This window comes from Hoplias malabaricus, chromosome 6 (assembly GCF_029633855.1).
Source record: "Hoplias malabaricus isolate fHopMal1 chromosome 6, fHopMal1.hap1, whole genome shotgun sequence".
In the NCBI taxonomy this organism is placed as follows: domain Eukaryota; kingdom Metazoa; phylum Chordata; class Actinopteri; order Characiformes; family Erythrinidae; genus Hoplias; species Hoplias malabaricus.
Genome location: NC_089805.1, coordinates 3,286,779 through 3,407,314, shown reverse-complemented (window position 1 = coordinate 3,407,314; position 120,536 = coordinate 3,286,779). Strand labels below are relative to the sequence as shown.

The 120,536-nt window shown below is 42.2% G+C and overlaps 5 protein-coding genes and 1 non-coding gene across 12 annotated transcripts; 1 reads left to right on the top strand and 5 right to left on the bottom strand.

Moving 5' to 3' along the window:
• Window positions 1-2,755: 2,755 nt before the first annotated feature.
• ep300b (E1A binding protein p300 b) lies at window positions 2,756-38,489 on the bottom strand. Of its 5 annotated transcripts, none has more exons than XM_066673474.1 (30): window positions 36,468-38,489; window positions 34,415-35,001; window positions 30,985-31,152; window positions 30,567-30,804; window positions 28,529-28,642; window positions 27,331-27,576; window positions 26,418-26,523; window positions 25,226-25,360; window positions 24,684-24,801; window positions 24,448-24,592; window positions 23,988-24,065; window positions 23,738-23,811; window positions 22,317-22,475; window positions 21,552-21,992; window positions 19,772-20,008; window positions 19,185-19,356; window positions 18,876-19,027; window positions 14,704-14,943; window positions 13,224-13,312; window positions 11,450-11,560; window positions 10,772-10,828; window positions 10,573-10,650; window positions 10,377-10,444; window positions 9,587-9,737; window positions 8,759-8,905; window positions 8,173-8,452; window positions 7,777-7,944; window positions 7,493-7,654; window positions 7,105-7,386; window positions 2,756-6,911 (listed from the first exon to the last, which is right to left on the bottom strand). In XM_066673474.1, the coding sequence occupies exons 1-30, from the start codon at window positions 36,559-36,561 to the stop codon at window positions 4,017-4,019; spliced, it is 7,992 nt and encodes a 2,663-aa protein (XP_066529571.1). In that variant the 5' UTR covers window positions 36,562-38,489; the 3' UTR covers window positions 2,756-4,016. The 5 variants fall into 5 exon arrangements, with proteins under 5 accessions (XP_066529571.1, XP_066529572.1, XP_066529573.1 ...); XM_066673475.1 differs by having other exon boundaries at window positions 11,450-11,530; XM_066673476.1 differs by having other exon boundaries at window positions 18,909-19,027.
• A 300-nt stretch (window positions 38,490-38,789) lies between these two features.
• On the bottom strand, window positions 38,790-77,583 carry xpnpep3 (X-prolyl aminopeptidase 3, mitochondrial). 2 transcript variants are annotated; one of them, XM_066674261.1, is made up of 12 exons: window positions 77,463-77,583; window positions 76,466-76,646; window positions 76,235-76,301; window positions 72,736-72,858; window positions 71,911-72,324; window positions 71,335-71,519; window positions 67,190-67,252; window positions 61,590-61,703; window positions 61,122-61,207; window positions 60,215-60,398; window positions 52,574-52,694; window positions 38,793-40,300 (listed from the first exon to the last, which is right to left on the bottom strand). In XM_066674261.1, exons 2-12 carry the CDS (start codon window positions 76,541-76,543, stop codon window positions 40,128-40,130), a joined length of 1,608 nt encoding a protein of 535 aa, XP_066530358.1. In that variant the 5' UTR covers window positions 76,544-76,646; window positions 77,463-77,583; the 3' UTR covers window positions 38,793-40,127. The 2 variants fall into 2 exon arrangements, with proteins under 2 accessions (XP_066530359.1, XP_066530358.1); XM_066674262.1 differs by lacking the exon at window positions 67,190-67,252 and having other exon boundaries at window positions 38,790-40,300.
• st13 (ST13 Hsp70 interacting protein) lies at window positions 77,279-90,874 on the top strand. Of its 2 annotated transcripts, none has more exons than XM_066674263.1 (13): window positions 77,279-77,452; window positions 77,748-77,894; window positions 80,619-80,670; window positions 81,357-81,453; window positions 82,374-82,447; window positions 82,797-82,863; window positions 83,697-83,781; window positions 84,134-84,244; window positions 85,212-85,314; window positions 85,511-85,627; window positions 86,950-86,998; window positions 87,385-87,473; window positions 89,197-90,874. In XM_066674263.1, exons 2-13 carry the CDS (start codon window positions 77,785-77,787, stop codon window positions 89,326-89,328), a joined length of 1,086 nt encoding a protein of 361 aa, XP_066530360.1. In that variant the 5' UTR covers window positions 77,279-77,452; window positions 77,748-77,784; the 3' UTR covers window positions 89,329-90,874. The 2 variants fall into 2 exon arrangements, with proteins under 2 accessions (XP_066530360.1, XP_066530361.1); XM_066674264.1 differs by lacking the exon at window positions 77,279-77,452 and adding an exon at window positions 77,470-77,604.
• A 263-nt stretch (window positions 90,875-91,137) lies between these two features.
• rbx1 (ring-box 1, E3 ubiquitin protein ligase) lies at window positions 91,138-96,912 on the bottom strand. The gene is made up of 5 exons (XM_066674582.1): window positions 96,756-96,912; window positions 95,800-95,878; window positions 94,183-94,253; window positions 93,659-93,744; window positions 91,138-91,368 (listed from the first exon to the last, which is right to left on the bottom strand). The coding sequence occupies exons 1-5, from the start codon at window positions 96,831-96,833 to the stop codon at window positions 91,356-91,358; spliced, it is 327 nt and encodes a 108-aa protein (XP_066530679.1). The 5' UTR covers window positions 96,834-96,912; the 3' UTR covers window positions 91,138-91,355.
• A 156-nt stretch (window positions 96,913-97,068) lies between these two features.
• On the bottom strand, window positions 97,069-97,140 carry trnaq-cug (transfer RNA glutamine (anticodon CUG)). The gene has a single exon. It is a non-coding gene; the product is annotated as a tRNA-Gln (tRNA).
• A 1,255-nt stretch (window positions 97,141-98,395) lies between these two features.
• Window positions 98,396-108,965, bottom strand: chadla (chondroadherin-like a). Its single transcript, XM_066675690.1, has 10 exons — window positions 108,925-108,965; window positions 107,580-107,741; window positions 105,704-105,898; window positions 105,453-105,608; window positions 104,204-104,349; window positions 101,942-102,180; window positions 101,554-101,804; window positions 100,109-100,801; window positions 99,797-99,963; window positions 98,396-98,898 (listed from the first exon to the last, which is right to left on the bottom strand). The coding sequence occupies exons 2-10, from the start codon at window positions 107,739-107,741 to the stop codon at window positions 98,571-98,573; spliced, it is 2,337 nt and encodes a 778-aa protein (XP_066531787.1). The 5' UTR covers window positions 108,925-108,965; the 3' UTR covers window positions 98,396-98,570.
• Window positions 108,966-120,536: the final 11,571 nt, after the last annotated feature.

Genomic DNA, 120,536 nt, shown 5'->3' with positions numbered 1-120,536 from the left:
TTGGTGGTCTCAAGTTCTGCCCAGTTTGGCAGTGGTTAACCCAACCAACTGCTGGTCCTTTCAATCAACAGCAGCTGTGCCTGATAGACACTCAAGGCCCTCAGTTCCTTGGACTCCACACAGAAGCAGGGAGATCCTAGGTTGGTTCACAAGGATCCAAACATCGGAAGTTTATATTCTGTCTTATCCCAATGCCAGATTCTTCGGCCACGAAGCATGTGAAGTTTGCCTCACCCTTTTGCTGTGCAGATAGTAAGAAGGAAGGTGGAATCACCAAAGCCCAACCCTTGGCCAGTCGTAGGTGTCCTGTCTCAAGTGCTCTCTGAGAGCTACAGGAGACTGTATGTTGTGTCTGACAAGACGGGGACATCTACCCTCACTTACATGAATATTATCCATACCAAGACAGGCCTAGTTAGCCCTTTCAACCAAAAGAACTCTGGTTCTTGACCCGGTTTCAATCAGGATTCTTGGAACCTCCATTTTCTCCACCTCAAGGACACATGGTGCATTGCAGAAGTTGCTCGGATCAGCGCCAGAGCTAGAACCAGATATAAACAGATAGGAAAGAGTCATGGTTTATCCACTGTTTACAGCAAATTCAGATCATGGTGATATATGATGCACAGTTGGTTCCAGTTGGTAACTAATAGTCTGTTGGAGGAAAGGTGCCGATCGTTTCCAAACCTGGTTCTGAACTAGTTCCACATTGATAGAAAATGGCTAAGTAAGAGTACACATTTGTTGGAAACACCTGTAAGGCTAAAACTCTGGGGTGAACAGATATGTAGACTTTGTAAGTTAAGAAAGTACGTTGTAACGGATCAGGGGCGATTCAGGCGACCTGCACAAGTAGGTCTTGATGGCTTGACAGCAGTGGCAGTGATTTGCATGTGGCAAATCCAATGCTGAGTAGACCACAACAGTTGTCAGCAACATTTATAAGGTGACGAAGATGCAGAACACCGGGCAAGTAACTAAGGGAAATCTCAAAGAACGTGACAAACAGTGTGTATGTGAACAGGACAGCGAATGTTAACACTCGACAGTTTGCGGTACAGGTAGACCTGGATTGCCCACTACCATCAGGAGATTGGCCAATCAGCACTGAGCAGGCCATACGTTCTCACCGGCAGCGTAAGCTTCAGTGACTTGGTGTACCAGATGCCAGTAAATAAGGTAAACAATGCATGAATGCTAATGCTAGCTGGCTAGAACCCTCCATATGGAAGTAATGAGTTAGGCAATAAAACCTAGGAGAGAGAGGGAGGGAAAATAAAAAAATAAATAAAAAATGGAGCGCTAATTTTCAAGTGGTGGAGCCATCCAGCATCAAGTAAAGCAGGGAAAACAACTCAGGGGGTTGGTAAAAGAGCTGCACAGTCTTGACTCCTGGTAAGAAAAAAATGAGGATGTGAATATGCATATGTAGGTATGAAAGAACATTTTTAAAACATAAAAAGCAACATTTCATCATGTAGATCTCATTTATTCCCCCCACATAGGCAAGACGTTAACTCTACTTAAAAAAGTACTGTGCGTTTAAAAGAATCCCTCATTTCTTAATTATTTAAAAAGGATTTGAAAAAGATTTTTCAGATGGTGTTAAAATTAAGTGTTCGGATGCAAGGGGAAAGTCAGAGGAAAACATTCAATGTTGTAGACTCCAGTAATATCAAAAAGACACAGGAAATGGGATTTCTTAGGAACCTGGGAGACTTGGTAGACCATTAAATCCAGATGTGTCAGTTCATCCACAGTGGGAAGACAACACCATGCTGTGGGGCTAAAAGATTTCCCAAAAATCCATTTAAAAAACAAAACAAAAAAACAGAATATTATGAAATTAAACAATGAAGCTGCTTGTGTCCTCAAGACAATGGACTGGTCACCACAGAGATCCCAGCATTACTAAACCTACTCGGGATTACTGTGATTCTGAGAAATGCAACCAACTTTCAATACTAAGCCTAGTGCGTGTTCTTCAGTCTCCTGAACTGTAGCGTAATTACCCAACCTTCCGGCCACTTTAATTACAATATTGGAAATCTTAGCTAACTGTAAATAAATAGAAGTACTTTACTCACTCAAATCAACATGTGTAGATTAATGTCCAAGACTTGCTTGACTTTGAAAGAAAATATGTTTTTAAATAAAAACGCTTTTGTTTAAGTAGGTGCTAATACTGCTAAGATTATTAGCGCCCCCTAACTTCGGCCACCTCCCCTGCTTGTGACAGTCAAACGAGACCGTTACTACCACGTTCAGTGGTTTTGAGAGGTTCTCAATGAGATTACGTTTGTCCTGTGTTGGTATCCGTACTCTACATGTAAGGATTACAATGGCGGTAAATTTTCCCCTCAGAGAAAAGGAAGCTAACTTTTACACTGAGGTAAATATCCGTCGCGAAATGGAAATGTGTTGTGTTCTACATGCAGTTTTGCACACAAATAAGTACAAAACTGTTAGAGACACGTAAATATTGTTTAGATATGTGATTTCTTGCAAGACTGATGTTTAAATGCCCTACTAAGGCTTGAACTTGTTTTATTGTTTTACCAAATGCGATTGGCGGAGAGCGGAATTGCACCATATAAGGCAGTGGCCGGAAATAGGAGGAATACTGATATGAAACTATAATGGAGGTAAACATTTATTTGTTGAGGCTTCTGTGTAATTTCTGCTGAAGACTTAATAGCTTGTATTTGTATCAGGCAAATGAACAAGTAAAAATTGTTGATATATTTTATCTTCATTTTATTACAAAAAAGTATGGAGTCCACAGTTTGTGTTTTCTTTGTACAGTAAAAAATATTTAAATTAAACTCCCAAATTTCAGAGCAATAACATTTCTGAGAGTAGAGGCAAGAGCGGAGGGGACGGAGAGAGAGAGACAGAGAGAGAGAGACAGAAGAGAGTGAGATCAGTGGCATTCTCTCCAACTTTCAGTTCATTTGATAAACTCTAATATCATCTATTCATCTTAGCATTAGGAGCAGCTAAACACACATACCACACAAACTTCTATGAAGACACACCTCCACTACCCCGTAAGTATCACATGAAGTGTGCGCACACCCACCGACAAGCGCACTCACATTTGGGGGGGCAGGTTGTACAGGGTAAGAGCGTTCAAGGAGGTTTGTCCCGTGTGGGAAGAATGGCTAGGCATTTCAAATGTGGCACAATTGAATACAAAACAGAAAAAAAACCCAACAAATGAACAAAAACAAAATAACCCACCACCACTGGCCAACAGCACACACCAATAAGCCATTCCCCCAAACACTGTAATCCTTGCTGTCGATCATTTATGCCAACTTAGGATGTAAAGGAACAGCGTCCCCTTTCTGATGCATATTAACAAAAATAGAATCTGTGTGAATTGTAGCAGTCTCCAGGAGCAAGAAAAAAAAATACATTGAAATAAATAAAATGTGAAACCAAACTTAACAAAAAAGATATGCACGGTGTTTGAATAATTAATCATTTTAACAATAACAAATGGTAATCAATTACATTTGTAACACTCCACACTGTAAAACTAATAACAGAGACTGGTTCATGGAGCATTCGCACACATTATATAACAAACTATATATATATATATATATATATATATATATATATATATATATATATATATATAGCCCCTTGCATTCAATGATTCGGTCGGTCTTTTACATATTAACTGTTTTAAAATCTTAAAAATATATCTTAAAAAAGGGTAAATACTCCCCTAGACCCAGCCCCAAAAATATTACCTGCGTCATGTTCTCTGAGTCTGAGAAATAATCCTTTCTCTGTACACAATTTTTGGGGGGGAGGCCATAATTTAGCATCCTCTTATTCTCATTTGTGTCGATTAATTGCTGTATCTCCCATAGGAAGGTCTGAGTTCAATGTGTTCATACTGACAAAACATTAAATAATTCATCACTGCAATATAAAAGGAAAAAAAAAAAAAAAAAAAAGTCTAACACTGTCTCTCTGGCAAGTTTCCATGTGTTCCGTAACTATATAAGGTCTAACGTCATATTCACCCCAAGATCCTGTCCACTAGGGGGCAGCATGTCGTTCGCTCCTGTATGGAGTCCTGCCATGCCACTGAGTTGTGGCAGCATGGAGTTCTGATCTGTACTGAATCCGCCAGGGTCCATAGCGTTCTGTTGTTGTTGTTGTGGTGGTGGAGGTGGGGGAGGCGGAGCCATTCCGGGCAAGTGTTGTTGGAGGTGGCTGGGGTGTGGTGATCCTGTCTGGTTCTGAGGTGAAATGTGGTGGGGCGATGGCTGGGGCTGCTGGGTGCGCGGGGACGGGCTGGAGTGCGGTGGTTGCGACTGTGGCCGCGGCGACGGTTGAGGCGAACGCACCTGATTACTAAGTGACGTGGGGTGTTGCTGTTGACCCTGCAGGTGTGGCGACTGGGACATCTGCTGCTGCTGCTGGGGGCTCATGGGATTGTTCTGCTGTGCCGGTGAAGCTCCACCTAGGTGCTGCTGCTGAAGCAGACGCTGGTGCAAGGCTTGTGACAACAGCACAGGAGACGAAGAGGGCTGAGGCCCTCCTTGAGAAGGTTGGGACTGTGGCCCACCTGCACCAGAGCCTCCATCAGGCCCCTGAAGTCCTGCATTCTGCTGCTGCTGCATCTGCAAGTGGTGTTGATGCTGGAGTCTCTGCTGCAAGGCTGCTGCAGCCTGCTGCTGCTGTGTGGGGTTGCCAGGGTAACCCTGCTGCTGTCCAGGTTGTGGCCCAGGGGGTGCTTGCCCCCCTGGTGGTACTTGCATGTTTCCTTGCTGGCTCATGTAGGCTTGCTGCTGTTGGAATGCAGCGTGATTTCCCATCTGTTGCTGTTGCTGCTGCTGCTGTTGCTGCAGCTGCTGCTGCTGCTGCTGTTGCTGCAGCTGAAGCTGCTGCTGCCTCCTTATGAGGAGCTCTCTGAACTGTGGGTTCATGCTGGCCATGTTGGGAGGTGCCTGCCCTGGCATTCCTTGCTGCTGTTGCTGTTGCAAAGCAGCAACCTGCTGTTGCTGTAGTAGGGGTCTCTGTTGCTGCTGCATTTGTTGCTGCTGCTGCTGCTGTTGTTGCTGCTGCTGCAGTTGAGCAAGTTGGGCCTGCATATTCATACCCTGTCCCATATGCATGCCTGGTTGAGGTCCACCTGCACCGACTCCTACTGGCTGCCCACCCATTGCCCCCGGCCCTCCCTGAGGCCCAGCTGGACCTCCGGTCCCGCCTTTATACTTGTGAACCCGCTGCTTAATAAATGCAGCCATGAGCTGTGGGTTAGAACGTAGGATGCTAAGCACCTGCTGTTGCTGCTGTGGTGAGCTTGGTGATCTCAGGGTTCGTAAGAGGTCCTGCAAGGCTCCTTGAGGGAGGCCTCCTCCTGCAGCTCCCCCTGCAGCACCACCCTGCAGGCCTGCTTGCACCATATTCATCAAGGCATTGCGATTAGGCATTTGCTGTTGCTGCTGCTGCTGTTGTTGTTGGGACTGCTGCATTTGCTGTTGCATTGCAACCATCCCAGCCTGGCCCATCATTGGGGGTCTCTGTTGAGGTGGCATGCCCTGTCCTGTCCACTGTTGCTGAGGAGGCTGGAGCTGTGCATTGGCCCTTAGCGGAAGCTGCACCTGTGGAGGAAGCTGGCCCTGCACATTAGCTTGGGGTGGAGGTTGCTGTGGCATGGGGCCTGTTCCCACCATCATTCCCTGAGGTCCTTGCTGCTGTTGCTGCTCCATCTGGGCTCTGGCAACAGAAGCTTGTGCCTGTGGCGGCAGCCCTGGCCCACCAACCATGCCAACGCCAGGATGGGACATCCCCATCTGCCCTTGGGGTTGTTGGTGGTGAGGATGTGGTGGAATCATGCCAGCTGGGGTGGTTTGTCTCTGCAAAAGCTGAACTTTAGCCATCTTCCTTTGGGCGTCTGCCACTTGTTGGATCTTCATTGCGATTTCCACTGCTGCTGGAGGAGGACCTGAAGGTGGCTGCTGCTGCGCCTGCTGGGGTACTGGAGCTGCCCCTGGGTTGCTGGATTGTTGTGGAGGGGTTGTAGGACCTAGGCCTGGTTTGCCTTGGGACTGTGAATGTGGAGAAGACCCTGGTGGTCGAGGGCCATACTGCGACATGTTAGGATGTGGTGACTGTCCTGCCTGTTGCTGTGGACCCATCTGCGGCTGTGGTGAAGTCATCATTCCAGGAGCACCAGGCATTTGTTGAAACGATTGATGCATGGGGTGCTGGGCAGGCAAGTTATTCTGTTGTTGTGTTTGTTGCTGAGGGGATGCGCCAGGAACAGTGCCCATTCCAGGTGGGGGTAGGGGCGTTAGACTTTGCGGTGTGGGTGTCTGTGGTGTGGTAGGTTGAGTACCCATTGATGTTGGTGTGCTACGACCTGTAGTACTATTACTGCCTGGTGATGGAAGACCTCCAGTTGGGCCACCTCCACAAGGAGGTTGTCCAGCCCTTTGCATGGTAGCCATGCGTCTACGCAGCATCTGCGCTTGCTGCAGCCTGTGTTGCAGCTGCTGCTGACGGAGCTTGTGCTTTATGTTGAGGCAGAAAGGTACAGGACATTTGTTCTCTTGGCAGTGCTTGGCATGGTAGCAACACAAGGCAATGAGTTGCTTGCAAATAGGACAACCACCATTTGTCTTCCGCTTGCAACCTTTCGTGTGCTGCACCACCCGCTTCATTTTCTGACAGGACGGCAAGGAGCAATTGGCATTGCGACACTGGCAAGCATGTACAAGGGACTGAATACAGCGCTGGATGCTGAGACGGCGAGAGTCACCAGGGTTCTGAGTGGCCGCTGCAGCCTGATTACTGCTCTCGTCGTCCAATCCCAAACCAAGCTTCTCCATCTTATGTTCATGACCCTTAGTGTTGTAGCAAGTAATGCAGAGGTCATAGTCCTGCAAAAAATAAAGATATTTTCCCTTTAATTTTTCCCAAAATTGATACTCTTCCTTAAAAAATTATTATATATATTTTTAATGATCTACTTGCATGGAATGTAGCCAATTTAGTACATTTCCTCTTTGCAGGCACAACAGGCCTTGTAGGGCAGTTCAGCATGCTTTTTGGATACATCAGTTGTGTTCTTACCTCACAAACCGTGCAGTGGAAGCGGGTCTCCACGTGGTGTTTGCACTCATTGCAGGTATAAACGAAGCGATCCTGGCTCTGGTTATGCAGTTCCACTAGCATACACATGGAGCTCCACTTGGCCCTTCTCAACGAACTGAACTCCAGATGCTTGTCACGTGCGAGTGTCAGAAAGGCATCACGTCCGTCCATTAGGTCACAGGCCATCAGGGGATCTGGTTCCACAATCGGAGGTAGGGAGTTTGCAGTGGGGCCAGCAATCAGGCGGATAACAAAAAAGACCTGCAAAGCAAAAAAAGTAAAGCAAAGATTTAAGGATTGACATCAGACACAAGCTTCTTGGCCACTTTTCATGGTCTTTTACTAAAGGCAAGAGGATGTACTTCACCTCTTTGTGTTTCTCCATGGTTGCATAGAGTTTCTGGGACAGGTCATTTGAGACATTGGGCATTCCTGGTTTCTTCTTGTTGGCTCTACTTAAGCTGCTCTTGTTCTTGCTAGTCTTCTTGTTGTTCTTTTTCTTGGCACTTTTGCTGTCACCAGTTGTGGCCTAAAAATCACAAACATCATCAGACAGGACTGCAAGATATTCTCATAAAAAAAATCCTAGAAAGAGGAATTACTGGTTTTATTTCAGTAAACATGTTGAGCATTTTTTGAGTGAGATCTTACATCAACACTTTCATTGGAGGTACTATTCTCCTCCCTCTTTCTTTCCTCTTCTTCCTGCTCCAGTTCTTTGATGCTTTCCTCAAGCACATTGGGCCAGAAATCACCCTCAAAATAAGGCAGTTCCTTTGCGCTGGTCAAACGATCTTCAGTCGCTTGCTTAAAAATGTCCTATGAGAGGAAAGGCAAAGAAAATGGGCCAGGGGTTAAAATGAGATGTGGAGCAGTGCTTTACCTGAACACAGCAAGAGAGGGGGAAAAAAAAAATGCATGAACAGCTATAGGGAACAAGGAGAGGCTCCACGGTAGAAAAATAGGGCAAATGTTCAGCAGAGACTTGGGACAGTATCCTTCATTAGTTTAGTAAAACTCTGCAGCAGCTAACACAGAAGCATTTACCTTGTAGTCATGCACAATTCGCTCTGCCACAGCCTTATCCAGCATTTTCTTATACCACTCCTGTAAACGTTTGGGTTTGGGTATCTTCTGCTCCGGGGGGTGACAGTGGAAGATGTAATCGTCGCCTTCGCTGGGTGGGCATGCCCAGATATGTCCAGTGGTGAACCCTAGTTTCTTAACATACTCCAGGTAACCTATGAGGATCTCGTGATACACGCCAGTCCTTAAGTGACGTGGCTGGAAAAAGTGCACACTGTCCAGGTAGGAAATATACACACGTCTGCAGGAAAGGCAAAAACAGTAGAGCAGAGAGAGAAAGAGAGAGGAGTGCACATGAATATCTGTTTTATTCGTTTTTTAAAAACACCTTTAAACGTATTTAGTCACATTTTCCAGGAAGATATTGGTGTATATGTGAATCAAGCCACCAGAAAAAAAACAAAACAAAAATAAACTAACGCCTGTAACTGTATGGGAAATGATTTGCCCCATGCTACATTCCACAAGAAATAAGCATACCATGAGTATGTATTAGGGAACGTGTGTATAATGAGTGACTGTTAATGTGTACGGTTTCTTTTTTCACCTCTGATTGGGTGGAGGGCAATCAGAGCCATATTCTTGCACATGCATTCCAAAAAAGCACACATCTGCTCCGTCAATATCTTCAAATGCAAACAAAGCTTTTGTTCGGTACGGGAATGACTCTGCCATCTCACCACTGTCCACAAACCTGCAAACAAACAGAAGTAGGTTTGGTCACATTTCAGATGCAGGAAAAACCAAGGAATTAATGCAATTTAATTTTCTTTAATTCAGTTTTATCTGAATATTTTTAAAATGTCAGTTTAGCACAAAAGAAAGACTACAGTCTGATGTTTTTATTCCTATTAGACTATTTTAATTTAATTAAAGGCATGTCCACTAGGTGGCAATATAATCAATGCTTCCCAGCCATTTCTGTCCAGTCATTAAATGAAAAAAAAAAAAAAAAATTAAAATCTGTAAACCAAGCTAGTTTCAAAATGCACAGGCAAATACTGACCAATATTGGAAAAAAGGGCTAATTATAAATAATAATAATATACAAAGATGTTCCAGCTGCTAATATGCATGCACGTGAACGGGTATTTTTCTGGCTGACACCTACTCCATCTATGCGAATAGGCTTTTTATATTAAAGGGCAATGCCATGCCATTCCAAGAAGGCTTTTTGCACACTGTCTCTCTCTGGTAGTGTGTGACAAGCAGTATTTTTATTTAACGCACTAAGAACATTGTAAACTGATTTGTGCATGTGCGAGCTCCGTGATGTAGTGATTTGCCCATCATGTTGCCACTGCAGTGCGACTGTGACTGTAGAGATAATTATAGTTCCAGCACTAATTTCATAAAACAAGTCCAGGGCTCCCACCTGGACTTCATGCCTGGTTTCACCTCCACCATCTTATCTGAGACATGCACCACCCGTATGGTGACATCACCACTTTCCGGATGATTTTGACGCTTCAGGAACTCGTTCACTCGTGTCTCCAGGAAGTTACCTAGTTTTGTCTGAGGAAGCCCTGTGAAATGACAGAAAGTGGAGGAAGAAAAGGGTAATGTTTGCTGTTAGCAATGAGTTGATGGTAATTACAAAGACACCATTTTGAAACAGATACTTTCTGAAAATCAAAGCACAGGAGCAGGTATCAAAACTGAATGTTTAGAAACAGAAAACCCGAGTTTTCCAGCACAATGCAGCAGCCATTATTTCTCAGGCTTGTGTAGGTAGGATAAACTGGTCGCAGTTCAGAGAGAGCGAAGGGAATCAAAACAAAAGCAGTTTTGGGATGGCACTGATCTGACACCTTGAAGAAGGATACTGGAGGAAACAAAGCAAATCTGATTCAATTCTATAACAAATCGCATCAGATAATTGAGTATAGTGCAGCATAAACATGTTAAAATATCATTTTAATTGTAGTATTAATAGCCAATGTTTCATTATTGATATCAGAACAAAGAGGTACTTAGCCACTTACAACGAAACATGTTTTGTTCTAATGCTGTTTAGAGCAGAGCTAGAACCCCTTATCGATTGATTAGCTAAAGGGGAAATATACCAAAGACCTTCATTAAACTGTAAAACTACACAAAGTCGTCCAAACTTCTTCGGCTCTTCTATACTTAGGCCAGACACCCCACGGAATTCATCAACTTACTTTTGGCTGCATATTTATTCTCCTTCCTTGTCTTGTTGGATTTCTTCAAACAGCCATCGCACACAAAACTGAATGAAAGACAAAGAGGGAAAGAAATCACACACTAATGCTATCGTTTGCTTACTGGCTGATTTGTTATGTTTGGAAAATTTGAAGTTAAAGAAGTCACACAAGCAGACAACAAAAGAAAGCTCACCCTGAAGGCCATATCGTCTCATTGTGCAGAACACAGATTTGATGCATTTTTCGAGCACAGTCTGTACATTCCACAAATCTTGAGGAAAGAGGGACAAGAGAATTGTTTTGAGGAAAGAGAGGGACAAGAGAATTGTTGTGAGAGACGTTTGAGAGATCTGTATGATGCTTGTTTAAAATGAGCCATTAAGTAAACATACAGCTCAGGGTCAAGGGTGTCATTCCTCTTCTTCTGAAACTGGTCTTTGTTGATGGATCTATAAAAAAAATAAAAGTGGTGTTGGGCATCGTGTAAGTTTGTTAAACTTTGTAGCATATATACAAACATTTATTTCTAAATTTCAACATAAATTGGCTTTCCCTCTTCGTGTTCAGTCACCTACCTTGTCTCAGTGTGCAACATAGGCCCAGAAAAAAGACATTATTTGATTTGTTTCTCCATTATTAATTATTTTAATTTTCCTTTAAATAAATTTCCATTAAACTTTAGAACAAAACACACATTTGATAAGTCTGAAAAATGTCAAATAAACGGTCACAAAATAAACAACTTATCACGGTTTCTGTTGTTTAGTTTAGTAACTGAGTGGTTATGAATCACAGACAAGGAATTAGTTAAATACACAGGTCCAAACAACGCATGCGTAGCTTTTTCAAGGTTTCAACATAAATAAACGAATACACTAACAAATGACATGTACTAAAACAAATAAAATATACATCAGTCATGCAGTCAATTCATCAAAAAAAACCTTTAGTTCACATCTCATTAAAGAAATTAAATAATTGTGAGGACAGCCTTGAAATGACAGAATGAATGACTGAATGAATAAATTACAGTTGGTAAAAACAGCCTGCAGCTGTGAAGTGTTACTTACGTTTGTGGTTGTGTCGGGTCATCACCCAGGGATACGTTCTCCCCCTGGATTTCGTTGAAACACTTCTCACAGAAGTGGTACCTGTTAGCAAGAAGCCCATATTTGGGTGAACTACACCGTTCGCCAAGAGCACAGCCAATCACAGAGAAGGCACGCAGAGGGAGTCACCAATCAGGGCAGGGCAGGCCAGGGGGAGGCAGCGCGCAGGGTCATCGCCGGAAGCAGCCAATCATGAAGCAGGGTTTTTGTGTGGGCAGATTGATTTGATTGGTAGCGTGTAAATTTCGGAGAAGGATGATTGGTCGCACCAAAGCAGGCCAATGCAGACATCACAAGCGTTAAAGAAGGAGGGAGAGAAAAGGGGCAGGGGGAGAAGGGGGGGAAGGGAGGGGAGGGGAGGGGTAGAATGAACAATTTAAAAAAGTGTGAAAAACAAAAATGTTACGGATGAGAAGAAGAATGGAGGATGAAGAGGTGGAGGGGTGGAACAGAGAGAGGTGAAGAAAATGAATCAACACGTTTCAAGACAAAATAACCATCTAGCTGGAAGCCAAGCAAAGCACAGACACCCTCCCATCCACCAGGCCCTAAACACACTCACTTGTACACACACACACACACACACACACCAAGGTTGGTATTAAATTCATTAATTTGCTTAATTGCTGAGCTAACATGTATAAATCCTTAGAAGCCACCACTGTTATAACTACCATTTTAATTCGGTATTGCGAAGTAATTTAAAACAAACTAATAATACACTAAAAATGACTATAATTTCTCCAGCTGTCATAAGCCAAAAGCATTCAAGTTTCTTGTAGAGTTGCTTTAGGCTTTAGTGCTATTAAATATCTCATATTAGCTAGAATATTATACTGTAAAAATAGTTTTTACCCATGTAAATGCAATCTACAATCTATACAGACGGCAATAATGACTGGTTTCTAAGGATTAATTATTTAGAGTCAGTTATTTTGGACTCTAATTTGGCATTTGAGTCAAAAACTGAGAATTGAATTTATCCCAACCCTGCCAAGGGAACACAAGTATGATACATGTATGTAAACACATGCATATGCTCACTCACATACCTGCACACATACACCCACTCACACACACACACACACAGGGCGGAGAGAAGGACAACAGAGGCCAAAAGAAACAGGTGGATACGGAGGAACGAGTATTGGTGCAACTGAGACCCATCATCCTATTAGAACATTTCAAAGAGATCCGGCCTGATGTTCATTTCAGGTGAACATCCAAAACACACAAGTCAGAGTGCTTTCAGTGAAAATGCATTGCTCTTTCCTGCTAATTTTATTAATTACATAATTGACGTTAAAACCAGTAATGGCCAGAATTCAACCCAATTGTAAGAATACCACATTCTGGCTGGTCCTTATTTGTGGAAATTTTGCTGTTAGAATGAGGATTCCCTTTGAAAATGTCTAAGTTTAAAGTCAAATGGTAAAGCAGAAGTGAGAAGTGGTCAATAAAAACCATTGAAAATTCCCCCCACCAAACAAATATCCACCTGTGATTGAACAATGCTTTACTTCATGAGATGTGTGCTCTGACATTATTGCTCAATAACATGTGACCAAGAACATGCTGATCTACAGGGGTATGTGGTGCTACTGTGTGTATGAAACGTTTACTCTTACGTATAAGTGTGTACTGTTTGTAAAAATGCACAATAAAAATTAAACTGTCAAGTTTAATGGGTGACTGTGACTGTGTGTATGTGTGTGTGAGAAAGAGAGAGACTGACCTGTTTTGGTAGCTGAAGTAGGCAGCATCTCGTGGGATAGTGCATAGTTGTTTCCCATAGCAGCAGAGAGTTTGAGGAGAAAATTCCAACTGGGAGAGAGAGAGATAAGAATTTTGTCTTTTTAAATGACTTATAGAAGGTATGCACGTGACATCACAACTGTCTGAGTGGCAGCGCCAGCGTTCACTGTGAATGCAGAGAAAAAGGCATAACATCTACATTGGAGAAGAGCTGTTTGCGACTGACTTCACAGAGTCTTCAGCAATAATTTTGGGCTTATTTACAGATGAGAAAATGCTAAAGAAAAGAGAAGCTAATGACATGAGGAGAGGCATGTTCAGGCAGGAAAGTGATGTTAACGCATAGCCCCTATACACTATTTCCAAAACCATTTATACACAATGCTACAAGATGTTGAAATATCTGTTGAGAAAAAATACAATGTTAATTACAGAGATTTACCAGACAATTATTATTTTTATTTATATGGTTTTAATTTCATTTAATTTTAATTTATTTTTTTAAAATGGTAGAACACAGGGGATGCAGGACAGAAATATCTTTTTGTATTATTAATATATATTAAAATAACATTATACATTGAGTTTTAAATGTGAAAAGGATGATTTTCTTTTATTGTGGATTATTTTTGCCATCATCAGTCCCTAGGTTTGTGTCCCCTTGCTGTCTTGTAAAGGGGAAGTAAAAGGTGTGGTTGAATGAATGGACAGTAAACACACTACACAGCTTTAATAACTACAGTGGAACCTCTACCTACGAACTTGATCCGTTCCGTGACCCGGTTCGTAAGTGGAAACGTTCGTTTCTCGAGTCAATCTTCCCCATTTAAAATAATGGAAAAGCAATTAATGCGTTCCAGCCCCCACCCTGAAAGTCACGAAATACAATGGAAACAGTAATAAAAAGAAATAATAAAGTTGTAAGTGGTTACATATCGCTACCTTGAAGACGTGACGACTGGCTGGAGGAGTAACACAGGCACTGGCTGTATGATTGGGGGGGGGGGGGGGTGGAATAACGGAGAGTAGGCGGTGAATGTGGGGAGACGAAGCGTAGATACGGCTTAACTTAGCACGAATTTCCATGTCTGCTATTTACACTAATGCTAAATTGCTAAAGCTACAATTTGCTAATCTTAAAAGCTCACTCAAGTCTGGGCGCTGGGAGACTCGCCGATTGGGGTCAGTGGCCATTTCCAGCCACCGGCTTGACGGACGCTCGGGTTCGGTTCTAGGTGGAGGCAAAAAATATTTCTTCGTTGGTGGAGGCAAAAAATATTCAAATGCCCGGTTCGTATCTTGGAAAGTTCGTTAGTATAGGCGTTCTTTAGTAGAGGTTCCACTGTATATAACAGATTTAATAAAAGCCTTTACCCCAAAATAAGTTCATGCTAAACTCTGCAGAAATTACAACCAAATATCTCACCCATTACAAAAGACACCCGTGTGTTCACACTGACCTTTCTTCCGCAGCAGTAGCCGAGAGACTGCATTACTGGGTCTATCTCCTGCTCAAACACTTCGGCTAGTTTGGAGCAATATTTATAGACACGTGAGGTTTTCCTGTTGTAGAGCCAGGCATTGTTGAACATCAGCCAGACGTCATCAACATACTGCCATGGTTCCTGGTACTGTCCCGTGTCCAGTTTTCGCTTTATGGTGGACAGATCCATTGGGTTCTTCACAATATCAAAATAGTCCTGGAGGAGTAATGAAGGACGTGAATACACGAGGAAGGAGGTTGAGTGAGATGGATGAACGGAAGGAGAGGCCATCATCACAATCATCAGGGTAGTAAAGCGTCACGGAGAAGGACGTCATCATAGCCATAATGTTCAAGCGCAGCAGAGCAAGAGGACATCCAGAAGAAAGATGATTCAGAGGTGGAGCCGGATCAGAAAGGAGACAAGAGGAAGGCAATGTTGAGCGCTGTGGAAAAGTTCATGTGCACAAACAAGAGAAACGTAACAGATTCCTGCTCCCTCAATTTCACCCTGCACCCACACACACAGATACTTCCATACATACACATGTGATCTAAAGCAATCACATGGAGGACTGTAGGCTAGAAAGCTGCGAGGTGACAATGTTGCAAATGGACCCTAAAGGATTTTCAAGGGACTTCGCTTTTGTTATCAGTGAGCTTTGGACTTAATTGAGATTTATCAACACTTATCCCACACCAAGTAAAAAGCTTTAGGTTCAATGGCTTCCCAGGGCTAAAGTGCTGTACTAATTAAGCAAGTCTTCTGACATTACAATTCACTTGGTTAGTTGGCACCAAGGCACTGAATACAGCCAATAATGGAACTTGTGTAACTTGCGTTGCTTGTCCAAGGGACTGGGTCTAAAGCTCACTGATGCTAGCCCAATGCCACAGTGACCCTACACCTCAAAAATTCCAAATGCATGGCTTAAAGTATTTAAAATATTATATATATACACAAAATATATGAAAAACCTTCAGTTAACTGCTACAAAAACACGAATGTGGCTCTTCAAATAGCTTACCGGTATTAGACAAAGTGCAGGGTCAGTGTAGCCTTTTTGGCTGTGCCTATAATAGCTGAAGTTTGGGTTTGAATGCATATTGAGAAGCTGTATGTGTGTACAGGTGTGCATGTGTGTGTGTGGTTTGGCAGGCTGGGTGCAGAGGAAGACTGGACTGTAACAACACAGTAATGAACTAGAGCAGGACACAATGACTGAATAGCAGCATGAACAGCAAACTGAAGCAAACAGTGCAACCTTGAGGATGAATAGAGCATGACACATAGCATTCAGAGAGAGAGAACAGAGAGAGGTTAAATTGCTAAAGCTGGATATGTGGCTAAAATTGACTTATTGCAAAAAAGGAGCAAGTAGTAATTGATTAAGTTGTAAAAAGGTTTAACGTAAATTGTAAGCAATAAGCAGCACCAACAACAATGGCAAAATGACACAATTTAGACACTTCCCGGGAATATATCATGGCAGGGCCCTTATTTTTTGCCTTGGGTATAAAAAAAAGTGTATAGAAAAATGTGTAATGAATTACTGAGATTGAACTAGATATCATTAAAAGAGCCCGTTGTGTATTTAAGAACACTCCTGTAAACATTAAATTAGCGCATAAAGCACACACACTATAAAAAAGGGACCAATGAAGATGAGCCAGTCGAAATGTGCCAAATACCCACACACTAACAAGATATCTACCACTAATCATTTGGAAAAAACAAACAAACAAAAAGACTTCACTATATAAACATAACAGAAAACAGTTCTGTTGACTATGCAAGATTAGAGAAGTCAATCTGAACAGATTATTAATATGAAACACTACAGTTTTACTAAGTAAATTGTGACGGTCCTAATTTATTGTAGAACACTAGAAGGGCAGGCCCTACCACCATTGGATGTAGTTAAGAGAAAGATGTAGTTAAGAGTCATAGAGAAAGTTTGGAAGAAACTACAGCTATATTCTTATTCTCAAATTTACAAGTTTTAAAATTAGTGATGCACTGAAATTTTGAGGAGGCACAATATATTTGTTGTTTTAGGGCAAAATTCAAGTGTCAAACAAGAGTTTATGTTTAATGAAATAACACGTTTTGGCTTTCGGTTACACTGATTTTTCAGGTTGAGAATTACCATTTAATATATTGTGATTAATGTTGTAACCGCCCAGAACAGATTAAAACACACACACAAAATAAACCGTGGAGAGGCACTGCATTTCATCTGATATACAACTGGAGCATCATCCTCCAGGGGCCCTGCTGGGCTGGCATGCATATTTATTTATTTTTTTGTTAATGTGGACAGAGATTTGTTTTTTTAATTCAATTTGAGTGTGAATTTTATATGCTTTCATAAAGATGTGTGTAGCAAGTGGCCTCTTAGACTGTGCTCTAAAGTTTCATAACCTAGTACAGGAGGTCCTCGGGTTACGTCAGTCCCGAGTTATGATGTTTCTTGGTTACGACACATCTCCCATTTACTGTATAAAGCCTTGTTTCGACTCAAGTGGTTTTGCATCATGAACGTCATAACGCGAACTTCGTGTTTGGTGTGCGCGGTGGAAGAATACACGGTTACGTGACTCTTGATAATTAGGGAGGGGGGGTTACTGTGCTGAACAAGTGTTCAACGTGGATGAGACAGGCTTGTATGTACGTATGTTCCGACTTACACCTAAAATCGGTTTACGACGCGACGTAGGAACGGATCAACGTCGTAAGTCGAGGACCCCCTGTATAATCGGCGTGAACATCATTGGATATTGTGACCGTGTAAGAACCCAATGCTAATCTTGTGATGTTTAGAGATCCAATCTTCATTTCGCTCAAGATTAATAGGCAGGAGAAATTAAAAGCATAAAAATGAGGAATGGTGATTAAAATGCTGTAGCAGATCAAATGGGAAATGCTGGCTGAGGGGAGACATTACAGACATTAATAAGAGAGGTTTTTAATCTTTGTTCATAACAAGTCCCCACTAGCACTGTTCCTAAAATGACAAAATTGTTAACCAACAATTAATTTCAATGGATATTTAATTGTTGCCTGTTGTATATAATCACAATTTTTTTCTCATAAGCTTTCTTTTTTGAGTATTTTCTAATTTTCGGCATCAACCTTGAATTTTCTTTTCAGTGCATCCCTAATGGAAACCAAACTCATTTAATGTTACTTTAGATTGAAAATATCTGTTATTGTCTTGAAGTTTTTGGCACACTTCATATCCACACAGACACACAAGCACAAAGACAACCTAAATGCAATCAAACCACAGTTAAACAGCTATAAAAGTGAGACATGAACTGAACTGAAGACAAATACGGATTAAATCGGGCTTTTAAAAATATGTATTTTAAAAATATTTAATTCTCCCATTAGTTAGATGCAACTGCAAGCAGAGTAACTAAATAAACATTATAGCTGTTTTGCAGTTTGACTGATTTGGCTGATCTGCTAAGACTAGTAGGAGAGGCTTTTTAAATTGTCTGAGTAAAATCCTTTCTGTTCCCTCTCTCAGCACAGGTCAAGGATCATGTTGTTGTTGTTAAATTCTGTCTATTTTCTATATGGGTTATTAGGCAGATGGAAGCATCGGGCCAAACATGAGCACCAAGCATGGACATCAGGCCTAAATTAAGCAATGGGCTATGAACTGCTGAAAGCGTGACGGACTAAAATATTACCTTGGACTACACTTGTAGTCCTGTTACATTAACTGTATCCCAATTATGGCCAAGGTGGAGATTTAGAATGATGAATTACATGTAATGAATGGTAATTCAGAAAAAACAAAATGATTTGGTCCACACTGACCTGATTCACCAGCAAGGCAATGAACACACTGCCGCAGTGTTCATTGCATTATGTGGTGCATAGTGAGGTGAGGGTCAGAGAAGTCAGACACACGCACGCACGCACACCTGTGCACACGCACACGCGCGCACGCACGCACACACAAACAGGGTAAACCACTTCTTTACGTTCTCCGATACAAGCATCACGAGGAGAGGAAGGTGTGTGAGAGAAAGAGAGGTAGAAAGAGGAAAAGAAAACATGATTCTAATGACTCTAAAGCTAAGGTTTTTGATTGGAGCACAGGAAGCAGAATGCGTGTGAGCGCAGGGCCTTACCAGGTTAGTTTTGTTACTAGTTCGAATACGTACAGGTATCCCCAGCAGCTGGGGGTCCACCGGCTGGCGGAATGGCAGAGACTCGGGGTCCTGCCTATACAGAGCCTCCAGAGTGGGCATCAGAGCCTGCCGGATCTCCTCTGGCTTAAAAACTGAGAGACAGGAGAGAGAGAGAGAGATTGTGTTATTATCAAGTCACAGTCATCGTACAAGAGTATAATCTGGTAAATACGTTGGATACGTCCATGTGTGAGCGCCTATCATTAAAAAAGTATGGTTATCACTGCAAACGTTCACGCGTGGGCCTACTTTTCTTCTTGCTCTGTGTGCTGGCGGTGGAGTTGTTCGTTGCTGCCGGTTTCTCCTCTTCTTCTTTGGGTTCAGTCTTCATCTCTGGTTTCTTGTCTTCTCCCGTCACACTTATGGATGTCTCCATAGGTTCTGTCTTGCAGTCTTCACCAGATGGCTCCTCCTTCTTTATCTAGCACAAATACGGGAGATGTTATATGAGCTCACACAACACAGACTGCAGCTCTAAAAAAACAAACATGGGCTCCATCCAGAAACATGGTTCACAGCTCCTGGTCACCCTCTACTGTGATACTGCTAGGAGCCGAAAAGGTAAACAACAAGAAAAATTATACAGACAATAATTCAATATATATCACAATACAAAATGTTTCAATGTTTCATGACCTCCTACTAGCAAGTCTGCCTCTTGCATCTTGATTTAAATAAAGGGAATGTTCAGCCTTTTATGTCATAGAACATAGCAGGATATTAACTCAAACTATATAGTGCTTAGCACATTTGGATTCATCAGATGTTTCCTAATGCACATTCATCAATAAGGAGAAAACCAAATACATTTGATTTCTGCAGAACTATCACTTTACCTTGATTTCACACACATCAGGTTTTTCCTCAGTCTTGATTTCCTCCTGCATGGTTGTCACTGCGCTTGATGCTTGGCTCTCTGCTTCGTTCTCATCTTCATCCTCTGGTTGTTTGACCTCTGTTTTGAGGTCAGCCAGAGAGGAGCCATCAGCAGATGTTTGCTGGGGTTCAGGGAAACTGACTGACGCTGGAGTGGACACTTGTCCATCCGCTGCCAGAGATGATTTGTGTGATGGCTGAGAAACAACAATTATTACCAATTAGAAAAGTACAAAGAATACTCACATTCTTCTACAAGCATTAAAGCATCTATTAAAATGAACTATTTTTATATTTCATGGTCAAACTACTCTATGTGTTTTTTAGTGAGGTACAAACAATTCTGTATTATTACATAGACCTGAGACTAAACCAGATATTTTTATATCATCTGATGTCAAATAATAAAAACTGTGCGCAGATGTAAGTCTGAGGCTAGTCTCAGCCACAGCTGGCTGTCCCACAAGTTGATGGACATTCTGATATTTTCAGGGCATTAAAGGCTAAGCAGCAGCTCTATGAAAGTGTCAAACAAATAAATACAGTGGAATGAGTTCCTAACTTGTGTTTATTGAGAGTCAGAAAACATGTTATTTCTTACTAATTCAAGGAATAAGGTTTAAAAGACCGTTGTCCCCCCCCTCCCCTCCAACGGTGTTCGGATGGTGGACAACACTCTAGAAGTTGCACTTAATTTAATGCAAAATGACGAAAAGGTGTGTTTTTTTTGGCTGCAATCATTCAATGTACAGTGGGACATCTGTGCACAAATGGCCCAAAGATCCCAAAATATCCAGAAAATGGACTAAATTTGTCCACTTTAAACGGGCACTTTGGAAAGGACCATCCGCTCACTCCGTTATCTGTAGCTCATTTCACTGGCGCTTTTCCAACAATATGGGCATGTAAGGACACCAACGAAAGGTGTTGAAGAGCCTCTGTAACATGGAGGTAAACAGGGTAAGGACATTCACTTCGCCTGTTTTAGTTGGTGTTAGTTAACGTTAGCTTGACTCGCTAAACTCGGTGCTCAGATTATACTCGGCTACGTAGCTGCATTACGGAGGTTTATAGTGTCGGAGGAATTCGACTTCGATCACATTTACAAGAATAACGGTACCTCTACATTTGAGTTTAGCTTATTGCTAGGCTATTGTCATGAATAATGTTGGTTATTTAGCTCAATTTTAAAGCAAATTAAGTTGCTATTTTCATTTTAATTCATACTTATATATGTCAGTAACTAAAATAATGTGAAATATTCATAGAGGTCCATTAAGTGGTGCTTAGCCTTTAAGTTTAGCAAGATTTTGCCAGTTGTAATCTGATTGGCTATCCGTCTCCTTCTACATGCCAAAATATTAGACTTATAATTGGTCCTTCTGCCTTTCAGTCAAATTTCCTTTCCGGTAGTAGTAGGCAGTTCTTGGCTAGATTAAGTGGCGAAAGGTGAGACTAATGTGATACTGACACCCAGCAACAGATCGGGTGCTGTGCAAAGCTACTTTCAAAAATTAAAATAAAAATAAAAAATAAAACTAGGTTTTACTACTATAAATACAATTATTTCAGTCACATTTGGGCATTCAGTATATTTTAAATTCTGAGTTAATGATTCAGAATAATCAGCTCAAGTTACAGGCCAAAATAATCACAATCAAAAAGATTTAAAATGGAAAATTAAGTAAAATTATAGACAGTCTAATATGGGTTTTTTAAAATTAAAGTAAACAAATTTACCGGTGTGTGTGGATGAGCATTCAGCCCCAAAGCGTTCTGGGAAGGCACAGACGAGGTCAGTCCCACCTGAGAACCTCCCGGGGCTCCGCCTCCATGCGTCTGTGACTGCAGCTGATTGGTTTTCTCCGGCTGCTGCTGTGGGATGGGAGGGGCCATAGTGCCCGAGTTTGGCGTGTGTGGCTGAGGCGTGTGGTTTCCAGGCAACTGGGGAGGAGTCTGATGAGGTTTAGGTGTGAGGCTCCTGGCGGGAGACGGTGTATTTTGCTGCAGGGGCGGAGCATGTGTGTGTGTGTTCGGGGTTTGTGGACAGTGCGTGTGAGAGTTGGGAGGTTGTGTGGAGGACGGGAGATTGGGCGAAGGACCCATTGGACCAGGACCTTGAACAGTAGGTGGGGTAGGAACCGCTGGACTACTGACTGGCAGTAAAGGAGGTGTGGACATCTGAGAGAAAGAGAACGGGAAGGCGTAAAAGAATCAGTCCAGGTTTTACTCATTATTTAAAACAGAAACGTAAAAAAGAACAAACACCACTCGTGTATGTGTTGTTGTGAAGACCTGGAGAAGTATAAATATGTTAGTTTTTCTACAGTAAATACAATATAAAACGTGAACACATTTTTAATCTAGAGTGATCTGTTGCTCCTTCAACACCAACAGCTGTCAGCTACATCCTAATATCTGAAAAATTCATGCTGGGTGGCATGAGGTTGTAGTCAAGTGAATGCTAAAGACTAAACAAATCAAAGGCGGCATCAGAATACCCACCTGAGGCAGTCCTCCTTGTGGGCCAGGCTGGTTCAGTCCCATGTTGCCCTGGACTGGAGAAGCACCAGCTCCAGGGAATTGGTTCTGGTTCTGCATGAACTGGTTCTGCATAGGACCCATGTTGGGCTGAGCCATTCGTGGCGCTCCTTGCATCCCCATCTAATACAAACAAACAAACACAAAAAAAGGCAGAATTATAGTTTAATTATTTAAAAAGTAAGTAATTCTATTACACCGTGACCCTGAAATGGATTAAAGGCTAAGCACCAGCTCTATGAAAGTGTCAAACAAATAAATACAGTGGAATTTGAGTTCCTAACTTGTGTTTATTGATAGTCAGAAAACATGTTATTTCTTACTAATTCAAGGAATAAGGTTTAAAAGACCGTTGGTCCCCCCTCAACGGTGTTGGGAAACTCTAATAGGCGTCTTGCCTGTGACGTAGATGGTGGACAACACTCTAGAAGCTGCACTTAATTTAATGCAAAATGAAGGAAAAGTGTGTTGTTTTTGGCTGCAATCATTCAATGTACAGTGGGACATCTGTGAACAAATGGCCCAAAGATCCCAAAATATCCAGAAAATGAACTAAATTTGTCCACTTTAAACGGGCACTTTGGAAAGGACCATCCGCTCACTCCGTTATCTGTAGCTCATTTCACTGGCGCTTTTCCAACAATATGGGCATGTAAGGGCACCAACGAAAGGTGTTGAAGAGCCTCTGTAACATGGAGGTAAACAGGGTAAGGACACTCACTTCGCCTGTTTTAGTTGGTGTTAGTTAACGTTAGCTTGACTCGCTAAACTCGGTGCTCAGATTATACTCGGCTACGTAGCTGCATTACGGAGGTTTATATGTCGGATGAATTCGAGTTCGACTTCGATCACATTTACAAGAATAACGGTACCTCTACATTTGAGTTTAGTTTATTGCTAGGCTATTGTCATGAATAATGTTGGTTATTTAGCTAGATACTGTCATAACAGTCAGTCATAACGGTGTTTTACCGCGGCGTTGTTCAGCTGTTGTCCACCAGTGACGTCACGGTCGCGTTCAAGAATTTTTCCATCAATTTAATAAAATTGTCAGTTTTAAAGCAAATTAATGTCAGTAACTTAAATAATGTTAAATATTCACGGAGGTCCATTAAGTGGTGCTTAGCCTTTAAAGTGGAAAAGATGATGACTGTTCTACTACACATCCTTCTGAATTTATTCAGTGCATTATAACCTTAAATCTCTCGACTATTTTAATTATGCAATACAATTTTATTGGAGTACAGATCATATTTCAGTTAATATCAGGTACTACTATGTTCTTCTTAATGAACAGAATTGTGAGTAAAGCTGTGAAAATATTAATTCTAGGTTTTTCCGCGCCCTGGTGGTATATAAAATGTAGATAACACTGTTTTGCCTACCTGGCTGAGGTTTCCTCCCATGGGCAGCGGAGGTGTCATACCTTGCATTCCCAACTGACCAAACTGATTCATAGCTGCAAAGACATGCCAATTTAACGGTTATAAAGTAGTACAGTGTTTAACATCATTTACAACCATTTTAAATACATCTTAGAAGGACAACGCTTACAGCACCATCACCTGGATATAAAATAAAAACTGAGGCAGACTTTTTTTCCTGCCAGAGCAGTTTTTTTGTGTGTGTATTTACCAGCAGGGTTCTGCATTCTGTTGCCCATCTGATTGGGTCCCGTGGGTCGAGCAAGTGATGGATCTGGCAAAGGGCCATCTGAAATAGAGAGAGAGAGAGAGGGGAAAAAAGGAAATATTTAACATAACACATGACCCATGAGTTACCCATACAAAACATATAGGATTACACAGATTTACAGTTTTGCAGCATAAAAACGGTAGTGACACCCTACCAACACCATCAGCTTTAATGCTGTTCATTGTCTGGATTTCTTTAACTAAGGTGAAAGTATTTAACTGTGAATACTTATGAAGGGGAAACCTCAACTGATCTTTTAAAAGGAAGCCAACACTCCGCATTGTGCACTTTTAAAGGCCACAATATTAAATGATGTAGCCTGGATGTGTGCTGCCTACACCTGTGTGTGTGTCTGTCTGTGTGTGCATCTGTCTGCCTGTCTCTCCGTATGGGTACACACTCTGTGGCCCCTGCTGCGGTAGTGTGTTGGATGGTATCCCAGGCTGCCCCATCATGCCTTGTTTCTGCAGCCTTGTCCTCCTCTTCTCCTCCAACTCCTTCTGAATCTTGTAGATTTTTTCAGCCAAGAGGTGGTAGTACTCCGCCTAGGGGTGGGGAGAAGCATGAGTTCAATTCTTCCTTTCTATGTTAGTAATGCTGTAGTCAGAATTATCAGGTGTAGGTGTGTGTTCTCACCCTGCTGTTGGCAGATTCATACATGTCTCCCTCTACTTTTCGAGCATACGCCACCAGGTTCTCCATCCGTCTGTCCTTTAGAGCAGCAGGGTCCGGTGTGGGGAAGATAGCCTGCACACTGCTCACACACACAAACGAACAAAGTTATGTTAAAAGAACTGAGGAAAAATCCAATATTAATTGGATTTAATTCTGAAAAACTATTTTAAAATAAAATTGTTTTTAACTAAAGCACTTAGCACACAATGGGAAAATGGGGGGGGGGGGTCTCTCTACTGTTTCCATTCATTTATTTTATTCAAATCTGGCCATCTATTCAGATAAAGGTCATGACCAAATCAGAAAGCAAATGACTCATTACGTCTATTTGCTCTGTGTGATGAATACGGTGAGCAGTAGCATCTGTGACAGGTGTGTCAGTGTGCATCTGTTACAGGATTGGTGGTCTGCCTGCAAAGACGTTGGCCTGTTTGATGTGGCTGCCTTGGTTTGTGTGAACAAACGTGTGTATGTCTGCGTACGTGTGTTCACGAGTTACTCACAGCTTGTGCACAAGGTGGTTGCGAAGGTCCTGTGTAATATCTTCATGCCAATTTTTCCTCACCCCTGCTGCAGAGGGGGGTGTGGCCACAGGCACAGAACCCATAGCCCCCACACCTGACCCCTCATTCATTAGACTGAAAAAGAGGAAAAACTCATGAGTAATCTTGGTGTTAACTACAGTGAACTTGTGATGAATTAAATTGAAAATTAGAGGTAAACGTCCCACAAAATTGGTAGGTGACTGATAAATCCAGTAGTGGACACTGTGGGAAGCAACTACTGGTGGAGGAAAGTGTCTGAATTTAGTAGTAAAACTCAAACAGCCCTTTTCCACCAAAAGAATCGGTTTCATTCCTGACTCTTGAAACCTTGGCACTCTCCAAAAAAATGGCTCCGTTTTCTCCAGTTTAGATTGGAGCCATTGATACATCATCAGCGGGGGCGCCAGCACCACAGATACACAGATAGAGCCATGACAGGGTCATGGTTTATTCTTTGTTTACAGCGGGTTCAGATGAGAGTGAGATATAATACACGTGGTATATGTTGAGCAGTTCTGTGTTGTCCTGCTGTGCTCGCGAACAGCAAAGAAAAGCAGGCAGCATGCCACGTATTGTGCTAATTACAGCCCAAGAAACACACATTTGGAGCATGTTCTTGTTTTATTTCCCATTATTTATTTATTTAACACACTGTAAATGTCCAGCTTCACTGCACAACAACACTATTTCTGGCTCTGTGTGCTTTCTGGAGTTTCTTAAGCCCGACACGCCCACGGACAATTTCACAGTTTGCGTTGAGATACCAACTCTTCTTTACTTCCAGCCGGGAACGAACTTCTGTGGTTTGCTAATCAATTGACGTTGTTGGAAATGAAGGTTTCTCATTGGTAGAAAAGCATTAATTAGTTTACAAAGAAGACAGCTGCTTACTATATGTTCTTTTGTTGTTGCTACTTGCTTGTCTGATGTTGTAAGCTGTATCAATGATGGCCAGTCACGTTTTTTTTTAATAAATCAGTAAATTAGCATTCTGAGCATGCAAATGAACAACTTTTCAGTAGACTGATCAAAAAGGATTTAAACCTTTTGAGTTAAGAGAAATAACAATACCATCCCTGCTGCAGAATGGTGCTTCCAGCATAGTGTTAGTTTAGCGTTACAGTGGTGTAGTGCATGCAGTATTATGTACCCATGTGTGTTGATGCTTCGATGTAGTATGTTGTCTGGTAGGAGGTTTGGCTGCTGATTTTGGGCTGGGACCCCAACACCACCATTAACTCCCATTGGGTTAGCGCCTGCATAAATGGAATTGAGAAATCGATACATTGATCAGCCATAACATTATTACCACCTAGGTTTCACAGTCACTGTCCATTTTATTAGCTCCAATGACCATACAGGTGCACATTGTAGTATTACAAATATAGACAGTAGTCCATTTGTTGTTCTCTGTTTCACCTTGTTTTTCGATGGTCAGTGAGCCAAAAGACCACCACAACGCAGGTATGATTTGGTAATTGTGAAAAAACAAAGTGCTCCTGTAAGGTCAGTTAAAAAGAGAATGGACAGCTGAGACAACCACATGGACAACCAGCCTCATACACAGAACAAGGCAAACGGATCAAGCGTGAGTACACCCTAACGTAGATTAATGTAAACTAGAAATGTGAGTACTGTTTGTTTGAATTCACTGTCAAATTTATGCATGTAATTCAAAATTCCAGTTTAACAATTAATATTATTACAGCAATTAAACTATTAGTAATTTCATGCATAGCTGTCATCTATACAATATAGATTTAGAAGATTTATTATGCTTAAGTACTTTTAATTCTTAATATCTTAAAGCTTTCTCAGTGATTTAAGGATTATCTACGGTACCAGTTTGGTATTTTACAAAACCGTCTTACTTCTTACTTCATACAAATGATTTGAAACTTATGACATTTTTGCAGGGAAGGGGAACAAGGTTTTCCTGCACATCATATAAATCTGGTGAAGAACTAAGGAGATGAATTAGGGTTCAATAGGAAAAATATAATCAAACTGTACTGGAATCCCACCTCTTTAAAGGAGATCTATTCAGGTGCAGAGTTACTCACCCACGCTGTTTAGTGGCCTCATTCCAGCCTGCCCTGTCACCCCTGGGGGTGTGGGGGTAGGCGGTAGCGGGTTCTGTCCAGTTGTCTGTGTGCCCTGGTAGGTGAGACCAAGGGCAGCGTAAGCTCGCTCAATGGAGCTTGGGTCAATTTGACCTGGTGGGTTTAGGCTGGGGGCAGCAGGGGCGCTGCCTGGAATTGAAGCACCTATAGATCCCCCCAGAGCCATACCAGCTCCACCCAACAGTGCTACAGGGAAAGAAAGAGAGAGAGAGAATGAAAAATACAGGAAAAAGAAATAAAACATATGGAAGAAAAAATATTTACAAAAATGCAAAATAGAAAGAAAAAATACAAGATGAAAAAAAAAAAAAAACTAATGTGCTTTTCAAATTGAAACTGAAATTAAACTGGTTTATTTGTACATTGCAATCCGACGTCGCTCTTTTCTTTGGCAATTTACTGAAGGGGTGTGAATGTTTGTTTTTTTTTGCCATTAACATTAACATGTTCATACACCATCGTCATTTTAAAATACCGTTTTCTAATGCCACAATATTAAATACTGCCCAAACCTAATCACATGCGGTCTCATATTTCACAGAGGTGAAAGCTGTCTGACAAGGCACACTGGTTTAACTTTTCCATATTTCTGAGTAAGATGGTTCCCCAAGCCTGTGATATTGCATTCCAAACTTGTGAAACATCAAGTGGCTGTGGATGGAAGTTTCTGACTAGTGCAGGTGACTGAAGCCAAGCAGGTAAACTAGCAGCTTATTTCAATGCCCAGAATGTGTTGGATACAACAGAATTTATCACTGAAGTGAACTGCCCTTATCAAACTTGCTTTACCTTGGCAAGAGGTTATATTAATTTACAGTAGATATAATGCGTTTTATGCAAATGCAACACATATCTACAAGCTTAAGTGGCATTTTGTGCAAAAACCACATATAGGTTTAATCTAGACTGTATTTAGGCAACATTTCATCGTTTGTCCCAGACATTCTCTCTACGAGATCAAGTTTAGCCTCATGATATTTGTTTCTGCAAAAGTAGCTTTAAACACCTGAATGGACACTTTTTGACAAAAGAAATACATTTATTTATTCGTTAGAAGGTTCAATAGCCAAATGCAAAGAAACGTAGATATGTTTTCATCAGTGTGTGTGTGTGTGTGTGTGTGTATGTATACACTCACACTGCTGATTCCTCTTGTCTCCTGCATTCTTCAGCGGCAGGCAGACCGGACAATCGTGCCGCGTGCAGTTCTTCCAATGAGAAATTATCTGCCTCGAGGACGCACAGTGAGCAACTGGAAAGAGGGAGAAAGAGTGTGAGCCAGAGAAAAAAGACAAATAGATAGACAGAGATGACAGGAAAGTAAGACAATATAGAGCAGGTGTGAACAACTCCTAGAGGGCCAGTCTCATACACAGTTTTGAAGTTGCCATACTCGTACACATGAGCTGAATCACCAGGCAAAGTGAGTGTATCTGCATAGTGCAACTACCAAACTTTTCTGGAAACCAGCCCTCCAGGACTGGAGGTGTGCACCTCTAAAACAAAGGCAAAGGTGGTCCAACAAACATCATAATATAACTTTTAAATGCATTAAATGCGTTAAAAATAAAAAATCGCTAAACTAATGCTGCACGGTGGTGCAGCAGGTAGTGTCGCAATCACACAGTTCCAGGGACCTGGAGGTTTTGGGTTCAAATCCTGCTCCGGGTGACTGTCTGAGGAGTGTGGTGTGTTCTCCCCGTGTCCGCGTGGGTTTCCTCCGGGTGACTGTCTGAGGAGTGTGGTGTGTTCTCCCCGTGTCTGCGTGGGTTTCCTCCGGGTGACTGTCTGTGAGGAGTGTGGTGTGTTCTCCCCGTGTCTGCGTGGGTTTCCTCCGGGTGACTGTGAGGAGTTTGGTGTGTTCTCCCTGTGTCTGTGTGGGTTTCCTCCGGGTGACTGTCTGTGAGGAGTGTGGTGTGTTCTCCCTGTGTCTGTGTGGGTTTCCTCCGGGTGACTGTGAGGAGTTTGGTGTGTTCTCCCTGTGTCTGCGTGGGTTTCCTCCGGGTGACTGTGAGGAGTTTGGTGTGTTCTCCCTGTGTCCGTGTGGGTTTCCTCCGGGTGACTGTCTGTGAGGAGTGTGGTGTGTTCTCCCTGTGTCCGTGTGGGTTTCCTCCAGGTGACTGTCTGTGAGAAGTATGGTGGGTGCTCCGGTTTCCTCCCACAGTACAAAAACACACGTTGGTAGATGGATTGGTGACACAAAAGTGTCCGTAGGTTTGAGTGAATGTGTGAGTGTGTTTCACACTGTGAAGGACTGGTGCCCCCTCCAGGGTGTGTTCCTGTCTTGCACCCAGTGATTCTAGGTAGGCTACGGACCCACAAACTGGAAAAGCGGTTACAAATTCTAATGTTTCTCAATTGTTGGAAATGAAAGAGGATTTTGATATATTATTTAACTACTGCTGAAATTTTAAAACATACCATTCATTCCTCGGGCCACATAGGCATACACTACCAGGTTTGAAGTGTTTATTATTGTATTGTCACACAAATAGCAGCTACCATGTACCTATTAATTCTCTGAGATTATACAGAATGCTGCTGCACATAATGCTTTTGGAATGGGGCACAACACTTAGCAGCTACTTATATAGAACATAACTAATTTACATATATATATTTAATTATATACTTAAAGACCTAGTATTAACTCTACAGGTCAGGGTTTAACAATCCTGCGAAATATCTATCTGCAATTTAACATGCAAATACTGTGGTTGCAATAGAAACAGCAATGGTATTCTTTAAATTAAGGTTTAGGGCCAAGATAATGTGGCTTTAATTCTGAATGTAGCTTGTCAGACTGTCAGCGGTTGTTGTCATGTACACAGTAAAGGGTGTGGTTGCCACGGGCTGCTCTTGCGATATGAAAAAAGGCTTTCTTTAATTGTGAGTTTGTTATAAAAGCATTTGATCATCAAACTTTACTATACAAGAGTATCGGGTTTGAAAAATGAACTTGTAAAATGAATCAGAACTGTTTTGCTATTCAATGGGTCCAGGTAGGCTCAGGATCCACCACAACCCTCAACTGGATAAGTGCATCACAAGAAACCTTAAAAAATGTCAAATAGAGCCCCTTTAAATTATAGAGTTAGTTTGGTTTTCTGTATATTCAAATAGCCATCCGTTTTCCTATATTGCATAGAAGGGAAGACACTCAGGTACACTCTTACCCTGGCAGGACTTGCCAGCCTGGCAGTGGGTCATGTGGTTGAGGACATTCTTCATGGTCCTGCAGTGGGGCAGGTTACACTGCCGAACTTCACCATTAGCCTGCTCCCTCCTCTGGCATTTATGGGCATGCAGCAGGAGTACCAGCTGCTGCTGAATCAACTTCCGCTTCTCTGGGTCTGCTGTAGGGGGTGCTACAGCACCTGGACCGGATACCCCACCCACAACACCTGAACCAGGCTGAAAAGAGAGGACAGAACCGGCATGAAAAATGTATCATTCAAAATCTGGATTCTCTAAGCATCTCCAAGGATGGTAAACTATCTTGAAAGTGATGGGTTAGTGTATTCTGAAAACTACAAAAATGAACTTCTGCAATTTCATATTAGATATTGCAACTTTGTGTGTGATGGCACTCACTAGACCAGGGACGTTCTGTCCAGGCTGTGGTTTCTTATCCATGTTGAACTGGGCAAGGCTGTTGGGGAGAGCAGCTTTGTTCTGGTGGGGAGGGGCAAGTGATTGACCACCACACTGACCATATCCAGCCACATAAGATCCAGCACCAGCACCAGGGATCATATTCATCTGTATATGAGAGAGAGAGAGAAAATCAGAGATCACAAATAAATTTCTCAGAGATTATTCCATATTCCATTACTATATGACTATTCACTATATGTCTTTATTTGAGTTCTACTGGATAGCCAGGTTTTCCTATACTGCACAATGCTACAAAGCCAGGAGGGTGAAGGCTAGCATGCGCTTACTCTGAACCAGGTGAAGCATCATCGAACAGATCAAGATGCTACAATTCTGTTACATCGACTGATTCCCACCTGCATTGTTTAGCATCAGACTGCGTGTTGACGGAGGAAGAACAGGCCTCCTGAAAATGGCAAGCACTTAAAAAGCTGCACCACTCAGAGGCCAACGCATTACTATCAGGTGGACTGAATTTAGAACATTCAGTGAAGAAAAAATTAAAAATTAAATAAACAAACAAATAACTCCAGACAGTTCTAAAAAGTAAAACCTGACATCACTGCTGTAGCCTCACACCACTTCAAAAATCCTGAGTCTCTCTACAGCAATCAATGTTTGAGCAATGTTCACCTAGCCTCTTTTCTGTTCACTGAATATGTTCAGACAATTTTACACTAGAGTATATTTACAATTTACATTGTACCAGGTTTTAGAGGTAACTTACACATTACTGAAAGTAAACAAAGGATGTGCACAGGGTTTATTCAAATTGTATGTCACTTTGTTTAACATTTAAAATGACATACAGCTCAGATGTGAATAGATTTGCTTGTGTCAAAGCATTGTAATGGTTTAAATGTTTTGCACCGCTTTTACAGAGGCTGGAATTCATTTCTGCTACTTAATTGCCAAATAATGCCCACTGTGATTGCCTCAAATATCCCAATCGCACCAATATTTGAAAATACGTATATAAATCAGCAGAAGTATTAATTTCATTTAATATTGGTAGGAGTAGGGCCTACTGTTGAGCATTTAGTGAAACAATGACATAAAAAAAATATTCCTAATACAATAACTCCATCTTTAGGTTGGAGTATATTTGGTGAGAATATGTACTAATCTGTACCATCACATATGCTATATTAATCAATATATAAAAAAAAAAAAGAGCACACTACCACAAAATGAGCAAAAACCACCATTAAAAGCAGTTCACTGAAAATGAAGCATCCCAAAATATTAAACAACAGATGGAAAGCCATTTAGAAACTTATATAGTGAGCTGACTCACATTAACTCACATAAAAACAGGGTAAAACCTAGTTCATTATCAATAATTCCCATCATAACATCAGCCATTTTGAACCTTTAAATACTAGTCTTGTACATGTGCACAAGCTCCTTCACAACAAATTTATCCCAGCCTTGTATTTACCCTACGGCATATAGCACTGTACAATATATAAACACTGCTCTGAAGTGATTTGAACCAATTTGAAGATTTGCATGTAGAGCACATACTACAATAAAATAACTTGGGTTTTAGGCAAAAAAACAAACAAAAACAAATACATATACACACACAGTGAAACCTTGACTTATGAGTGAACTTTGGAATTTTCCGAGCCATTGCTTGGTTGATTTTTTGCTTTAAGATGCAAGCCAAGATTCAGTTCACTTGGTTATCTTGCCATGCACCTCTGTCGTATCGCTGTCTTTTTTTTCTGTTGTTGTAGCATTAAGTGTGTAGCGAGTAAGATAAGTTACGCGATAGAACAAGAAAAGAAAAACTCCCCCAACCTCCTCCGCCAAACTCCTCCACTTCCGCCAGCATCTTTGTCAGATCTTCAAGGTAAATACACTTAATAGAACCCATTTATTTATTTACATTCTCATTTATTATCTATTATTATTTTTGTTTTTTTATAAATTATTTTCCTATTTAAATACAGGTAACAATAAAGGTTGTGGGTTTTGGGGGGCTGGAATGAATTAATTGTATTTCAATTCATTTTATTGGGGTAATTTAATTTGACATACGAGCAAATTGAGTTACGAGCTCGGGCACACAACGAATTAAACTCACGAGTGAAGGTATTACTGCAATATACATATTTTAACATACAGAGCTAAAGCAATAGGACATATGTAGAATGTTGAACCATTGTTTTCAAATGTTTTTAGCTATGAATTAATTTTTTCTTTTCCTAAGGGTTTTTGAACATTAAAGTCCATAGTGATACACAATGAATTTGAATTTTTTTAATTGGTACGGAAATATTTGCTAATCCAAGACTATGAATTATATCGAGGTTTTCTTTTACTTTTCTTTATATAAAATTTATTTACATTATTAGTTTGGCCAAACTTTCAGTGAACCCTTAAGTACTCTATACTCTAACTTGGGTTTAGCATGCACAGCTGAGACCAGGGCCTCTGGAAACTGTGGATGTCTGCACCGTTGTTACTCATGAGTAGCAAAAATCAAGTAACTACATGCAGTCCCGTGATCTGAAAGACTGAAGCAGTGGCGTAAGTTAACTAGGCAATAAACTTGATTTTTTATTTTTTTAAATGAATGAATATGGTGTCCTCAAATACCAATCATTAGCCATTTCTGCTTTTTGTTTCCCTTTTGAAAACCTCTGAATCTGTGACTCATTTTGTTGTCATCAAAATGATAATAATACGTTCAAGCCAGTTTCGCTTTCTGAATTTCATGGACACAAAAGAGTTGAAATTTGATTGTTGGAACAAGCAAGATATCTTCCTGCATTAATTATATATATATATATATATTCCTTAATAAAGTATTACATCTGTCCAATAACACAGTTATAACCTACTACTGCCAAAAAACTTCACCATCACCTCTACTTAAGATGGCATGCTGGGGTACTTTGGAATGGTCAAGATGTCAATTCAATGCACAGAAGTATTAGTTTGCCTGTATCAGTGTTTATATTTTGACCGTGATACAACCTTGAAATTCAGATGATCCAACAAATATAGAACAATTTCTAAATGACGCAGAAGACATTTTTGATAACAGCACCCCCTGCCATACACGGATACCTACTTAGATACTTAAAATTATTTCTAGAGTGGGGGTTTTGTAATTAAAAAACACCCCATTGATAACCTCAGAGGTCTGCTGGCTTATGTTTTTAAATTTCAAAAATTTATCCAGATGGATTTTGATGCAAAATTATCTTTCTGGAGATGTTATTTTCTGTGATCCATCCCCATTAACAGGATTAGACCTATTCGCTTGGTTAGTTTTACTCCTAAACAGTCTGACCATGGCTATAAGTGTTACGGTCAGAGGACTGGCTGTGTCAGATGAATCAGTGTGCTTTACCTTGTTAATCGCTCCTGGTTGTTGGGCTCTAAGGCTTGCCTGGCCCATCTGCTGCTGCTGTTGTAGGGGGTCTGCCATTACTCCACCGTTCCCTGACATCCCTGCACCAACATTTGCATTGCCATAACCCATCCTGGGTGCCCCGTTCATCACTTGCCCTCCCATCATGCCTTGAGCTTGCCCATTCCCCTTCTGCCCTCCCATCATGCCCCTGTTCAAGCCTGCCACCATGCCGGCCGACGTCATCATACCACCCTGCTGCTGTTGCTGTTGTGAAGCAGGGTGCCCCATACCCTGGGGTCCAGGCGACCCACTCAGGCCCCCCATCAGCCCTATGGAGGCTGGGTTACCAGGGCTGCCAGAGGTTGTAGGGTGAGCAGCGGGGGCTCCAGAGCAGAGCAGCTCCGAAAGCTGTTTGTGTTTGGCGGCTGCGTCCTGCAGTGGGCCGCCCAGGGCCGACTGACCTCCGCTGGGCAGGCCTGAAGGAAGCTGGCCCAAGTCCACTCCGCCATTAGGGAGCGCCAGGTCAGACGAGTTAATGAGCTCGTCAGGGAGGTCATGCTCCAAGTCGAAGAGTGAACCAAAATCTGACGGAAAGACAAAGAGAGAAAATAAAAATATGAACAAGTCATTCTGACATATTTATAAAGAGAAGAAAAAAAACATATTTGAAAGACATCTGAAACTGAGAAGCTGGAAGAATAGTAGAGTTCTGAGCATGCAACATCAATTATTCTGCCCTACTCAGGCTAACACACTAAGCAAAACATTGGGCTGACACACACCAAGACTGGGCTGCATCATGCGTGCTAAAACACTCCTCATCCACAGTGCTGAATAATGGGTGCACTAATAAAAACCACATGGCACAGACCATACAACAATCAACAAAACGCATGAGACAAAATGGGGGCCAATCACACGTGCTGGGATGCCAGTCACAGATTAAGATAAAATTTAAATTATGCAAAAATCAGCTGAATTAATGCGTATATTTTTTTTTAATACAAAGGCCACATCTGAAGAAATGTTACATTTAACAAGACTGTCAAGTCTGCTTTCCATATGAAAACTGAACCGGTTTTGGTGGCCAACATGACAATATATAATTGTTATTGTAATAAATTAAAGACCAATATGTTTTTGTGTGAGTTGCAAGGATATTACCAGTGAAAAGGTGACCAACCTAATTTTTGGAACTCATTTCCTAGTTTCTGTTAAATGTAGTAAAATCTCTAAAGAAATTCAGAGTGCGTTTTCACTGAATTTTGTCTAAAAAAATGTAATGCTGTAACAGATATAGTATGTCATCAACAACATTAGGTATCGTTTGTTTTATTTTGCCATATCGCTCCCCCCACCCCCCACCGCTCCCCCTACACTGCACAATAAAACACACGACGAACCTGCGTCTAACAGCACTTGGTAAAAGACGATTTCTGCTCGAGTTTTACATTTGCGAGCAACACACAAACCCGTTATACGTTTGGGCCGTTTTAAGACCGCAAACGTGTGATTAGGATGAACTTCCGATGTTTATTTCATCGAGACTATCCACTTTTCCTCAACTAAGTTGGAAGGCTTGATATGAGATTATTTCACGGTGCAAACTATACCCGCTTTAAATTGTTGAGAAGGTTAACGAGGCGATTTTAACGGTCTCGTTCGTTTTCTTATATTCTCCGCTTAATTCTATCGCGTTATTCATCCCAACACAAGAAAGGCAAAGCTAACCGGCTAGCTAACGTTAATAAAAACACAAAGCCAATTAGCTAGCCACAGCCAGCCTGCTAACTTGGCAAAAAGCGACAGGCAAAAAAATTCAAGCTGTGAGATGTGAGGATGTTCGTCGTTTTTATTAAAAAAACAGAGAAACACCGACAGCAGATAAAATAAACCACAAAGTAATTGTGAAGTTAAGAAAAAGCGCACACAAAAATAAATGTTAGCTAGCTAGCTAGCGAAGATGCAGCCATTGATGTGGCTACGTTTAGCTTAGCCTGGTTAAGTGAGACAGACAGTTGTGTAAAAATCAAATTGATTTTTTTTTTACCATTCCCGTCGCTCGCAGATAAAGATAGAGCCGGTGAAGACAGTTTAGGCCTCTTGGCTGAAGGCGGGCCGGAGTCCAAAACATTATCGGCCATATTTTTCCTCCACAAATGACTATTAAAGCATATATATATCCAGAGAGGCGAGTAGTTTCCCTTATCCAAAGTCCTGGGAGTTTATGGAAGTTCTATTCCCTTTTTCAACTTCTAAAGCTTTAACTCGTTGCTCTGTTTAACTTAAACGTCTCCGAAAATAAATAAGTTCACACTACTCTCCTCCTCGTTTCAGCTCGGGGTTAATGGCTGAAATCGCCACTTTTCCTGGTGTATTTACTGCAACCGTGGTTTATCAGTGAAATCTGTGTGAGATGGTGTTGGAAGCAGTTCATTGAGGGCTGTGTGTGGACTCATGTAGCTTCACGGGCTACGGAGACTTGGTGCCGTGACCTCTCCTCCAAAGCTGGATCCATCCTTACAGCCATAGCTGGAGACCAAGGGGGTGGGTTAGGAGATTGGAGACCAAGCTGAATTGGCAAATCAGGCAAAAACGGGAAGCAAACGCTTCTTGATGGTAAATTTCTCCCTCATGCAATGATTATGAAAACGCCCAAGATCCAGAAATCCTCCATTTGCATTGGGTCTCCATTGCAGTCGGTGTGGTTTCTTCCCAACATGATGATTCGCTCTGATTCTGGGGTCTGTGCTGGGTTTCTTCAAACGTCGCCTCATCAAAACTGCAATGTCTCTCAAATGATATTTCCCCTCACCCAGTTAGGCACCAACATTTGGGTTGGCTGAAGACTCAGTCACAAAGTGGACATCCACAATGCATGCAAAACCCCTCAAAAACGGTCTCTACGTCAAGGTAAAATTAACGTGCTTCTGCAGAAATATCCCGTGCACAACACCAGGACCTGCCAACTCCACTAGGCTTCGATGTGCAGACTATTTGGCGTGTTTTGAAACTAGGAACTGCACACGTATTGAAGGGGGTTGTTGCTCTAAGTCCTGCTCACGATTTTAGTGTTGTGTCTTTTGCCCAAACATCAAAAGTGACCAATAGAAACGTGCAGGCCTACGTTGGTGCATGTATGCATGCAGACTTCAACCTATCCGTGAATATTATCCAAAATGCACGGACCCCTTGACTTAAAAAACCCACTGCTTTTGCCCTGCAAAACGTCCCCGTGCCCACGATGCCAAAAAACAACGTCCAAAGTTCATTCGTGCAAAGAAAACATGTCAGTTCAAGACCGATGACCAAGTGTCGGGTGTTGATTTTGATGTGCAACCCCCCTTTTTTTGCAGTAGAATGATCTGGGGACAGCTGAGCACAGCGGCTACAGAAAGATCAGTGTGGAGCGCTGGGTTTTATCACCAGCGCCTCATATTCGTGTTTCAGCTCACTGACCGAAAAAAAGACGAAATGTGCACACACAAAACGAGCTAGCGAGCTCACAACAGACCGAAAAAGAGCGAAATCCTCTTGTAAGTTGAGAAAGCAGACGACAATTGCAAGAAATGAGCATTAAATCCTCCCATCCCAGCCCCTCCACACCAAGGGCTCCTCAGAAAGCTTCCCCTGGCTTTGTGATGCTCTGCATTTCTCCTCTTCTCCCTCTCTCACTTCTCTCCTCTTTTCCTTCACTTTTTTCGCGCAAGTCGTCGTTCAAAAAAAAAAAAAAAGCCCGGACCTGCTCCGTCGTGTTTTCCCGTCGCCGAACCGCGGACGAGGATTTTTTTTCCACTTTTTCGTGACCGAATTGACTGCGAGTGAAATAAATCTCTTTCAGCGCTGCGCTGCTCTCTCTCGCAGGCTCCCTTTTCCCTTCGCTTTAAAATCTATTGCCCTCTTCCGCCTCTCCATTAACGCTCGTCCTTGGATTTTTCCCTTTCATATCAGCCCCTTTCCTCCTTATCTCGCTCGCTTTCTCTCCTCCTCTCTCGGTCCGTTCGTGTATGTGGTTTTTCCCCGTTTTTCTCCTCCTCTCTCCGTCGCGTTCCCTCGGTCTCCGCTGCCTCCTTCGCTCTGCCCTGCACTAACAAAATGGCGGCTTGTTGTTTCTACTCCTCTGCCATGGGGGGGAGGGAGGGAGGGAGGGAGGGAGGTTCAGCAACACCAGAAAAACGGGGGGTGGGGGAACTGCTGCTTGGGATTTCCTCACTATTTCAGACTTGTAAGATTCTGCAAGGGGCCAGATGTCTTGTTTCTTTTTATTATTATTATTATTATTATTATTATTATTATTATTATTTCTTTATCGTTAATTTATCTTCCATTTGCAGAGGGCATGTAGCCAAAGGGGTGAAAATAATTGGAAGACAAAACCAAAACGACAAACATGAACATCCTACTTGGAGGAGAAATTCACAGAAAATGAAAATACATATGCAGTGTTTTACTAAGGAGCCAGACAATTATAGGCTAGACTCACCCTCTGAATCCTCTCTACAGGTGGAGATACTTGTATTTCATGACCCAAGATGTGCACCACACAAGATTCCTCTGCATTGGCACGATAAACAGTTAAAGAGTAGCCCTGTGTCTACAACACTTTACAGAATATTGCACACATTTATATAGTTTTATACAAACTATTATATTTTAGTTCTCTTTCATATGCTGTTCATTCAAAAAAATAATTAACAAATGTGCAATTCAAAAAATGTGTGCAATAGAAAATACTAAAGACTGCATTTAACTACACAGCTACTGTTTAACAAATAATAATAATAATAAAATCAGTCTAACAAAGCATGTTGAACTACATGCAAATGAAACTGGCATGAGATCTGCGGTCTAGAAAATTATTTTGCAGATGATAATCGGTTGTGTCTAATTTTATGTAATCAAAAATGATTTGCTGACTTTATGCATAGAAAAAGAAAAACAAACTCCTCAGATATGTATTAAATATGAAAACAGGCATGTATATATCTGACCTCACCATTTGAGTTAATATTCCCTTGGAAATTACTTACTGCATCATGAGACTCCTACTACTACTACTACTTTATTACAATTATATAGCGTTTCTATACATACTCTACCACCACCAATGTGGATCCAACTGTTTTAAATACATACACTAAATTCATTTAAATTTTTTATAGTAAAATATAGTCCAACACTGTTACCAAAAGTGAGTGCACACTTATTCTGAATATTAATGTAAGCAACTCTTTAGTGGGATGATGCTACTGTGTCTGATGTATAGCTGTGACAGGGAAGTTTCTTACAAATTACAAGAACACAATCGTAACTTAATTTGAGAGATTAGTAAGAATATAAATTTATTATGGCTAGAGGCCCCCCCAAAAAATCAAACCAAATAAACCTAACGTAGCTGAACGAAACCAGTTGTTCTCACTCATGCTAACACACACAAACACATACAAACGCACTCACACAGACCCTCCAGATGCATAATTTCCGAGACTCCTGTCAACTCAGAATGTGTGCTAAGCTCCAGTCTAAACCTTTTCCTCATAGACGTACTCTCACTTGAGGCAGGGCACTAGAACACGAGCATTAAAAGAGGAAGCGAGAAAGGACGACATTACAAAAGGGTGATATAGAAAAGTAGAAAGTCGCAATGGGAAGATGCCACCAGTAGGCTGGTTTGTGAACTGTAGGGTTCCTTGTGTGTTGTCTTCCATTCTCATCGTTTTTTCTGTGCACATGCTCTCTCCACTTCTAACACTGTTTTTGGTGCGTGTTCTGATAGGACAAGGGGAGGCCCATATTCGCTAATCACCACGTCGTCTTCTATCCGAACTCCAAGGCCCCGGAACCTCTCTGGACACAACTCGTCATTCTCACTGAAGTATAGCCCTGTGGGATGAGAAAGGGATAAGGTAGTTGTAGGTTATATACTGTAACATAGTGAAAATGTCATCACAGTATTGCATTTCATTGTTATATTTTGATAATGAATACGGTGGTTTCTCTTTTTACCAGCTGCTTTGTGTTTTAAATTTTATGCACTTTACTTATTGTATCTATGCCTCGACCTCTATGTGTTATTTTCTTTGTTTTTCAAATTGTTGTAACAGACGTGATCAACTGCTTGGAACAAGGTAAAAACAAACAAACAAACATCCATCCATTATCTGTTCTTCACAGGGCAACACACACACACTCACACATTCACTCACACCTACGGTCACTTTTGAGTCGCCAATCCACCTACCAACGTGTGTTTTTGGACTGTGGGAGGAAACTGGAGCACCCGGAGGAAACCCACGCAGACACAGGGAGAACACACCACACTCCTCACAGACAGTCACCCGGAGGAAACCCACCCGGACACAAGGTAAACACACCACACTCCACACAGACAGTCACCTGGAGGAAACCCACGCAGACACAGGGAGAACACACCACACTCCTCACAGACAGTCATCCGGAGGAAACCCACATGGACACGGGGAGAACACCCCACACTCCTCACAGACAGTCATCCGGAGGAAACCCACATGGACACAGGGAGAACACCCCACACTCCTCACAGACAGTCATCCGGAGGAAACCCACATGGACACGGGGAGAACACACCACACTCCTCACAGACAGTCACCTGGAGGAAACCCACGCAGAACACACCACACTCCCCACAGACAGTCACCCGGAGCGGGAATCGAACCCACAACCTCCAGGTCCCTGGAGCTGTGTGACTGCAACACTACCTGCTGCACCACCGTGCCGGCATAGGGTACATTTGACAATTAAAGTTTTTATATAAAATAAAAAAAATTTATTCATAAGCAAATTTTTAAAAAGCAGGCAATGAATTCTAAATTGACTGTGACTTGTTTCACTGCAGACAGTGTGAACACAAGATATTTTATGTTTTGTCTGGTTAGTTTTATATTGTTTGTAAACAGACATCCATTTCTGCCCTTTGTCTGCAAAAGATTAAAAAACTAAGTTGGGACGGGTGCGGTTTAGGGCTAGAAATGATCAAATAATGGTGTGATTTTAAACAGACAATATGAACAGAACTGTAATTATAGATAGGTACAAAAGCAAGAAGGGCCTCGTTCTTAAGGAGACTAAGAAAAACCTAATCACTCTCCAGGAGACTGGGATATTTCACCATCCACATTGTTAGGTAAAAGCAAAAGCTTTAAGGAATCTGGCAGAATAGTAGCGCATAAAAGCCAAGAATGCAAGCCTAAGCTGAATAACTGATTTCTGATACCTCAGACCGCACTGCATCAAGATCATTCATCTGTAATCTATATAACCACATGGGCTGAGGATTACTTTGGCAAACCTTTGTCAAGCACTATAATAAACATGTACATTGACAAATGACATTTAAAATTTCACTGTGCTAAAAGGGGCCTTATGTTAACTCTGTCCAGATGAGCCTTCGACTCTGTGCTCAGAGGCATCTGGGATGGACCACTGCACAGTGAAAACGTGTACTGTGGTCAGACGAATCAATATTTCAAGTTTTTTTTTGAAGAAGAAGTGGACAGCATGTGCTCTTGATCAAAGAAGAATAAAACCATCAAGGCTGTAAGCCTAATGTCCAAAGCCAAGTTCTGTCATTGTATGAGATTTTATCAAATGTGACTTGCACGTCTGTGAAAACAAAACTAATGTTTAAACGTGGACACAACAACGTATGCTGCTTTTGAGACACCATCGTTTCTAAATAAGTCCATGCATTTACTAAAAAGACAATACAAAACTGCAACTGCATGTGGTTGTGGAAAATAAAGATGAGAGTGCTTGACTGGCCTGCCTGTAGTCCATCATGTGCTGTTGTATTGTTTTCAAAGTAATACATTCATTCATTCATTATCTGTAAGCGCTTGTCCAGTTCAGGGTCGCGGTGGGTCCAGAGCCTACCTGGAATCATTGGGCGCAAGGCGGGAATAAACCAGTCCTTCACAGGGCAACACAGACACACACATTCACACCTACGGACACTTTTGAGTCGTCAATCCACCTACCAACGTGTGTTTTTTTTTTTGATTGTGGGAGGAAACCGGAGCACCCGGAGGAAACCCACGCAGACACAGGGAGAACACACCACACTCCTCACAGACAGTCACCCGGAGGAAACCCACGCAGACACAGGAAGAACACACCACACTCCTCACAGACAGTCACCCGGAGGAAACCCACACAGACACAGGGAGAACACACCACACTCCTCACAGACAGTCACCCGGAGGAAACCCACGCAGACACAGGGAGAACACACCACACTCCTCACAGACAGTCACCCGAAGGAAACCCACACAGGCACAGAGAGAACACACCACACTCCTCACAGACAGTCACCCGGAGGGAGAACACACCACACTCCTCACAGACAGTCACCCGGAGGAAACCCACGCGGACACAGGGAGAACACACCACACTCCTCACAGACAGTCACCCGGAGGAAACCCACGCAGACACAGGGAGAACACACCACACTCCTCACAGACAGTCACCCGGAGGAAACCCACGCAGACACAGGGAGAACACACCACACTCCTCACAGACAGTCACCCGGAGGAAACCCACGCAGACACAGGGAGAACACACCACACTCCTCACAGACAGTCACCCGGAGCGGGAATCGAACCCACAACCTCCAGGCCCCTGGAGCTGTGTAACTGCGACACTACCTGCTGCACCACCGTGCCACCCAAAGTAATACATGTCAAAGATAATTTAAAGATTATTGCATGCTATTTTATTTGCATTCTCCACACTGATCCAAATGTTCTAATTTGAGGCTTTAGCATTTTGTTTGTTTTAATCACAAAGTCAACTTTGTTAGTCTTTTAAGTATTAAAACAGGTGTAATATGTGTGTAGGTGAAAAACGTTCATTTGCATAAAATCTCATTTTCTCAGGCACTAAATTATTTAGGAACAAATACCATGGCAAATAGGTTCCAGCCACTTGAAATAAGCTCTAGTTAACATGCTTAGCAAAGCATAATGGCTGTAGTCTAGAACAGTGCTAATCCTGATAACAGGGTCATGATGCAGTGTCCCTGTAGGGCTGTGTAGACTGAGGTTGATTGAGCGGGATGAAGAAGACATTATATCCAACACTATAACGTGTGTGACATACAGCTATTAGAGACAGGATGATTCCTGAGCCAAACCTGATGGATATTATCGTCTTTTTAGCAGAACAGATGGATTGAAACTTAAACAATCACGTTCTCCAATACTTAGTGGTGTGGATGCACCAGAGATTATGTAATAAAACTATTCCAAATATGGCAGCCTGTGTGTGGTGGACCCGTTGGTTCAATCAGTGAAAAGAAAGTTATTTCTTTATCTCATGGTTGTTGAACTTTAGAGGAAAGTCTAATAAATTGTTTGGTACTATTTGGTTGTAAAATGATTTATTGCTCCTTTACAAATCAGTTTATTAACAATGTTTTAATGAGCTTGCCTGAAATTATTACAGTGTCATAGCTTCATTGTCAGATTTATAATAAACAATGAGACTAAGACTTCTTATACCATAGGCATAACTATCACTGGTTGTAAGGTGCTAGAATGTACACATCTCACTCTTTCTACAATTTAATTCATTATCTGTAAACGTTTCATCCTGCTCAGGGTCCAGATCCTACCCAGAATCACTGGGTGCACGGCAGGAACACACACTGCACAGGGTGCTAGTCTATCACAGGGATCACATATATATTCATTCACTCAAAATGTATTTTTTTAAAAACACACAGACAAATGACAACTCAAGATGTGTTTCTGGACGGTGGCAGGAAACTGGAGCACCGGAGGAAACCAAGGCAGACGCAGGGCGTACACAGCACACTCTACATCGAGCCACCTGAGGTAGAGCCTGACCTCCCAACCCTAGAACCCTATGTGTTTGAGAAATGACAATATCACACAGACAGCTGGAGGGACATTTAAATATAAACTGGTGGAGTACTCTCACATGGCAGAACCTCTGTGTCTGATCCTCAGTATTCTCTGTTTAGCCGTTTGTTGGTGTAGCGGAGTGGGTAACACCATAGTCCTCCTCCTGACTGACTAGTGTTATATTCCCTTCCTAAGCAGTAACGCCATATTGTATTTCAAAGTCTTAAAGCTGCATTAATTTAATTCTTTAAAGTGGAAAAAAATGTAAGTGGCTTTGACCAAGAATATACTCCAAAAGTGTAAATATATGTGGCGTAAACATTTTTAAACATTACTTGAATTATGTAATTAAGTTTTTTTTGTTTTTACCAGAGCTGCAAAAGATATGTGCTCTCCCCGTGTCAGCATGGGTTTCCTCCGGGTGACTGTCTGTGAGGAGTGTGTTGTGTTCTCCCTGTGTCTGTGTGGGTTTCCTCCGGGTGACTGTCTGTGAGGAGTGTGGTGTGTTCTCCCTGTGTCCGCGTGGGTTTCCTCCGGGTGACTGCCTGTGAGGAGTGTGGTGTGTTCTCCCTGTGCCTGCGTGGGTTTTCTCTGGGTGACTGTGAGGAGTGTGTTGTGTTCTCCCTGTGCCTGCGTGGGTTTCCTCCCACAGTCCAAAAACACACGTTGCTAGGTGGATTGGCGACTCAAAAGTGTCCGTAGGTGTGAGTGTGTGAGTGAATGTGTGAGTGTGTGTTGCCCTGTGAAGGACTGGCGCCCCCTCCAGGGTGTATTCTTGCCTTGCGCCCAATGATTCCAGGTAGGCTCTGGACCCACCGTGACCCTAAACTGGAGAAGCGCTTACAGACAATGAATGAATGCAAAATATATTGTATTGTTAAAACTGCCAGACTGATAACATGTTTTCTTTCAGCATGTAATGAAATGTGGCTCACATATTTCACAGCATTCATTATAAGACAAATGAGAAAAAATACTTGCTATTTGAGTATTTGACCCAAAACTGGGCTAATTCCAATAAACAACCTATACATTTTTTATCTCTAAATTCCATCCATAAAACAGACAATGTACCAACAATATTCAGTCTTCACCTACAGTTATAGATATACATTTTTATATTGAAGTGTATTTCATAGTATTAACTTACTTTAAAATTACTTACTAACAATATGTGTTTTCTAATCTATGCCTTAGAGACAACATGCATTGTTGTCTTATGTGTAATTCAAACCACTTCTGACGCACTGAGCCATACTCAACCCATCTATATTATGAATGGTGTTGACATTTTCATAGCAAATATCATAACACAGGTAAACCACATCTGTGGCACAGTGGTGTTGAGGGTGGTGTCACAGCCCCACAGTTATGGAGCTTTTAGGACCTTGATTCAAGTCTTGTCTCAGGTCATCATCTGTAAGAGTTCTCCCTAAATCTTCCCCCAGTCACTTGGGTGGCACGTTAAACAATGCAGAACATCATCCAGGTTGGTGTGTTATCCGCTGTGGCGTCCCCTCATGGGAGCAGACAAAAGTGAAACAATAACAACAACAACCAAACTGCAGCTGGGATACTATGTTCTACTGCTTTTGTTATCGAAGTCAAACCCCTTTGTTATTAACCCTTAGTTATTGCAAGTGACCAAAAAGTATATTGTAATTTTATATTATTTCTAACCTATGGCACATTTTATTAAGCAGAGGATTTTATTTTTGGAAAATTGTCCTGTTTCACAGTATTTTTTGTTGTTGTTTGAATAAATATTTGACATTGAAACAAAGTCAGAAGTCAAGACTTAAACTTGTCAGATAAAGTAAATCAAATGCATTTCATTACATATCTAGCTACATCAGGTAAAAATTAGTAGGTTAATAAACTCTGAAAACATGATATTACATTTAAATAGCACAGTAACAATGATAAATCTTTTAAGTGTAGGATTTTATGTTTAACAACTGATTACCTCTGTAACACGATTAGAATTATAAGCTCAAGTTCCTTTCCATCATTCATTAAACATTTAAAAACTCATTCCTCAAAATTACATATTTAGAAATTATTAAAAAAATAATAATATCCGCTAATACTTTGAAAGTGGTTTTGATGTGACTCTACACCTTCACCTTCATTCAGTGCAGATCTATGAATAAGCCATTAATGCCAGCCTCCATCTCCAACCACCCCTCCACTGCTCAGCTGCAGCTCAAAAGCCCTGCCCCAAGTTGTTGGGATTGGTTCCTTAGGTTATCATTCTACAAACCCCAGTTCCACAAAAACGTTACATGAGATCTAAAGAGGCCTTCAGAAAGAAGGTTATAGATATACAGGGGTTGGAGAATGAAAGTGAAACACCTGGTTTTAGAGCACAATAATTTATTAGTATGGTGTAGGGCCTCCTTTTGCGGCCGATAAAGCGTCAGTTGGTCTTGGGAATGACATACACAAGTCCTGCACAGTGGTCAGAGGGATTTGAAGCCATTCTTCTTGCAGGATAGTGGCCAGGTCTCTACGTGATGCTGGTGGAGGAAAACGTTTCCTGACTCGCTCCTCCAAAACACCCCAAAGTGGCTCAATAATATTTAGATCTGGTGACTGTGCAGGCCATGGGAGATGTTCAACTTCACTTTCATGTTCATCAAACCAATCTTTCACCAGTCTTGCTGTGTGTATTGGTGCACTGTCGTCCTGATACACGGCACCGCCTTCAGGACACAGTGTTTGAACCATTGGATGCACATGGTCCTCCAGAATGGTTCGGTAGTCCTTGGCAGTGATGCTCCCATCTAGCACAAGTATTGGGCCAAGGGAATGCCATGATATGGCCGCCCAAACCATCACTGATCCACCCCCGTGCTTCACTCTGGGCATGCAACAGTCTGGTGGTACGCTTCTTTGGGGCTTTTCCACACCGCAACTCTCCCGGATGTGAGGAAAACAGTAAAGGTGGACTCATCAGAGAACAATACATGTTTCACATTGTCCACAGCCCAAGATTTGCGCTCCTTGCTCCATTGAAACCGACGTTTGGCATTGGCATGAGTGACCAAAGGTTTGGCTGTAGCAGCCCGGCCGTGTTTATTGACCCTGTGGAGCTCCCGACGGACAGTTCTGGTGGAAACAGGAGAGTTGAGGTGCACATTTAATTCTGCCGTGGTTTTAGGTTTTTTGGATACAATCCGGGTCAGCACCCGAACATCCCTCTCAGACAGCGTCCTCCTGCGTCCACAGTGAATCCTGTTGGATGTGTCTCAATCTTCTTGGTGGTACGCTGACATTACCCTGGATACTGTGGCTCTTGATACATCACAGAGACTTGCTGTCTTGGTCATAGATGCGCCAGCAAGACGTGCACCAACAATGTGTCCTCTTTTGAACTCTGGTGTGTCCCCCATAATGTTGTGTGCATTGCAATATTTTGAGCAAAACTGTGCTCTTACCCTCTGCTAATTGAACCTTCACACTCTGCTCTTACTGGTGCAATGTGCAGTTAATGAAGATTGTCCACCAGGCTGCTCCAATTTAGCCATGAAACCTCCCACACTACAATGACAGTTGTTTCAGTTTCATTGTCCAACTCCTGTATATGAGTCTGGGAAAGGATATAAAATAAAATTCAAAACAATTAGAGCGCAACCATTCCACTGTCAAGAAAATAATGTAAAGTGGAGAACAAAAAATGAAAGAAGAACATTTAAACCAAGGCCATCCTAGAAAGTTCGGTCCAAGAGCAGACAGCAAGATGTGATCGTCTTCAACAATCCAAAAATGTTATCACGAGACCTACAAGTAACTCTTGCCACAGTTGATGTCAACGTATATGCATCTATCATCAGGAAAAAGACTGCACAAGTTTGATTTTCATAGGTGTGCTGTCAAAAAAAACTTTTGCCAGAGAGCACTTAGACGAAGGCCAGGGGCCGGTTGCACAAAATACCTCAAGTTAAGGTTTCCTTAAAATAAAATCGGTTGCACAAAACTTTTCCTTAATATTTCCGTGAAATGTTCACTTATGTATTTTTTAACCTTATCTTCGTCTTATCCCTTAAGGAATCCCGTAAAGTTTGTTAAATCATTGCACAAAACGACTTAGCAACCAAAGCAAACCAATACGGCGATAAATGAACGTATCCCGAGGAGTGTTCCGTGACCAGGAGAACCCACCGGATATGCTTAATGCTGAGCAGTTGATTTTAAATTATAGATGTGATCTGCGGTCAATCCATGATTTGTTTAATCGTCTTTAGTTGGATCACGCTACTTTCCACAGCTGATTCCTGCTGCAATGCAGTTAACGAGCACTCTCCAATTTTATGCTATGGGATCCTTCCAGCCAGTAATAGGCGAGGTATTCCATGTCAATACGTTAACAGAGTGCCACATCATTCACCGAGTTTTAAATGCCCTCGCCCGTCTGCTTTTAGTGCATTTCTCCAGAAGTATTATCTTTTCCTTCTCTGACAAATTTGGTTTCCTTTTTTTGTGCTTGAGACTATCTGTCCACAAAGAGAAGCTCAATGGACATGGACCATGACCCAAAACATTCCAGTAAATCCACAAGGAATTGCTCAGAAGAAACAAATGGCGAGTTCTGGAATGGCCAAATCAGAGCCTGGATCTTAATCCTACAGAGATGCTGTGAGGTGTGCATTCAAGAACCCCCTCAAACATCACCCAGCTGAAGAATTCTGCATGGAGGAGTGGCACTAATTGGTGAGCACAAATCTAAGGGAGTGTTTTTGCACTTTACTCCTTTCTTTCTAGGTATGAGCACTGACTGGTTTTTCCTTCTATGTTTGAGCACTGACTAGACTGTATTGTGTATTGCACTTACTACATCGTGTTCTTTCTAGGTATCAGCACTAGCCTTTGTTCTGACATTATGAACAGATTCAGGGAGTCAGGGGATGACTCTGTGAATAAAGGCCAGGGATAGAAACCACAGATGAATGTGTGTGAACATTAAGAACCCTCAGATGGGTTTGTTTGAGAGACTGTAATACTACCATGGACATAGCCACAAGGGCTTGTGAGTTGTTGGGAAAATAACTGTCACTTAACACAGTCCATTGGTACAAGGTCTTTAATGCAAAATGTATTTTATCTCATGCTCTTGCCAACTTAGTGCCTTTGTCCCCTGCAACATCTTTTAGCTCTTCCTGGGCTTCTAGGCCAGCTGGGAGATATAATCCCTCCAAGGATCCCTGAGTCTACCCCTACATATTCCATGCCTGGTATATGTTCAGTGGGCATCCTTTTCAGATTTCTGAACCACCTCAACTGGCTCCTCTCAAAGTGAGGAAGTAGTTGCTCTGTGAATTCAGAGCTCACGACAAAGTATGCCAAGCAATCTACCAGAGCAAACTCACTTCAGCCACTCGTACCCTCAAACTTGTTACCATAGGTGAGAGTGGGGACATAGATCAAATGTTAAATTGAGAGCTTTCCTTTATGTCCAGGTTAATGTTTTATATGTTTGTGTGAGAGACATGGACACATGGACTGGAGGTGGCTTGTTTAGACCACATGTTATAATCAGCATGTGGGTGCTATAAGCAGGCAAGCTGTGTTTATCTGTCATTTAAAGAACTCAGACACTAATGTGATTTAAAAATAATTTTCAGTGAATGCAGAAATACTCCGTGTTATTAAATATGTGATTTCCATTAAAGATTTTATTTAAATCTGTAATTGTTAAAATAATTTAATATTATGATGTAAATCTTTATTTCTATTTATACAATTTGATGGGTATAAAAAAGTAGACGAATTGTTTTTAAATCCGGTTAATGCTTTAAAAAAAGTTAATATTTAAACTAATATACAGTTAACCTGAACATACACAATCCCCTCAAATATTGGCACCACTGGTAAAGATGAGTACAAAGGCTTGAAGGTTTTGGTGAATTTGGTTAATCTCACTGTGAAAATCCAAGCTTTAAATGAAGTAATTTTATTCTGAGAAAATATAAACTTTTTCAGTTTTTATTTTATTTTTACTCGGTTGTTTATAGAGGACAGTGGACCCTCTGGAGAGATTTGGTAAAGATGAATGCTCACAAATTCCCTTCTCCAACCTTGTAAGATGTTACAGGAGAAGACTAAGGGCTGTTTTATTTTAAGTTTTAAATGCAAATTTGCAAATAATTGTGGTGGATTTATTAAAAAAAAATTTAATCACAATAAATAAATCACTATTAAAAGTTTGATTTTTATCTGTAAGCACTTTTCTGTAAGCACTTATCCAATTCAGGGTCACAGAGGGTCCAGAGCCTACCTGGAATCATTGGACGCAAGGCGGGAATACACCCTGGAGGGGGTGCCAGTCCTTCACAGGGCAACACACACTCACATTCACTCACACACTCACACCTACGGACACCCAGAGGAAACCCACGCGGACACAGGGAGAACACACCACACTCCTCACAGACAGTCACCCGGAGGAAACCCACACAGACACAGGGAGAACACAACACACTCCTCACAGACAGTCACCCGGAGGAAACCCACGCGGACACAGGGAGAACACAACACACTCCTCACAGACAGTCACCCGGAGGAAACCCACGCAGACACGGAGAGAACACACCAAACTCCTCACAGACAGTCACCCGGAGGAAACCCACGTGGACACAGGGAGAACACACCACGCTCCTCACAGACAGTCACCCAGAGGAAACCCACGCAGACACGAGGAGAACACACCACACTCCTCACAGACAGTCACCCGGAGGAAACCCACGCAGACACAGAGAGAACACACCACACTCCTCACAGTGATTTTCTCATATTAAGCTAATTCACCAAAAGGTATGCTATGCATATATTACGCTTGGATTAACATCACACCTAACTATAGAGCACATCCAGATTTACAGCCCACTTGAACACTTACAGCCTTTTCAGTGCACCTGGAAATGTAGCACATGTGAATTTAAACTACAGATGACCATGTAACACATCTGGACTTACAGCACATATAACCATGTAGAAGACTAGGATATTCAAAACACCTTGCAATGTAGCACACCTGGTTATACAGCACACAGGACAATGTAGCACACACCTAGATTTACAATATACATGACCATGCAGAACCTTTAGATTTAAATTACATCTGGCCATATGGATTTACAGCACACTTGGATTTAAAACATACCTGGCTATACAGCACACCTGGATATACAGCATACTTGGACACGTAGCACACTTGAATCTGTTTTCATGGACACAGCGCAAGTGCAGAAACAAGGAACACGGCATATGAGGGTGTGGCAGAAACTCTGATATTTCGGTAACCAGCACTGATGCGAATAAGATGTTGGTTCAGACTGAATCAGCAGCCATGCTTAGTCAATATCCAATCAGATTAACTCCTCTGATCTCTTTTAATTGGAGAAGTGTGCCAGCAAAACAGCACAGTGACAATTCCTCATAGCAGCGTAGGTGGACAGCAAAAGCAATTCCATAACATGTATATTATACCTTTAATATTCAAGTCTCTACAAATGGTCTATGTAGCATTTAATGAGTTCCAAATCTTAAGCACACAACAACCAGGTACATTTTCCGAACAGCATCTGTGAGCAGAAAAGCAAGCAAAAAACACGCAAATAGGTGGGCCCCAGATAAGTGCCAGACAGACCTTCCCTGGGCGTGAGCTACCATTAAAAACGCGTACAAGTCAATGTAACTTTTGAGGTTATGGAGTCAGGGACACTGGCTCTCTTCTCCTTGACAAATGAGTTCTCTGCTCCTTGAAAATGGGGATTATTGAGAGTGTAAGGAGAGTTAAGTCCATGCTCCTGAACTATCACTGTATTAGGAACACTTACCTTGTATTTACACTCATTGTCTATTATCTCAGCTCAGAGTTTATAAACCCCGCAGGTGTCACTGCTAAACTAAGGATAGTCCATTGTGTGGACTGATGGACTAGAGGATGACCAACACAAAATGTGCAGCAACAGATGAGCTACTGTCTCTGATTTACATCTACAAGGTGGACCAAGGAGGTTATTGTGTCTAACAGAGTGGACAGTGAGTAGAAACAGTGTTCAAAAGCTCAAGCAGCACTGCTGTGTCTGATCCACTCGCACCAGCTCAACACACACTAACTGTCTCTAATTGTAGAACTACAAGGTGCTCCTGTATGGTCAGTGGAAATGAAAAAAGTGTAGATGTAGATACGATGTTCCCAATCCAGTCACTTATAATATAAGTGACTTTTAGCACAGCTGGGTAGACCTACCGGGCTCGATGGTGATGGCCATTCCTGGCTTTAATGGCTGAGACCGGGACAGCTCAGGAGTGTCATGGACGTCCATACCCAAATAATGACCTACATGATGGGGACAGTACCGCCGAGCAGCCTAAAGAGGATGGAGGTGAGGAGAGGAATTTTGAAGAGAATAAAGGAAGAGAGAAGAAATGTAAAAGAGAAATGTCTTAATAAAAAAAAAAAAATATAAGACCACTACAATCTGTTAATAAGCAAATTTGACAACACTTATTACAACACAGGAAACCACTGTAATAAATGTTCAAGTAACAAATAATTAAGTGTCAAAAGACTCTTGAAAAATCATGTTTTTTTTTTTACATGGACATTGTGTCAACTGGTGTATTATTGCTTTAATTATGGGCTCCACAACAAGCGGTTATGGCCACAATGCACTGAAATTTACCCAAGGTGCCATCACACTGCCAAAGCAATGCAGAACCAAGCCCTACTGTGGTGAGAGAGTTAGAGCAGACCCTTTTATTGGTGCTACCCACAGCACTATGGCATTTTATAGAGGCTGTAATTGGACCAGGACTTTACAGTTTAAATTGGCCCAGAAGAGCTTATAGAGATTTCCTGACCGCAAGGCTCTGGCATAAAATCCTAAACAAACACACACAGCACACAAGGGCTAGAACAGACCTACAGCTTTTAAAGAACCTCCATTTTCAATTAATCTCTTCCTTTGTTCCTTAAATAAGTAGTCTGTTTTTAAATGCAGTGCCACATGTGGGTCTGAAGATCAAAGCAATCCGATATTGATTTTGGCCCCAAATCCTTTTCCCTGTATTCTCTGAAACTTTTAATAATATCATGTACTGTAGATAAGCAAGATACGATTTTTTGCTATTTTAAGTTGAGAAACAATATTCTTGAATATTTTTCACTTTTTCCCCACACAGTCATTTACGTAGTGGTGAAACCCTCCATATCTTTACTTTTTAAAGTTTTTTTTTCTGAGATGCACTTCTTAAACGCAGTGATGTCACTGACCCAATTCCAATTAACATAATTTATGTTTTGAAGCATTACACAAATGTACCTACTTATTAGGGGTGGGCAATATAGCACTAAAATAATATCACAATATTTCATGGTATTTTGGCAATAATGATATTCTCTGTGATATAACAAAACAACGGAAAAAAACTTCATTTCTATTGCAACAAAAACAATCTTATATTTATATTAATTATATTCAATTAAATATATTTAATATACAGTGTGTGCAGAATTATTAGGCAAGTTGTATTTGAGAGGATTCTTTTTTATTATTGAACAACAACTTTGTTCTCAATCAACCCAAAAGACTCAAAGCTTAATATTTTTGGAATTTGGAGTGTTTTTTTTTTTTTAAATCTTAGGAGGATATCTGTTTGTGCAGGTAACTATTACTGTGCAGAATTATTAGGCAACTTAATAAAAACCAAATTTATACCCACCCCACTTGTTTATTTTCACCAGGTAAACCAATATAACAACACAACATTTAGAAATAAACATTTCTGACATTCACAAACAAATCAGTGACCAATATAGCCACCTTTCTTTACGATGACACTCAAAAGCCTTCCATCCATAGATTCTGTCAGTTGCTTGATCTGTTTACGATCAACATTGGTGCAGCAGCCACCACAGCCTCCCAGACACTATTCAGAGAGGTGTACTGTTTTCCCTCCCTGTAGATCTCACATTTTATGAGGGACCACAGGTTCTCTATGGGGTTCAGATCAGGTGAACAAGGGGGCCATGTCATTATTTTATCTTCTTTTAGACCTTTACTGGCCAGCCACGCTGTGGAGTACTTGGATGCATGTGATGGAGCATTGTCCTGCATGAAAATCATGTTTTTCTTGAACGATAGCGACTCCTTCCTGTACCACTGTTTGAAGAAGGTGTCTTCCAGAAACTGGCAGTAGGTCTGGGAGTTGAGCTTCACTCCATCCTCAACCCGAAAATGTCCCACAAGTCCATCTTTGATGATACCAGCCCATACAAGTACCCCACCCTCAACCTTGCTGGCGTCTGAGTTGGAGTGGAGCGCTCTGCCCTTTACTGATCCAACCTCTCGCCCATCCATCTGGCCCATCAAGAGTCACTCTCATTTCATCAGTCCATAATACCTTAGAAAAATCAGTCTAAGACGTTTTATCTTATGTTTCTTGTTCAACGGTGGTCGTTTTTCAGCCTTCCTTACCTTGGCCATGTCTCTGAGTATCGCACATCTTGTGCTTCTTGATACTCCAGTAACGTTGCAGCTCTGAAATATGGCAAAACTGGTGGCAAATGGCATCTTGGTAGCTTCACGCTTGATTTTCCTCAATTCATGGGCAGTTATTTTGCGCCTTTTTTTTTCCCAACACGTTTCTTGCGACCCTGTTGGCTATTTGCCATTAAAATGCTTGATTGTTCGTTGATCACGCTTCAAATGTTTGACAATTTCAAGACTGCTCCCTCTGCAAGACATCTCACAATTTTTGACTTTTCAGAGTCCGTCCAATCTCTCTTCTGACCCATTATGCCAAAGGAAAGAAGGTTGCCTAATAATTACGCACATCTTATATAGGGTGTTGATGTCATTAGACCACACCCCTTCTCATTACAGAGATTCACATCACCCGATTTACTTAATTGGAGTAGGACACCATGTATAAAAAGGATGATGTGAACAAAATACTCATTTGCCTAATAATTCTGCACACACTGTATATTAATAATATTAAAGGCTTCTTTCATTTCTAACATAATACCATGGTTTATTGTACATCTGATATTTTATAACCAAACCACCTCCACAAGCCACTCCACTTTTTTGGGGCCAATTCCTCCACCTTAGAGCCACTTTTCACTATACTTCACTGTACCTAAATGACTCAGGCAAAGAACGTATGCCATATTATGGGCAACTGCATGATGTTAATACTAAAACAAGTCTGAATAACACCAATGTTTTTTTATTGTTTAAAAAATTATGATTATATATTATTGTGAACAATATGATATAGCACAGCCCTACTACTTATTAGTACAAATTATTCCCTACTTTTTGGAACATGCTGCTGGTATCCAATGCAAATGGTCATATATTGGTTTCCATCCAAAAATGTTCACAAATGTTATGAACAATAAAGAAATGTTGGCAGAAAAAAAAAATGCTAAATCCAGTACACTTTAAGTGGATGAGGCTCCCGTGATCAGTGTTGGCATCGAAACAAGGGAGATGGACAGATTGAATTGGTTTTTGCTTTGATCAAAATTGTTTAAACAGCCATTTGTATCAAAAACACACTTTACATCAAAAAGCTTGAGTAAATATTTATTTGTTAGGGCTTCTGTGTCGTTTTTGTTATGTAGAACTTGTTATAAATGTTTTGATAGGAATGTATAAATGCTGTGTGGGCTCTGATTTTTGTGCATTGCTCTAAAGTGGTCTTAAAGTGTAGAGAGGACAAAAGTGGGCGGAGAGTCAGGGGGAGTCTGTTAAAAGCCCATTGTCAGGCTCAGTCCGGGGCTCCATCTTCTGCTGTGCCGCATCATCGGCATCCTTCCGTCTTCAGGTGACAATGGTGTAGCATCTAAGAGCGTTATTTTTTGCACTTCTGCAAGCAGTCTTACTCTGGAGTGGCAATCTCAGCATCTGCTGCACTTGATCAGTGTTGACTGCTGGGCTGTTTGTTGTCTCTCCTTCCTCCTGGCTTTCTTTTGAGCAAGGGAATTTTCTCACTTCCTCTGCTTCTTGTATACCTCGCCTGACAGTCAGATGCCAGATTCCCATGAACTGGTGTTGATGTTGCACAGATTCATGTCATATTTGTAATGTAGGCGTGGCCGTCCCCTCGGTCGAGAGCCCTCTGCCAGTTCCCCATACAGGATGTCTCTGGGGATACATCATGAATCCATTCTCCTGACATGACCAAGCCATTGAAGGCGTCTCTCACAGAGAACGGTGAACATGCTGTTGATGCTGGCACATTTCAGGACCTCTGTGTTGGGTAACTTGTCCTTCTACGGAATACGCAGAATGCGTTGCAGACACCTCAGGTGGAAGCTGTCGAGTTTAATCTCATGCCTTGCATGCTTAGCACACAGGCCTGTTAGACATATAGCTTGGTCTTCATGGTAAGACTGTAATTGTACCAAACCCTCTGGTGCAATCTAGCCATAACTGTCATAGCCTTGACAGTCCTGCTGTTCACCTTTGCATCAATGAAAAGTGAGCTAGTGAGTATGGACCCCAGGTATATGAAATTCTCAACACCGAGGTTGTGCCCGTCAATGGTGATGGTTGGAGGATGGCCTGAATCTTGGGCCATGCTGTTTGTTTCCTTCAGGCTAAATGTCAGTCTCCTTGCCGGCATGGGAGAGATGGTTAACAAGCTGCTGTAGGTCATCTTCTGTGCGTGATGTCAAGGCTGTTTCATCAGCAAAGAGCAACTCATGGATGAGCACAACAGTGACTTTAGTCATGGCATGAATATGTGCATTGGTAAACAGCTTAAACACTGCAGTCCTTGGCAACGTACTGGAGAAGCATGGAGAAAAAGATGCCAAAGAGCATTGGGGCAAGGACTCAACCTAGTTTTACTCCACTGGTTACTGGGAAAGCCTCTGAAAATGCACTGTTGAACCAGACAGTGCTGTGCATGTTCTCATGTAACGAAGTGACGGAGCAGCCGATATTCTGCAGCATCTTAAAGAGCCTAAAGGCTGACCAAGTCAAACGCCTTCATTCATTATCTGTAACCCTTATCCAGTTCAGGGTCGCGGTGGGTCCAGAGCCTACCTGGAGTCATTGGGCGCAAGGCGGGAATACACCCTGGAGGGGGCTCAAACGCCTTCATTAAATCTATAAAAGCATTGTAGAGAGGCATTTGCTGCTCTTGACATTTCTAATGAGAATATCATGCCAGTTGTTGACCTGCCGGCTCTGAAGGGAGGCGCGACTCTGTAGGCTAAGGTGACTCGGGCAAACACTTTCCCAACTATGCTGAGGAGGGAGATACCCTGATAGTTATTGCAGTCACTGCAGTCTTCTTTGTTCTTATATAAAGTGATGAGGCTAGCATCTCGCATGAGTCCTCGTTCCCAGCATAGGCAGAGGAGTTCATGCAGGGGTACAAGCAGTGCAGATTTTCTGCTCTTCAAAACTTCTGATGGGATGTCACTGATCCCAGGGGATGTCCCACAAGCTAGACTGTCTATGGCATTTCCAAGCTCTTTCAGGGTGGGTGGAGTGTCTAGCTCATCCATGACAGGTAGGTCTAGGATGGCATCAAGAGCGATACCGGTGACCACATTTTGGGTTGCATACAGCTCAAGGTAGTGCTCAACCTATCACTGCAACTGCTTTCCTGTCTGTGATGGCTATGCCGATTTTGGATTTTAGTGGAGTGGTCTTTAAAATGGTTGGGTCTTTAGCCTTCTATATATCCTCGTATATCCCTCTTGCATTCCCAGCATCTGCAGCTGCCTGTGTGCTACTGCAGAGGTCCAGCCAATAAGTGTTGGCACAGTGGCGGCTGGTCTCTTGTGCGATTTTCCTGGCAGATCGGAGTGCTTCTAGTGCACTGGAGCTTGGTGCAGACTTGTAGGCCAGGAGGGCCTTTCCAAGACACTTTCACAATCTGTGTAGACTGCACAACTCCAACAGTTGCTGGGCATTCTCATTGATCTTGCCTCTACCGTGAACACAGAGGAAGGTCGGCAAGGCCTCATGATCAGCTCCCACTCTTGCACTGAAATCTCCTAGGTAGAGGCCTTCAGTTTATGGGATCCCAGATATTGCTTCATTCAGGTTCTCATAGAACTGATTATTTCACCTGAGGGTTGGGGCATACACACTGAAGATGTTGACTGCGCCTGCAGATGCTGATATCCGAAAGACAAGAATTCTTTCAGTACCTGCAGACTGTGGCTTGATGGTGGGAACAAGCGTATTCTTCACAGCAAAGTCCACACTGTGCTCCCTAGGTTTGCCCAAGGACTTGCCAAAACAAGGTGTAGTTTTCTTCCCTGATGGAACCTCTGCCAGCAAGTCGAGTTTCCTAGAGGCAGGCGATATCAACATTTAGTCCATTTTCTCAGTCTTCTTTGCATCGTTGATTTGCTGCAGGTCAGTAAGGAGGCCAGGACAGATGGTTCTAACATTCCAGCTTCCAACTGTTTTGTCTGGTGCAGAGTTTTCGGGCCTACCTTTCAAGAACATTCTCTATCTCCACGCGCATAACGGAGCAGGTAAGCCATGGCGAGACAGCACCTTACTGACCGGGGGCTGCCCGGTTTAAGGCAGGCTGTAGCTGTCCAAATGGATTGTGATGACCCGTCCCACCTTCAGTAATGACTACTGGCACACGTTTCTTTCAGCAATCAGATGAGCTTATAACCAGTAACTGCCACTTCCCATGTTGTGCCGACACCTTGTGGTGACGCTGGAGTATCTTCTCCAGTAGAGCTATAAAGCCTGGGCAGATTTATTATTATTTATTTTTTTAAATTGGAGGACCAGCTGTTGCCCATGCAGCAAACCCCACCACTATCCACAGCAACTGGTGGGGCCAAGGGAACAACAAAAGCCAAAACAGTTTGGCACCAGTGGCATTGCAGGAGTTGCCGGAAGGATGTTAAACTGTTGAACCACCTTAGGGACTCAGTCTCCGAATTTTCTGACAGGGTTTACTCCTTTAGCCTTACCCTAGGAAGGATATAGCTGCAAGGCAGCAGAGGTTTAACGTAGTACTAGGTAATAAATAAATAGTACTCTCAATTTGTTTTGTGATTAATTTTTGCTTGTTAATGATGAAGAGCTTTGGGTAACAGAGCTCAATAACACTTCATGTCTGTTCCTAGGTTTACATTCAGAAGCTCTGCGTCTTTTAAGGTGAAATGGTACGTTTGAGAAAAAAAAAAAAATCTACAACTCATTTCTTATTCATGGTGTTTAAAATAAAAGTTTTTGATTACAATCATGAATGTCACCTTTAAATACACAAAAATACACAAGGAGTACTCCCAAGTAGCATACCCATCTAAAGCAAGCAGCATATATTTAATAGCAGAGGACTAAGCTGTTGTAGTATGCTTAAAAGGAACACATTAAGCACGGCTAAAAGCCACAGTCATCCCAATCCAGGAGTCTAAAAGTGCATAATAGGTATCACTCTCTCTGTGTTACATAGCCCTCCCTCTCTTCCCATCACTCATGCTGCAAGCATCTGTGAGCTAACATGACAGATTTGGCCGTTAGTGTCCTCTAAGTGTGTGGAGAAGGTTAATGAAGTTGCTTTAGCTGTTAGCCTTCACCCTTTCAGATTCGTAGCATCTTGTGAAGGAAGAGACCCAAGCAGCAGGTGCACTAGAGAGCCAACTGTGCTTGTCACCTATTCTTTTGTACATTCAGATAGACCTAACTGCTTCTAATACCACCATGTTTCTATGGGGACCATAAGCTGTAAGTTGAATTCTTTACTTAATTATTGCTTTATTGTATGTGGAAAGCAATATGAAAATATCAGTTTTGAAGAGAAGGAAAAGAGTACATTAACTTTGCAAATAAAGTGTTACAGTGTTCAGAAAACATGTCTTTGGTATTGTGGATGGACAAGGACGTACCTTGGTAGCATCTGCATCGTTGGTGCTGTGAGGTAGAATTCGAAGCTCCCTGAGCTGTTTGGCCAGCAAAGAGAGCATGGTGGAGTAGACGTGGTCTAAACTGACCCCAGGAGAGCAAAGAGACAGGCAGGCCTGCTGTACCTCTAGCACAGCCTCATATATCTCCTGCTGAGCCCCACTGAACCTGCAGTAGAAAGGAAAGAATTACTTAGAAAATTTACATATTCGGGTACAGGCAATATTACTAATGATGTACGTGAATTAACACTTTTGGTTAAAATTTAGACACAAGTGAGGAAATAAAGCTCTAATGTTCTTGGGCTCTATTTCACATGCTAGAGTAGCAGAGCAAACACGCAGACACAGGGTTCCTCCGGGTACTCTGGTTTCCTCCCACAGTCCAAAAACACACGTTGGTAGGTTGATTGGCGACTCAAAAGTTACCGTAGGTGTGAGTGAATGTGTGTGTGTTGCCCTGTGAAGGACTGGCGCCCCCTCCAGTATGTATTCCCGCCTTGCGCCCAATGATTCCAGGTAGGCTCTGGACCCACCGCGGCCCTGAATTGGATAAGCTATGATACACATAGCTTATATCCATCCACAGATAATGGATGGATGGATGAAATGCTCCAAAGACCACTGCAGCATGCAGTCATTCCTACAGGTAGTGGTATAATTTTCTGTGGCTTTGTTATTGAATATTATTAAATAGAATAGCACAGTATCTGCCGTGCTGTTATCTGTCTACCATCATAAAATCAATGCAGCATAACTGTCCAGTTTTTCTTACAAAATAAGTGAGTGTGCACATTGTGGGCTGGTATCAATGGGTAATGGATAGTGCACCTTGTAAGACAACGTACTGGTGGATGATCAACATAATGGTCATAGTAAACTAGTCACTCACTTTCCATTAACTGGCCATGTGCGTGTGACATCACTAACATAACCATAATATTCACACCCTCCGTCCAACAACACCATCTCTCCGTCCTGAGAGAAAGAGAGAGAGAGCAAGAGAATTTCAATTTACTGATTATTCAATTAAATTAAAGATTATTGTATTAATACACAAAAGTGTAGAATATACTAGAGGTACACTGAACTTAAAACACTAAAATTAACCATACAAACTTTCTGACTATTGCCTGGCTTTGAGCATGGGGACTTTAAACTTGTATGCAGCTGCTACAAAGTCTCCCATTTCATTTAAAGCTTATGAACATAATATGCATAATTTGAAATACGTACCAAACCGACAAAAAGATACATTTACAAAAGGAATGTCCTTGTATCATTGTAACAAATATATGTTAATATTTAAAAATTATGCTTTGGAACTACAACGTTACCTCAGATTACAGTGTTACAGTACCTTGATGATCTGATTGTTGTTGATGTAATGTAGAGTGTTAGCTCTGTTGCCACCAGCAACCACTGGAGGATACGCCAGAAAATTAGCACCATGAGCCCGACACTCAAAGTCAAACTGGGGGAGAAAGGAAAATTAGACTGACAGAAACCCAGAGAGGCTGAAGCTAGTGACAAAAACAACAAGTTTGACATAGCATAATCATTTCAGTCTTCTGTAACACCAAAATCTTATAAAACATGTCATCAACTCACTGCTCGAGTGACATTGCTCTTAACTACTTGCTTAAAAAAGTGTAAAAGTTTTGATAGATTCATACTCCAGGGTGAGTCAAAAGTCTCAAGACACCCGTTTATCTGAAAATATCAGCAAATAATGGGTGAGGAGGCCTAACCTTTAGGCTATTTCCGGAACATGGCCGCCATCTTAAATGCCACCATATTGGATCAAGGGCAAGTTTTTCCCAATGGAAAGATGGTCATGTAGCATATCAAAGAAATAAAACGGTGTCCTGTGACTTCTGACTCTGACCCTGTATTTGTTTTGTAATTACGTTTGGAATATTCTTATATCAAAGACGCCACAAAAGTTCTATTTATTAGAAATTGTCAGTGTGAACATTGTAACCGTCCTATGATTCGGTCCCTGAGTCAACAAAGTTACGACAATCATAATTAACATAATGAAAAGGTACTGCATGTATATGGTTAAAAATATGGTTAACTTGATGAACTGAAAACAATATTGTGATAAATGAAAACTTTGCTCAGTAATTCATTCATTCATCTTCTGTAATTGCTTCTGTAAGTCACTGAGCACAACACAGGAAGAAACATAGATGAGGCAGGGTGCCATTGCAACTTGGAGCATCACTCAGTCATACTCACAACTTAGGGCAATGTCACACAGCCAATCCACTTATCAGCACCTGTTTTTGGATGGTGGGAGGAAACCAGAGCAACCAGAGAGGTGGTTGGGAGAACCCCACAAACACAGGGATAAAACATTTGTCTGTATAGAAGTTCCAATAAACTACACAGTTGCAATTTCCAAAAAGCTCTGCTCTACAGAGACAATATTCTCAGAAAAGTTGGGACATTTTGTAAAACGCAATAAAAGTTAAAATCTGCGATGTGTTAACTCTCTTTTTAAACTGAGATTGCTAAGATTTCCCATGTTTTCACAGGAAAACTGTATGCTACTTTGTAAGTATAAAAATAATTTATAATTTAATGCCTGCAACACGGAACAAGAGCAAGAACAAGCAGGTGAACTGGTAACTGGTGAGGGTATCATGACTGGGTACAAAAATGCGTTATGCCAAATTTTTTGAGGGAATTGTCAAACAAAAGTTGTAAAAATAAATTTGAACTTTCAGTGCAAGATTTCACTATATTTCTCCAAATACTGTACATAACGTTTGAGGCAATCCAGAGAAATCTGTCTGTGTAGGACAACACTGGCATGGCTTGAGAAACAGTCATAGTGCCATGATAAATATAGCCAAATGGGCTTGGGAACACTTTGGAAAACCCTTGTCACATAACACTGTCCACTGCTTTATCAAGAAATGAAACCTGAAACTCTATTATACAAGGAGAACATCACACATCAATTCTATGTGGAAATACTAATGAGTTCTCTTTGGGCCCAAGCTCTCACATGGTTCCAAAAACAGTAGAAATGTGCAATTGTCAGTGGACTCAATAGTTCATTTTGTTTTCATGTAAAAATGGACATTTTGTTTTCCATGTTAATTATGAAAGGGACCACACAGACCTTTAACAGATATATAGGGGTTGGACAATGAAACTGAAACACCTGTCATTGTAGTGTGGGAGGTTTCATGGCTAAATTGGAGCAGCCTGGTGGCCAATCTTCATTAACTGTACATTGCACCAGTAAGAGCAGAGTGTGAAGGGTTAATTAGCAGAGGGTAAGAGCAGAGTTTTGCTCAAAATATTGCAATGCACACAACATTATGGGTGACACACCAGAGTTCAAAAGAGGACACATTGTTGGTGCACGTCTTGCTGGCGCATCTATGACCAAGACAGCAAGTCTTTGTGATGTATCAAGAGCCACGGTATCCAGGGTAATGTCAGCATACCACCAAGAAGGACAAAACACATCCAACAGGATTCACTGTGGACGCAAGAGGACGCTGTCTGAGAGGGATGTTCGGGTGCTGACCCGGATTATATCCAAAAAACCTAAAACCACGGCAGAATTAAATGTGCACCTCAACTCTCCTGTTTCCACCAGAACTGTCCGAGCTCCACTGAGCTCCACTGAGCTCCACAGGTCAATACACACGGCCGGGCTGCTGTAGCCACACCTTTGGTCACTCATGCCAATGCCAATGCCGGTTTCAATGGTGCAAGGAGCGCAAATCTTGGGCTGTGGACAATGTGAAACATGTATTGTTCTCTGATGAGTCCACCTTTACTGTTTTCCCCACATCCCGGAGAGTTACGGTGTGGAAAGCCCCAAAGAAGCGTACCACCAGACTGTTGCATGCCCAGAGTGAAGCATGGGGGTGGATCAGTGATGGTTTGGGCTGCCGTATCATGGCATTCCCTTGGCCCAATACTTGTGCTAGATGGGCGCATCCCTGCCAAGGACTACCGAACCATTCTGGAGGATCATGTGCATCCAATGGTTCAAACACTGTGTCCTGAAGGCGGTGCCGTGTATCAGGACGACAATGCACCGATACACACAGCAAGACTGGTGAAAGACTGGTTTGATGAACATGAAAGTGAAGTTGAACATCTCCCATGGCCTGCACAGTCACCAGATCTAAATATTATTGAGCCACTTTGGGGTGTTTTGGAGGAGCGAGTCAGGAAACATTTTCCTCCCCCAGCATCACGTAGAGACCTGGCCACTATCCTGCAAGAAGAATGGCTTCAAATCCTTCTGACCACTGTGCAGGACTTGTGTATGTCATTCCCAAGACGAATTGACGCTGTATCGGCCGCAAAAGGAGGCCCTACACCACACTAATAAATTACTGTGGTCTAAAACCAGGTGTTTCACTTTCATTGTCCAACCCCTGCAGGTGCAAAATCCAAAATATGTCATTGCATGTGGGGTGCTTCAGTGACCATGGCAATGGGGGCCTTGATTATGTCAAAAGAATCCATTAATATGGAGGCGAACATTGGGTTTTGGGAGTGACATATGCTGCCTTCAAGACAATGTTTTATCGTAGGATGTTAATTGCTGGTTATTTCAGCTAGACAATGCCAGGCCTCATTCTGTACATGCTACGACAACATGGCTTCGTAGACACAGAGTGCGTGTGCTTGACTGACATGCCTGCAGTCCAGGCACGAACTGAAGTAAACTTCAAATAGTTCAAAATGCTGTACACAGGGTCCTCAGTAAAACTAGAAAATTTGATTAAATTAATCCAGTTCTATAATCACTGCATTGGTACCCAGTTAAGTCCTGTATTAATTACAAAATTATTTTAATTACGTATAAAGACCTACTTGGGTTCGCTCCTGAGTACCTGCAAGACCTTATTTCCAACTACAAGCAACCATGATAACTCCTTTCACAGGGTGCTTGCTTTTGAATAGTTCCCAGAATTCAGAAGACTTCAGCTGGGGAAGATACTTTTCTTATAAAAGCCCCCCAACTCTCTCAGATAATGTTCGTGACTCAGACTCGGGTTTGTGGACAGTGGAGCGGAAGGATGCCAGAGTTTCAGGTTGTTCCTGTGTCTGATTATTGGGCTCCCCAGCCACCTGCTTCAGACCAGCTACCCATGCTCCAGCTACTGCCACTACTTACTGCCCACCCTCCAGGGAGGTTTTCATGATCATTATCATCATCATCATCATCATCATCATCATCAACCATCATCATTGCTTCCATTATTTGACCAGAGTAAGTCAGGTCCCCCTTTGTGAGCCTTGGGAGTTAACAGCAACCATAAATTGTTGAGTAGCAGATGTCTTTTATCATACGAGAATCAGCAAATATTCCACAGGCAAATATTTAATAAAGGATATCCTCAGTTCCCAAATGATTAAACATTCATTCATTATCTGTAACCCTTATCCAGTTCAGGGTCGCAGTGGGTCCAGAGACTACCTGGAATCATTGGGCGCAAGGTGGGAATACACCCTGGAGGGGGCGCCAGTCCTTCACAGGGCAACACACACACACACACACACACACACCTACGGACACTTTTAAGTCGCCAATTCACCTACCAACGTGTGTTTTTGGACTGTGGGAGGAAACCGGAGCACCCGGAGGAAACTCATGCAGACACAGGGAGAACACACCACACTCCTCACAGACAGTCACCCGGAGGAAACCCAGGCAGACACGGGGAGAACTCACCACACCACACTCCTCACAGACAGTCACCCGGAGGAAACCCACGCAGACACAGGGAGAACACACCACACTCCTCACAGAAAGTCACTCGGAGGAAACCCAGGCGGACACAGGGAGAACACACCACACTCCTTCTGCACCACCGTGCCGCCACCAAATGATTAAACAGTGTAATTAAAAGGAGAGGTGACATATCACAGTGGTTAAAAAAAAGGGTTTGTTCCAAAGTTTGGAGTTCATGCAGGCATCCAATTTTTTCCTTGCTATCCAAAGAAAAAACACATATCCATGCATCCATTTCTGTCCATTTTTAGTATAAGACAACTTTGCAACACAACTGTCCTTCTCATTGAGGAAAAATGTCATGATGACTGGACCAATGGAAATCTTTTTAAATTGACTGGAAAGTTAAGAACGTTTTTTATCCTACTCCTATAAAGTTACTATTCTGCAGATACAGTAATCCCTCGCTACTTCGCGCTTCATCGTTCGCAGATTCGCTACTTCTCGGGTTTTTTTAAGGGGGCTTTATTATCATTTACATCTATTAGACTGGGCCTGTAGGTGACATAATATATCATTTACCAGTATTTCTTATTGTTCATGTCCACATCCGAGTGAAATTTACTGACGCTAAATCACAGCTCAGGAATGACTCTATTAAAGAAACTGGTAGGATATCACATGTAGTTCCAGCTGAAAAACATTAGAGAATGACTGTAAAGGGTGGGTTGTTAACAGCACAGGGAGGGTTTTAAAAGTCCAAATACTCGTTAAATACATAAAAAAAAAATCTCTTTCCTCTACTTCGCGGGATCACTGTACATGTTTTTCTTTGGACAGCACTAATTTAGAAAATAGAATCAAGTATTTCAGAGAATTGTCCAGAATTCTTATTTTGTATGCTTGAAGAGAATGAACAAATCACATTCTTGATGGAATTTGGGTTTATATTTGCATGGATTTGTCAAAGGAATAAAGAAAAAAAAAAAAACTTCCACATATAACTGTGTGTTTTTAAATGCATGTGTTCTCTAAAACATTTATGAGAATTAAGCTTTTACCAGGCTTATTCTTAAAATCTCCAACAGCATTACTGTGTCTAATGCACTCAGACCATAGAACATCAGGGTGAACGGTGGCTAACAAAGTATGCAGGACAACGGATGGAATTCAGCTTTTATATGTAGGACAAGTGGAGCTGATAAAATGAGCAATGGGTTTAGAAACTTCTTTATATTTACCTTAGCATAGATTAACGCCTCATCAGTATCCCCTCTGCATATTGCCATGGTTTTCTTAAAAGCCTAAAGAGACACGAGGAAGTCAGAATATCTCAGTTCAGAATGTTTGCAGCACACTATTCACAATTATATTTATGTTCCTTTTTTGTAGCCCATATAGTAAAAATATATAGAAATTAGTTTGAATGTATTACATATCACATTGAATGTCAAAATCAGTGTTTTATGGCACCTCACTGACAAAGAAACAACTAAAAATCACAGAAAATATGTTGTCAATCAGGGCGACATGGTGGGCAACAGGTCACACAGGGACCTGTAGGTTGTGGGTTCGATTCCTTCTCCGGGTGACTGTCCATGATGAGAGTGGTGTGTTCTCTCTGTGTCTGCGTGGGTTTCTTCCGGGTGACTGTGATGAGTGTGGTGTGTTCTCTCTGTGTCTGCGTGGGTTTCCTCCGGGTAACTGTCTGTAAGGAGTGTGGTGTGTTCTCCCTGTGTCTGCGTGGGTTTCCTCCGGGTGACTGTCTGTGAGGAGTGTGGTGTGTTCTCCCTGTGTCTGCGTGGGTTTCCTCCGGGTGATTGTCTGTAAGGAGTGTGGTGTGCTCTCTCTGTGTCTGCGTGGGTTTCCTCCGGGTGACTGTCTGTAAGGAGTGTGGTGTGTTCTCCCTGTGTCTGCGTGGGTTTCCTCCGGGTGACTGTCAGTAAGGAGTGTGGTGTGTTCTCCCTGTGTCTGCGTGGGTTTCCTCCGGGTAACTGTCTGTAAGGAGTGTGGTGCGTTCTCCCTGTGTCTGCGTGGGTTTCCTCTGGGTGCTCCGGTTTCCTCCCACAGTTCAAAAACACACGTGGGTAGGTGAATTGGTGACTCAAAAGTGTTCGTAGGTGTGAGTGTGAAGGACTGGCGCCCCCTCCCGTGTGTATTCCTGCCTTGCCCCCAAGGATTCCGGGTAGGCTCTGGACCCACCGCGACCCTGAACTGGATAAGCGGTTACAGATAATGAATGAATGTTGTCAATCCCTATACACAGTTTCTCCAAAAACATTTGCTCATCCAGCATTTGTCCACATTTTATGCAGCAATTGATGTATTGTCATAAGACTTGATGCTTGAACATTATCTGACGAACAGATGCAGTTAAATCCTAACAGTACTGATCAATAATTGATCATCCAACACCACCCAGACACATTCCAAATTACTGGAAGGCACAATCATTCCAGAGGACTTTTAATTCAGAGTGAATATTGATAACTAGGGATCACTGCACCAACTGTGAGAATAAATAAATGAAAAAAGAGAAATAACAGATAGAGGGAACCAATGATATAAAATATCTAATTACTGAATGGCAGACATGCACCGTGAATAGTAGCATACAAACAAATATACCTTTAATGCCCTAAACAAAAACAATACTCATGGATACATAACCTGTCTCATCTAATTATTCCCCAAGCGCCCACTGCTGTCTTTCTGCCTGCAAAGCTGTTGATCAAGTCTTTTCAAATCAAGTTTTCCTGCAGAGTGATTCTCACTGGGGAGCACGCAAAGGCTCTTCAGTCTGTCTTAAGTCATGGTTTACCGTAAAATAGTTTTTCACTAGACTGAGCTTATTGAAGTCTCTCTCACCACCGGGAACTTTCACAGCACAAAATATGCACACAGCAATGCACACCTCCTCAAAAATGTTCTGAAGCTGCATTTTGTAGATTGAATTTGAAAGCTCAAGAGGTGACAAGCTTGGGATACATCTGTCAATGTACACAACATTAAGGTGTTTTATTCCATTTAGAAAAAATACCCCAAAAACAATGTGTGACATATTGGTTCCTTTTATTTTGCTGTAGTACTTGGTCTGTCTTTGATATGAGGACATTGAGGGAGGGATAACAGTGCATTGTTAATGCTACAGAACGCTTAAAGACCTTTTTTCCCCCAAACACTGCATATTTATAAAGCATTTTAATTAACAAGGTTTCAGAAAACCTAAATAAATTAAAACATTTTTTTATCACTCTGAGTCTAAATGGGCCCCTGGAAACATCCTAACCGATCCACATCTTTTCTGTGCCATTTCTGCTGGGCATAGTGACCTTAAGCTTATTGTCTTCCACTCCAGAGTATCCCATACTGTTAGACAAAGCTTTTCTACAGTGATATTCATTCATTCATTATCTGTAAGCGCTTATCCAGTTCAGGTCGCTGTGGGTCCAGAACCTACCTGGAATCATTGGGCGCAAGGCTGGAATACACCCTGGAGGGGGCGCCAGTCCTTCACAGGGCAACACAGACACACACCTACGGACACTTTGAGTTGCCAATCCACCTACCAACGTGCGTTTTTGGACTGTGGGAGGAAACTGGAGCACCCGGAGGAAACCCACGCAGACACAGAGAGAACGCACCACATTCCTCACAGACAGTCACCCGGAGGAAACCCACACAGACACAGGGAGAACACACCACACTCCTCACAGACAGTCACCTGGAGCGGGACTTGAACCCACAAGCTCCAGGCCCCTGGAGCTGTGTGACTGCGACACTACCTGCTGCCCCTCTGTATTAGCTGGATTTATTATTTAGGGTGAACCTCATTCCTTAATTTTACTCCATCTCCTTATTTTTGAGTGTTTCATAGAGCAGCAGCTCTATGAAAGTGTCAAACCAATAAATACAGTGGAATTTGAGTTCCTAACTTGTGTTTATTGATAGTCAGAAAACATGTTATTTCTTACTAATTCAAGGAATAAGGTTTAAAAACCATTGCGCCCCCCCCCCCCCCCCCACCCACCCAAACGGTGTTGGGAAACTCTAATAGGCGTCTTGCCTGTGACGTAGATGGTGGACAACAACTCTAGAAGCTGCACTTAATTTAATGCAAAATGAGGAAAAGGTGTGTTGTTTTTGGCTGCAATCATTCAATGTACAGTGGGACATCTGTGCACAAATGGCCCAAAGATCCCAAAATATCCAGAAAATGGACTAAATTTGTCCACTTTAAACGGGCACTTTGGAAAGGACCATCCGCTCACTCCGTTATCTGTAGCTCATTTCACTGGCGCTTTTCCAACAATATGGGCATGTAAGGGCACCAACGAAAGGTGTTCAAGAGCCTCTGTAACATGGAGGTAAACAGGGTAAGGACACTCACTTCGCCTGTTTTAGTTGGTGTTAGTTAACGTTAGCTTGACTCGCTAAACTCGGTGGCTCAGATTATACTCGGCTACGTAGCTGCATTACGGAGGTTTATAGTGTCGGATGAATTCGAGTTCGACTTCGATCACATTTACAAGAATAACGGTACCTCTACATTTGAGTTTAGTTTATTGCTAGGCTATTGTCATGAATAATGTTGGTTATTTAGCTAGATACTGTCATAACAGTCAGTCATAACGGTGTTTTACCGCGGCGTTGTTCAGCTGTTGTCCACCAGTGACGTCACGGTCGCGTTCAAGAATTTCCGTAGAGAGCTCGGGTTTTTCCGTCAATTTAATAAAATTGTCAGTTTTAAAGCAAATTAAGCTGCTATTTTCATTTTAATTCATACTTATATCTGTCAGTAACTACAATAATGTCAAATATTCATGGAGGCCAATTAAGTGGTGCTTAGCCTTTAAAGTGGAATAGCAAATTTAATAGTTAACTACCAAGACATTAGCATACCACTAGAAATGTTTTATGCTCATTTTGATGTAAATGGACATAATGCTTTGTAACTGCATTATACTATGTTAATGCAGTTTTTATCATAACTTTTAAAGGAGAAAATTTGAAGTGTATCCCTGAAAAATATCAGTTTTAAGATGTATATAGCCCTACTCCAAGGAGCTAGGCTAAGTGGTAAGGGCTAAGGGATGAAACATGATTTTGAAATATTATATATATACACATACACGTGTGCAAACCACAAATCACAGCATCTTCTCACTCTATTACCATTTTCCCTATCATATTTCTATCAGGTTTCTACTGCTGTGCCATTGTTTTGAAGGGCATTCCTTAAAGTAAAGTAAGGTGTTATGACCTGAAAGAACACAATGAAAGAAGCCTCCTTAAACTGTTCTGAAAATAGACAGAGATGATCCTGGGTTTATGTTCTCTGGCTGACAACTCAACACACGTCATAGACACATCCACATGCACTTACCTGTGCGGTGATGCGCCCTGCCTCCTTCATGAGCTCCACTTCAGCAGGACTCTTAACGGCTCTGAGTGAGTGAATGAGCGGCCGAAGGGATCGGGTCACCGCTCCTCCCTCCAGCAGGGGGCGCACGTGTGTCTGATGCAGCCGAGGGTGGCAGGGCTGAGAACCATCGTACCACACCATCCCACCTGGAAGAGCAGAAGACAGAGACAGAATTAGCGTGAGCACTGTTCGCAGTATGCTAATTTAACCCTCACAGTGCTTATAGTGTAACTAAAACCATGTGGAAATATTGGGCAGCAAGGTAATAATAAATAATATCACTGCCTCAGGTCACTGTCTGTGAGGAGATTTGTGTTATTCCTGTGTTTGTGTGGGTTTCTTCCTACAGTCCAAAAACACGTCTGTGGGTCAGTCTCCTTCTGACCACCTGAGATACTGAACGACTATGGTGCTCCAAAGCCCATATGGAGTGTGTATTTATTACATGTTTCTCTTGCATTGCTGTCTGAAGGCTTGAAGGTCTAGTAACTGGTACCTTACAATGCACGTGAACGTTTGAGCCTGTATGGATTTTACCTTTAAGGCTTTTGAGAACCGTGCCCAATTCCTCGATACAATGGACCCTGTCCAGACCAGTCAGGGCGGCTGCGCCATCCCGGCCTGACCTTGGACCGTCCCACAGCTCACGGGCAGCGTCTCTTCGAGGCACAAACAGAATGGCCTGGTCTGGCCGGCCGGAGCCAAACATGACCAGAGCACTGTCCGGCTCCAGAATCCCTGTCAAGTAAAGGAAGTCCTGGTTCTGGTGAAACGGGTAGGGGATATCATTGGTCATGTAGCGTACAGGGTGCGAAAGGACAATAAGGATGTGGGTGGAGTCAGAGGCTCGACTGGAGCCAGACAGGCGCTCGGTATGAGTCTCAATTAGAGATGCCAGACGCTGCCGCCGCAGATCGAACTCCGTCTGAGTTAACCCTGGAGTTACCTCACCTGAGAGAGAGAGAGAGACACAAATAAAAACAATAAACACACTCTGATCAAAGATTATCACCCTGTTTCTACACTCAACGTCCACTCCCTCAGCTCCACAGACCAGAAATGATGACTTTGTAGTTTACAATCACAGAGTATAGTCCATCTGTTGTTCTGCATACTTTGTTTGCTGCATTTCACCCTGTTCTACAATGATCAACAAAATGGGAAGTGTTGGATCAGCCTCACATGAGATTGAAGTTACGATGCTCAGTCTAAAGCTTGGGCCAAAGCCCCCCTGCACTCCATTGTGAAGAAGTGGAATGTCATACTCCTGTATAGTCACCTGGGGTCAACAGCATCCTAGAAAGTTACTATAAGTGATTTCTTTGAATGGCTGTTATTGCACGTGTGTGTATGTAGTGTTACCGTTTTTGACAAGATGGGGGTGTGTGTAGGGGCTTGGCTGCCCCAGATATCGTTGAGGAACTTTCATTTTCTTCCATCCTCCTGTCTTCACCGAGATGTTTCTGCACGGACACCTAAAAGCCCCTGCAAGGAGAATGAGGGGATGTGAAACAAAAAGTGGCAAAGAATCCAGGGTAAACACTGGGAAACCGCACTGACAGGGGAAAGCACTTTATAAAAGGAGGCCCATAATTACATGCAGGACCAATAATCCACATTTTCCTGTTGAGATCCGCTCATGATATTTTTGTTTCTATATCACCATTTTCAACCTCTCTTTAGACCTTTAAATAGGTTAATTTTTTTTAGTCTTTGGTCCTTGCCTTTTTTAAAACTGATATGCGGTATATACATTACATTGGCTGTGATTGGCTGTCCTATATAATAGCATTCAAGACTGAAACACTCCTAGTCTCAACATGAGTGGGTGGAGCCAAATCATTGCGTGTTGTGATATATATTTGAATTAAAAACCAGCTCATAGCTGAAGTCCATTTATGGATTGTATGTAGAGAGCAAACTGCATATTGTGCAACTTTTAACAGTGCTTACATACTAATATAAATATTCTCTATTTAAAAATGCAAGGAAATTTTCCATGAAATTAATCCTTAAATGTAAAGAGTGTGGGTCCCGCTCTGTGTGACTGTCTGTGAGGAGTGTGGTGTGTTCTCTCTGTGTCTGTGTGGGTTTCCTCCGGGTGACTGTCTGTGAGGAGTGTGGTGTGTTCTCTCTGTGTCTGCGTGGGTTTCCTCCGGGTGACTGTCTGTGAGGAGTGTGGTGTGTTCTCTCTGTGTCTGCGTGGGTTTCCTCCGGGTGACTGTCTGTGAGGAGTGTGGTGTGTTCTCCCTGTGTCTGCGTGGGTTTCCTCCGGGTGACTGTCTGTGAGGAGTGTGGTGTGTTCTCTCTGTGTCTGCGTGGGTTTCCTCCGGGTGACTGTCTGTGAGGAGTGTGGTGTGTTCTCTCTGTGTCTGCTTGGGTTTCCTCCGGGTGACTGTCTGTGAGGAGTGTGGTGTGTTCTCCCTGTGTCTGCGTGGGTTTCCTCCGGGTGACTGTCTGTGAGGAGTGTGGTGTGTTCTCTCTGTGTCTGCTTGGGTTTCCTCCGGGTGACTGTCTGTGAGGAGTGTGGTGTGTTCTCTGTGTCTGCGTGGGTTTCCTCCGGGTGACTGTCTGTGAGGAGTGTGGTGTGTTCTCCCTGTGTCTGTGTGGGTTTCCTCCGGGTGACTGTCTGTGAGGAGTGTGGTGTGTTCTCCCTGTGTCTGCATGGGTTTCCTCCGGGTGCTCCGGTTTCCTCCCACAGTCCAAAAAACACACGTTGGTAGGTGAATTGGCGACTCAAAAGTGTCAGTAGATGTGAGTGTGAGTTTGTGTGTTGCCCTGTGAAGGACTGGCGCCCCCTCCAGGGTGTATCCCTGCCTTGCGCCCAATGATTTCAGGTAGGCTCTGGACACACCGCGACCTTGAATTGGATAAGCGGTTACAGATAATGAATGAATGAATTAATGAAAGAAAAGAGAGCATAACATGGTGGCAAGGTGCACTGGAAGATAAGTAGCCTTTAGTGGCTACTAGCAGTGGGCGATATAGCCCTAAAATAATATCACGATATTTTAGGGTATTTTATTGATAACAATATCCTTGGCAATATGACAAAACAATAAAAATATAATTGTATTAATTTCAGGAACACACACTTGCAACAAAAAAATTATATTTATATTAATTATATCAAATATATATAATATATATTAAAAGTATTAAATGGTTTTATTTATTACAATCATTCAGAGCCACTTTCCACTGTACTTCACTGCGCATAAACAACTCACATAAAGAATGTATGCCATATTATGGCTAATTGCATGACGTTGCTAAGTAAACATGTTAGAATATCACGATATTGACCTTTTAAAAAAATATGACGATAATATTGAAAATGATACGATATGGCACAACCCTAGTGGCTACGTAGATGAACTACAAAAGTAAATAACGCACATTAAAGATGCAGTAGTCAGTATTAAAAAATAGGCGACCTCTAGGGGCCAAATAAGTGAACTCCAATCACACAGACATTCACTTCAGTGCCTTTTCAGTTTCCAAACAAGTCTTCTCAGGCATGGATGTACTTGTGCTGATGCCATTGCTAAAATACACAGATCTGCCAAAACTTTAAAATGGCCTCCTTGCTTCTACACTCGCTGTCCATTTTATGTGCACACTTTTTACTCTAAAATTACAGACTATTATCCATCTGGTGACTTCCATAATTTGGTAGCCCCATTCTCACCCTGTCCTTCAATGGTCACCACCCCCCAGAGCAGGTATTTTTTAGGTATGATTGGGAAACATTTACCAAAAATACCCAGCCAACAGCATCCTGTGACCACTGCTGAAGGACTATTTAATTTAATTTATATTCTCATTTTGTTTTATTCATTCATTTATTCATTCATTATCTGTAACCCTTATCCAGTTCAGGGTCGCTGTGGGTCCAGAGCCTACCTGGAATCATTGAGCACAAGGCCGGGAATACATCCTGGAGGGGGCGCCAGTCCTTCACAGGGCAACACACACACACACACATTCACTCACACACTCACACCTACGGACACTTTTGAGTCGCCAATCCACCTACCAACGTGTATTTTTGGACTGTGGGAGGAAACCCACGCAGACACAGGGAGAACACACCACACTCTTCACAGACAGTCACCCGGAGGAAACCCACACAGACACAAGGAGGACACACCACACTCTTCACAGACAGTCACCCGGAGGAAACCCACACAGACACAGGGAGAACACACCACACTCTTCACAGACAGTCACCTGGAGCGGGAATCGAACCCGACGCTGTGTGGATCTTAATTGTACAGCACATTGATCAGCTTATTATTATATTTTTTAACGTATTTTATGAATAAGATTGACACTGACTTTAATATAATATAAATAAAAAACACAAACTGTGCAACAACCGAAGAACTACTCTGTCTCTCTGATGTTGCATCTACAAGGATAGATGTGTTTAATGAGGTAAATGAAAGGGCATAGCATTTAAAAACTCCAGCACCACTGCTGTGTCTGATCCACTAACATGCCACCACCAGGTCAATGTCAATGCAGCTCTGAGAATGATCCAACAGCCAGATAACTCCTGCTCTAAGGGGGACTTCTGAGGATACTGAACATTGAAAAACAGGGTGAAATGGGGCCAAAAGAAAGATGCAGATAAACAGGTGGACCGCAGCCTGTAATTACAGAATTAGTTCTGATAAAATGGTCAATAAATATAGAAACAAGGATATGATTCAGATGTGTAGCCTTCTTTAAACCCTTTACATCATTTGTAGTAGTTATAAAACATAACTGACTTATTCTGTGTGACGTCAAGTAGCAATACACATTAAAATACGTATAGATTACACCAGAATGAAGATGAACAAACGTCTCTTACCCGGACTCAGTTGTGACCTCGACTTGGACACGAAGTGGACGGCAGCTCTCAGTATGTGAGAGGGAGGCTGCAACATTTTTCAACAGAAACACAAACCTTAGAATATCTACTAGCATTCAGCATGAGGAAAGTGCTTCTGCGTGTGGGCGGAGGGGAAGATATAAAACAAAGACATAATAGCTACAAACATTGACTTAAATTCCAATGAGAGAGAGAGTGAGTGAGACTCACATGTTCAACTCCAAAAGGTGACAAGCTGGACCCGCCCCTTTCCGAATTCGAGCTCCGATTGGGCGAGCATAGAGACATGACGTTCTTTGATTGGCTGACGGTGCTTCTGCGTATATTAAGGGAGCGACGCTAGTTAACTTGGGGCCTCTGGAGGTGTCTCAATAACCGTCATCTTAGATGACTACGAAGAGTGCACGGTCACGGTGGCCATTTTGTAGATGATAAAAAACAGACATTGGTTAAGTGACAGAAACACTGAGTAGACATTCAATAAGATAGACTGATTTAGATTTGTATGGTATCTTGGTATATGAAAAATAAATTGTGTAGATTAAAGGGGGAAATAGATTAGAGTTACTAATGCTGTGCTACAGCCGCAGGTCAATTCTTAGACAACACGGTGGTGAGAATATATGTGAAAACGGCAAAACATGCAGAAAGACAGTCAAATTTATATCATAAACCTATGAATCAATCCCATTAACTGACGGATTTCGAGCTAAAGATAAGTGGTGGAGATCTGTGTGTATAAACAAAAGCACACAAATTAGTTACATCTAAGAGAATGGCCATATTTTTCCCCTTAGAAACAAATACTTAATTTTGAACCATAGAGGTGGGTTTAGAGGGGATTAATCAATGTCTGGAGACATTGGAAAGATTTTGAAAAACGCTCTACAAACACATACGGCGTGTTTTTCCTTCATGAACCCATATATAAAAAGATTGTAGCTCTGAAAGCTTGAAGCTATTCTCTTCAAAAATAGGGACATAGGGAGTAGGGCATAAGAACGCGGGTTTTGTATTGGAGCCCGCCCTCAGTGGTCTGATTGGCGTAGTTGAGGAGCCCAACGGTCGCCTGTCTGAAACACGGCGCCGTTAGTTAATGCGGAGTTGCTTTGGGCTGTTGTTGTTGCTGCCCTTGTGCTCTGTGAGTTGGAATCTCGGGAGAGAAGAGGAGCCACAACCCTGCAGCTCTTAGTCCAGGTATATATACCTTAACAGTCGTGTTCAGGGCGACAGCGTAGGGAGCGCTTCTCCATGTGGCTGCGCTTTGAGTGGAGTTAGAGCCTGGTGCGCGCGCTCGTGCTGGCTGCCGCACTATTCCAGAAGGTTCCATTGGGCGCGATTACAATCCCGTAAGGATGGGATTACCGGGGCGGCGGTGTGTTGTTGTGTGCCGCAGTGAGTGAATGAATGAACGAGTGAGCGAATGAAAAGTACTACGAGAGAGATTTGCCGACGCTAACGCAGTGCCCCGTGCCCCTGGTGCCTTCCACAGGTTTAAAACCCGAGTTCCTCTCTCTGCGGTCGGGATTATGGACCCGCGGAAAGTGTCCGAGCTGAAGGCGTTCGTGCAGCTGTGCGTGGAGCAACCGTCAATCCTGCACCTGCCGGAGCTGGACTTCCTTCGGACCTGGTTACATGGGTAAGAACACATTAGAAACACACTTCGAACACACACTACACTACGTCCACTTTGTGGAGTTGGTGTGTAAAGTGCTGTAAAAGGAAAACAATATATTAAACACAATGTAGAGTTTCAAACGACTTCTGTATGAAGTGGCTGTGTCCCAAATAGCAACAGTGACCTATCACTAGATTAGGAACAACTACCTAGTTTCAACACTCTTTGACCATTTTATCCACGTCACTTGCCATACTTGTAGTTTTGCAGTTACAGATTGTAGTCCACCTGCTTACTTCCTTATCCATATCTCCCCCTGTTCCTCAGCGCTCAGGACCCCCACAGAGCAGGTGTGATGTGGTGGTGGATCATTCTCAGCGCTGCAGTGACACTGACGTGGTGGTGGTGTGTTAGTGTGTGTTGTGCTGGTGTAGAGTGGATCAGACACAGCAGCGCTGCTTGAGTTTTTAAACCCTGTGTCCACTCTCTGTCCACTTTTGTGAGACACACCTACTTCTTTGTTCCACCGTGTAGATGTGAGTCAGAGACAGTAGCTCATCTGTTGCTGTATGGTTTGTGTTGGTCATTCATTAGTGGACACAGGATGCCACAAACAGGGCACTGTTGGCTGGAGATTTTTGGTTAGTGGGCTATTTTTGGTCCAGCAGTGACATTGAGGGGTTTAAAAACCCTAGCAGCCCTGCTGAGTCTGATCTACTCATACCAACACAACACACACTAACACAAAGCCACCGCTGTCTTTTTAACACTGCTGTTTCAAAAGGGGAAATGCTCAGTCATGGTTCACTACATGTCTTGAATAAAACGTCATCACTCAGACATGTTAGCAAGATAAAAAAAAAATTCATTGGGGGTGTTTTTAAATTTTAATCATAATCATAAATTTAGAATTGCCACACAGTTGGGCAGTTAGAATCATGTATTTTATTATGGAAAAGGCATCATATTTAATATTGTGTGAGTTGCCCCAAAAATATTTTGTATATTATTTTACTTTACAACGCTGCATGTACACTTTTAAAATTCATTCATCCATTCATTATCTGTAAGCGCTTATCCAATTCAGGGTCGTGGTGTGTCCAGAGCCTACCTGGAATCATTGGGTGCAAGGCGGGAATACACCCTGGAGGGGGCGCCAGTCCTTCACAGGGCAACAAACACACACACACACACACCTACGGTCACATTTGAGTCACCAATTCACCTACCAACGTGTGTTTTTGGACTGTGGGAGGAAACCGGAGCACCCGGAGGAAACCCACACAGACACAGGGAGAACACACCACACTCCTCACAGACAGTCACCCGGAGGAAACCCACGCAGACACAGGGAGAACACACCACACTCCTCACAGACAGTCACCCGGAGGAAACCCACGCAGACACAGGGAGAACACACCACACTCCTCACAGACAGTCACCCGGAGGAAACCCACGCAGACACAGGGAGAACACACCACACTCCTCACAGACAGTCACCCGGAGGAAACCCACGCAGACACAGGGAGAACACACCACACTCCTCACAGACAGTCTCCCGGAGGAAACCCACGCAGACACAGGGAGAACACACCACACTCCTCACAGACAGTCACCCGGAGGAAACCCACGCAGACACAGGGAGAACACACCACACTCCTCACAGACAGTCACCCGGAGGAAACCCACGCAGACACAGGGAGAACACACCACACTCCTCACAGACAGTCACCCGGAGGAAACCCACGCAGACACAGGGAGAACACACCACACTCCTCACAGACAGTCACCCGGAGGAAACCCACGCAGACACAGGGAGAACACACCACACTCCTCACAGACAGTCACCCGGAGGAAACCCACGCAGACACAGGGAGAACACACCACACTCCTCACAGACAGTCACCCGGAGGAAACCCACGCAGACACAGGGAGAACACACCACACTCCTCACAGACAGTCACCCGGAGGAAACCCACGCAGACACAGGGAGAACACACCACACTCCTCACAGACAGTCACCCGGAGGAAACCCACGCAGACACAGGGAGAACACACCACACTCCTCACAGACAGTCACCCGGAGGAAACCCACGCAGACACAGGGAGAACACACCACACTCCTCACAGACAGTCACCCGGAGGAAACCCACGCAGACACAGGGAGAACACACCACACTCCTTACAGACAGTCACCCGGAGGAAACCCACGCAGACACAGAGAGAACACACCACACACTTCTTACTCTAAATTTCTCTAAAACAGAAAATTTCACATGATACCACTCAGTAGAACATTGTTTGTCTTAATCATGTAACTTTACAGATATCACAAATGTGGAATTCACTGTAGGTTTTGGGGTTGTATCGAGCTATTTGCGGGAGCCAGTGATTGTACTGAACATTTTGAATATGAACATGATGTCTGTTCTCCGTACAAAGTCCTATAGAAAAGCAAAACGTGTCTTATGCTGATTAAAATGTTACGGTCTTATTGTTGTCAGGAGGAGCAGCTTTTAAACACATGCAAACAGAAACACTGCAAGACCCAATGATGAGAAGTGTGTGTGTATTTGCTATTTTGTCCCCCTGCATCAGAGGACTCATCACTCTAGAAAGTTCCAGTTGTCCATCTGCTAGTACAGCACGCTGGCAGCTGCACATTTCGACACGTATTAGTCTGTAACCCTCTCTGTGCCGGCGCTAAACTCCACCTCACTTGTGTTTCTGCTCTTTCACTTTCAGTCTGGGAGCCACCATTCCACCAATGACCAAAAGTGACAGTTCTCCATGCCAGGTGACTAGCTGATCTCTTATGTGTTTGTATACATGCGTGACTGATTAAATATGGAGCTCTTACAGGCCCTCGATACAGAAATCACATGCATATTTTCTTTATTACAATTTGGTGAATCCTTCACTTGCTGTAAAGGGAGTGCCAGCTCTTTCTGGTGAGGATTATTTCAGACTGTCCCTTTAATACCCACTCCAATGCTGTCATACTTGATCAGAACAGATCACGGTGTTGACGTTCCCATATTCCAGGACGTTGGGAGAGATTTTCTAACAAGCTGAATCACCAAACACATTTTTTTCTGTGGTTATAGAATCTGTTTTAGATTTGTTTTCTGTGGATCATAGAGTTTTTAAGTATCACAAAGACAAGCTTATTTTTTTAAAGCTCACATTTGAACCTGTTCAACTCAAAGATGCTGATGCTGGGTAACAGCCCGTTCTGTTAAAGACGAGCAATAACTAATTGTCACAAACAGCTCTGCAACATAGTGTTTGAGATCATAAACCTGGAATTATGAGAATTAAAATGCTATAAAAATCAACCACGCAGCTCTGTGCTGTGAGGGGCACCAGTATAGTACTAAGATTCAGTTTGAAAAAGGCCTTGTAGCTTTGTTGCCCCCCTCAAATGTGTCCCAGTTCAATCCATTATCAGCATTGCTAATCATTTTATTCATTTGTGCTTAGGGAAGTTGCCCCTGTGATGCAAAATCACACCCCACATCAGCACCGCCCCCACAGGCCGAACCAGCCCCGCCCTCAGAGAGTGATGAGAGTGAATTAGGTATGTGATCAGCTTTCTTTTATTCATTCATTCGTTTATTATCTGTAACCCTTACCCAGTTCAGGGTCGGGGTGGGTTCGAAGCCTTCCCGGAATCACTGGGCGCAAGGTAGGAACACACCCTGGAGGGGGCGCCGGTCCTTCACAGGGCGACACACACTCACACATACGGACACTTATGAGTCGCCAACCAACCTAGCGTCTGTTTTTGGAGCACCCGGAGGAAACCCACACGGACACAGGGAAAACACAGCAAACTCCCGGAGCAGGATTTGAAGCCACAGCCTCCAGGTCCTTGGAGCCCCGTGACTGCGACTGCTTATACCTCACTTACCTCAAAAATCGTGTCCACTTCTGGCTCGAATGGAGGCATGCATTAAAGTAACGCGAGGTGTGGTGACCTGTTTTTCCGTGACTCAGAAATCGATTAAAGGGATGAGAAATGATCTCTGTAGTTATGAGTCACTGAAAATCTTAAATATATAGGATATTCTATTTGTATATTCGTGACAACGGTCGTATGGCGCTGCATACTTGTCTCTGTTCTGGTTAGTCATTGGCTGTGCATGCAGATATTGGTGAAAACTGATTAAAATAATCACAGCTCTATATAACACTTTGCTGCAAATGTAACACATACTGAGGCATTCAGATTAGGAGTAGATCTGTTATGCTTCGTTTTATCATGTAATTTAACTCAAAAGCAAAGAGCTCAAATGGCTAGCTAATTCAACTAGTTACTTTTTCTTGATGTAATAGTTTATTAAAACTCTGTGGTCACTTTATATTCAGTAGGTCTCTGCCCAGCTCTCCCAAAGCTGAGAGCTCCTTTTATCCTGTTTCATATCTGACTGATACAGCAGAAGTTTACCTCTTACAAAGTACGTTACTGACCATGTTTAAAACTAATTGTCTCTGTAGAGATTGACATGGATGGAGTGATAGAGCCAGACACGGATGACGTTCAGGAGATGGGAGACTATGAAAACCTAGAGGTATTTACACAGTAGCAGTAACAGAGAATGAATGAATGAATGAATGAAAGAGTTTCTACAAGGGCTAAATACACTCCAGGAAGCATTGTACACACATTCCAGGACGCAGTATACACTGGCTCTGTGTGTGTGTGTGGGCCTGTCTGCAGCATGCAGGGTTACTGATAATGTAATATATTAAATTCTGAAAGTTTGTGAGTAAGAAGTTAGCTCACACCAAACCTGATTAAAGGGTAAAGTAACAATTGAAAGTTTAATTCCAGTTCAATCAAATCTGTAATATCAGGTTTTATACAAGGCAAAAGGAAAATGTTTGTGCAAAATCTAATAAAGTTTCTGCTGCTCTTAGGTGACAGAGGAGATGATGGACCAAGCCAATGAAAAGAAAGTGGAGGCCATTGGTGCATTGGGAGAAGGTGAGGCAACACTAGGTTGAGATAAGCCTGCAGTTTAAAGCTTCTCACAAAGTGGTGTGGTTTTTTTTTTTTTTAAATTATTCAAGAAAATGTTGGTTCAATGATCATGTCCATCCATCCATTATACCTGGAATCATTGGGCGCAAGGCAGTAATACACCCTGGGGGGGGCGCCAGTCTTTCACAGGGCAACACACACTCACACATTCATTCACACCTACGGACACTTTTGAGTCGCCAATCCACCTACCAACGTGTGTTTTTTTTTTTTGGACTGTGGGAGGAAACCGGAGCACCCGGAGGAAACCCACGCAGACACAGAGAACACACCACACTCCTCACAGACAGTCACCCGGAGAAGACCCGCGCAGACACAGGGAGAACACACCACACTCCTCACAGACAGTCACCCGGAGGAAACCCACTCGGACACAGGGAGAACACACCACACTCCTCACAGACAGTCACCCGGAGGAAACCCACTCGGACACAGGGAGAACACACCACACTGCTCACAGACAGTCACCCGGAGGAAACCCACTCGGACACAGGGAGAACACACCACACTCCTCACAGACAGTCACCCGGAGGAAACCCACACAGACACAGGGAGAACACACCACACTCCTCACAGGAAAGTCACCCGGAGTGGGAATCAAACCCACAACCTCCAGGTCCCTGGAGCTGTGTGACTGCGACACTACCTGCTGCGCCACCGTGCTGCCCTTCAATGATCATGTGTCACTGTAAATTAAAGTAATCTACAAAAGCTTTGACTGTATGTAGAAAGTTAGTAAAATGTATTATGCTATGACATGTGTTGCTTTTTTGCAGGTGAGCTACAGAAAGCTCTGGATTTGTTCACAGAAGCCATCAAACTGAATCCTAAATCAGCCATACTCTATGCCAAAAGAGCGAGGTAAAACTTCAAGTGTCCCATTAGAACTAGGCATAAAATGCAAGCATGTTTAGCTCTCCAGACTAAATATACATGCAGAGTTAAAGGTTATTACTGGACCCCAGTGAGACACAAATAAGAACAGGTCTTTGTTTTGAAAAATTGCTGCTGTTTCCTGCTGAGTCCTCAACCTTAATTTCAGCCTTTAGACTCGGATTACTATTTTGGTTTTAACTCACATGATCATGTAGTTATGAGCTGAATTAGATATGCTGAAGTAGACCCAACACACATCCATGTAATGTATTCACCATGAATTTAATTGGTTCACTGTAAATGTTACATGGTGATGATATGTCTGCTTTTATCTCAGTGTATACATTAAGATGCAGAAACCCAACGCTGCGATCCGAGACTGTGATAGAGCAATTGACATCAACCCAGACTCAGCACAGCCTTACAAATGGAGAGGGAAAGCCCACAGGTGAGGTGTCGGTGGTTAATTCACTAAACTTAGTGGATAAGTGGTTAAACATATTAACAAATATATGACTGGCTTAATTCCGACCGATGGAGAAGACTCTATAGAGTGATGCTCACCCACTGCTGTAGGAAACATGGACGACATGACAGCTCTTAAAGAAGAAGCCAGTACAGGTTACACAGTATGATGTGTAACTCTGCCTACCCACATATGTTTTCTTTGGCAAATCAGCCCATATTCAGTCAAATTGTCTTTCCTTCTCTATCAATGTCTAATTACAAATGTCAGTTTTCCTTGTGCTAAGATTGGCACATCCCCTCAAAAAATATTTAATGTTTTTTCTACTATATCATAAGAAAATAGGGTTACACATAGGATTGTGATTGATTGATAACCTTGGCTGGTTTGAGACCGTCTTCAGGACCCATCCCCTTCTCACAAACCTGTTGTGGACTGGCTTAGCTGTAGTGGAGCTGTCAGGCACCAGTTGATCGTTATTTAGTCATTATTTACTGTTAAATTTAGGTGTTCTGATGGTATTGTTCTGCTGTTGGTTGCACCTGTTCCATACTTTTTCGTGTCTCAGCTTTAGGCACTGAATGATGTTAACTTCTTATTGGAACTCTCCTTTCCACCTTAAAACCTGCTCCAGATTAAACAGGGCAGGGCTGTGTGTGATGGGTTGGGTCAACACAAATGGAGAAGCGTGTCTGTCTCAGGTCTCTACTCTGTAGACTCTAGTATAAAATTTGACAACATGGTGGACAATTTTGGCTTCATTTCTATAGAACGGAAGGCACGCCGTCCATGTGTTTTACAGTCACTGATGCTAATTCAGATGTCTGTTCAGCAAGCATTTTGAGCTGTCTAGAGATATCCATAAGAACAGCCAAAATATCTAAATACAGTGAAGGAAATATATAATGAACTCAGTAAAATGTAATGTTTTCTTAACTCTCTCTCTCAGGTTACTTGGTCACTGGGAGGATGCTGCTAAGGATTTGGCTATGGCCTGCAAACTGGATTATGATGACGATGCAAGTGCACTGCTGAAGGAGGTTCAGCCCAAAGTATGTGCGCACACACACACACATATATGAAATGAACACAACATAACCCTTGTTAAAATGGAACATGTAGGCATATCCATAATGGCGTTTTGGAGGTGTAGATGTAAATGTGTACTAGAAAGACTAGATGTTCTTTGTGTGTGTGTGTGAAATGAACCGACATGTCTTACTAAATTATCTTGTTGGCTCCTCACAGGCCAACAAGATCCTGGAACACCGGCGTAAATACGAGCGCAAGCGAGAGGAGAGAGAGATTAAAGAGAGACAAGAGCGAGTGAAAAAAGCAAGAGAGGAGCACGAAAGAGCACAGAGGGTGAGAGCAATGGAGCAAAGGATGGACTGTAAAGTGTGATTTATATGTAACGTTTTGCTCAAACAGGTGCATCTCAAAATATTAGAATATAATGAAAAAGTTCATTTATTTCAGAATCATATAGATTCATTACAAACAGAGTAATATATTTCTTTAAGCATTTATTTATTTTAACATTGATGATGAAGGCTTACAACCAATGAAATCCCAAAATCATTATTTCAGAAAATTAGAATAATCAACACAACACCTGCATAGGTTTCCTAAGCCTTTAAAATGGTCCCTGGTTCAGTAGGCTACACAATCATGGGGAAGACTACTGACTCGACAGATGTCCAGAACGCAGTCATTGACACCGTCCTGCTGTATACAAGCATGTTAATGGAAAGCTGAGTGGAAGTAAAAATGTGGTAGAAAAAGGTGCACAAGCAAAAGGCATAACCCCAGCCTTGAAAGAATTGTCAAGAAAAGGCCGTTCAAAAATTTGGGGGAGATTTTGAGGAGCTGCGGAGGTCAGTGCTTCAAGAGCCACCACACAGACATGTCTAGGACATGGGCTACAGCTGTCGCATTCTTTGTGTCAAGCCGCTCATGACACGGAGACAACACCAGAAGCGTCTTCCTTGGAACAAGAAGAAAAAGGACTGGGCTGTTGCTCAGTGTCCAAATTCTATAGTTTGCATTTAATTTGGAAATCAATGTCCCAGAGTCTGGAGGAAGAGTGGAGAGGCACACAATCCAATCACAGTCAGTGATGGTTTGGGGACTCGTGTCATCTGCTGGTGTTGGTCCACTGTGTTATATCATGTCCAAAGTCAGCGCAGCCGTCTACCAGGAAACTTTAGAGGACTTCATGCTTCCCCCTACTGACAAAAGTACCAATACCTGGTTTAATAACCACAGGATCACTGTGCTTGATTGGCCAGCAAACTCATCTCACCTAAACCCCATAGAGAGTCTAACACCAAAGCAACCTTGGCTTTTATAACACCTCAGCAGTGCCACAGGCTGATCACATCCCTGCCACACCGCATTAATGCAGTAATCCAAGCAAAAGGAGCCCAGACCAAGCACTGAGTGCATATACTGTACTTTTCAGTAGACCAACGTTTTTGTATTAAAACTCTGTCTAAATTGGTTTTATATAATAATCTAATTTTCTGGACTAGAGTTTTGGGTTTCATTGGCTGTGAGCCATAATCATCAACATTAAAAGAAATAAACACCTGTAATAGATCACTCTGTTTGTAGTGAATCTAACTTTTTGATGATATTCTAATTTATTGAGATGCACCTATAATTGTGTACTCCTGTGTCTGTAGGAGCAGGAAGCCAGGCAGCAGGCAGGTGGAGCACAGGGAGGATTCCCAGGTACTCATGTTTTTTTGATAATATTTACACAATATGATAGACTGTTGACAAAAAGCAGCTATTACGTATAGAGGGGAAATTTTTAATGGTAGTGTTTCTCTCAATGTGTGAATGTAGCATGCTTTTTCATGACAAAAGAAAAGTCCTGCTCAGTGTTTTAGACAAATGCAAGACGTTTGTCTTGTAAAATGATTGGTTTAATAGAATATGACTAACAATGAAAAAGGCAGGGGTGCTTGGTTCCAGAGGGCGAGGGATATTAAGGTGGACACAGTGAAGGCGGTGCATGTTCTACAAGGTCGAAAACCCCTGTTCTCGTTCAGAGTGAAAGTGGTAATGGCTTTTCATTTTTTAATTAGCTCCCCATCTGAATTCTGATCCTGTAGGTGGCGCAGGATTCCCCGGTGGCGCTCCATTCGGGATGCCTGGCTTGCAAGAGCTTTTTAACGACCCTGAAGTGCTTATGGCCATGAAGGTAAGCCGTTTATATACAGTCAACTCCAGTTAATAATTGACAATTGTAACAATAATAATACCAACAAATGAAAGACTTCTTAGTGGCACAGCATTCAGAGAGTTGGCCTCATCACTGGGAGTTCACCTGTTTCATCTGTAGTGATGAAACCATCCGAGGACAGGAGTTCATTGGGGCATAACTGGCCTCGCTTTCTGTGGGATTACCCTTCTTCTACCTCATTAATTTACCAATTCAGGCATCTATTATGTGGCATAACAGATTTGTAGTTACTGAACTCGTCCAAGCTTGTTGGGCTGTCCAGTGGCCTGGTGGTAGTCATAGTTTAAATAGGGGCAGTGGTGCCTGCTGCCAGTTCCAGATGAGCAGAATATATTGTTTACGTGGTGAAATGCAGATGTCCAGCACAAACTCACCATTTGTAAAATCTCCAAGTTACAGCAGTGATCACATTTGTTTTTATCCAAGTCACAACAGCAGCTTGTAAAATTACAGTGGTCTTTTAAAGAAGTTTAAACACTCCTTGGATTGTTGGTAAATGGAAAACTCTGGCTGGATGCGCAACAAGGAAACCTGTACAGGAGGTCCTCAGGTTACGTCAGTCCTGAGTTACGATGTTTTGTGGTTACGACACATCTCCCATTTACTGTATAAAGCCTTGTGTCTACTTAAGTGGTTTTGTGTCGTAAACGTCGTAACGTGAACTTCGTGTTTGGTGTGCGTGGCGCGGCGGAAGAATACACGGTTACGCGGCTCGGGACCGAGGAGGATAGGTGTGAGGATAGGATAAGTGCTTACAGTATGTTATTTACGTACAGTATGTACGTATGTTTAGACTTACACCAAAAATCGGTTTACGATGTGACGTAGGAATAGATCAACGTCGTAAGTCGAGGACCCCCTGTATAACCATGGAGAAATTTTATCCCATAAACTGTAAACAATGTCCACGTGGCAGACTTTAGACCGATAACAATAATTTTTTAAAAATCCACATATCGCAAATAATATCGGCTGCTGATTTATCGTGCATCACTATTTCAAATCATTAGACTTATAGGTTTTCAATGTTTTATGCTTCATTTAGACGTTTGTGTTTAGACTTGTATTTGGATATATTTTGAATATAATGGATAATCCCATATTTAGCTTTTTTTGACAGAGCTGGATTTTCATTGAGAATATCCCTTTACCTGTGATCCCATGTGTCCTAACATGGTGTCCAAGGCCTTTGGAGCAAGTATAACAGCAAGCCATAACACTTTATCTCAGGAATGGAAACCCACAGCTTTTTTTTGCCATACATCTCTCTCTCTCTCTTCTCTTAATTAAGAACCTAATTCCAATCACACCTTTAGTACCCCAAAGGCTTTATTCTTGCCTACCTTTCAAATGTATTGTTTGTACAGTTTCTTTGCTTGTGGACAAAACACAGTCATATCTTCTGCCAGGCAGGGTCGTTACAACTCTACACCTTTATTTTAAAGGGGACTTGTACCTTTTATCCAAAACATAACACAGTTTTCTTGGTCTTGATAAAAATATCTGTAACATGTTTTGGTCAGAATACCACAAGGATCAAACAACACAGCACAGTTCTTGTTCAGTTTCAGTGCCTTTTCAGCTCAGGAGAGAGACGTGCGTGACCATGAGTTCTGGTTATTTTCGCTTGGCTTTAAAATGGCCATTTGTCAAAATTATTTCTGTTTCTGTTGGTTTTCAGGACCCTGAAGTAATGGCAGCATTCCAGGATGTGGCTCAGAACCCAGCCAACATTGCCAAGTACCAGAGCAATCCCAAGATTATGGCCCTCATCAACAAACTCAGTTCCAAGTTCAGTGGCCCACAGCCCTAGAGGGCTGAGTGTGGAGGTGTGGGTTTTGCAGGGTGTGTGTTTTGAATGAATGTCAAGGTGAGAGTTGATTTGCAGTGCTTGGAGGTAGTGCTCTTTTCTCCTTTCTCTCTTACTGTTTCTCAGTCTCTGTCTTTTCTCCTATGGTTTATTTTCTTCTTTCCTCTGATCCAAGATCATGGCCTAAAGAGTTACTACTGTCTTGCTTAATACTCATCCAGGGAAGGGTGCAGCGGTGGAGAAGTTTTGGAATAACTCTAGGAAAGTGTTACTGTTGGTCAGCACTGATTCTAGAACTATATTTTTTTTCATTACCACTGAGGGGCAGCAAAAGGCCCAGCCATGGCAGGAATTTGGAAATCTCAATATCCAGTGTAGGCGTAAACCCAATCCTACATTTCTAAACTCTGACCAGTGTTTCCCAGTGCTGATATACCGCTTTACATCCACATCCCCCAAATCTAAATAACCAGTTACGATAAGGATAACAGTGAGTGCGTCAGACCTGATTTAAACCCCTGATTAATATGTCGAGGATCCACTCCCATAGACCCTTGCAGAGTAAGATCTCAGCAGAAAGAACATGGTTGCAGATGGAAATAGAAACCTCCTATTCATGCTTCACCCAAATGTGTTCCTTTGTAGTTCTTGTTGCAAAGCACATTTGTATTTGTTTGTCATTAAACATAAATTATTGACCTAGCTAACTGCCGCAGTGTGTTACATGTTGATTTTCCAGTTTAAATGCTGTGCTGCTGAGCTGGACAACTATCGTAACCACTGGAAACTAGGAAGGTTAGCCTTTACAAATATGAAATGAATATCAGTTGAAAATATACACTTAGTATGTAGTACGAAACCTAAATACACAACTATCGCTGGATTACGAAAACCGACCTTGTATCTACATCCATTATCCATCTGATCAGGAGCACCTTGTAGTTCTACAACGTCCAGAGTGTAGTCCATCCTTTTCTCTGCATACTTTAGCCAGCTTACTAACACTTATTAAAAAGGAACGCATTTGTGGGTGGTGCATGAATAGCTCAAGCTAAAAAAGTAACAGGCACATGATTTAGCTCCAGCACCGAGATGCAGAAGTGTGAACAGCGCAAAAGGACTAGACTGGTTAAGATGGCACAGTCCAGTCTTCAGTGTTGTTTACTATTTATACTACTATTACTGCATACAGGAAATAACCATGAAATACCGGAGTAATAAATGTTTTCCAGCTCTCAGAATGGCCGTGGGTATTAGTTTTGTGTTTGTATTATACATGTCCTCTGTGTGTAACCGCATTCTTCAGCTGAGCTTGGCTTAAACTGGGTTCGCCATAAAGACTCCTTCAGATTGAGGCAAGTCTTTTCACTAAACAATTCTGTTTGAATCTCAGGTCTTTGCTAGTTTTCTCTTCATCCTCATTGTAATTTACAACTGTTTGCCTCTGTTACTGTCTTACAAGCAAAAAAACTACAGAATCAAATGCTAAAGGTGAATGAGGAGGATGTGCTTCTCCGATGGTGTTGAACAATGATTTCAATCAATAAAAGTTTTGGTTGTTGAACATGGGTCTGTATGTCTGAAATATACACCTGTTTTGGAAGGTGTTTAACTTCATTTTAACTAAAATGTCTTCAATAATATTAAAAGAAAACTGCAGTCACGTCTTCAGGGTTGAGCAGGGAATGGATAGTTTTCACAGAAGAGTGTTCTCGTACATTGCTTGTTAGCAGCTCTACAAAACTCCTATTAAATCAAATTAAACAGTTAAATGTAAGGTTAGTAAAAGCCACACGATAAACAAGTACTGCTCGACTAAACAGTGGTGTTGGACAGAATTTATTCATAATTTACAACAATTCTTGTTGAACTTATCAAAACAACAGCTATTGGAGCAAACCTAAAACTAGTGTGGTTAACGTACAGGCATATCTTCAACGAAAGGAGAATGCTGACTAAACAAACTGTTAAACACAAGGGGATTTTTGAAGCATTCAATCAGGAGCGACAGTTCAGAATGACCCTGGTCGTCAGTGCCCATACCTGAAAACAGAACAAGGTGTCAGAAATTTAAATCAGTAACAGTGCTTTGCTGATATTGTAGGATGCTGCCCTCATCTGAAAATAAAAGTAACTTGAGAAGAAATGGTTTACCTGCCGTACAGAAACACTCCTATCACATTTTGTAGAGTAATTCTAGAGATATGGAGTGTTTAATTTCATATAAATATAAATTTAGGATTCCCACATCTCCCAGAGTTCATCGGCAATAATTTTGCTTTGTGGGGGCTGTGAATATATCGGTATTTATTTGGTAAAAAGCTGATTTCTGAGAAATTAACATATGCAGTTACAGAGGGTAAATGTTACAATAAATGCTGACAAAACACACCATTTGATATAACAAGTGTGTTCAAAAAACTTCTATTTTACAAAGGATTATTTGGGCATTCATAAGGCTAAATTAGGCTTGGTATTTAAATACAGTGGAACCTCTACTAACGAACTTTCCAAGATACAAACCGGGCATTTGAATATTTTTTGCCTCCACCAACGAACCACGACTCTAGAAACAAACCCGAGCCTCCGCTGAGCCGGCGGCTGGAAATGGCAACTGGCCCCAATAGACGAGTCTCCCAGCGCCCCCCAGACTTGAGTGAGGTTTTAAGATTAGCACATTGCAGCTTTAGCAATTTAGCATTAGCGTAAATAGCAGACATCGAAATTCGTGCTAAGTTAAACCGTATCTACGCTTCGTCTCCCCACATTCACCGCCTACTCTCCGTTATTCCACCCCCTGTATTTCTCTTTTATTTTTAGTAACGCTACATGTATTTTTTTTACTAATTTGAGAGTGTTGTAAACATATCAGTGCAAAAAGGGTGACATTCGGGGCGGGGGCTGGAACGCATTAACTGCTTTTCCATTATTTTAAATGGGGAAAACTGACTCGAGAAACGAACTTTTCCACTTACGAACCGGGTCACAGAACGGATCAAGTTGGTAGGTAGAGGTTCCACTGTACAGGAGGTCCTTGGGTTACGTCATCTCCCTTTTACTGTATAAAGCCTTGTTTCGACTTAAGTGGTTTTGCGTCGTAAACGTCGTAACGTGAACTTCGTGTTTGGTGTGCGTGGTGGAAGAATACACGGTTACGCGGCTCAGGACCGAGGAGGATAGGTGTTAGGATATGATAACTGCTTACAGTATGTTATTTATGTACAGTATGTACGTATGTTCCGACTTACACCGAAAATCGGTTTACGGCGCGACGTAGGAATAGATCAACGTCGTAAGTCGAGGACCCCCTGTATTTTGTTCCACATTAAATTCCTTAGCAGTTACTTTTTGGCACAATGTTACTTAAGCTAAAATTGCAAATTCTGAATAAAGCTGCTTTCACACTAATCACAGTCACGTAAGTGCTTTCAAAATCATTATTTTCAATGGGATTAAGAAGCGGATTTATGCACAAAAACCCATTGCGACAGATCTACAGGGTGCCATGTACATCGGCCAAGTCTTAACATTTCCTCCATGTTGAAGGAAAGATAGTTTTATGTTACTCTGAACACGAACTCTCCAGCATGTGCAGCACTTACAGCTTTCAGTGTCAAAGCAGCTTAAGAAGCTAAATACTACCACTAATAAAAGCACTCACCTGACAACGTTATAATACGATTTATGAGCTGATGATCAGTTAGAAACAAAAAGTGTGCTGCTGTTGAGGCTGAAAGTGGTTGAGATCAGGAATGGAAGGGTGTACACTATGTTAAGCTACTAGGGTGATTCTTTAGTAGCCAAGTTCTTTTTCTTTGAAACATATTCACTGGTGCAGTTTTATTTAAATTTGACCTATAAAATGGCTGATAATTATGGATTTAAAAAAAACAACAACCTCAAACACCCCTAAATCTGTGCCTTCTAAATAAAACTAGCTGAACATGACTGTTCCTCTTTAAAAATACAAGGTACACTGCCCTGTAATTTATTTCACTTTAAGCTGTAAATAGTGCACTGTGTGCAGAGTAATCTAAAGTGTAAGACACCATGCAAACAAACTTCTCCTAGTTAGAATAATAATCAAATGTTAACATGTCTTTTCAATGATCACAATATAGATTGTGGCCCAAAAAATAAACAAAGATCTGTAGTGTTTCCTCTAGTAAATAAATCTGTTAATCTCCACTCCACTGATTTGATCCCGAGCCTTCATGCAGAGTGACGAATCAAGCTGTAACTTTTAACAGAAAATTCCAAATGGTGGTCTGACACAATCCAAGAACATGCTTAAACTGTGGGTGGTATAGTGTACTTTATAGAACTGACTCACTTTTGGAACTCCCACTCCCTGTTATCCAGAGGGCACACCTGCCTTGTCTTCAGCCAGCGGGAGATACAGTGGAAATGAAACGCATGCTGAAAGAAAACACACACATGAATAAAAACAGGACTGGTGATCTCATGTAATTTAGTATGAAAATGTTCACATCTTAAATGTTATGTAAATACAATCAAAGCCTCATGACTGCAGCAAACATCAGAATTAACACTCAGTAATTCTCAATCACAAGAGGGTGCCCAGCATAAATTTAAAGGCTAAGCAGCAGCTCTATGAAAGTGTCAAACAAAAATACAGTGGAGTTTGAGTTCCTAACTTGTGTTTATTGACAGTCAGAAAACGTTATTTCTTACTAATTCAAGGAATGTCTTCCTTGCTTTTGTGTCATGTTTTGCTTTTCCTTACATTTGGTCCAAAAAAAAATTCTTTTATGACTTTAACTCAAGTCTATGCATCAACAGGGTGTCACAAAAATCACTCTTGTACTACCTTTTACAGTCAAAATACATACTTACATTGCACACTCCCCATGCCACAGTGCACTCCTCTGATGTAGCTGAAGCCTGGTTGGCTTGGCATTCTATACCTACAAAAAGCCACAAGATACAGGTTAGCTGGTATTCTGAGGTAAAAAATATATCTATCCATCTTTACACTTATATAGCACCTTTCTAGACACCCAAGGACACTTTTACAATCCACACTGCTCAGAACACACACACACACACACCAGCAGCCAAACGCACAAAACGTACTCTCAACCTGGAGGACTGCATCGGGCACTAGGGTTTCACCCAGGACAGAGTGCCCATCCATATCTGGGCACACACACACAAGGATTCGTCACTGAGAGGCAAACGTGGTAACCAATAAGCCACCATTGCGCCCATATCTGTCTATATGTAGTCTTTATTTATTTGTTGTCCCTAAATATATATAAGTCATAGTCCCTGTACTCTCTAAACATTTTAAGATCAAAGTGACATTCACAATTTTCATTAAAAATAATAATAATAAAAAAATCCTCCTCATCATTTGCTTGCTCTCAGGTCTGTTTCAAAGCCCCAGTGTCAGTAAATTGCTATTTAAAAAAATGCTAGGTTTTCTGTCTTTGCTGATGGCATTGAAAAGGCATCTGGAGTTTTTAAATCAAAAGAGAAAACTCCAAACCTTGAAAAGCATGCACATAGATGAGAATATTGCTCTATTCCTGTTCCACAGGTGGGCAATCTTGACTTATTTTCGCTGTTTCCTGTTATTTAAGGTGGAAGTGTCTCCAAATTCGAGAAATGGCTAACTGCATGCAAGTAAACACAGACCAAAAGTGCTACAAAACTATATAATTATTCATTAATTCATTATCTGTAACCGCTTATCCAATTCAGGTTCGCGGTGGGTCCAGAGCCTACCTGGAATCATTGGGCGCAAGGTGGGAATACACCCTGGAGGGGGCGCCAGTCCTTCACAGGGCAACACACACTCACACATTCACTCACACCTACAAACGGTTTGGAGTCACCAATCCACCTACCAACGGGTGTTTTTTTTTTTTTGACTGTGGGAGGAAACCCACGCAGACACAGAGAGAACACACCACACTCCTCACAGACCGTCACCCGGAGGAAACCCACGCAGACACAGAGAGAACACACCACACTCCTCACAGACAGTCACCCGGAGGAAACCCACGCAGACACAGAGAGAACACACCACACTCCTCACAGACAGTCACCCAGAGGAAACCCACACAGACACAGGGAGAACACACCACACTCCTCACAGACAGTCACCCGGAGCGGGAACCCACAACCTCCAGGCCCCTGGAGCTGTGTGACTGCGACACCTACCTGCTGCGCCACCGTGCCGCCCCACTATATAATTAGTTACAAGTATATAAATAATGTTGCAAATTATGCTTTTTTTTTTTTTTTTTTTTTTTAGTCTACTACTTTGTTGGTTCCATGAGAGCAATGTTTTTTTTTTTGGCTCACAGCCATTTTATTGCAGCAGAAAAGGGTGAAATCATTCTGATATTTTGGTATCAGCAACCACACCATACCATTGAAAAAGTGCTGTAAAAAAATAATAATAAAATTAAAAAATATACAAAACAAGGGTTAGAAAGTACTCACAGAGGTCCATAATATGATTTCTGCAGATGGCACAATTATCCACCACAATGTCCCAAGCCCATAGAGCCACAGCATTCCACTGAGAGAGAGAGAGAGATTAGCATAATACAGACTAAAATAGACAGTTGTTAGCTCTTGGGGAAAGCAAAAATGGGTTTCAAACTATTTCATAGACTTTACCCCACAAATGCCTGAGTTTTTAAATGTGATATTCACAATACTAAATGGACATAAAATATAAGCATCTGAGTTTTGTTTTTTTGCTGTTTTTATTGTGATAAGTTACACAGGTGTGTGTTGAAGTAGTCGTTTATACTAATTAGGCGTGTTCGCATTAATTTTAACGTATACCATTAATAAATGTATTATGTTAACTATGGTTGAAGCCTTAAAATAGACAAGATTAAGAAAATAAAAACGCTATTAAAACACAGGAATAAATTATAAAGCATAAATAATGCAGCAAAGTCTAATCGTTCCGGAATTACACCAGCAGTTCTCGCTAATTCCTGCTTATGGTTAGCGTTACAGATTAGTGTATCATTGACTGCCATTAAATGTACTAAATTATAAAACATTTAAACTGGACTGTATTAGTTTAGCAGTTCTAATTTGATAAACACAGAAGTAATACTGGTTACTGGATGTCATAGTGCGAGGAAACATCGCAAACTCATGCTTAATGGGGAAGCTAAGCTAAGCCAAATGCATATGACAGATGCTAATGCTAACAAACTGACATATAATGGAAACGCTAAGCTAATGCTAACGTATAGCAGAGAGAAGCTAACGCAAACACATTGGTTTGCAATGGAGAAGCTAAGCTAACGATCAGTAGCCGGTAACAAGGAACGGAACTCGTTAAATCTGCCGACTCACTACTTCAGTCATTAATTCAGTTAAACTTAATATGGTACAGCACACAGTCCCGCGCTTCTCCGTTCGGCGTTATTTACCTTTTTCACTTCGAAGCGCTTCTTGCTCGCTCCGCTATTAGCTCCGCTCGGAGTATCCACATCCATCGCCGCCGCCATGGCTCCTCCTCCACCGCGCTAAGCTCCAGATAAAGGCCCCAGAAGGCGGGACTGAGTTATAGCGTGGAGTCACTCGCCAGTATTTTTATTTTATTTATTTTGTCAATGTAGATATATATTTTTATATATATATATATATATATATTTGCTGTTAAAACACTATATTTCTAGCTATATTTCCGTTTATGTTAATTAGAATGCGAGTTATAATGTGCTAAAAGAAAAAGTAAAGGTTAGGTTCCACCGAGATTTGAACTCGGATCGCTGGATTCAGAGTCCAGAGTGCTAACCATTACACCATGGAACCCCTTGTTTGCCTGTGAAAAAAAGTGTGCCTATAAGTTTAAAGGAAGACACAGCTCTAGAATATAGAGTTAGAATTATAATTGTGCAGGGCTAATAATAGTTTACACAATTCACTATAGTCGTAAATATAGGATCAATTCTCAAAACAAGAATTAAGCCTGGTTCTGGATAACATTATCCCTTCAGTGGATATTGTATTAAAGTTACATTTCTGGAGAAGGGCGTGTCAGGATACGGCGTAGGGTTGGCGTCGACACATTGTGTAAGGCATAGGTTCGACACAGAAGCTTAAGGTTTATGGTGTTTGAATTTACACATTTCCCAGTAAACATTTAGCCGTTGATTCAACGTTGAAATACCGTAATGACTGCCGTCTAATCAACGTTCTCTTAAGTTTGAAAATAAAAGTTGAAAAGACGTCCAAACACAGACATTGAAAATACGACTATTAGACGTATTTTGGACGTCCATTGGCGTTATTAATTGCTCCCGAAATAAATTACTTGTATAAAACGAGGTTTGGACGTCCACTGACGTTATCGATTGGTCACCACTTAACTAACTTATTAAGATCCCAGTAAACATTTTGCCGTTGATTCAACGTTGAAATACCGTAATGACTGCCGTCTAATCAACGTTCTCTTAAGGTTGAAAATGAAAGTTGAAAAGACGACTATTAGACGTATTTTGGACGTCCATTGACGTTATTAATTGGTCCCGAAATAAATGACTTGTTTGAAACGCATTTTGGACGTCCACTGACGTTATCAATTGGTCACAATTTTTAAGATGGATTTTGGACGTCCGTTGACGTTTAAAATATGTCCTTAACGGACTGACTACTTTTAGACCTATTTTGAACGTCCAGGGACGTTCCTTGTTTACTGGGATGGATTTTGGACGTCCATTGACGTTTAAAATATGTCCTTAACGGACAGACTACTTTTAGACCTATTTTGAACGTCCAAGGACGTTCCTTGTTTACTGGGATGAGACTGTCTTTAGACACTGCAGTTTCAATGACAAAATGCTCAGCCATGGTCTTTAACTCATTATTTTGCACATTATACAACTTCTAGGGTACAACGAATACTGCCCAGACATGTTAGCTAAAGCTTTTCACTGGAGAGCTTTTATTTAATCATTAATTTAAGAGGAAACATGGGATAAGGTACCAGAGAACAGCATATGTTAATTGAAAAATCTATTTATATGCTTAAATTGTAATCCTTTCCAGACAAAATGGAAATGGGATGGTCTTGGAATGTGATTCCAAATGGTCGTTTAGTGTAACACTAAAATAATAACAATAAAAAATTCATCTTTACTGTACACATTAAATACAGGAAAATTGTAGCAATGATTAGCAGCCAAAATTCAGTAAGCACTTTGCAGAATATATAGCGTAGTGAACAAGCTCTACTACAGATATCATTGAACCTTCTTGTTCTTATTGTTTCTCTGTGGTGATTTCAGAGCTGATTCCACAGGGCTTTTGGGTTCAGATGTTGATGGTTTCTCCACTTTCTTGGCCGGTTTGGGTTTGGCTTTGATGTTGAAAGATTTGGCGGTGACTCCACTGAGTAGTGAGGGTTTGGGTGAAATTGTGCTCTTCACAACACTGGTAGAGTTGGTGATTCGGGGAGGTTCCTCAGTGCTACAGTTCTTAAAGACCTCAGCCTCTCTGACTGTACAACCCCGAAGCTCATCAGGATAAAAGCACACTGCAGATGTGTTCAGATTAGTCTGATTCATCCAGCTGAGGGAAAGAAAGCAATTGTATTGTTTCTAGGTTTCACAAAGTAGATTTGCCCACCAGACATTGCAACCTACAGTATCAAGTATACAGGGCTCAAGTACCTGAGCTGGTTGACCTACTTCACCTGTTTTAGTTGGTGTTAGTTAACGTTAGCTTGACTTGCTAAACTCGGTGGCTCAGATTATACTCGGCTACGTAGCTGCATTACAGAGGTTTATAGTGTCGGATGAATTCGAGTTCGACTTCGATCACATTTACAAGAATAACGGTACCTCTAAATTTGAGTTTAGCTTATTGCTAGGCTATTGACATGAATAATGTTGGTTATTTAGCTAGCTAGATACTGTCATAACAGTCAGACAATAATGGTGTTTTACCACGGTGTTGTTCAGCTGTTGTCCACCAGTCATTTTAATTCATACTTATATATGTCAATAACTAAAATAATGTGAAATATTCATGGAGGTCCATTAAGTGGTGCTTAGCCTTTAATGCTTCAACATTTCATACATTTTGGACAAATATTTTTCCGACTTTTTGGGAACTGTTTTGGGCCCATTTCTCTTCTAGCATGACTGTGCTCCTGTGCACAAAGCAAAGTCCATAAAGGCCTGGTTGAGTGAGTTTGATGTGAATGAACCTGACAGGACTGCAGAGCCCTGACCTCAACCTCATCAAACAACTTTGGGATGAACTCGAGAGACTGCACACCAGACCCTTTTGTCCAACATCAGTGTCTAACCTCACAAATGTTAAATGTATGGGCAGAATATCCCACATACAAGTACAATCTATTAAAGCTTCAAAAGTGAATGAATATGGATTTAGAATGGGAAAAGTTCCTGTAGGTCTAATGTGTAGCTGTCTAAATAAAATTCTTTGTGTGAGTTTGACTAACCTGTGGAGAGGCAGAAGACTACAGTCACACCTTAGAGGGTTGTTGTCAAGTGTGAGGTGTTTTAGACTGGTCAAAGTGGACAGGTCAGGCAGGTGCTCCAGCTGATTGTCCTCCAGAGAGAGAGACAGTAGAGACAAACCCAATCCAGCCAGAGTCTCCTGACTTATCTACAGCAGGAAGCAAAAATTAATCTCGGTTGTCTCTTACTCTAACAGGGACTTCTGTCGAAATGTGTTTACAAATCAAACATTTTATATTGCTATATATATATACTGATATTGAATTATTGTCCAGACGTACTGTATGCCTTACCCTTTTCAGTCCCAGGCCATCCAGGTACAGATACTTCAGATTCCCTCCCACTGCCTGGAATGCTTTTGGTGCAATCCAGGTAATCTTATTCCTTGAGAGGTGGAGCTCGGTCAACTGAGGGGCATGAACTAAAACATCAGTCGGCACATCTGTAAGCTGATTGTCTCCCAGGTGTAGGATCTCGAGATTTGGGGCAGGGTCTAAAGACAATGCTGCGATAGTGTAGATGCTGTTATTGCTCAGGTAGAGACCTCTGAGCATGGCAATTGGTTGGAGAAGGCCTGCAGTTTCCAATTTAGTGATGAGGTTTCTCTCCAGGTGGAGCTCCAGTAGATTCGGGATGTGTGTTAGCGTAGCTGCAGAGGGGAAGTGGGTGAGTTTATTTCCGTCTAGGTGAAGGTACATTAGCTGTTGGGCTCCAGAAAAAGCTCCTGAGCTCAGAGAAGCAAGTTCGTTATTGGACAAGTAAAGGTACACAAGCTTCTTCAACATTCTGAAAGCTCCAGCCTCGACCTCATGGATCTTACAGCCGTCCAGGTGCAGTGACACCACCTCTGGGATGCCACGGAAACTGTTGCTGGGGAGATAGTGGAAGTGGTTGCCACGCAGGTCCAGCAAGTGGGTGTTGTTGGGGAAAGCACGTGGAACTTTGGTGTGGCCACCATTTTCACAAGACACATGCTGAGCCTCAGGCTAAGAGATAAACAGAAAACTGTATTATAAATTGAATGAGAGCTATTTGTAGCTAGAAAAAAGTAAGAGTTGAGGCACTATTTAACTTAAAATATAAGTTAGTAGACAGTTATGTCTATGGTAGGGTGACCAGACGTCCTCTTTTACCCGGACATGTCCTCTTTTTTAAACTTAAAAAAATATCCAGGCGGAATTTCAAAAACGTCCAGTTTTTGTTTTTCTAGAGCTTATGTAGAACTTCGAGAAGCGTTTCGTTCACAAACTAGTCCCGCCCTCACCTACTCCGATTGGTTCGCTTGAGTGAGAAGGGGGCGTGGTGAAGTAGCCTAAAATCTTCTGATTGGACGGTCTGACTGTAGAGCTACCGTTATTGGTCGATGACCTTCTCTGTAAACATTTAATTGGTCAGTCTGCACGTCAGTAGTCCTTGTTTATGTCAGGCAAAGCTCATGTACCTACCCTCATCTCGAGCAGCTATGCCGCAACGTAAATGTAAGTTCTCGGATGAATTGAAAAAGAAATTCCCATGTTTTGTGTAGCGAATAAAGGTGTAAAGGACCTAAAAGCACACATAGGTTCAGCTAAGTATACAACGCCCTCCCCTAGTTTATGGCAAGAATTAGATCAATGGAGATATCTCCCCAGGGATGATGCCAATATGGCTGACTTTGTATGGGTCTTGAATAGGCTCACAAACACACATTCACTCTGGTGTTATACTCTCTATCTCTCTCTCTCACACCCACACACACCTCACATAGGCAGTTCTCAGGACAATCTTTTCTCTTCATCTCAGTTATGACCACCATCTCTTCCTTCTCCTCCACCTCCTCTTTCATCTCTCCACCTTGTCTCCTGCAGCGCAAGTCCTTCTCAGGCACAGCCTGTATAGGTTCATCTGAAAGGTGTGGTGGTCCGGCACATTTCCCCTGTAGTTTCACCCCACCATCTCGCGCCCAGGAGCGCAGGTCCAACAGCACACACGTGCACCACACTGGGTTAGCTGAAATAAAAGCAAGATAAAAGCAGTAGGAGTTTCCAAAGCTATCTTCTTTGTTTCAGCGTTTGTTGAAACTATATTCCAAGTAACATAAGAGACAAAATGTTAATGAAATAGTGTAAATACTGTGTGTGTGTTACCTATGAGGTTGATGTTCCGGAGCTTACTCGTTCCTGTTGGTGGGTAAAGGTATTGGAGCTGGTTGTGACTCAGGTCGAGGTGAGACAGGAGTGGAGAGAGAGACAGTGCAGTTGCAGAAATGTCCTGCAGGGACATATGTGCCAGAGACAGGTGTGTAAGTCTGGGCATCGACACACTCATTTCACCCAGGAACGTCATGGGGTTAAAGCTCAAGTCCAGGTGTGTTAGCCCCACCAATCTGAAAGTAAGTGTGAAAAAGACGTTAAATTAGAGAGTGGGGAGGGTGGCTCTGGCCTCGGAAAATTTTGAGAATTTTGTGAAAAATGCTAAGTCACCAAACTTAGTTTCAGATAATGTTAAAAAAAACAAGGTGAGAATTTTATAATTGGCCTAAATGAGCACAAAATTCATTCATTATCTGTAAGCGCTTATCCAGTTCAGGGTCGTGGTGGGTGTAGAGTCTACCTGGAATTATTGGGCGCAAGGCGGGAACACACCCAGGAGGGGACGCCAGTCCATCACAGGGCAACACATACACACACTCACACCTATGGACACTTTTTTGAGTCACCAATCTACCTACCAACTAGTGTTTTTGGACCGTGGGAGCACCCGGAGGAAACCCACGCGGACACAGGGAGAACACACCACACTCCTCACAGACAGTCACCCGGAGGAAACCCACGCAGACACAGGGAGAACACACCACACTCCTCACAGACAGTCACCCGGAGGAAACCCACGCAGACACAGGGAGAACACACCACACTCCTCACAGACAGTCACCCGGAGGAAACCCACGTGGACACAGGGAGAACACACCACACTCCTCACAGACAGTCACCCGGAGGAAACCCACGCAGACACAGGGAGAACACACCACACTCCTCACAGACAGTCACCCGGAGGAAACCCACGCAGACACAGGGAGAACACACCACACTCCTCACAGACAGTCACCCGGAGGAAACCCACGCAGACACAGAGAGAACACACCACACCCCTCACAGACAGTCACCCGGAGGAAACCCATGCGGACACAGAGAGAACACATCAAACTCCTCACAGACAGTCACCCGGAGGAAACCCACGCAGACACAGGGAGAACACACCACACTCCTCACAGACAGTCACCCGGAGGAAACACACGCAGACACAGGGAGAACACACCACACTCCTCACAGACAGTCACCTGGAGGAAACCCACGCGGACACAGGGAGAACACACCACACTCCTCACAGACAGTCACCTGGAGGAAACCCACGCGGACACAGAGAAAACACACGATACTCCTCACAGTCACCCGATGTGGGATTGGAACCCACAACCTCCAGGTCCCTGTAACTGTGTGATTGCGACACCTAGCTGCTGCACCACTGTGCTTCCCTCTAACAGATTCTGTCTTTCCAAAATCAGTACAGTCCAACTCACTGCATATTGAAATTTTAATTACTTTTATTGAAGTTTTACACATATGCTGTTCAGGAACTGCAGTGGGAGGATTTATCTAATCATGGCTGGAGGAGTTACCTTGACATCATAGGAGAAGTTAAGGCTGATTCATACCTACTGTGGACGTAGCACAGGACTGTCGACATTCCTCGATGTTCAAACCTCTTGTGTCACTGTCCCTGGTGACCATGTACTATTAATTGACTTCCCTGTCTTGTCATACTCCCTCCTCTTGTCTTCCCACCCAAGTTTTAGGACAATTTCTGTGACTCTGTTGTTCAGACTACCACCACCTGAGATTCTTATAGTAGTGTATGTGTAAATTATTGTACACACATAAAGCAATGTGCAAAAGAGACCACACAGCTTTTTTATTTACTCTCCTGTCAGAATATTAAGTACAGTTCGGCATGAATGAAGCAATGCATAAGCCTATCAAACTTTTTGATATTGTGTGTGTCCAGCAACAGTGGCGACGGGTGAAAAAGCGCCCAAAGGTGTCCAATTCGAGGACACTGATTGGCCAAACGCTAAGAAACGTTTTTTGATTGGCTGTGCCCCTGGCCCAGAGCAGGCCTCCAAATCTGGCCCTCTGCAACAAAACATTGTCCAGTAGCAACATAAATGAAAAGGAAGCTACCGTCTCTCAATATATTTTATATATTACACATTATTTTACATTTATAACACACTCACATCTCCAATAATTAGTTCATTAGTTAGATTTCTGGCCAATGAATGATCAAGATGTGTTTGTGTCACCAGGTGGACTGGGACATTGTTAACTAGTTACAGTAAAAGGAAATACCTGGTCATGGTGGCAGTGGGAAAGAACTGCAGCTCGTTGTGATTGAGCCAGAGGTGGATGAGAGAGAGGAGACCGGCAAAGGCTTCAGTCTCTAGGTTATTCAAAGAGTTATGACTGAGACGCAGTGACTGCAGGTTCAGAAGGCCCTGAGACACAGAGAGAAGTCACTGTAATGTCACCAAAAAATATAATATAGAAAAGTACAGGGGTTGGAGAATGAAAGTGAAACACCTGGTTTTAGACCACAGTAATGTATTAGTGTGGTGTAGGGCCTCCTTTTGCGGTCGATACAGCGTCAGTTCGTCTTGGGAATGACATACACAAGTCCTGCACAGTGGTCTGAGGGATTTGAAGCCATTCTTCTTGCAGGATAGTGGCCAGGTCTCTACGTGATGCTGGTGGAGGAAAACGTTTCCTGACTCGCTCCTCCACAACACCCCAAAGTGGCTCAATAATATTTAGATCTGGTGACTGTGCAGGCCATGGGAGATGTTCAACTTCACTTTCATGTTCATCAAACCAGTCTTTCACCAGTCTCGCTGTGTGTATTGGTGCATTGTCGTCCTGATACACGGCACCGCCTTCAGGACACAGTGTTTGAACCATTGGATGCACATGGTCCTCCAGAATGGTTCGGTAGTCCTTGGCAGTGACGCGCTCATCTAGCACAAGTATTGGGCCAAGGGAATGCCATGATACGGCAGCCCAAACCATCACTGATCCACCACCATGCTTCACTCTGGGCATGCAACAGTCTGGTGGTACGCTTCTCTGGGGCTTCTCCACGCCGTAACTCTCCCGGATGTGGGGAAAACAGTAAAGGTGGACTCATCAGAGAACAATACATGTTTCACATTGTCCACAGCCCAAGATTTGCGCTCCTTGCTCCATTGAAACTGGTCTTTCACCAGTCTTGCTGTGTGTATTGGTGCATTGTCGTCCTGATACACGGCACCGCCTTCAGGACACAATGTTTGAACCATTGGATGCACGTGGTCTTACTGGTGCAGTGTGGAGTTAATGAAGATTGTCCACCAGGCTGCTCCAATTTAGCCCTGACACCTCCCACACTACAATGACAGGTGTTTCAGTTTCATTGTCTAACCCCTGTACATATGTTTAACCTCTTATAAGATTAACCCCTTATGTTCTAAGGTTTTTTGTGTGTGTTTTGGGATTTTGGGAACCTATACAAAGCATAATATTGTGATGTTTTCTAGTGAATTTGTGGAACTATTAGAGTCTATACCTGGAAGGCCATGTTGGGAATGTAAGTGAGCCGATTATGGGTGAGAGAGAGCAGGCTCAGTGAACCCAGCTGAGAAAACGCTCCCGGTCTTATGTCATCAACGCGGTTCCGATCCAGCATCAACCGCTTCAGTGATGACAGACCATCAAATGACTCCTGGGGAGGGAAAGATGTCCCAGAGTATGTTACATGTCTTGATAATTGCACTTGGGTATTAAAAGGTAACACACTCCACATTTATACACCAATACCTGGTGAAGGATCTCGATGTTGTTGTTGCTGAGGTCAAGTTGAACTAAGCGTCCAAGACTCCTGAAGGCCCCCTCTCGTACGGTGTGTATTTTACAGCCTTGCAGGCCCAGGTGTGTGAGGTATGGAGTGTGGGAGAAAGCCCCCCGCACCAGCTCCCCCAGATTGTTCCTCTTCAGATCCAGCTTCACTGTTATCTACAATGAGATTATCATAATGATGGGGTTTGTATTAAGCAGTCAGTATTAAGAATAGATTATACAGTATTCAATTATACATTATATGGTCAAAAATATGTGAACAATGCAAAATAAAAAAAATAGCCTACCCTCAAATGGCATGTATTAAGCTTTGAAATATTTTAACAACACATTTTAAATTGAATATTGCACAATGGTTTTGGAGGACAAAAGACCATTGCGGGCGGCATGGTGGTGCAGCAGGTAGGTGTCGCAGTCACACAGCTCCAGGGGCCTGGAGGTTGTGGGTTCGAGTCCCGCTCCGGGTGACTGTCTGTGAGGAGTGTGGTGTGTTCTCACTGTGTCTGCGTGGGTTTCCTCCGGGTGACTGTCTGTGAGGAGTGTGGTGTGTTCTCCCTGTGTCTGCGTGGGTTTCCTCCGGGTGACTGTCTGTGAGAAGTGTTGTGTGTTCTCCCAGTGTCTGCGTGGGTTTCCTCCGGGTGATTGTCTGTGAGGAGTGTGGTGTGTTCTCCCTGTGTCTGCGTGGGTTTCCTCCAGGTGACTGTCTGTGAGGAGTGTGGTGTGTTCTCCCTGTGTCCGCGTGGGTTTCCTCTGGGTGCTCCGGTTTCCTCCCACAGTCCAAAACACACGTTGGTAAGTGGATTGGTGACTCAAAAGTGTCAGTAAGTGTGAGTGAATTTGTGTGTGTGTCTGTGTTGCCCTGTGAAGGACCGGCGCCCCCTCCAGGGTGTATTCGGTGTATTTGGACTGTGGGAGGAAACCGGAGCACCCAGAGGAAACCCACGCAGACACAGGGAGAACACACCACACTCCTCACAGACAATCACCCGGAGGAAACCCACGCAGACACAGAGAGAACACACCACACTCCTCAGAGACATTCACCCGGAGTGGGAATCGAACCCACAACCTCCAGGCCCCTGGAGCTGTGTGACTGCGACGCTACCTGCTGCACCACTTTTTAAATTTAATTTTAAAAAGTTGCAAATTATTGATTAAAAAAAGCAGTAAACTGTTGCCATTTGGAGTTTTTTTCAAATACATTTTTACATTAATATGTACAGTACTGGGCAAACATCTTAGGCACCTAAGATTATTATCATTTAAAATAATTTGTCAACTTAATAAGTGTAATGCTGGTATAAAATTATATATAAATACAATAATTACAAAAACGTAAATACAGTAAGGCTTTATTTTCATAAAAAAAGTAGCTGTGTTGTGGGTAGTGTAACAAATTTTTTTTTTCAGATATTTTCCTTGATCGTATGGATTTCTTAAATCAACAGCACACTTGATTTAACATAAAGTATTTATTAACCTCTGTAAATTAACCTTTATTTACATAAAGTATTTATTAACCTCTGTAAAACTATAAACTGAAGTCGATAAACTGAAGTAATAACGAACTGCCAAAAGGAGAGGTTTGGAATTGGTTAACTACGGCCACCGTAGTCAACCATGTTACTACTTCTGGTAATAGTATTTATTTATTTATTTATTTATTTATTTGCGAATACACTCTTACTGTTCGGCTTAGCAGCGTTTTAAATCGCATTTTTCTCAGGTGCCTAAAATTTTCGCACAACACTGTAATTGTCAAAACATTTGTCTCATTCCAGAACCGCTATAATCCAATACTCTGTGTAGTAGCCGTCAGAGTAGAACTGAAAAGAACCTCGTCGATGGTAGGTGGGATCTGGGTGATATTCTTTGCGGTGCATGATACAGTGAGTTTTTTATTGTCGCAGTTGCAGAAACGGGGACATTTCCCAGTTCGCACCGGGGGCGGAAGTACCACAGTCAGCCACAGGATGGAGGCAAACTCCACCACCCGCATCTACAGACCACAACACAGGGAAATACAGTGGAATATGTACATAATAATGACAACGTGGAGCTCATTAAATGATTAAAATATTGAAAAAAATCTTAGTCAATACACATTATACAGAGCCATATCCAAAATGTTACACACAATAATATTCTCCACAATATACAAAGTAATATACTCTTTTCATGTGAAAATGGGTCTTTTACAGAGAACACACATTTGCTGAACTTAAAATATAATATATGTGCTGTGCAGATGTTAAGAGCAACTTTATATGTTATTTTTTACTTCTGTAGTGAATTAAGTTTAGAAAATATATAGAAACAACTACCAAAATGTGTTTTTGTTTCTCACAGTAGGTTTGTAGAGGATGTCTTAACACGAATTTACTCTGAAAATCAACAAAACTTGCAAATGACCAGTGGCAGACAAACCTTTGCACATGACTGTATGTAAATGGAGGTCTGGGCTTGAGTGAGACTCCTGACTTATCCGCCATAACACCAGGGTAACAAATTTCTCGAGAGAGTGAATAGTGCTGGGTAGAGCACACATACTGACTAAACTTAACCCAGTAAACAAGGAACGTCCCTGGACGTTCAAAAGAGGTCTAAAAGTAGTCTGTCCATCAAGGACATATTTTAAACGTCAATGGACGGCCAAAATTCATCTTAATAAGTTAGTTAAGTGGTGATCAATCGATAACGTCAGTGAACGTCCAAAGCGCGTTTTATACAAGTAATTTATTTCGGGACCAATTAATAACGTCAGTGGACGTCCAAAATACGTCTAACAGTCGTCATTTCAATGTCTGTGTTTGGACGTCTTTTCAACTTTCATTTTCAACCTTAAGAGAACGTTGATTAGACGGCAGTCATTACGTTATTTCAACGTTGAATCAACGGCTAATTGTTTATTGGGAAACACTTTAATAGGATTAATTTTTCGAGAGAAAAAAAAAAAAACAGCCTTTCTAAAATGTCATGTTTTCAAAATTAGGAGATAGAAAGAAAGCAGCTTCCAAAGTGCAATAATTAATATTATAAAGTCTTAATATTAGTTTTGAGAAAGTAACAACATTAAACATTGAATGAACCTTTAAACATCTTTAACCTTATTCTATGTAACACAATATTCTTTCATACAGGCTTGAATCACAATGATCATTGAGTAAAAAACATACCGCTACCTTTCTCAGGCTCTGTCAGTGCTGTAGAAGCTCAGTTACTGAGTGATGTCAGAGAGAAAACAAGGGAGGGGAGTGGACAGAGTGACCTTTGACTTTAAAATTCCTGTGGTGTTTTCAAGGAAGACGCTGAGGCAGGCAGCAGGTCCTCCATTGCTTAGCTCTATCATGGTGTGACCCATGCATGAAGTGATTGATTGTCATTGACTGAGCCCCCAGTTTTTGCAGTATCTGAAGGTGAGGGTGAGGACATTAGCAAAGAGGAGGAGGAGGAGTAAGTATGGAGCACATGCTTTGTCATACATATATATAATGTGCTGTGAACTAGCTAATGGACTAATAGCTGAAGTTTCTGTTAACTTTGGAATTTCAATGTCCCACTATAGGTTTAACCACTTCCAAGCTTTAAAGAGCCAGGGTTACAAATACTTAAAGAATTTTACTTGAATTCATGTGACATTTATGAAAAAAATCCCTCACCTACTACAGTGAATGAGTAAAATGCATTGGTAAATTTGCCAGTGTTCCTCTAGACTCTTTTTATCAATACTTTCTCACAGTTAATTATAAAGCTTATAATATCATACTGATAGCCAGCCAAGCAAAAAATGTTTTGTTAAAAATGCTTTGTAAAATGGAAAGAATGCAGGAAGACTGCAGAGTAGAGAAATGAGTTTACATAGAGTCTTCTACAGGGTGGGCAATTTATATGGATACACCTTAATAAAATGGGCACCTGAAACTACGGGTACTGGAAGCCTGTGCTTGCATTTCCCCTGTGGTGTTGCTATAAGTGTGTGAATAGTGGGAGAAGAGGGTTGCATTGGCAATCCAACACAATGGGCAGCACTTTGAACACATTTTATAAGTGGTCAGAAACTTGTAAATAACTCATGAAACAATAAAGTTACGATAAAACCAAGCACACCATTGTTTTTCTTGTGAAATTCCCAATAAGTTTGATTTCCCATTGAAAAAACAAAAGTTGGATCCAAAATGGCCGACTTCAAAATGGCCGACATGGTCGCCACCCATCTTAAAAAGTTTCCCCCCTCCCATATACTAATGTGCCACAAACAGGAAGTTAATATCACCAACCATTCCCATTTTATTAACGTGTATCCATATAAATGGCCCACCTTGTAGTTTAATTCTTTGGTCCTGTGTTTAAACATTTGACTGTTTTACAATAAAAAAAAAATCATAAATAAAAGAAAGCTACTTCTTAGAATTTTTGCTTTCTGTCCCACAAAACCTATTAGTCCCATGGCTTTTTATATTACACAAATAAAACACACAAACAATAAAAAAAAACCCCACAGTTAATTTTTGTCTAATAAAGTGATGAAACTAATGTTTGTGTACATAAAGCAAAGGTAAATGAATGTAGTGATGGACAACTGGACAGCTCAACACACTGTGAGAAGAATGCTGCACAATTATTACAAATTAACCTTTGTGAATAATAGCTGTTTGGTCTATAACTTTACTACATTTTACATACTTAGTATTAATTCTTTTTAGTAGCAATTACTATTGAGCAAAAGCCCTATGGAACTTAACTTTGTTCGCCATTTTGATTGTGCTACAACGAATGAAAGGAAGATGGCGCCAATGTACTTTTATAAACTTGAGTTTATAGCCCATGAACTTTTAGCCGTTTCCTTTGTGTCCATAGCGTTCTGTGGTTTATGGAAACCTGGTTAAAGGCGACGTTCAAGATTGTAATAAAAAACACATTTTAAAACTATAATTTAAATGATGTCTCTTCGTCATTTGCTAGCTGTCCTCTCTTTTTGTGTCCTTGATTTTGTGTCCAATGTGTTTACAAAGCCCCAGTGTCAGTAAACGAGTTTTAAAAAAAGCGGTTCAGTCAGACATGCTAGGCTTCCCCTCTCAGCTCACTACAGAAAAACAGTAAAGAGCCCTCCAAATGTTTAAAATGAGGAAAAAGAGGCGAAGATATGCATTTATTTATGCTCCATAGGTGGGTATTGTCTTGTTATATCAGATTATTTAGGAACCCAGTCCTCAACAAACCAGAGAGAATTGCAGTTCAACACAATCATAGTTTTGCCTTTAAATCTCATAGCTAAATATATATAGGGCAGTCTGTGATTACTTGAACTTATTTTCATATAACATAGACCTTTATTCATTCTGTGGAGACTTATTCAAATGCTTGCGAGCCTAAACTAGTACCCAAACCCTTTCCTTGACCATAACCCTAGCACTAATCCTAAATTTGTCTTCACCTTAAAACAGAATGATTTATGCAAAGGGGAGTAGCAGTTAGTAGTGGTTCCTTATTACATTGATATATACAAAAATTTCATGTACATTTTGATGGACAATTTTTAAATGTTGTGTGTATTTGTCTGCAGAAATTAACTGTCAACATAATTGTAAATTTATAGTTATTACGCCAGAAAAATGGGATTAGTGCTTGATTCAACGCAGCAGACTGTGTTTTTATTACAAGACTGTTGTGACACCTTAGAGTGTACATTTACTGTGTAGCTTTGGTAAACTCAAACCAAACTAATAATTGGCTGTAGTTTGCCAGTGCTTCAGGACATTTACGATCATAGTGCATGCTTACATTATTACAGCTGACCCCTCTCATCCTGGACATCACCTCAGCCACTTCCATCTGGTAGAACAGTAATGGCCCTCAAGGCCAGGGCAACAAGACATGCAGACAGCTTTTCCCCAAATCTGTGGCACTCATTAACTGCGGTGGACACTTTGCACTCACTTTGCAATCTCACTGAGCTCACCTTCTGCAGCCCAGCTCTCATAAAAAAATATTGCAACTTGGCACAACTGTACAATGTAAATAAGATAGATACTAAATACATGTTTCCTTACACTATTTTCATAAGTACACACATATCCAACACTGGTCTGCTTCACACTGCCATTTTCAAATTCACTCTCTTAGCTTTATTTATTGTTTTCTTATTTGTAATCATATTCTCTTCTTAGTTTTTAGTCATAGTTTTAATATGTTCAATATGTTCTTGCACAAAGACATATTCCGTGTTTGTATAACATACTTTGAGAGTATAAAATTATACTGATTCAAAATTATATCTGTGCAGTACCTTCTTCTCTAAGTGTATTAAAACCATATTATGAATTCATTCATTTTTTGTAACCGTTTATTCAGTTCAGGGTTGAGGTGGGTCCAGAGCCTATCTGGAATCATTGGGCACAAGGCAGGGATAAACCCTGGAGGGGGTGCCAGTCCTTCACAGGGCAACACAGACACAGTCACTCACATCTGGAGGAAACCCATGCAGACACAGGGAGAACACATCACACTCCTCACAGACAGTCACCCGCAGACACAGGGAGAACACACCACACTCCTCACAGACAGTCACCCGGAGGAAACCCACACAGACACAGAGAGAACACACCACACTCCTCACAGACAGTCACCCAGTGGAAACCCACGCAGACACAGGGAGAACACACCACACTCCTCACAGACAGTCACCCAGTGGAAACCCACGCAGACACAGGGAGAACACACCACACTTCTCACAGACAGTCACCCAGTGGAAACCCACGCAGACACAGGGAGAACACCCCACACTCCTCACAGACAGTCATCCAGTGGAAACCCACGCAGACACAGGGAGAACACACCACACTCCTCACAGACAGTCACCCGGAGGAAACCCACGCAGACACAGGGAGAACACACCACATTCCTCACAGACAGTCACCCGGAGGAAACCCACGCAGACACAGAGGGAACACACCACATTCCTCACAGACAGTCACATGGAGGAAACCCACGCAGACACAGGGAGAACACACCACACTCCTCACAGACAGTCACCCGGAGGAAACCCACGCAGACACAGAGGGAACACACCACACTTCTCACAGACAGTCACCCGGAGGAAACCCACACAGACACAGAGAGAACACACCACACTCCTCACAGACAGTCACCCGGAGGAAACCCACGCAGACACAGAGGGAACACACCACACTCCTCACAGACAGTCACCCAGTGGAAACCCACACAGACACAGAGAGAACACACCACACTCCTCACAGACAGTCACCCAGTGGAAACCCACGCAGACACAGGGAGAACACACCACACTCCTCACAGACAGTCACCCAGTGGAAACCCACGCAGACACAGGGAGAACACACCACACTTCTCACAGACAGTCACCCAGAGGAAACCCACGCAGACACAGGGTGAACACACCACACTCCTCACAGACAGTCACCCGGAGGAAACCCACGCAGACACAGGGAGAACACACCACACCACACAGGGAATATATTTCATACATATTCACAATATGGGGGTGGCACGTTGGTGCAGCAGGTAGCTGTAGCAGGTAGAAATATTCTTCCCTTGAAAACAAAATGAATGATTTGTCTACACATTATGTAACAGCCTCTTACTGACTATTAGTGGCCTGGAATTTTGCGAGATTGTGTGCTTCAATAAAATTTACATTTGTTCGGTCAGAAAAATAATTGTAAATTTCAAAGGTCATTTTAGCTACTTTTTGATGGTAATTTTATTTTCTTTCTTTTACTTTTTTCAGCTTCTATTTTTTTACATTTCTTTTTTTAATGTTGTCACCTCCCCAAATGGTTGAATACCATTTTAAATTCCAATTTACAAATTATAAAATTACTGTCGTTTTACATCTTAATAGATTACAACACAAATAGAAAAATATGTGCATTTGATTTTACCCCAAACAAGTCTTGAAAAACGAATTCTATACATATTTTCTTACATGTTTGGAACGCAAACCAAGTGCTTTACAGTGTTTTGTACCGGGTAGTGGCGACAGGAGCCAGACGTCTGATGTTTAATGCCTTTAAAAGCTATATCACAGACAGTTATTATATAAAATGATCACGGATATGCTTTCTGAAGCTGATTCACTGTTTTACAATGGATTTGAGATCTTATGGCCTCATGTCTTGGCCTAAAATTAACACCAACATATCTTTAAACATTAATCTATTAACAAAAATGACCCAAAAATGATACTAAAATGTAACTGTGAATTTCCTGTCTCCTATACATAGCGTATGAAAGCAGTGTGTCTTTTTAAATACACCTCCACAGTCTCTCTCCCTTTCTCACACACATTCACACAGCATCTATTATCTTTTTCCAGATGTTAAAGAAGTAAACTCACACACTCACACATACGTTTCACACGTTCACACGTTAAAGAAAAAAAAAGTGAATTTACACCAAACCTTCCACAAAAAGAGAGACAACACAGACAAGGTTTGGAAGGTGGAGTGAAGGTAAGGGAGAATGGGGCCTAGGCCCTTTCATTTAAAAGGAAAAAAACAATCCCAATGAAAATATTATTATTATATAGGATATATATATTCTTGTACATTTTATTTTCATCTTAAACAAACAAAAACGAGCCCCAAAGATTTATCAAGTGACCCGTAATCACCTTGGGAGGATATACTCTGCACTGTTGCAGCTTTAAATAATCTCTGCAAAAAGGCACGGAGTAATGCTGTTAATGTAGACTTGGCCACAGTGGTGGATTTAGCTCGGACGCTGGGGTAACACCCATACACCCTCCCTCCAGTTTTTAAACTCTGTCCAATCACTGTCCACTCTGTTAGACACAACTACCTCACTGATCCACCTTGTAGATGTAAAGTCAGAAACAGTTTATCTGTTGCAGCAGTGTGTGTTGGTTGTCTTCTAGTCCTTCATCAGTGGACGCAGGACACTTTTGGCTGGATATTTTTTGTTGGAGGACTGTTCTCAGTCCAGCAGTGACACTGAGGGCTTTAAAAGCTTGAGCATCCCTGCTGTGTCTGATCCACTTGTTTTAACACAACTGACATATCACCACCATGTCAGTGTCACTGCAGCGCTGAGAATGATTCACCTCCCAAATCAAACCTGCTCTGTGGTGGTCCTGACCATTGAAGGGCAGGGTGAAATTGGGATAAAGTATGCAGAGAAACAGGTGGGCTACAGTGTGTAACTGTAGACCTACAAAGTTCTCTTGTATGGTCAGTAGAGCTTATAAAATGAACTTAAATGAGCTTAGGGCGGCACGGTGGCGCAGCAGGTAGGTGTCGCAGTCATACAGCTCCAGGGGCCTGGAGGTTGTGGGTTCGATTCCCACTCTGGGTGACTGTCTGTGAGGAGTGTGGTGTGTTCTCTCTGTGTCTGCGTGGGTTTCCTCCAGGTGACTGTCTGTGAGGAGTGTGGTGTGTTCTCTCTGTGTCTGCGTGGGTTTCCTCCGGGTGACTGTCTGTGAGGAGTGTGGTGTGTTCTCCCTGTGTCTGCGTGGGTTTCCTCCGGGTGAGTGTCTGTGAGGAGTGTGGTGTGTTCTCCCTGTGTCTGCGTGGGTTTCCTCCGGGTGACTGTCTGTGAGGAGTGTGGTGTGTTCTCCCTGTGTCTGCGTGGGTTTCCTCCGGGTGAGTGTCTGTGAGGAGTGTGGTGTGTTCTCCCTGTGTCTGCGTGGGTTTCCTCCGGGCGACTGTCTGTGAGGAGTGTGGTGTGTTCTCTCTGTGTCTGCGTGGGTTTCCTCCGGGTGACTGTCTGTGAGGAGTGTGGTGTGTTCTCCCTGTGTCTGCGTGGGTTTCCTCCGGGTGACTGTCTGTGAGGAGTGTGGTGTGTTCTCCCTGTGTCTGCGTGGGTTTCCTCCGGGTGACTGTCTGTGAGGAGTGTGGTGTGTTCTCCTTGTGTCTGTGTGGGTTTCCTCCGGGTGACTGTCTGTGAGGAGTGTGGTGTGTTCTCCTTGTGTCTGTGTGGGTTTCCTCCGGGTGACTGTCTGTGAGGAGTGTGGTGTGTTCTCCCTGTGTCTGCGTGGGTTTCCTCCGGGTGACTGTCTGTGAGGAGTGTGGTGTGTTCTCCCTGTGTCTGCGTGGGTTTCCTCCGGGTGAGTGTCTGTGAGGAGTGTGGTGTGTTCTCCCTGTGTCTGCGTGGGTTTCCTCCGGGCGACTGTCTGTGAGGAGTGTGGTGTGTTCTCTCTTTGTCTGCATGGGTTTCCTCCGGGTGCTCTGGTTTCCTCCCACAGCCCAAAAACACACGTTAGTTGGTGGATTGGCAACTCAGAAGTGTCCGTAGGTGTGTGTGTGTGTCTGTGTTGGCCTGTGACGGACTGGCGCCCCCTCCAGGGTGTATTCCCTCCTTGCGCCCAATGATTCCAGGTAGGCTCTGGACCCACCGCGACCCTGAACTGGATAAGGGCTACAGATAATAAATGAATAATGAGCTTATAACATGTGTGTAGATACAAGATAGATGTCTGTTCCTATTTACAGACATCTGTAAAAAATATTCTATCTGTTGTCAAGGACCTAAACAATTAAAGACAAGCTATAGAAACTGTGAGTAATTTTTAAATATTCAATATATTTCTTGTTATGAAAGCTATAATGTAGATTATTTGGTGGGTGTTGCTCCCACTATAGCAATGTCTCTGGGACTTAATGCTTCATGGCTGATCTCCCCAAGCTGTAAGAAGCACCCCCACTGTGCAACTGACACACACACACACACACACACACACACACACACACACACACACACACACACACACACACAATCTTCACTACAGGCTGAGGCAGCATGAGCCATTGAACTCTTACATAATCCCACCATTCCCTCTCTGGAGGTCTAATATGATTGGCCTCCCTTGTGAATATGTGAAGGGGCGGATGATGTCACAGAAAACACTGACATAAGCAATATGCATATGTGTGTGTGTGTGTGTGTGTTAGTGTGTGTGTGTGAATGATTATATCAGCTCCAGAAAGGTTTTTTTAAATTAAATATATAAATGAATAAAATTAGAACTCACTGAACTCTTTCTGAGTGTGTACAGAGTATTACGTTTAAAATGTAAAACCGATTACATTTGAAACACACACACACAAAGTGCGAGTTCCAAATCCACCTAGTTTAGTGTAATCTCTTCTCGGGAATGGAGTGAAAGTCTTTGATTCCAGCAGGACCTGAATATGCCAGTGTGTGTGTGTTTGTGTGTGTGTGTGCTAGTCAGACAGAAACACACACAGAGAAAAGAAATGAGCTGAAAATAGCAGCATTCCCATTAGAGTTGAGAATGCCTACCTGTCTAGCCAGGATAGTGTGTGTGTGTGTGTGTGTGGGTGTGTGTTTAGGCTGAGATTACCCTCTCCTTAATTAACAACTCACTGATAGGTGAATGCATGTCTGTAAGTGTGTTTTTGTGTGTGTGTGTTTGCGTGTGTGCTACGTAAGCAGCCAAAGTGTGAGCAATGTAGGTCAGTCGCTTTGCAAACTGCAGGGTTTCTTTTGTGACAACCGCCGGAAAGCTCAGTGTAATACACACACACACACACACACACACACACTTATCTGGGGCAACCCAACAGTAGAGACAAACTGACCTTTAGACAAACAAATAAAATGAGTTTGACTGTGTTTTTGGTTTGGAGGCTGCGTGCATTTTGTGTGTGTGGACGGGAGAAGAACTGTAATTGGGACATTCCCTCTGCTCTAGAGGCTTCAGTTGTGTCTGAAATATTTGTCTGAATGTTCATGTGCTCACTTTCATATCACATAGTTCTCCCAAACATAGCATTAACTCAGTGTCATTGAAACTCTGTCCTTGTCTAAATGCCCTAACACATGTATAAAAGATGCGCCACTACAATGCCACCAAGCAACAGAATTTTGATCAAGGTGGCGGGTCAATAGAGGGCACTAGGGAACCACCCTCCTTGGTGTAAATATAATATTTTAATTCATTAAATAAGCACTTTGTCATGATGGAGTTTGGTCGTGTAACAAGAAGCAGGGATGGAGGTAAGTGCAGGAGAATACTTTAATGAAAGAAAGGCACAAAGACAAAACACAAAAGAAATATGCGAATAAAAAAGTAACAATGAAGAAACTAAAATAATAAACAATAGAACAAGAGTGAGTACAAAGACTAAAACAAAGATAAACACAACTAGGAGGCTTGACACTGGACTAGGAGGCTAGACACTGGACTAGGAGGCTTGACACTGGACTAGGAGGCTAGACACTGGAGTAGGAGGCTTGACACTGGACTAGGAGGCTTGACACTGGACTAGGAGGCTAGACACTGGACTAGGAGGCTTGACACTGGACTACGAGGCTTGACACTGGACTAGGAGGCTTGACACTGGGCTAGGAGGCTAGACACTGGGCTAGGAGGCTAGACACTAAACAGAGGCTAGAAGACAAATGCTACACACACAAAGGCGAAACACTAAACAAGAACTGAACAGAGGAAAGAGACTAACAAAGATCTAAAGGGTTAAACTCAGTAAGAAGGCAAGATCTGGAACAAGAAACACTAAACACAGAGCATGAATACTAAACACTGAACAAACACAGAGAAACATGGAGATTAACAACAGACTGACAACAAACAATGACCCACAAACAGGAAACAGGAAATTCCGGGTAGGCTCTGGACCCACTGCGACCCGGAACTGGATAAGCAGTTACAGACAATGAATAATCCAGCAATACACAGCACTCTAGAAATTCTACAGGCTAGCACTAGTTTTCACTTATTAGTGTTTCTGCTAACATATATTGATGTTTCTGAACTGATATATGATTCATATGCAATGTAACAGTTGTATCAAATCTGAGCACATTACACATGTGATTTATGATCGATCTGAAAACTGTTAGTCTGCTTAAAGGGTTTATTTATACCCATTTAAATGATTCACACATAGATGTTAATACAGATATTAGAAAGTACAGGGTGGGCCATTTATATGGATACACCTTAATAAAATGGGAATGGTTGATAATATTAATTTCCTGTTTGTGGCACATTAGAATATGGGAGGGGGGAAACTTTTCAAGATGGGTGGTGACCATTTTGAAGTCGGCCATTTTGTATCCAACTTTTGTTTTTTCAATGATGACACATCAAACTTATTGGGAATTTAAGGGGCGCTCGAGAGCTCGCTATGGAGTAGGACGTGTTGAACTTGAGCTCCTGCCAAGCTTTTTTTTTTTTATTTAACATTTTTTGGACGCTTAATATTACGGTATTTTGTTAAAGTTTCCTAAAAGTGCTCTTTAAGTAAGGCAGCAAAGTTTGTGTGGACTTATGGCTACAAATTTGCGTAAATATAAGTATAGTGGCCCGCTCAGTACTAGGCCTAACACCACCTCGACCTCAAGCTCCACAGACAACTCGGAGCGATTTACTTTACCTTCGACCAAATCCCCTGTAATGGACGTGGTAGCTCTCAAATCCGAGATACTCCTCTCACTAAAAGCGGATATCTCTGCGGTGATTAAATCAGAACTGAAAAATGCACTTACCGAGGACTTTGATTCCCTTAAACTTATTGGGAATTTCACAAGAAAAACAATGGTTTGATTGGTTTTAACGTAACCTTATTCTTTCATGAGTTATCTACAAGTTTCTGACCACTTATAAAATGTGTTCAAAGTGCTGCCCATTGTGTTGGATTGTCAACTCTTCTCCCATTGTTCACACCCACGCAGACACAGGGAGAACACACCACACTCCTCACAGACAGTCACCCGGAGGAAACCCACGTGGGCACAGGGAGAACACACCACACTCCTCACAGACAGTCACCCGGAGGAAACTCACGCAGACACAGGGAGAACACACCACACTCCTCACAGACATTCGCCCGGAGGAAACCCACACAGGCACACGAAGAACACACCACACCTCTCACAGACATTCACTGGGAGGAAACCCACACAGACACAGGGAGAACACACCGAACTCCTCCCTTTATAGAAATACCACAAATAACAACTATATTAACATATTTATACATATTGGAATAATAACCTGTAACATTTACTGATGGCAAATACATTCCAATTAATATTTTAGCGTTAAGTTTCATTATTATAGTCACAACAAAATAGTTACAGGTATTTCACTGTGTCTGTGTTTCTAAGTGTGTGTGTGTGTGTGTGTGTGTGTGTGTGTGATAAACTGTTTAGACAGTATCATATGGCAGGTGACAGCTTCAATTTGTTTAGAGCATCTCTCACGATAGAGTCACCCACCTCAGCAACTCTCTCTCTCTCCCACACAGACACAGGGAGACAACTTAGCAACTGGAAGCATTAGAAATCACAGAGGCATACTGTGTCTCCTGTCCAAACCCTGAAGTTTTTGGACACATTTTTGTTAATTGAGCTTCAGAAATAAAAGGTGTTTTCTAATTTTTCTGCAGAAACAACCTGTACTTTTGGGGAACACTGATGTAATGGTTTGATTGCCTTTAGACAAAAGAGCATTAGATGTTGGATGATTAGTTCTAGATCCCAAACACTAACCTCATCTCAAAAATATGGAATGGGACTTTATAACTGTGGGTACGACACTTGTGCACATACATGATACATCTGTGTTCCCTTTACGATATCAATTCATTGGTGAATCATGTTCACTTAGAAGAACTCAGTGCTGGGACTGAAATGAAGTGGTTCAAGAAAGGGTTTATTGTCACCTTAAATATACATCTAATCAGTTGTGCTGCTGTTTATTACCTTGGCATCTTTGTTCATTTTGATAGCTGATTTAGATTTAGATTGATTT

What these genes read in the sequence shown, in the direction of transcription:
- ep300b (XM_066673474.1), bottom strand. Translation starts at nt 36,561, where the DNA reads ATGGCCGATAATGTTTTGGACTCCGGCCCGCCTTCAGCCAAGAGGCCT. An exon ending in GAGACGATATGGCCTTCAGG is followed by an intron (nt 10,445 to 10,572) that starts GTGAGCTTTCTT and finishes TCTTTCATTCAG; the next exon opens with TTTTGTGTGCGATGGCTGTT. An exon ending in GAATAAATATGCAGCCAAAA is followed by an intron (nt 9,738 to 10,376) that starts GTAAGTTGATGA and finishes GTCATTTCACAG; the next exon opens with GGCTTCCTCAGACAAAACTA.
- xpnpep3 (XM_066674261.1), bottom strand. Translation starts at nt 76,543, where the DNA reads ATGTCTCTATGCTCGCCCAATCGGAGCTCGAATTCGGAAAGGGGCGGG. An exon ending in CACCTTTTGGAGTTGAACAT is followed by an intron (nt 76,302 to 76,465) that starts GTGAGTCTCACT and finishes AAAATGTTGCAG; the next exon opens with CCTCCCTCTCACATACTGAG. An exon ending in ACATGGCCAGTTAATGGAAA is followed by an intron (nt 60,399 to 61,121) that starts GTGAGTGACTAG and finishes TTTCTACTGCAG; the next exon opens with GTTCAGTGGGGCTCAGCAGG.
- st13 (XM_066674263.1), top strand. Translation starts at nt 77,785, where the DNA reads ATGGACCCGCGGAAAGTGTCCGAGCTGAAGGCGTTCGTGCAGCTGTGC. An exon ending in CATTGGTGCATTGGGAGAAG is followed by an intron (nt 82,864 to 83,696) that starts GTGAGGCAACAC and finishes GCTTTTTTGCAG; the next exon opens with GTGAGCTACAGAAAGCTCTG. An exon ending in TGGAGAGGGAAAGCCCACAG is followed by an intron (nt 84,245 to 85,211) that starts GTGAGGTGTCGG and finishes TCTCTCTCTCAG; the next exon opens with GTTACTTGGTCACTGGGAGG.
- rbx1 (XM_066674582.1), bottom strand. Translation starts at nt 96,833, where the DNA reads ATGGCGGCGGCGATGGATGTGGATACTCCGAGCGGAGCTAATAGCGGA. An exon ending in AGCGCTTCGAAGTGAAAAAG is followed by an intron (nt 95,879 to 96,755) that starts GTAAATAACGCC and finishes TCTCTCTCTCAG; the next exon opens with TGGAATGCTGTGGCTCTATG. An exon ending in AAATCATATTATGGACCTCT is followed by an intron (nt 94,254 to 95,799) that starts GTGAGTACTTTC and finishes GGCTTTTTGTAG; the next exon opens with GTATAGAATGCCAAGCCAAC.
- chadla (XM_066675690.1), bottom strand. Translation starts at nt 107,741, where the DNA reads ATGCGGGTGGTGGAGTTTGCCTCCATCCTGTGGCTGACTGTGGTACTT. An exon ending in CTGAGAACTGCCTATGTGAG is followed by an intron (nt 100,802 to 101,553) that starts GTGTGTGTGGGT and finishes TTTATCTCTTAG; the next exon opens with CCTGAGGCTCAGCATGTGTC. An exon ending in ATGGCCTGGGACTGAAAAGG is followed by an intron (nt 99,964 to 100,108) that starts GTAAGGCATACA and finishes TTCCTGCTGTAG; the next exon opens with ATAAGTCAGGAGACTCTGGC.